The 116,591-nt window shown below is 47.7% G+C and overlaps 2 protein-coding genes across 3 annotated transcripts; one reads left to right on the forward strand and one right to left on the reverse strand.

Annotated features, from left to right (window-relative positions):
• The first annotated feature begins 18,453 nt into the window (after positions 1 to 18,453).
• On the forward strand, positions 18,454 to 22,997 carry NXPH3 (neurexophilin 3). The gene is made up of 2 exons (XM_045813742.2): positions 18,454 to 18,663; positions 21,035 to 22,997. Exons 1-2 carry the CDS (start codon positions 18,610 to 18,612, stop codon positions 21,737 to 21,739), a joined length of 759 nt encoding a protein of 252 aa, XP_045669698.1. The 5' UTR covers positions 18,454 to 18,609; the 3' UTR covers positions 21,740 to 22,997.
• Positions 22,998 to 38,443: 15,446 nt separating this feature from the next.
• Positions 38,444 to 102,206, reverse strand: SPOP (speckle type BTB/POZ protein). 2 transcript variants are annotated; one of them, XM_045813719.2, is made up of 11 exons: positions 102,030 to 102,206; positions 70,603 to 70,653; positions 59,154 to 59,297; positions 58,368 to 58,489; positions 55,574 to 55,725; positions 55,296 to 55,423; positions 48,494 to 48,671; positions 45,654 to 45,709; positions 44,863 to 44,985; positions 40,991 to 41,133; positions 38,444 to 39,704 (listed from the first exon to the last, which is right to left on the reverse strand). In XM_045813719.2, the coding sequence occupies exons 3-11, from the start codon at positions 59,229 to 59,231 to the stop codon at positions 39,560 to 39,562; spliced, it is 1,125 nt and encodes a 374-aa protein (XP_045669675.1). In that variant the 5' UTR covers positions 59,232 to 59,297; positions 70,603 to 70,653; positions 102,030 to 102,206; the 3' UTR covers positions 38,444 to 39,559. The 2 variants fall into 2 exon arrangements, with proteins under 2 accessions (XP_045669675.1, XP_045669676.1); XM_045813720.2 differs by lacking the exon at positions 70,603 to 70,653.
• Positions 102,207 to 116,591: the final 14,385 nt, after the last annotated feature.

The raw sequence follows: 116,591 nt of genomic DNA on the forward strand, positions 1-116,591 counted from the left end.
GGGTCCTCTCACTATTGGGCAGGTTGCTTCCTCAAGGCCGACAAGAGGCTCTCTCTGACTGTCCTCTTAAGAGCTTTCACCTGATTAAGCCAGACCCACCCAGAACCAGCTCCTTTTGATAACTCAGAATCAACTGATTGAGAACCTTAGTTACATCTGCAAAAGCCCTTCACCTTTGTCATATTTTATTGGCTAGAAACGAGTGACAGGTTCTGTCCAACTCAGGGGGAAGGGATTATCTGAAGGTATGATTCACCGGCCTCACCCTAGCCTTGCCTCTGCCACACCATCCACTGAGGGTCTTTGTAACGTAACTACGTCTCCTTCCACAGACCCCTGCCGTGTCTGGGCTGTGTGACAGAGAGCGTGTCCCGAGCCCGGGGCAGAGGGCAAGGTATGGACCCTTTCTTTTTTCGACTTCTACTCACCAAAGGACAGTTGAATGTGCAGAAGGCAGGCAGATTGGTGAGGCCATGACCCTGGCCGCTGAGACCCTCATAACGAAGTCATTCTATACCTTCCGGGGAGTCCAGGAAAGCTTCTGAAAGGAGGGGATACTCTGAGCCGGCTATGGTGGGATTTTGAAGGCAGCCAACGTTGGGAGTAGGCAGGGGAAGGGCCGTTCTGGCAAAGGGACAGCTTGATGGCAGTGAATTTGGGGAGCAATGTGGCTGCTGACCACAGGGCTTCAGATCGAAAGATCGGACTTGAAAGCCTAGAGGGAGGGCTGAGAACGGACCGGCTGGGGAGGCAGCAGGGAGCCGCGAACGTGAACTTCTATGAGCCGGGCAACGACAGGCTGATAACTTGTCACAGACACCTCCCTCTCCGTTGGAGCCCCCACACTGGGTTTGACGCTGTGAACACGATATTGAATCGGCAGAGAGGGGACCTCAGGGATCTCAGAAGAGTCAGGGACACAGACATTAACCAAATCATCAATTACACCCGGAACATGCGCTAAGAGGCGTGAACGGGCTATCGGAAGAGCGAAGACCTGGACCCTGACCTAGTCTGCCGAGTCCACTGAGGCTGGGGGTGGGTGAGGGTGGCCCGTGTGTCACACCCCAGCAGAACAAAGATCACGGGAGAGCGCCTGGCCTGCTCTCCCCCGTGCGTGCATCTTCAGGCTGAAAGCCGACTGTCCCTAATACTCATCCTCTCTCAAAGCAAGGGCCACCAACAAAGTGGGCCAGCCCGCTTGCTCTCTCTGCCTTCTCACGCTGCATGGGCCGGCCGGAGGAGCTCAGCACGGTGTCCCCAGGCCCGTGGAGCCCCTCTGTGCCACCACGACAGCCCAGGGGCCCTGTCTCACTGTCTCGCAGCTCTGCACACCCAGCCCCAGATGTTCTCACGCCCCGTCGTCCCAGACACAGCCCCAGACAGCTGCACAGCTGGCTGGCCGGCCTGTGGGACAGCAGGCCTGCCAATCGCCCTGGGAAGGAGGGCACAGAGGGGACACCTCAGGCAAGCAGAGCCAACTCCCTGAGCCAAAGCACACACTGGGCAGAGGCCTGCGCTAGCAGGTTTGTGTGTGTGTGTGTGGGGGGGGTGTATTTAACCCCTTTTCTCCCAGCACGACCCCAAGAAGTCCCCCACGAACTCGTCTCTGCCATTCCCCTGCCTCCAGCCAGATGTCCCCACTCCTTAACCGTCCCGGCTGACTCTCTGGGCTGGACAAGGAGAATCCTTCCTTGCTCTCCAGAAAACAAGTTCACTCACTCACTCATGTTTATGGAAACAAAACGCAAGTCAGGTCCCCAAGGAGCCAAGGTCTGGAAGTTCTTTCTGTTGTCTGACCTTGCTTCCACTCTGCCTGGGTCACAGCTGTCCATGTGCTATGGCAGCTGCTGACGGCTCCCCTCTCATCTCTGATTCCCCTTAGCCTCCAAGCAGAGAGCCAGGAGATGGGTCTAGGGACAGTAGGGGCAGAAGCGGCGGTGGCAGGGTCTGGAGGAGGCCCCAGGGGCTCCACAACCCAAGGGCGCTGCCTTGCTGGGTGGGGGGGGGGTAGCACAGCACGCGGTGTGAAGCCTGGGCTCCCACTGCAGCCCCCAGCCCGCCGGCAGTGCGTCCCCCGACAGGCAGCCGAGGTCTCTGCTGCAGTGACTGTAAGCTGGCATCTGCGCTGAGCCCCTAGACCGGGGTCGGCACTCCGAAACCGCTCCGCCGGCGTCCTCCGCTCTCCTTCCCACCACAGCAGTGCCCGGCTTTCGCCAGGCAGAGACACAGTTCGAACCATCTCGAATTCACACGTCAGTGGCGAGGCAGACACTGATCATGCCAGCAACAAGCAAACAAGCTCGTCCCTGACTGTGACAGGTGATAGGAAGGAAGTCAGGAGGTGGCGAGCCGAGCCCTGGGTGGATGGGGGGGAGGCAGCAGGGGTGCGCTTGGCGATTCGAGGGAGGCTGCTGGCCCGTGTCTCCAAGGCTGTGTCCTGGTGTGCGGACGGGGATTTGCAGGTGAGAAAGTGCCAGGCCCTGTGCCCAAGACCACCACGTCCTGATGGATGCTCAGAGAGACGAGGGTGACAGGAGCACTGAGCAGGCAGGGGGGGAGGGAGGTTTGGGACTACAGGCGAGAACTTTGAGGTTGGGATGAGGGCAGTCCTGTGAGGCTGAGTGTGAAAGGCTCTGAGTGCCAGGCAAGGAGTCAGGATGCTCCCGGGGCAGTGGGGAGCCATGGATGGTTTGAGGCCCGGAATTGATGGTTTCAGGTGCAGGTTTTGGAAGGACCACTTTGGCTGTGGTGAGAAGAGAATGGAAGGGCTGCCCCCCACCCCCGGGGGGTAGGGGGAGTCAGGGAGCCCAGGCAGGGGCCACATCTGTGTTTGGGAGGAAAATCAGTAGCTCCTGGAGACTTCCTGGACTTGCGAGGGGAGAAGCGGGCTCCCCCCGGAAGCCAGACCAGGACTCGGCGCACACTGTTCAACGCAGCACCTCTCGGTGGGCATCTGTGGGGGGCCCCGCATGGCGCTGGGGCGGGGACAGCCGCGAAGTCGGGTGAGGATCCTGCAGAGATCCCAGCCGGCGGGAAAGGCAGACTTACACAAACCACACGGGGAAGGATGACTTACGAATCATTAAAGGAAAGTGGGTCGGGCTGTTTGCTCTAGGCCTGGGCCCCCTGAGGGCAGGGGCTGTGTCTCCCCTTCACCCTGGAGATGGCTGAGGTCAGGGCAGTGCTTTCTCCATGAGGCTGGAGCCTCCCTGCGAGAGGGTCTGCTTCCTGCTCTTGCTGGGGCTGGTCCAGCCGCCAGGCGCCCACCCCGCTCCCCACTCCTCCCAAGGGGCCAAAAGGAGAGGGGAGCGGGTTGTGTCGTCCTGAAACACTCCCAGGCAGCCTGCCACTTCCTGAACGGAGTCCTCCGCTGCTGGGGTGGCAGGGCCCCCACCGCCACCGACCTCAGGCACACCTCTGGGGTGTGGCCGGGCCTGGGGACAGTCAGCTGCCCACAGAGTCTCCCCTGGGGCTCAGCCCTGCTGCCCCCTGCCCTCCGCCCTGCTGTAAGCTCCCTCAGCTGCTGACTTCAGGGGGCAGAGCTCCATGGGACATGGGACTGAGACCACAGGTCCACACTCACCATCAGGAGGGGCCAGAGGGCAGGAGCAGCGTTGGAAGAAGACCCAGGAGAGGATGCTAGAACAAGGAGGGTCTAGGAACAAGTTCTGGGAGACACGGCCTCGAGCCTCTCCCCTCAATTCCCGTGGGCCCTGGGCAAGCCCTTTCTGTTCTGTTGGCCTGTAAAGGGACAATACATCTCGGAAAACTGCAAGGTCAGGAGACCTCATGCGAGAGCCCCATGAAGCCAAATGAGAGGAAGTGCTCCAGCGTGAGAGATTTGAGGTTGATACTACAAAGGACTTTCTGGAAGGAAGGGGTGTGGGTCCCTGGACAGGCCCTGTGTCACTGCTCCCAGGACCCCACCTGGGTGAATAGCAGGAGGGACCTGTGGCCAAGGCAGCATGGTGGGGGGGAGGGGGTGCAGATACCTCCTGGCTGGATTTCCCTTCCTGGCACTCTGATGTTTGACCTTTGACCTTTGGCTTAGTCAGGCCCCAAGGCAGTTTGTCCACTCTCCCTCCCCCTCGCCTTAGGATTAGGACTGTGCAGAGCCCCGGGGCAGCTCTGAGATCGGTCCGCGGAGCAGACATCAGCCCTGCCCTCAGGAGTCCCTCAGGGAGCTCTCATCCGAAGGGCCTTACGCGGCTTCCGCCTTCAGGGCCCCCAGTGGAAGGGAAGGGTCATAGCCCCTGCCTCAGGGAAGAGAACTGTCCCAGGGAGATAAGACCCAGGAGTCAGACAAACACCAAACCCCCGACTCTGGAGGCAGCTGGACCCCCAACCGCGTGTGAACCTGAAAGCGGATCAGGGAGGCAGAGATGGCAGCGTGCGGGCCGGTAAGTGTAGTACAGTGGGGGGCTTCTGGGGGCCAGGACACCATGCTCCCCGCTGCCCCCCGCCTGTCTGTAGACTTGTGCGGGGGTGTAAGGGAAGGGGGGGGTGGGTGAAGGCCCCGCTGCCGGCTGTGCGCACCTGTGGGCCTATGTCTGGGTGCCTGCGCTCAGGCCTGGGGGATGGGGTGCTCAGGTGAGTGGTTCTAGGTGCTGGAGCAGGCTCCCCACGGAGACTGCAGAGCGTCCGGGGTGCAGGTGTGTGCACTGTGCAGGTAGTGCATGCGCGTGGGTCAGGATGCGGACCCCTGGTGAGGTGGGGAGTCTGGGCCCATTGAACCCCATGAAGTCGTGCTGGGTGTTCTGCATGCCCTCCCGAGGCCTGGGGTCCCCTGCCCAGAGCGGGGGGGGGGGGGCAGAGCACTGTGTGAGGCTTCCCCAGCTCCATCTATCTGTGCTCTAAGCTTCAGAGAAAGCCCCAGGGGCCCTGTACGCCCACCTCCAGGCCTTTTGTCTGCCCTTGATCCCTGTCCTGGCGCCCAGCAACTGCGCCTGACCTTCGAAGGCAGGCTGGGCCAGCTGTCACTGTGACATCCATTCTCCTCGGAGGTCTGGGAGCGCCCACCCAGCTCCCAACCCCCTCCCTCCCACCTTTCTCCCTTCCCACGGCACTGCCACAGCTGGAGCTCAGGCTGGTGGCACCTGCGAGCCTCCGTTGGCCATGGAGTCTCGTGGGGTTCTGAGCCTTAATCCCGGAGCTGGGAGAGACCAAGGTGACAAAGGGCTCCGCTCCCAGCACCCCAGAGCCCCACTTTCCACTGCCCCTGCCCTGAGGACTCCCGGAGCCTCAGCCCAGGCCAGGAAGAAGCCTGCTCATTTGCATATCACTTACATCCGATTAACAAGTGCCTCCTGGGTAGTCATTTCTAAGCAACCCTGGGATTCCGATCTCCCGATCTCCTGGGGATGCTGAGCCTTCTCTAGAAGCTTGCATCTCTCCACCCCTCCCCCCTGCAGATGCGGCCAAGGGAGAGTCACACACCCCGAGCCCCCTTGCACTCCGCAAGCGTGAACGAGCTCACGGCACACACAGCTCACTTCACCTGGGGGCCCGGGACCTGCGCGGGTCTCCGGCCACGGCTGGCTGCCAGACCCCCAAGTGGGCAAGACTAGCGGGGTCCTCAGTGCTCAGCAAGCAGCTATTTTTAGTCACTTTCCCACCAGTGGGTCCCCAGGCCACTGAGTCACAGCAGCCGTCCTGCAGCTGGAACCTTGTCCCCACTGAACTACAGCTCCGCCGGCACTTCCTGGCTTAACGCGGCCGCCCCAGGCCCAGACCTTGCCCCAGGAACCCTCCACACGGCCTCCTTGAGCGGCTGTCTTCGGACCTGACTCGCCCTGCTCCCCACCAAGGACGCCTCCCTGCCCTCCTCCCCCAGCCATATACCTCTAGCCTTTGCTCCTGCTGCTCCTTCCTCCTACACAGACTTCCCTCCTGACAGCCCACGCCCATACATCCTTCAAGTCCCCCCTCAAATGCCACCTCCTGGGTGAACCAGGCGGAAGTCACCACCGGTCACCCCGCAGCTGCAGAGGCTGAGCAGAAGGCTGGGAAGGGCAGGGTTGGCCCCGGTGATCTCTATAGCGGCTGCAGAGGACTTTGGGGCCTGCGATCTTCCCCTCGTAAGAAGGGGCTAGCGAATTATGTGGGGAACATTTGGGTCTAACTTATATTTTGTTAATTTTAGGGGGAGGAGCTTGTGCACCAGAGTCAGACAATGCTGCTCCCCCCTTTCTGCTGTGAGCCTTCGGGCGAGGGTCCGGACTCGGGCCCTGGTTTGCTTGTCTGAAACAGGGGTTCCCCGCGGGGCATTACGAGGAACAAATGAGAGCTTGACCATTTATGGTCTGAATTCTCATTTCATCAACCAGTGCGGACTAATTTGGTTCCAAAGATTTTTTTTTTTAAGATTTTATTTATTGGAGAGAGAGAGAGCGAGCCAGAGAGCGAGCTTGAGCGTGGGGAGGGGCAGAGGGAGAGGGACAAACGGACTCCCTGCGGACAGCAGGGCTCCGTCGGAGGACCCTGAGATCATGACGGGAGCCCAAGTCAGACGCTTAACCGACGGATCCACCCAGGCGCCCCTGTTCCCAGGATTTCTGTCTACTTCTCTGTCTCCCCGCTGGACTGGAAGTTCCTTCAGAGCAAGGGCTCCATCTCTATCTACAAAAACGAGCGTAATAACAGGACCGACCTCATGTGCTTCCGGTAGGGTCAGACGAGTTCACTGGGCTCCGACGCAGGGTGTGCTCTGACGCACGGTGTGCTCCGACGGTTGTCACGACGCCCTCCACCGCCCGCTTCTCACAGCAGCCTCGTGTGGCTGAAGATACTGTGTTCCCCACTGCACGGGTGGGGAAAGTGAGGCCAAGCGTGTAGGGCTGTCCGTGCCCAGATTTGCAGCTGGATTTGACAGTCGCCTTCACCACGGTGCCCTCCTGCCGCCCCACCGTGGTGACAGATCTGGGCAAGGTGACCAGGCGCCCAGCCCAGGACTTGCTGATACAGCTGCTTCACTCATGTCCACATGTGTCACTGTGTCTCTAGGGCCCACAGGCGGGAGCTCCCTCTGCGCTCCGCGACCAGTGACGCCGTAAGACACCCTGAAAAGGAGCAGCCCATTGGCCCGATTCCCAGAGCCAACAGAGGTTCATCGGCACCCTGAGCACAGGACCCCACATGGCGAAGGGGAGACAGGGGAGGGGCTTGGGGTGTGGGATCTTTGTCCGCAAGGGCCCAGCGTGCTGCTGGCTCAGTTCCTCCCCTCACGTTCATTCCGCGTCCCAGCCCCGAGTGCCTGGCGGGAGAGACACTCTCCGCTCTACGTGTCACATGGCCGGGGCTCCTCCTGGGAAGCTTGCCCTGGAATGTGTTTTCCTGAAGCCCCACCAGCCAGGCCTCACTCACACCACCGGCCCACGACAGACCCTGCACCAACAGCTTAACTCCCCAGTCCGGCTGGGGAGTGATCCTGGGGACCACAGAGGGCCAGGGAGGCAGGGCCACATGGGTTTCCCTTGGGATTTCTCTACATCACACATCAAGTCTGGGCCTGCTCAGCTCCCAGAATCAGTGGGAGCCCCCTTTCCCTGGCCCTGCCGGGGGCTTGGCCCACAGGCAGCCAGAGTCCTCCATGTTCTGCGGGCGACCTGGCCCACCTGTGTGCCCACCCAGTCAGCTCCAGGGAGAGCAGCCGGGATGGCCAGACTCCCAGGAGGGTCAAATGAGGCATCTGAGAGGCAGCCGCGCTTCCTCTGATCCTGGGACAACACACGCCCAAGAGCCTGCCGGATCTGGGATGGCAGAGCCAATGAGGCATGAAACAGGGACGGAGGGACTTTCTTGGGATGAGATGAAGAGAGACACGGGAGTTGAGGCCTGCCGCTCAGGGCTGATCCTGCCCACAGATGTCGGGGCTGGGGCCCAGCCAGCTCCGGATGGGGGTGGGGTGGGGGATTCCAGGGAGGGATAGGAGAGGCAGGGATTAGAGGCAGGGGCATGGAAGGAATGACTTCTGGAGTCCTTCAGGCTCCAGATCCAGGCTGCCCTCTTCGGCCCAGGCCCAGAGAGCTGGACACTCGAGTCCTGTAGACATTGGCATGACCACGGGAGCAGAGAGAAGGATCCGTGGATGGGGAGGCAGTAGACGCAGGGGCACACCCAGGACCTCGGCCCGCAGCGGGCGGCTCTGGATCCCGCGGAGCCGGCCAGGTGCCGCGGCGCCGCGGCGCCCTCTGTTGGCCGGAGGCGGAGGCTGCCCGTTCAGAGCTCGGTCATGGGTGGGGGCATCTGGGCGGCTGCGGGCTCTGGCCAGAGGACGTGAGGTCCTTGGGCCGCAGGAGTCAGCGCCCAGTGAGGCGGCCATCCAAGCTGGGAGAACCTTGGTGACTCCTGTGTCAATCTCTACATTATTGTTGGAAAAACTGAAGCCCAGAGAGGGAAGATGACTAGCCCCCACAGGGGCTTGGGCCAGGGACTGGACTCTAGGATGGGCTATGTCCCAGGGGTGGTGCCAAGGGATGGCCCCAGATTCCCAGGTCACCCCCACCAGCCATGCTCCCCACCAACCACCCCAAATCAACCCACCACTGGCTGACGCTAGACACGCCTCCCAGTTCCACCTGTGCCTCCCACTCCTTCTACCCAGACCCTTCCTATAACAATTCTAGAAACTTCCTGTCTTCCCCCAACCCCTCTTCTGCCACCGTACCCTCCATCCTCTTCAGCTCACCCTAATCCCCAGCCTCAGGAGACTCCCTGTGCTCCCTGACACACCAAACAATTTCCCACATGAAGCCTTCTGCTTTTTTCTTATGTTTCCCCAGGAAATGAAAACTTTCATTTATTTCCCTTCTTTTTTTTATTAACTTTATTGGATTTTCTTTTTAATTAGAAGCCATAGTACTACATGCTCTTTGTAACAGCTTAAACAAACCAGAAGGATCTGGAGAAAACTTTGATAATCTCCTCTCTCCCTTTCCAGCCCCACACCTCTGAGGTCACCAGCCTGGTTGAAAGACTGTCGTCTTTCTTTGTTTCTCTAAGGCCATTCGCTCAACGAATAGGAAGCAATGAGACCTACCACACATCCGCTGCCTGCCCTGTGCGAAGCCTGGACTCCCGGGCAAATCAGACAGCAGTCAGGATGCCACTGCCCTCATGGGGCTTACATTCCAGTGAGGGAGTGGAGGCAATAGAGAGGAAATGAGGATCTTCCAAATGGTGATGAACTTTCTGGGGGCAATGGTGGGGTGATGGGCTGGGGGTGATGGGTTCTGGGACAGGTACCAGGCTGCTGCTGGGGGTGGGGGGCACTGCCAGGGAAGGGCTCCCTGAGGAGCACATTACAAGTGGAGCCCCACTGGGGGGCGCTGGAGGCCACCGTGACGGGGTTGAACGTCTCTAAGGGCACCAGAAAGCCATGGTCAGCAGGACAGGGTTGCGCAAGGATCAGAGAAGGCTGTCCCTATCTTCTGGGGAGGGAAGGGGAAATAACAAAGTGCAGTAATGAGGTGGGGACAGATGACTCTGTGGGAACAGTGGTGGGAGATGGAGACATGGCAACTCCATTTCAGGAAGCTTCAGGAAGGAAAGGCTGCTTGAGCTGGGGAGGCTGCCACAGGTAAGCAGGTGTTTGCCGGGCAGCCAAGAACGGGAGGTCAGGCGGAGCGAGCAGTGTGCATAAAGGCACCAGAGCCAGACAAAGCCTAGTGTGTCTGGGGAGCTGCAGGTGGTTCCAAGGCTCCAGAAAGGGGGTGCGGGTAGGAAAGGAAAGGGAGAGAGCAGCTGGCCGGGTAAGCAGGGCCAGCGCACTCGAAAGTTTGCTGAATAGACTGCCCTTCGCTGCACAGTGCGTTCCCGGGAGTGCGCCGACACCCTTCCCGTATCCACATCCCACCTGTACACTAGCGTGTACGTAGTACTTGTCTCTCAACGAGCTACTTCTTTTCCCTAAAATTAAATTCATTTTCAAGGGACATTTTGTATGACTCCCATAAATGGAAAAACAGTATCCCTTGCTAGAAGTAAAGGAAAATAGAAGAAAAGCTGTAAAAAGAAACACTTCTATGAAAATTAAAAGTGATCATCTGTGCTATTTTTTAAAAAAGGAATCTCCTACCCAACAAGACAAATTCCTCCTCGTCTGGACTCCCTGGGGCGGTGGGTGAAAGCGTGGGCTCTGGAAGCCAGACTGCCCGGGTTCAAATCCCAGCTCTGACGAGTATTCACTGTGGCTCCTTGGGAAAGTCACTCTGGCTCTCGAAGCCTGCTTTCTCTTCTGTAAAATGTGGCAGGAATAGAAACGACCTCATTGGGTTGTGCGATTCAGTGAGAGAATTTGGGTAATTTGTAGGGAGTGTTCTCAGTCTGGCTCGGCTCGTTTGGGGCTGTGGCCAAACTCCCAAGGATTTGAAACACGAGAGGGTCACCATCACATAAGCATCGTAGAAATCAGTCTCTCTCTGCGTAGGGAAGGAACGGGGAGGTGGGGATAGACCATTCGGGGGCTGCCATGGCCCCAGTGAGCAATGGTGAAGCCATGAAGCCCGCAGCAAGGTGGAGAAAATGCAATCGGATATTGGGGAGAGAGGCCCAAGGCGAGGCTGGCACCCCCGATGAGTTGGAGGGTGGGCCCTTGGCGGCGTGGGGAACACAGGAGGCCACATGTCTGCGGGTCAGTGTGTACGGGCTATGATTTTGCATTCCCTGAGTTGGCACCGTTTGTGAAATCCTGGAGGTGGCTGACTTCGGGGCTGCTGTTCAAGGGTGAGTAGGTGATGCCTTCGGGCTGAGGTCAGACCCCACCAGCTGGCAAGGGCCAGGAGGAGGCTCGTGCTGAGTTGGCAGGAAGTGGGTGTGGACAGCCACACTCCCCTGGCGGTCCAGGACAGAACAGGGGTTAGAAAAGCATTTCCAGGTGGCATCCTTTCCGCTGCCTGTCCAAGTGTGCTGCTGGTCCTCAGGCCTCCGTGGCTGCAGACGGAGGCCCCTTTCAGGCTGTGGCCGTTCCTAGGCTCACTCCCCACCCCCCACCCCCATGCACTGCCCCACACCGCTCCCGCTGAAATCTTGGGGCACTTAAGCACCAGAAGGGAACAATGAGGACCCCAAATGGGGTGGAGGGAGAAAACTAGAGAAGTCTTCCTCTGAACCCCCTGGTGTCTCATCTGGCTCCTTCCCCAAACCTCCTCACTCCCCCTGCCCCATCTCTGATCTAGTTTGGATGGAAGACCCCAGATTTCATCTAACAGAAGCCCAGGCCCATGCTGCTCCGGGAAGCTCTCTTCTACCTCCTGGATCCCTCTGACAGTGCCTGCCCCTCATCCCCACCCCCAAACTCCTATCCAGCGGTACCCAGCTGGGACCCTAAGCAGCAGAGCTGGGATTCCTTGCAGGGTGGAGGTCGCGGTTGTCCCCCCCTCGGCCGCCAGGCGTCACCACAGGCCTGGAAATGGAAGGCGCAGCCCGGCGTGTCCCGGCGCCCTGGCGACAAGTAGCCCGTAGGGGCCAGAAGCACCGGGCAGCCCTTTGGGGTGGGGGCGGGACGCTCCCCGACCTCTGGAAGTGGCTGCCACTTGGCGCTCTGGCCCCATTGTCTTTGGGGGGTCCAGAGAGGCGCGCGCCCCTGTATTCGGGCTTGTGTGGCCGGGACTCAGGAGGCAAACCCAAGGACCAGGGGTGCGGAAGAACGTGCGGGTCCTGGGGTGCCCTGCCTCTTCGCCCACCTGGAGCTCCTTCCGTGAAAAGGAAGCGGGAACTTCTCACTGCAGATGTTATATTGACCCGTTTCATAAATTAAACACCCGAGGTTCATGTCCGGGCACCAAGTCATACGAAGCCCCTCTCCCCCTGGCAGCTGAGGCTACCTCCACCTCAGAGCTGCCACCCCAACCCGCCCCAGCTCCCGGCGTTTGAAAATTCGTGGTGGATCGAGTAACCGAACACGAATGTAACAGCCAGCATTTATTGAGCACTTACTATGTGCCAGACTCTGTTCTCAACAACCTCATACGTGGATACTGTTAACTGTCCCCACGAGGGAACTGAAGCACAGACAGGTGAAGTCACTTGCCCAAGCCATAGCGGTCCCAGGCCTGGGACCTAGGCCGTCTGGCTGCAGACCTGGGGCGGATCAACGCCTCTGAGTAGCTCTCGCCATGGGTGTTTTAAGGGGTCTTTAGGAAGCGCCTGGACGCGGGGCGCGGGGCCCGGGCGGGCGGCGGGTTCTGCGCACCAGCAGGAGCTGGGTGGGGGCGGGGTAGGGCCGGGGCGCTGCGGGCGGAGGTCCTCGCCTTCCCCGGGAGCCCCAAGTGCCCACCAGGTGGCGCGCTGACCCCGCTCGCTTCCGCCGCGCAGCGCCGCGCCACGCCCGCGCAATCTCTCCACCGCCCCCTGCGGGAGTTGGTGTGGACCACAACGACCCGGGGCCAGCCGACAGGTGGCGGACAGGTGACCTGGTGCCAGGTGTCGGCTCCCTGCCAGGTGTCCTGCAGTTTAGCGGCCCAGCTCCGGCCTTGTTTTCTCCCCTTTGCTCCTCACCTTTGAAGATACTGAGATGTTGCAGCAAGAGCGCGGCCAGACGCCTTTTGTTCCGTGCCTCTCTGTTTACAAAGCCCTCTCCACGAGCTCGGTTCCGACCAAAGACCAGGTGGTTACTATGCGCCCAGTAGCAAGCCGGATGCTCTCACACTCCTCGGTCCCCACCCGATGAGATGGGCACTCTGATCCCCCTTCACAGGGAGGCTGAGGCCGGAAGAACAAGAGAGATTCACCCAAGATCACCCAGACAGCGGATCTCAGAGATGCACCCTAACCCAGGCCTGCTGGACTCCACGTGCTTGCCCTCTCCACTGTAGGAGAGCACACGTGGGAGCCTTGACAGCCAGGAGAAGGTCCCTCTTGGCTGGTGAGATCCTGTGTGAGGCAGGAGCATAGACAAAACGACCTCTCAAAGCCTGAGGCATGCAGGCTTGGGACATGAGTGGGCAGCTTCCCTCAGGGCTCTCGGGACCAGCGGTCTCCCACCTGCTCCCCTGTCCTGGTGCCCCCCTCTTTTCCCTCACTCCTTCCTCCACGACCTGCCCTGGCAGCCCCATTTTGCTCCCTTGCTGTGTTCTGTTCTGTGCAAACTCCTCCCAGTCTCACCTCTGATGAGCCTCCAGGCTCCTACACATCCCAGTCTGGTCCCTCTGGGGAGCCCTGCACTCTGCCCCCAGCTCTTCACTGCGCCTGCGCACCCCGCTACCCCTGATACTCCACCTGTCAAGGATGGGTGCCCCATCTCCTCCAGCAAACCTGCTCTTAGTCCTGTTCTCTGGGCCAGAAAGGCGGGGGGCATCTTTGCCTCCTGAACCCCATGTCCTGGAGTCAAACTCCTCTCCATCACACTCCTTAAACATCTTTCAAGGCCATCCTGTCCATCCCATCCCCCGGCATCTGCCCTAAATCAGCCCCCTCTCACCTCCCAGCCTCCAGTTTACCCCTTCCCAAATCCTCCCTCCACGCTGCTGTCCGAGTGAGCTTTCTAGTGATTGTTCTGAGCGCCAATCCGACCCCTGTTTAAAACTTGTAATCAACCCAAACCACCCGAATCAGAGGATGAAACCCAAAACCTTTAACTAGACCCATAAAGTCCCTGGCCGTCCAGCCCTGCCCGCCCGGCTGGCTCTCTCTCCCTCCTCCCCTCCAGGGCCGCACTCAGAGGCGCTGGACCCTTCCTCATCCTGGGGTCCTAGCATGTCCTGTTCCCTCTGCCTGGAAGCCCCCCCACCCGCTGTACATTGGCCCAGGCCTCCTGGCCGGTCGATCCCTGCTGAAATGGCGCGTCTCGCAGAGTTCTCCCCGGCCCCTCTTTAGCTTCCCTGCTGTTCTGCTTTCACACCACTTGCCACCATCTTAGAGCTCGTGTTTCCGTGTCCTTGGCTGGTTCATCTCTGTCTCTGTCACAGCCCAAATTCTGCGTGTGCGTAAGGACTGCCGATCACAGCTGTACCCCCACGCCCAGCCCAGGGCCCGACATAAAAGTCGAGGCCCGATGCCTATTTGTGGAACAAATCATCCTTTCATCTCAGCTTCTCAGAACCCCACTCCCATTGCTTTCATCTCTGGCCTTTTGCAGTCGCTTCCTCTTCCGGAAAGGTTCCTTCCTTCCCCTCCCACCTGGGCCGATCCTCCTATCACAGGACCAATTTCTCTGCCATGAGTCCTTGGCCCCCTTATTTGAATTAGGGTTTCTCTCTGGGCTCCCCGAGTCCCCTGTGCATAGCACCCCCTCATAACACTCTCAACTTGCAAACTGCCAGGTAAACATGAGAGAGTGTCAACCATCATGATCTGCTCCTGTCTCCCCATCCCACCCCCCAGACCTCTTGGCTCCAGCTGGCTCAAGGGCATCCACTCTCTGCCTTTCAAAGCATCAGGAACCCCATTTCCCAGCCATTCGGTAAGCCCTGACCAGGCCCTACCAGTGCTGTGTGCTTCCCTGCAGCCCTGAGGGGCAGGAGAAGGAGAGGGAGGCAGAAGCAGGTGCAAGCAGAGGGGCTGAGCAAAGGCCAACCACACCCAGCGTGCCCTCGGACGCACCGAGAAGGCTGGGGGCCAGGGGGGCTGGCCTCATGCACTGAGTTCTGCCCCTTCACCGAGAGCAGCTGCCCTACGCCCCCCCCGCCCCCCCCCCCCCCCCCCGGCATGGTGGGGGAGGAGCCTTGGGGACACAGAGAGGTTAGCCATGCGGGGGGTGGGGTGGGGTGGGGTGGGGTTTGCTCTCTCCAGCACAGTTGTGCACAGAGTTCACTGTGTCTGTGCTCTGTCTTCCCGCCCTGGGGACAGCTGGGGGGACCAAGGTAGGGTACAGCTACCAGAGGAATCTCGGCCAAACCCAGCGGTCACTTTTCTGTCTCTCCCTTGCCGGCCACTCTGTTTCTTTGAGCTGCTGTTCCTCCCCTCTTTCCTGACACTCCCCACACACCAGGGTTTATGGGAGTGAAGTTCAGAGGCAACCTCCATTGGCATCACCTGGGATGGGTTGGGGGTTAGGGGCTTATAAAAATACATGGTATTGGGCTCCCTTCTCCTGAAAGTCTCCCTGGGGTGAGATCCTAGAATCTGCATGTAAGAACCCCCACTCTGGGGGCGCCTGGGTGGCTCTGTTGGTTAAGTGTCGGGGCTCCCAGCTCAGCGAGAGGCCTGCTTCTGCCTCTCCCTCTGCCTGCTGCTCCCCCTGCTTGTGCTCTCTCTCTATGTCAAATAAATAAATAAAATCTTAAAAAAGAAATAAGAACCCCCACTCTGCTTGGCATGCTCAATCGTGAGAACCCCAACGCTGCCACGGCTTCCAGGACCAGCCTGCCTACCCTCCTTGCCCCCTGGCGGCCAGTTCCAAGCGGGGGACCTTTGGGGACCGCTCTTCCTCTGCCTGTCCCTTAAATGCCAGCGTGCCCAGGGCTACCCCATCCGAGCCCCTTGCTCCCCTCGTACATCTGCCCCTCCCGCACCCCAAGCTAGACTTTATCCCACCCTTGGGTGGCCAGCAGCACCCAGACTTCACATGACCAAAGCTGACCCCATCACCCTTTCCCCAGAATCCACTTCCCTCCCCCTCTCCCACCTCCGGTGCTCGCCTCAGCAAGCATCCTGCCTTGTTGTCCACGCCAGAAACCTGGGTAGCATACTCAACTCCCTTTCTCCCTTCCTCTCTCATCTCAGTAACAACCACATCCTGATTCTTTTGCCTCCTAATGATGTCCTCGGTGTCCCCCCTCTCTCCCCAGACTCTTCCCTCTATCCCCTAAGCGGTTCCCTCCCCTTCCCTCCCTCCAGACTCTCCTCTTTCCAGTGAGTTCTCCAAAAGCTTTCCAAAATGCAATCTGACTATAATCACCAGCCCCCTGAAAACCCTTCAAAGGTCCTAGCCCATGACCCAACACAGGAGAAGCTCCCGCTCCAGCCTCTCCCCCCCCCGCCTCCCCTCCCCCCTGTGCTCCAGTGACAGCACATGGCTTCTTCTTGCAGCCTCCTACCTCTGACCAGTCAGTGCCCTCTGCCAGGAATGGCCCTTGCCTGGCTGACTCCTCCTCACCGCTTCGGCATCACCTCCTCCAGGAGGCCATCCCTGATGCCGCGGACCCTGCGCACACCGTACTTGGTGCATCCATACTGCCTGTCCCAGGGGTCCGTTATTCCGCTCACCACACTGAATTATAAGCATCGATTTCCGTGTCTTGATTGCACACTAGCCAGTGAGATCCTTGAGGGCAGGGATTGTGTCCCACCCGTCTCTGTATCGCAGACCATGGCCTCGCACCTGGCACTGAGGACAGGCTCAGCTAGTGCTTGACGGATGAATGCAGCGGGGGAACTTGAAGGAAGTGAGAGCCAGAAATGGCCAAGAGGGCAGGGAGGGCAAGCCTGGCAGGAGGCACAGCCAGAGCAAATGTGTGGGAAGTAGAAAAGCGAGAACGTCCCTTTATTGCACTCCCACGACTGCCCGCCGGCCATTGTGCCTGAGCTTTGTTGGCACATTTTGTCTCTTTGAGTTCTTGCAACAACAGATCAGGAAACTGGCATCAGAGAACCAAAGCAACCTGCCCAAGGTCACACAGCCAGGCCTGGAGTGGAATCCAGGTTTGGCTGCCCTGAAAACCTGTGTTCGTTCTCCGGAGCCGTACTGCTCTCCTGGGGCTAGGACCTCCTGGGGATGGACAGGGAGTGGGCCCAGCTACGCCTCTGCCTGGCTGCGCGCTGGAGCCAGCTGCCCACGCTCAGGCCGACAGCTTTTTCCTCCCAGCCGGACCAGAGGCTCGGAGGCCAGACAAAGATTGATCTGCTCCTTCTTCCCCTGACTTTGGGGGTCTTTGACAGACATGCACACACACACACACACACACACACACCCCACCAGGGAAGGGCTGGTACTGCCCAGGGTGCCTGGGGAACGCAGGGGGTTCTGTGATGCTGTCTGGGTTCTGCAAAATCTGTCTCCCTCATCGCACTTGGCCCAGGCTGATACTAAGATTCATCTGCATTCCCCGCGCACCCGCCTGGCAGATGGTGGGGGAGGAGGCTGGGTGCGTGCTGGGGGCTGCAGCCAGAGACCAAGCTGGGCCTGGAGGGCCACAGAGCAGAGTGCCCACCCGGCGTGCTCCCTGGACCCTGGCCCAAGCTGGGGCCACTCCAACTGCGGGGGTACCTCCCCACGCTCACAGTCTCCAAGGGGTGCTAGGACTTGACCTTTGCTTTTTCTAAGGACTCCAGGGGTCCTGGAATTCCAGCAAGGAAACATGGATATGAGTGGGATGATGGAGGACGGGACCCACCTTTGGGGATTTCAGATCGGGGTCCTGCTCTTCCTCCCGGCCCTGGAGGTTTGCAGAGGTCAGAGATAATGAAGGACCCCGTTGGGATAGGAGCACGGTTTCCCAGCCTGGTCACTCCCTGAGTCACAGGGAGGGGAAACAGTGAAGAATGCAGACACAGCTTCCGGGGAGACCTTGCCCCCCTCAGTCCTCAGCTTCTCAGGCGGCTTATCTCTAACCCCAGCCCCAGAATTCAGCCTGGCCCCTAGTGACCTTTTCAGCCCAGGGCTCTGGCCAAAAGTTTCCTGTCACAGTGACTGGACAGGGTGTGTGTGGGGGGGTGCTATCCCAGCCCCTCTGAGTAAAGTCGAAGAGGAAAAAAACTGACATTATAACAAGGGAGTAGAGGCTAGACACCTAGAAGAACTTCCCTCCGCACAGAAGCAAGTCTTGCAGAAAGAAAGTGACTTTCAGCTGTGGGGAATAGGCTACTCGTTATTGACGTTCTTTTTGGCTGTAGGAATGGGTTTGGAAAAAATAACCTTTCTCAAGTCCAGGTCTCCTGGGGTTCAGGGTAGGGCAGCAGGCTCCCAGTGCCCGCTGCGGAGGAACAGGCGCCTTGCCAGAGGGATGGAAAGGGTAAGGTCCCTATGCCAGGGCCACCACCCTCTCCTCTCCTCGCCGAGAGTCCCTCCGCCCCCGCGTCCTGCCCCCTTCGTCCTAGGTCCCCGGGCTGCGGGCCGGCAGGGGAGGAGTTAACTCCGGAGGTACCGGCTGGGCTCACCGTACCTGCCGCCGCCGCCGCCGCCGCCGCCGGTGGGAGGGACGAGGAAGCGGGAGACGCCTGGGCGCCAGGAGCGCTCCAGTCTGGCGGGGTGCTGCGCGGGGAGCGGGCGGCGGGGCGCGGCGCGGCCAGGGGCGTCCGCCAGGGGGCGCGCCGCGACGGGGCGGGAGGGGCCGTCTGGTCTGGGGAATTAGCGCCAGGGACGGGCGCGCGCGCGGGTCCCCAGCACATCTGGGCGAGAGCGGCGCCGCTGGACCGAGGGGGGCGCCGGGCGCGGATCTGGAAAGGCAGAGGCACCGCGCGGCTGGGGCCCTTCGAGGCGCTCGGGGCTCACATCTGGGACCTCGAGAGGGGGCCGTGCCGCGCACAGCTGGGCCGGGGGAGGGGGGCGGTGGCTGCACAGCTGGACCGGAGGGGGCGGGGTCGGTCCCGGGCGGCCGGCAGAGGGGAGGGCCGCGAGCCGCCGGGGACTGGAGCATGGGACGGCGCGCCTGAAGGAGCAGGGGCGAGGCAGGGGCCTGGGAGCCCGGCAGGCAAAGAGGAGAGCAAGGGGCCCGAGAGCAAAAGAGGAGGATGCAACTGACTCGCTGCTGCTTCGTGTTCCTAGTGCAGGGCAGCCTCTATCTGGTGAGTGGCCCGCGGGGAGCCGCGCGGAGGGGCGGGGGCCCGGAGGACGGGGGAGAGCCCGGAAACTTTCTCCCTTCCCCCCGACATCCCCGGGATGGAGGGGAAGCCCGGAGGCCGGGGGAGAGGGCGGGTCCGAGGACCGAGACTGGACCGCAAGGGTTAATAGGGGCGGGGAGAGGGTGCTCGGCTGGCCCACCCACTCGGCCGCCGGCGGCGGGAGGTGCGGCCAGCACGAGGGAAAAGGCCAGCAGCGGGGCGCCAAGGGGGTTACCCGACCCCGTCCCGACGCCCCGGGACGCGCCGAAGGGGAGTGGGGGTGGGTGGCGGAGCTGACCATCTGCCAGGTCTGGGGCCCTGGGCTCTTCTCTGACCTCGGGGACCCCGAGGGCCCGGGACTTGGGTCCCCCGGCGCGCGGAGCCTGTCCAGGCAGGGGGCGGCCCCCCGCGGCCCCCGCTCGCGCCTTGCCTCCCGCTCCCTCCCTCCCCGCCTGTTGTTTTCCTCTCCTCTCCCGGCTGCGCGCAGCCCGAGCCCCACAGGACCTGGGCAGGCGGCTCCCGCCCCGGGCGCCCGCGGCAGCTGAGCGGAGCGCCCCAGAGCCCGCTCCCCGCGCGCTCGCTCGCCGAGTCCCCGCCGCCCGGGACGCCCGGGAGTCCCACCCCGGCCCCCCGCCCCCAGTCCTGCCGTAGAGAAGCCTCGGCCCCACATCTGGACCTGCCCGTTTCCTCAAAACAATGCCCGCCCCCCCCGTGCCAGTTCTCCCTTGCCACAGTGTGGAAGCACCCTTCCCTTCTCTCCGCACCTGCGGCCCTTCTCCCCACCCTCCAGCCATTCAGCGGCGACCCCCAGGGCCAAGTAAACACGCGTCTGCAGCCCCGGGCCCTCCTGGCTGTCCCTCCACCCTACCCCTGGGGCCTAGCAGTCAGGGCCACCTAGCACACCTCTGAGGGCATGGCCCGAGCCAGAAGGGGGGGGGCATGAAGACCCCCAGGGGCCCCTTTGGAGCCCTCCAGAGCCCTGCCCTCAGGCATTCCCCCATTCTCCCAGAGGCCACCGCTGCCCCTAGTGCTGGTAACACAGACACAGAGGGCGACTACTCCCTTTAGAAGCTGAGTAAGCACACACCGGGCGGCTGCCCTCAGGAAACCTCGTCTTGTCCCTGATGCCCTCCTGAGCGGCCCGTGTCTGAGCAGGGTCACGCTGTCCTGCTGGCCCTCCCCACAGCTCCTCCAGGGGGCCTTCCCAGGTGTTGCCTGTTGCCAGAGCCGGTCCAGCAGAGGCTGGCCAAGCCTTGGCAGTTTGGCACAAGATTCCAGGTGGGGGTGGGTTTGGACAGAACCTCTGTAAAGGGACCTATCTGGTGCCTGAGGCCGGGAGTGAGCGGTGGAAGGGGAGGGCTGACCCTATGTGACTCAGCCTTGTAGGGATGCCACCTTTGAATCCTGGCAGCCTCATCTGTAGAATGGGCATAAGAACTCCTGCCTCGTGAGCCGTAAATGTCCGGGGAACGTCACCATCGGTGATCCCCAGAGTTTCTGACCTTCCGTATCTTGGCCATCCTGGCTGTGAATTCACTCTCAGGCTCCTCCTAGTCCTTCTGCCAAAAGAGAAGCCTCGGCGCCATATCTGGACCTGCCCTTTTCCTCAAAACCATACTCCCCTCCCCCGTGCCTAAATCTAAACCGCATTTGTGCATGATAGAAAATGTCACTGGGCTCTGCTTTCTTCGTCCATTGTCTTTTGGTTCTTTTAGCCTCAGGGGACAAAAACCCTTCCTAGGGTTAAGGGAGGTGGTGTCTCATCGGGCACACTAGGAAGCGCCAAAAAGCAGGGGCTGCCTCTCTCCGGTCAACCCAGGGGCTCTCCCAGCAGAGGGATGGAGCTTTCCTGTTCACCTTGTGAATTTCTCAGAGGCAGGGAATTTCTTCTGTGAAATTGTGACCTTATTGCCTCTCCTTGAGACGGAGGGCTCCGTCAGCACAAGGCTATGCTTCTGATATCAGAGGAGGACTCTCCCAAGATCCGGAGCTGGGCCTCCCCCATCAGACTGGAGAGTCCCTAGGGGCAGGGACTGTGTCTGTCTGGTCCACTGGAGAGAATTCTTGATCCTCTTTCCAGAATTTGAGCAGTGGCCAGAGGCAGGATGGTGGGGGGAGGGGATGGGGGTGACCCGAATGTCAGAAGGTGAGCTGGGACCATGACACAAGCCAGCATGTACACCCAACCCCTAGCGTAAGTGGGTGATGTGCGGGTGTGGGGAGGTCCTTCAGCCTCAGGTCAGTGGAAGGGACAGGCTGTTGGTGGGAACAGGGACCAGAACTCCTGGGCCCTTGGGGGACAGGACTCTCACTCTCCTGCCAACTCCCTCCACAGGTCATCTACGGCCAGGATGATGGCCCTCCCGGCTCGGAGGACCCCGAGCACGATGACCATGAGAGCCAGCCCCGGCCCCGAATGCCTCGGAAGCGGGGCCACATCTCGACCAAGTCCCGCCCCATGGCCAACTCCACTCTCCTAGGGCTGCTGGCTCCGCCCGGGGAGGCATGGGGGGTCCTTGGGCAGCCCCCCAACCGCCCGAACCACAGCCCCCCACCTTCGGCCAAGGTGAAGAAAATCTTCGGCTGGGGTGACTTCTACTCCAACATCAAGACGGTGGCCCTGAACCTGCTCGTCACGGGGAAGATCGTGGACCACGGCAACGGGACCTTCAGCGTCCACTTCCGACACAACGCCACGGGCCAGGGCAACATCTCCATCAGCCTCGTGCCCCCCAGTAAAGCCGTAGAGTTCCACCAGGAGCAGCAGATCTTCATCGAAGCCAAGGCCTCCAAAATCTTCAACTGCCGCATGGAGTGGGAGAAGGTGGAACGGGGCCGCCGGACCTCGCTCTGCACGCACGACCCGGCCAAGACCTGCTCCCGAGACCACGCTCAGAGCTCGGCCTCCTGGAGCTGCTCGCAGCCCTTCAGAGTCGTCTGTGTCTATATCGCTTTCTACAGCACGGACTACAGGCTGGTCCAGAAGGTGTGCCCGGATTACAACTACCACAGCGATACTCCCTACTACCCCTCCGGCTGACCCTGGGCAGGCCACAGAGGCCAGGCCGGGGCTGGAAGGACAGGCCTGCCCACGGGGGAGGCCACCGGGCTGGATGCTGGGCAGGGCAGGGCAGGGACCTCAGGCAGGGAGGGGGGTGGACAGGAGGAGATGCCGCGTGAGGCCAGGGCCGAGTCTCCAGCGGTGGCGGGGAAGGGGTCCCGAGGGCTGGCCCAGCCTGCGGTGGTGGAGCGACTGGGACGCGGGCGCGCTGGGGGAGGAGTGGGCTCTCTGCGCAGCCCCGCAGGGCTTCCCCATGGAGGAGCAAGAAGATGCTGGGTGCGGGAGGCTTCTGGGGAAGGCAGACGAGTGTGGCCCCAGTAAAGGGACGGAGAGGAGCCGAAAGCCTGGGCTCCCTCCTTGCCATCCTGAGGAAGAGTGGCACCAAGGAGAAGGGCATTTCGTCACCGTGGATGCCAAGTAGGCGACAAAGGACGGCAGAGATGGGGCTGCCTGGGAGCCAGCTCCGGGAGGGGGGAGGGGCAGGGGGCAGGACGAGGGGGGCCCCCCTGTAAGCCCTTGTCCTGGACTGTGGACTGAGCTTGGCTTGAGGCTGAAGTGGTGACCCTTGAAGTCTTTCTGATGTCTTGACAAATAGACCCTCTGTTCCCAGGCAGGCCATCGCTTTCCAAAATTCCCTCTCCTGCCATGGCTGCGTACCCCCGCGCCCCCGCCCACCCTCGTGCTCCCGGGACACACATCCTTAAGCTGAGACAGAGGGTGTTTGTGGTTCTCCCAACACCAAGGCCACAGACGGGAGCCCGCCCTTGCGCTGTGTCCCTCCGCCACCCCACCCCCTGCTGGCTCCTCTGGGAGTGTCCTTGTCTAGCCAGCGAGCCTTGCCTGTCGGCCTGGGGCTCCCCTGGATAGAGCCGGCACCTCCCCTCTTGGCCCGTGGGGCTGGGGGACGCCAGACTGTCAAGGGCCTGCTGGACCTGTTCCGTGGTGTCTGTCTGTGGGTGGGGGAGGGGCGGGCGGGGCGTGGAATCACCTGATAGTCAACTTCTGTGTGCAGAGTCTTGTTTTGGAGCCGGGAATAAAGCTTTCCCGAGTCACTGGATTCCGAATTGTCCGGGGAGGGAAAGGGCCCTGGGTGCCCCACCATCAACCAGCCTCGCTCAGACGGTGGCAGGACGTCTCCTGGAGACCAGAGCTGCGGGGCTCCACCGGCTGCTGGAGCTGTTGCTCACCGAGGACTCAGGGCTCCCCTCTCCGGCCCCCTTTCTGGAGCTGTCGGGAAGGCTGGGCGACACTCCTGGCGGGGGCGGGGGGTGGCCGCCGCAAAGCAGCCTGGGGAGGAAAAAGCAGGTGGTATGGGCCCTTGTGTTCCACATTGCCTCCCTAGGTTCCATCTGGGTGGGCCCGGGGTGGGGGACCGTTGCTCTCACCCGGTCAGTATTTTGCTCCGTGGCCTCGGAGCAAGTCCATTCTCCTCCCTGGGGCTCTTTCTGCTTCTTTGTGAAAGGAGGAGCTTGCCCAACCCAGAGCTTCTCCAGTGTGAGTGGGCATCTGAATCACTGAGTGTTGGTTAACACATGCATTTCTGGGCTCGAGTTTCTAATTCGGTAGGTCTGGGGTAGGGTGTAAGGATTTGCCTTTCGGACAAGGACCCAGGTAGATGCCAGTGCACCTGGCCCAGCGACCGCACTGTGAGGACCACTCATATGACCTCTCCGTTCCTCTCTGGCTCCCTAACATGAAAGGACACCTCTGAGGCGCTCTCCCAACTGTGACTTCCGATGCTTCTCCTGGGGAAGTCTCCTGGGAGGGTCCTTTCAGAGAATTGGGATATTGGGGTTTCAGTCTGATGATGCACAGGGGTAGGAACAGGCTGGGTTGGGGGAAGTGGGGACAGAAGGAGGCTTGAAAGCAGCCATTCCCCTGCCCCAGCCGAGAGGAGGGCCTTGGGGGTGGATGTCTGCCGGTGGTGCCTCGCCTGGGAGTCAGCTGGGCCCTTTGGGGCTCAGTGAGCAGAACGCTGAGTCCCAAGCACCAAGATCACAGTGCCCTCTCTAAGGTCGTCCTAGGTCTGCTCGCTTGGGAGGGCAGCACTCAGGTCCCCTGGGTCCCTTTTGGCCATGCAGCCACAGCAAGGAGAGTCCTAGCATGAGGGGAAGGGGGGCCTGCCATCCCCAGCCTGTCTCCTCTGCCTACCGGCACTCAGCACGGCCCAGGGCTCCTCTCACTGCAGAGCAGAGCTGGACGAGGCCTTCGCAGCCACCTTGCTGTACGAAGTGACCCAGAAAGGGCACATGATGCAAGCTCACACTCGTGTCCCAGAGTTCCCCGGCACTATGCCTCCTGGGGCCGCCTCTCCTGAGCAGAGATTTGAGACACTCCCCCCACGGGGCCATGGGGACAGGTGCTCAGAATTCAGACAGGCCCAGGGGCTCAGGCTCTGCCCTGGTGGGGGGGAGGGCTGGGGGCTGCTGGAATCTGGTGTGTTCTCTCACCTGCCGATGCCCCCCAGATCCCACCACCTCCCACAGCCGTGTGGGCGCTGGAGGAAGAGAAGCTGGGCAGGGGTCCTGAGCCCTCCTCACCTGGCCTGGCTGAACTATCCGCAGGACCGGGGGACACTCTGCCCCACCCCCTTGGCTCCACTTTCGTGGAGAGCCAGATGCTACGGACAGCTGGAGGGCTGGCCCGCCTGGCACATTCTGCCTGAGCAGGGGGTGGGTTTGATTTAATAACTTCATTTCACCCTTGCGCACACTCCGCTGCCTCATCCCTCCTTTTCTGTCTTCCCCGCTAACCTGGCTGCGCCTCTCAGCTGGGATCCTGCTAATAGATTTTCCCCTGAGTTGTAATTCTTTTGGAACAGACCTCTGGGTCCTGATATCCTTGCCACCACCAGATATTTCCTATGCCCCCTTGGGCCTCACAAACGTAAGTGGTCTACCCAACTCTCATTACAAAGGCGCCAGCCTCTGCTCCCCTATGACATCTTCCCAGGGGCGATGGACCCCCAGTCCCTACCAAGCGCTCTCTGATTGTCTGATCTTGCCTTTCAAACACAGGAGGGCAGATTCCTCTGGAATGAACCTGTCTCCTCTCCCAGAAGGAAGCTCTAGCTCCTACCCCCACCCCTGCCCTTCAGTGACAAGGCTTTTGGTCCCGAGGTCCAGCCCCCTCTCCCCCATCTGCTCAAGCTAGCGGGGGAGCTGCCCCAGGGCAGAGTCCTTGTCTCCTTCATCTGAATATGAAGGCCCATATCGCCCTATGGACTGAGGAGGAAGGGTCTGTAACCCCACATCCGACTGAAGAGCCGGTGAGGCCAATCTGTGCCTCCCCCATCAGACTGGGGTCTCCCGAGGGCAGGAACTGCAATATGGACTCGGGTGGGAAAGCTTGCTCTCAGCACACCCAGAGGCTGCCTCCGCCCTTGGGCCTTGGGCACAGGTACTGTCGAGGCCTCAGGGTCCCCATCCCTGATGGGGTGAATCTTCCCAGCAGTCTGTGAAGCGAACAAGAGGGAATCCATGACTGGCAGCAAAGCCCAGTCTTCCTCTGAATGAAGCTTATGGCAAAAGCAATAGGTGTCTAGGTCCCTCCTCTGTCCTCCTTCCCCCTCATTTCTCTTCCCCGGCATGAGCAAGCGGGAACTGAGTCACCCTCTTCCCCATCCTTGGCAGGGATGCTGGTGACCTTGCGTGTGGCAGTCTCCTGAGGCGAGGCCCGTTGCTCAGAGGCTGCACGAGGTGGTGGGTGGGTAGGGAAGTGGGGGAAGGGGGTGTATGGAGGTGGAGGCAGCAGAAGGTCAGAGGGTGACCGGGGACCTGGCTTATCAAGCCGGGTAGGTGTAGGGGGCTGTGGGAGACACGATGAACCAGTTGCTCTGGGTTGGGAAGCGATCCAATGCCGTGGCTGGGAGCGGGAGAGAGAAATGTTACTTCCAGAGACTCTGAGTCCCGCCGTACTGCAAGGAGAACCGGGGGCTGGGGCGACAGGCAAAGAGACGCCCCACCAGCCCCACCAGGAGGCGGCAAGACTGGGTGGGGTGGCACCTGCCAATTACGCCAAAGTCCTGGAGCGGCCGCTGCCGTCATCCGCACAGTGCGAACGCGGGAGGAGACCTGGCACTCAGTGTCGGGGGCTGGGCTCTGGTTCCACGGGACCCGTGTCCTGTCGGCCTGCCAAGCTGAAGAGCTGACTGGATCATCTAAGCGACAGATGCCTTCTTCAAAGCGCTCCGGTCCATCATCTCGGGGCCACCTCCCAAACCACGGAGGCTGCCCCCGAACTGACATGTGTCCTTGCAGGAATTGATGTCTGCGTCCCGATCCTGGGTCTGGAATTCATTAGCTGGGTGGCTTTGGGCCTCCTTAGTTGAAAACCTAAGGGCTCCTCCTACATGGGAGCAGTGGGGGGGAAATTAAAAGACTTTCCTCGACAAATGTTACCTCTTCCTCCTTTGTTTTCGGACGTGGGTTTACGACAGTTCAGCCTTGCTCCTGGAGTAGCTGGGCGGGAGGGCCCCCAGGCTGGAGGGAGGAGACCCGGCTTCCTGGCCTGGTTCTGCCCCATAACGCAGGAGGCAGAGGCCGCTCATTGTCCCTAGGATCCATTTCCCCCTTTTCCATAGGAATGGAATCCTCAGTGTGTAGCTGGGCATGTGGCTGCCTGTGATGACTAGTATTATCTCTCTGCCTCTCTTGCACCTAGATGTGGTCATGTGACTGAGATCTGGCCAGTGACACGTAAGTCAAAGGGTTATTTGGCAACTTCTAGAAAGACAGTTGATAGGGCAGTTGAAGGACAGTTCTCGCCGCCATCTTGGACCGTGGGCCTAAGAGTCACATCCTGGAAGAGGCCGAGCGAGGAGCTAGGGGAAGGCTGGGTTCCTGGACGCCTCGAGACACAGGAAATGGTGTGGAGCAGAAACACCGCGCTGGCCCTGGGCTGCCTCCCCCTTCAGACTTCTCTGTGAGAGAAAAATCAAATGTCTGCCTTATGTAAGCCACTGTGCTTTGGGTCTCCACTTCTCACAGTTAAATCTATCCCCGCCTGACCCGGTGGCTGTGTTCGAGCACTTTCCTTCTGCGGACCTGTTTCCTCACCGGGAGAAATGAGAAGATGCTGACGGATCTTGCCGCGCACCAGACAGGTTTTACGGGCTGGCGGGCAGGAACGAACCTGGGAGAGCTCTGCTCCTGCCCCCGGCTCCCTGGCATCGGGGCACACACACAGCCTCCATTTTCGGAGGTGGAATGAGCTGCTGCAGCATGGCCGGGAGCCCCTGGAGGGCTCCGAAGGGTTCTCCACCCCATCTGAAAGGCCTCCAGTCCCCAAATTCAACCCCCGCATGTCTGAGTCCCCATCCACGTTCCGATGTTGGTGACACACAATCCTCGTTAAGGGCCTGGCTGATCCCAGCCAGATGGGATCCTAATTTAATTAAAACCCTTTAATTACCTGCAACAACACAGCCTGGGAAGTCCGATGCAGGAGGGGCCCTGTGGTGGGAGGGGAGAGGGCAGGGCAGAGGAGGGGCTGCCCTTCCATCACTCCGCGAACCCAGGCTTTCGGGATGGTTCTTCCACGCGGTGGACACAAAGTGCATGGAACAGCCAGTGCAGCCCCTGCCTCTGGCTTGGTCTGCAGCCGAGCCGGGGAGCCGGGCCAAGCAGGCCCTGGGGAGCGGAGCAGCAGGCTCTGGAAACCGACGCTGTCAGCGTCGGTTTGGTGCTTGCACGGGGACCGCCATAGGCTCCAGAAGCTCAGTTCTGAGCTGCCTGAGACCCCGGCCCTGCCCAGGGCGCTCTGGGTAAGAGCGGGCATGCTTCCCATCCCTCCCAAATCAGCCCAGCTTAAGAAACAGGGGTCCCTTCACATCCACCCAAGGAAAGCCATGCCCCCGAGAATAGGGCCTTCCGTCCAGGTGTCATTGCCTGGGGAAGGGGACGAAAGCAAGAGGCTTAGGTGGGCTGCAGAGGGCCACGTTGTTTCTTGGGCACCAGTAAGGACCCCTGTGGTACTGGGCCTTGACTGGCTCCTCCCTAGAAAGCCAGAAGGAAGGGGCCCAGGCCAGGCCAGAGCCCACCAAGGCTGGCAGGGGCAGATTCTGAAACCCAGGCTCTGTGAGCCAGGCTATTCTTAAGCCTTGTGGACATCAGTCGCTAATACCCATCTGTTCTCCCTTAGTGCTCATTCATTCAACAAATACTGTTTAATCAAGCCTCTGAAAGTTCCAGCAGGTCTCCATGGTGCCAGGAGATCCAGAAGAGGGTTCGGTTCGCACTTGAGCCACGGCCTTCAAGGAAATGTTCCGTTGGGGTCAGCGTGATGTCAGTGGTTGGAATTGGAGCAAGAAACCCCAAGGTGAAGGAGACACGCAAGGGGAAAGATTAGGAGTCACTAGGCCCTCCCACTCCATACCCCAAAGGTTCTCCTTCCAAAGCCTAGCTGGGGAGACTCCGTGCTTTGCTCTGTTGGACATACTCCCTGGGACTTAGGCCTCTCTGCTCCCGCCCTTCCCACCCCTTTCCCCTCTTCCTGCGCTCAGCCTCACCCCGTACTCCGTCTCATGTCCTCTGCTGTCCCCCGGCCCCCACAGCTCTCTCTGAAGATCCTGCTCCTATCTCTGACTCAGGTTGAGTCTGCAGTGCTGTGACTCTGGCAACTTGGGGACTGTAGCAATAGGACATGCGGATATCGCCCCTAGACTAATGACAGATGACACAGGAGCTGTTGCTCCCTCGGAATGGAGACTCCGTGAGGGCAGGGGCTATGTGCCACTGGCCAGCTGGCCCAGAGGCTCCCCAGGGGCACATTCTTCCCCAGGGCCTAGCTAATGGCCTACCTGCAGCCCAGCGTCCTGCACTGAACCTCCACGCCCAGGCCTGACCACAGCCGGGGAGGGGGAGTGACGACAGGAGGGCGAGCCGCTGTCCCCAGCCGCCATGCCCGACCTCCTGGCTAGGAGAGAGGCCCAGCCCTCCACCCACCTGTCCCTGGTATTGTATGTTGTCTTCTCTAGAAGGGGTTTCAGAGACCCAGGTTAGTTCCTGGGGCACAGTGAGGGGTAGGGTCTCCACCTGAATCACTGAGAGTCATGGGAAAAGCCGGGGCCTTCTGGATCCTAACCCAGTACCCTCTCTTTCCATTAAACCAGGCTTCCTCACCCCAGATCCCCTTCGTGGCTTACAGTGTAGCCCCACTGGGAGAGGAATGGCCTGCTCAGTCCCAGGGAACCAGGGCTCCCCCACCTTGGCGTCAAAACAAGGCTGTGCCCCGGCTATGATGTGTTTGAAGAGAGTTTGGTTTACATCTCAGTCGCATGTGATCTTGACCTACTCTCGGCTGGCTTCTCTGGGCCTCGAAAGGTAGTTCTTTCCCCACCTGCTCACATGGTCCCTGTAACGAACAAAGGGACTCTGTGAATGGTGGCGCCGTGTCAGGGCAGGCCTACTGGCATCTAGCACGCCTCGCCCTCCCACCCACCGGCCGGGGCCCATGGGCATCCCAGAGCCTCACAGAAGGGGGAGAAAGCTGATTTCTCTTTCTTTTCAGGGGTAGACGGTGTAGGGCAGTGGTTGCGAGCATGGATCCTGAAGCCAGGCTGCCACTTCCTCACTGTAGAGCTTGGACAAGTTCCTGAACATCTCTGTGTCTCGATTTCCCCATCTGTAAAATGGGGATGATCTTTACCTGTCGGAGGGCTGTTGTGAACTGGAATGTGCGTAGCAATTGGAAGTGTTTGGTACTGAGGCCGCGATCTGGTGAGCTGCTCTGAGCAGTCCCACACTACGGCCTCCCCATCTTGGCCAAGCCTGGGAGGGAGGAAGGGAGAGTGGGAGGGAGGGAGAAGAATGGCCATGGGCACACTCATTTCTTGCTGCAGGAAACATGTGCAGGAGAAAACCCCACAGGGGAGGTCAGAAGTCTGTCATGTCTACGAAAGATGCTGCATACAAAGGAATCTACTTTTGTTCTCCTCGATTCTGGCTAAGAAACGGGCCCTTGGTTGCGTCACTGCTGCTCCTTGGGCCCAGAAGCCCACGTCTGCACCCCAGAAGCCCTGTGGTGCACTAAGGAGGTCCATGGTGACCTCCCCGCCCGGGACCTCTACTTGGAAACATAACATGAGGCTCAGAGAAAGCAGGTGGCCACAGGGTCTTTATTTAGAAGCACGAATTACAGAGCAGCCAGCCAAGCGTACTGCGACAGGCTGCCAAGGGCCCCCTCCTGCCTTACCTTGTCCTACCCCCTACCTTGCCGGTCTTCGTCACCTCCACCCGTCACCTCCATCTGTCACCTCCACCCTACGGATCAGTTTCTCATCAGCCAAGGCCCGCAGTCCCCTGTCGGTACCCCTGGGAACTGGGCGTGTGAAGCCTGCCCATCTCGGACTGTACCCCTGAGGGTGAGTCCCCCTGAGGACTGGGCCTCGCGTGACCCATTTCTTCCACACTTTGAGAAGGGCCAGGGGCATGGGGTACACACACAACCTAGCCGGTCGATCTCGACTCCCAGACGACCTCCGAACTTCACTGCTATGGTGGGAGCGTTTCGCAGGGATAGGGACAGGAAGGGAAGAGACACAGGTCAAGAGGCAGCTAACCCCTGCTGGGCGGCGTCTGCACGGGACTAGACGGAGCCGGTTTGGGGAAATGGGGGCTAGGTGCGGGATGCGGGAGCACGCACGGAAGGGTACACAAATGCCCCATTTACCAGTCTTGGCAGCACCGGGCCGGGGAGGGGGGGCTGCTTACTCAGGCTCCGCCGTCTGCCTCCGCTCAGCGGAGATCGGCACAGGAGGGCTCGGTGTGGGCAGGCTTTTTTATTTTTTTAATGCGGCAGGATCAGGCTCAAGATGTCACTCCAGTGAGCCGGACTGGAGACGGGGGAGAGAAATGTCTCGGGAAACAGGGGAGAAAGAAATGGAAGCTTCCATGCTCCAGGAGGAGGGAAGGAAGGAAAAAGGAAGAGGAAGCCAAGAAAAACGGTGTGGACAAGATGGGCTTGGCTTAGCGGCATCGTGCATCTTTCCCCGGCTCCTCAGAAGCCAGCCAGAGCCTGAGACACAGGGCTCCTGGGTCCCAAGGGAAACGCCGCCCCCTCCCCAGGCCCTCTCCTCACATCTGCGAGCCCAAGGGCTTCTGCCCCGCCTCCTACCTTCCTCTCTGGAATGCCTAATGTCAAGCGCGGCTCGCTTTCCCAGACTGTGACAGTGGTGACAGGGGTGATCATACGTGCGCTATCCCAGGTGACTGAAAGATTTGGCGCGGGCGGACTCCTTCCCGAGACCTCTGTGGACGCCCCCTCCGCCACACACGCCCGCAGGCGAAGAGTGCCGAGCCCACCGGGCACCAGGCCCCCGCTCGACGCAGGCCCTCTCCCCACGGGTCATGCTGCTTCAGAAGATCCCCCCATGCTCCCCAAGGTGCCCAGTGCAGTGTCTCACCAGATTTATATTCCATTCCCAGAAATCCTAAAAGGGAACCGATTCCGAAGGCTCTATGTGGCATAGGCTGGAACCAACGTGAAGTACGTGGTGGTAACATGAACAGTAGCTGCAGTTTACCTTTCCGGAGCCCTTGTTCAATGGCAGTCACTGGATTAAGGACTCGACCTGTGTTTTCTCATTGATTTCCCAAGAGAAATCTCTGCAGTATGCCCATTTTGCAGATGAGCAACTGAAGGCTTACACAGGCAAGTGCTTTGGCCAGGACCACGAGCGGTGGCGGGAGTGCAGAGCCAGGCTCCCGGGCTCCATACGCTGGGCGGCCAAACACCGGCCCGGGCTGGACCGTCTGTGCTGCACCCTTCCCGACCGCCCCCCAGCCACCAGTTCAGACCAGTCCTTCACCCCACCCCGCTCCCAGCAATTCTCAGCCATTGGCCTTATTCCCTACTTAACACCGGAAAACATACAGGTCCCCAGGTGCAAATTTGCTCAACTTCCCGCCCTCACACAAAGGTGCCTGTGTCTGCAGGACTCTCGTCACACCCAGAGAGGGTATCCCTCCTCTTCCTTCTTAAGCCCCCAGGCCCCTGCGTGCTCAGAACCTCAGGGCACGGATCATCCCCTCTCTACTGGGGCCTTCCCATCAGCTTTAAACAAATAGGTTTTGTCCTCTGGGAAAGCCCACCTCCCACTCCTCATTTCCCTCCTCCAGGCACTGCCTGAACTTCTTCCCTTCACAGCCATACCTGAAGCCCGTGCATGTCCTCCCGGCTCATCACTCACCGGCCCCCACTCCTCACCTCCCCCTGCCCTGGTCCCTTCCCTGAATGATCCTGGCTAAGGTCACTGATGACTTCCAGGTTGCTAGCTCCAATGGGCATTTTTAAATTCTTGCTCTTATTCAACAGCATTTGACACTTGGAACTCCTTCGTCTTGGTCCTCCTGACTTTGATTTTCTTCCTATCTCTGGCCACTTCTCCTTCGTGACTCATCTTCCTCTACCGGCCTTCAGAACTAAGGGTTCCTTAAGGTTTAGTCCAGGGCCCCCTTCTCTCCTCACTCTGTACTCTTCCTTGGATCCAACACACCCAGGGCTTCAGTTCCATCTATAGACCAGTGTCTCCAGGACCTTCTCTCCAGTCCGCATCTCCTCCCTGAGTGCTAGGCTCATACATTCAACAGCCCACGTGATGCCTCCACTTACTTGGATTTCTCATGGCATCTCATGATCAACACGTCAGATGAAATCAGTGATCTCATTTCCCTTCAGCCTGTTTATCTTCCCATCCATCTCTTTTTGGGCGACTCCATCCTGGTGGCCTCTTTGTCCCAACTCTATCCAACCCATCATCAAGTTCTGCCAAATGTGTCCCCTAATCTCTCTCAAATGGATCTACTTTTCAGCTCTGCCACCTCCTCGGCCTTCCACCGTCCCCCACTGCCAACACTGACTTTCCTAAACTCGAGCCAGAGATCTTATTAAAATGAAATCTTGTCACCCTCTTCTGCCTAAACCTCTTCAATGATTTCCCACCGTTCTCAGTTAAGTACCTAAAGCCTACATGGGACCTAGGGAAGTGCTCCCACCACCGGCGTCTAACTCACTGTCACGCTTGACCGCAGGCCAGCCACCCAGCCACCCAGCCTTCCGGCTTCCTCCGGCGCACCGGGTTCCCTCCCAGCGCTCAGGACTTCACATGTGCCCTTTTTCCTGGGCAGAATGTGCCTCCCCCACTTTCCAGGCTGACAGCCTTTCACCCTTCAGCTCTCATTTCAATAGCTGCATTCTTAGGGAAGCCTTCTGGATCCTCCAGATTAATTTCCTACCCACAGGCTCTCCCAGTGCCCCATACATCTCTTTCAGAGCACTCAGCACGGTTTGACAACACATATTTGTGAGATCATTAAAGACACTCTCTCCTCATTAGACTCTAAGCTCCATGGAGGGCAGGGAGCAGTTAGTGGGACTCCCTGTTTACCCCTCCGAACTAGTGCAGTCCCGGGCACATCATATATTGAATGTATGAATGAATAGCAAAGAAAACAGAAGACACTTCATTCTTGCAAGGCTACACCGAGGCAAGGTTCTTAGACTTAGGTCGGATGGAAGGCCCTGGGGATCACCCAGTGGTATGCTGACCACTCCCAAATTCTTGTGCTCCTTCGCTTTTGTTCAGAGGTCGTGGGGGCAGGAAGGGTACTCAGTGATCACATCCCTGGAATGACTGGAGATGACACTGGACCATGTTGTCAGGCGATATGCCTATTTTTCATCAGTGGTTCAATAAAATACTTCTAGTACTGATAAGAGATAGAAATTAAATGTATGTTTACCCAGAGAGACTAAAATGTGTAATAGGACTATTGCTTCACGTATCAATGTCGGTCTATCTACAGATGTCTTAACACGGGTTTGAACTGCATGGGTCCACTCACGTGCAGATCTTTTTCGATACGGTGCAGTACTGTAAATGCATTTTCTCTTCCTTATGATTGTCCTAATAATACTGTCTCGAGCTTACTTTATTGTAAGAATACAGCATATAATACACATACCAAATATGTTCATCAACTGTTATTTGGTAAGGCTTCTAGTCAACAGGAGGTTATTAGTCATTAAGTTTTGGGGGAGTCAAAAGTTATATGCAAATTTTTGACTGCACAGTGCGGGTGGGGGGTGCCTCCTAACTCCCTCGTTGTTCAAGGGTCAACTGTACTTCATTTTACCATTACACTAAGGAGTTTAAGGCGTTTGCAAGCGCTGTGGGATAGCAGGAAATAACGAGGTGCACAAATGTTGGGAGGACAGGTTTGAACCCACACCAGTGGTGTGTGCTGGAGCCGGTTCGCGCTGGCTCTCTAGGGCAACTGAATTTTGAGAACTGGTTGTTAAATAGCCAATTAAAAATTAAATTACATTCATGTACGATTAACAGCAAAGGTAATCGATGCTCCAAATTCATCTCTTCCGAATTCTTTCACATTCTACTGCTGCCCGCACTCTTGAGTTTCTAGGTCCACTGCGTCTGCGCGGCAGAAGCACCGGGCAGCAGTGAGCTGCATGCTTTCCGACTCCGCGCTCCCCTAATGTCACCTTTGAACTGGGCCCCAGTGGGAGTATTTATACCGCGGAAACTGGCAAAGCTACCAATCACGGCGTGTATTTTGGGGTACCGAATGTTATACCTTTTCGTAGCTCACCGCTGAGCCAACCCACTGGCTCCTTAAAACACTGTAAAGGTCTCTAGTAAACGTGAGGCGAACTTTTACTTGGAAGATGGAGAGGTTGGAAAAGTGGAGAAACATATGTCTGTCTAAATTTAGGATATCATTCTCAAAATTGTGTTAAGGGCTGAAGGTGATTGTTTTCATCTTCAACCTAAAGCTGTAATTATTCTACATACATTTTATTACAAATATCAGTTACTGAAGTGGAATTTTATGGAACACCCTGTACACCATGACTTCTAGACAAAAATAAATGTGTTGACTAAATCGAGGCCTAAGTCCTTAAGAGTGGGCGGGAGAGATTCCTTTTCTCTCTCCCTGCCAAACTTCTGGAAAGCGTAGCTTCTACTCATTCTATATTTGCTTACCTTCTCGTCAGTCTTGGCTTCTGCCTCCTGCCTCCACCATTTGACAGAAACTGCTCTCAGGTAACCACTGACCTCCTTACTTTGAAAATTCTGTTCTCTTCTCCTTGGTTCTCAATGTCATGACCTCTCTGCTTTGTTTCTGAGGGCCACTCCCCTGCCTCCTCCGTTGGACTGAATTAGTACAGCACCCCAGTCCTAGCCTGGCATGACATGTGGTACCCCCTGGGTGCTCGGCCATTGTTTGCTGAATCGCGGGCCTGAGTTTAACCCCTGTGACCTTGAACATGTCGTCTCACTTGGCTGGATGTCTGGTGTGCTCAGACATCAAGAGGGTGAACCGTGTGGGGGGCCCTTCTTTCCCTTTGGCTTGTCAAGAGCTCACCTTTAAGGGTCTTGAGAAAGCTACAACTCGCCCCATTTCAACTGAGCCTCATGAGCACGTGTGTGTCCGCGTCACTGCCAGGCAAACTCTTGGGTTTTCATTTTCTCTTTGGGCCTTGGGCCTAAGCCCCAAAGCTACTCCTTTGCCTTCTGTTGCTTCTTAGCTCAGAGCCAGGTTGAGTGACCTTGAGGAAGTTACGTTGTCACCTTCCCAAGCTATACGATTGGGATGAATGGGAACCGTGCAAGACAAGCTGGCAAGTGTTCAGAACTCCTGCGAGATCTGTAAACCGCGGGTCCTGCTGCTACATTCCTGTACTCGAGTTACGTGTATTTTATCTTCATAATGTTTTCCCCCTAGAGTTGATCCCCTTCAACTCCTTCATCATTTCTGTTGCTTGTGCTGAATTCCCTCAAGTCTAAAATTCTTTTTTTTCCTAGAGCTGCAGGAATCAGAACCAAACAGCATTCCAGATGCCACTTTCCACTCCAGCATTACGGGATTTACAGAGGGAGAGTGAGCATCTCGCTAATGGCTTAGCGGCATAAAGATCCCATCAGTCAACAACATTCAAGTTTCTGCTCTCATCTGGAGGTCAAAGCTTCTGGTTCTCCCAGCTCATTATCCCAGATACTGATCGTCCTACATTTGCTTTCTTGCTCACTGCCTCCGTGAGGTGTCCACCTATTGGGTCAAAGGCCCCGACGTGGTGCAGTCACCTCTGAAATTAAAAGGGGGAAAACACATCCACCCTGTGCATACACGTACATAGAGAGCAGTCCGACGGTCCTCACCTGAATGTCAGATTAGTCAGCAAGCCATCAGAAATGAATCTAAATGATGTAGGGCAGAGTTCCGTGAAAAGTCATGAGATAAAGGAAACACACGGGGCCCGGGCTGATTAAAAAGATAATTGGTGGTGGAAAATACGGTTGGGCTCCAGCCAAGAGTTTGTCTTTGGCGAAGATAAACCAGAGGATCCAATACAGTCATGTTGGGGGATTCAGCTGCTGTTCTTTTCTAGGAGTTGAGGAACCAGAACAAAGCAACAGTCAGTTTCAAAGTGCAGCTCGACTCCCCCTCTGTTTGTTGTTCTGCTCATAAACATACAAGCTGTTTCCTTTCATCTGCACAGGCTCGCACAATACGGAGAACCCACAATAGGTTTAAACCAGATTTATAAATGGATGTGCAGAATGGGGAAGCCAGAGATCTTTTGGCCTAAGAAAGGATCTTGACGTCCCCGGCTAGAATTAAAAAAAAAAAAAGACAAGACTGTCTTCTAAAGACCCGCAAGCCCAGCAGATGAGCCGGTGATAAGGGAGAGAGAGGCCTGTCTCACCTGAATTGTTAAATCCCATAAAGGTGTTTGGGATGCCTAATAGCAACACGGAGAGCTTTCCTCTCCACACAGGGAATGGGAAAATTTTCCACGGATGGCCAGATATAGGGGGGCTGACCACAGGGACGAGGGGAGGTGGGGAACGATGCCAGATACTCTATTTGGACCTCAAACTGCAACTCCAAAGGTTTTGTGAAACTCCTTGCCTGAAATATTGTTTTGATAAATAAGCTATATCCTTGTGGAATTGAAATCTCCAACTGTTCCACTGGCACGGACATCTCTGCAGTGACAGCACATGCCCCAGATTGCGGAGTTAACTTGAATTAAATTTCAGATGTGGGGGAGCTGAGGGAGGGGGTGGTGGCAGTGGGAGGTTTATGAACAGTATGCTGGGGCTCTGATGTTGTCATAACCAGATGGCTTCGACTGTATCATTTAAACAAAAACAAACACGTCCAGAAATAATATTATAATGACAGGACAAGCATCGAGCAGTTTCACCTGCACCTGCAGTCCTAACAGCTTTGTACCCACAGTAAAGCCCACATTGGAAACGCCAAAAATAGTGGAAGATCCCCAGAGACCTTCATCCTGACGAAGCTTGGTACCAGGCCTGCTCTCCTCCCGAGGACATGCTCCCTGAACCCACCGGCCCCCAACCCGCAGCTTTCTGTGAGTGAGGAAAGCGAACGTGAAGCTAGGCGGGTCCTCTTGGCCCCTCGGAAGAACAGGACAGCTGACGTATCTTTTGAGAGCTTTGCTCTTGCTATTCCCACAGGAAGGAAGCTTCGCCTCAGATTTCGTATCGAAACTTTTCAGAAATGGAACTTCCTCCCGTTACTTACATCATCTTTTCAGGGTACCGTTATCAGAACTGTCACTCGACAGTTGTGGGATCTGACTCATGTCACTTGCCTTCTCTGGGTTTCCACTTCTCCTCGCGATAGAATGGGAAGGTGCTGTCACTCGGTTGTTGGGAAGTTTGAATGAAATACTGTATGTGAAGGTTCAGTGAAAACCGAGAAGAGCTGAGCGAACGAGCGAGTGCAGTGGCCCGGGGGGCCACACGGGCGGTTGAGACCGCGTGCATGCTGGAGCCCCGGACCAGTGCGCTGACCTGGAAAGCGGGGATGAGGTGGCACAGGAGAGCAGCCACAACTCGGAGCTCAGGACGCTTCCTCACATACGTGACACATGGGAGGAAACTGAGAAGTACAACGGAGTGGTTTCTAATAAGCACGTCCTGTGTGTGACTGTGTCGATGCTAGACCACAGCTAGTCCATTCTAGGGCTGGCAACATGAATGAAAACCGGAAAATCTGCAAAGGCCAAAGTCACTAAGGGAAATGGAAGGTGGAATACGCTGAGTGTCCATCTCAGGTCAAATAGTACACGCCTTGGCCACGTGGCCACTGCATCTTCCAGTGTGTCCCACTGTCCTGTCCTGTCCAACACTGCCGTGACAAAGGCAGAGCAGCCCTGGAGTGCCCTTGTGAGCCCACTGGGAATTCAGACATTAACTTTTCTGGAAACACATCAAGTCAGTGACAGAACCAGTCAGAGATAATGATTTCCCTTTATTTAATCTCCACAGTCACGTCCCCTTGATCTTTTATAGTTAGCTAGGAGAAGGGAGATTGGGAGTTAGGTGTTAGAACACAGTAGGGCATAGAAAAGTCCACTCCCATCACTTGCCTTGGCAGAGGAGGGAGCCTGATCCCTCATTAGAATGTGGCTTTCGAGAAACTCAAGGAGGACAAGACACTAGTAGATGCTGGGAGCTCACAGAGGCAGCTCGGGATGAGGGAGACGCGATAAATCCCCACGGATAGACATTTCACGTATAATCTGTGTGAGCTGAAGGATCAAACGATGCCTCTGAAATCCCTCAAGGAATGCAGACCCAAAAAACCAGCCAGGTGAGTGAAACAAAAGACCAGAGATACCACACAGTACAAAATAGTAATTATTTATATTTTCAAAAAGAAAAAAATTAACATTTGGAAGTTCTCCCCTGCAGGAAAGGGGTGACTTGGAAGGAACAGGACTGGCTCCTATGCAGGTGGCAAGTCAGGTACAAACAGCTGAGCAATCTGGGCTGGGGTTTTTGTCACACAGCATTATAATAAAATTTCCTTTTCTTTTCTCTTCTTTTTATTGTTTTCGTTTGTGTTTTATTTTTTTAGAAAAGGGGGGAGGGAGGAGAAATAAAATCAGAGAAAAATGCCAAAAAACATTTTCCACAATATCTAAAAACAGAGAACCATAGTTCTTGTCAAGACAGCATGAATTCTGGATGAATTATTTTTTCCAGTTTTCAACACCAATAAAGATTTTTTTGCAAAAGCCACCACATCAGAACACGCATCTTCCAGCTCAAATAACCTCCTTCCCCTCTTGCCTTCACTTGTCATTTTTCATAAAAGGATAAAAGGATGTATTCTGTTCTGGCAAACAATAAGTGCTAACAACAAGAGAGCTCTTCTGATACTTGTGTGGTGGTGAGGAGTTGTCGCAAATATCCAAGTTTTAGCACAGCTGGATGGACTAAAATTTCTCTCAACATAAATACTACTGGAATCCACAAACTGATTTTTGAGAAATTCTGCAAAAATCCTTTCTTCTTTCCTTTTCTGTTCCCTTCTCTTAAAACTAAATGTCCTTTTTTTTTTCTTTTTTTTTTCTGTTTTGCTCCAGGCACCTGACGATCGGTTCTGCTCAGTCAGATGCAGACAGGTTTCTCCGAAGTACCACCGCTGGGATGTCCTCAGGGCCGGCGCCTAAGCTGAATCCCCACAGTACCAAACTCGGCCAGGCCAGAGGGAACACAGTGACGCAGCAACAGGGTTTTCATTAGGTTGAGCAGCCCCAGGTCCCGGGCCCTTCCCTCCCCCCACTTCCCCCAAGTTTATTTAGTGCTGTTTTAAAAGTCTGGGGGCCACGATGCCGTCTTTTGCCCCCACAACAGAGTCAAAGCTCCACAGATTGCGCTGTCTACCTGGTGGTCAGTGGCAGCAGCAGTGGCTGCCGCTGCAGGAAAAGAAACGGAGTCTTACGACAGGCGGGCTCTTAGGACTGCTTCAGGCGCTTGCGTGGGGGCCCCAGGAAAGGGCACTGTGCTGAAGCCAGGGAGCGGTATGCCTCAGCCACCAAGTGGGGGTGTGACACCACCATTGACTTCCACCCGGAGGTCTCCAAGACATCTGAAGCATGACTAGGAGAAACGTGGAGAGACGGATTACCAAAGGCGCACGAGAGGGAGGGAGTCAACAGCCCCCGGGGCAGTCCAACCTCCCAGAGTTCACTGCAGAGGGTGCCATTGCAAGAACCTTCAGGCAGCCCTGAATATACACAGAGTCTGTCTGACAACGTGCAGACAGGTGACCAGGTTGGGGCGGCTGCAGCTCTGAAAATCTGCATTTTGAGCCCTGATACTCTCAAATACAAAAGGTGAAACGTTCCTCAGCCCCTTCTCTACATCGTCAATGCTCTTTATATCCACTGGTGACGCTAATACAGGGAAAGAGCGAGAGCTCTCCTGGTCGGGCAGCTCTGAGCTCCCATCTGGCTTTGCCATTATTCTGGTCCCTGACCACAGAGCAGATCATAGCCTGGGGCCTAGTTAATCAAAAAGGAGGGGGTCATAACCACACATCTAAAGAGCACCAAGCAAGCGTCCAGCACGGAGCAGGCTGTCACTAGAAGGAACATTTAGATGTCCCTTCCCACCCACCTTTGCCGTAATTGGTAAACTCCTTCGAAGCAACCTTACATCGAGGAAGCTGATTCCTGTTTGGGGGTCATTTTCTGTGTTGAGTAATGTTCACCCATCAACCCGGCAACCTTTTAGACCTGCCTCAGCCCAGAACTGCTGCTGTGAGGGCTTTTTAAGGCCTGCTTCTCCCCCTTTGGATTTTCCCCAACTTTTGTTCTCCAACAGGCGAGGGAGTAGAACATGTGCCGCTGAGAATTACTGCAGAAGGTAATACAGCCAGGTCTTCCGTCATTCAGGATGAAGGCACAGATCCACTGGAATGAACACTTCCTTTCCCAAACAGTATTTAACAGCCTCGACTACTGGTTATCCCTTCTCTTTTCCCCACTCCACAACCAGCTGTTAGATACGTTCTGCTAACCCACGCAGAACACACCTCTGTCCTCCCAGAGATCTACATGTCCTCTACTAAGCCCAGGAGGGGGAAGGGAAGGTGCTGCCACTCGGGGCACACAGCTTTTCCAGGCCAGCTGCTTATCATGCCATTGTTTCCCCTCACCGCGAGGAAGGAAAACACCTCGCTCACCAATCGGATTAGCCCCACAAGACAGAGCAAAACCATCTTCCACCCTGCCAAGCTGAAGGGAAAGATGAAAACCCTCTACTTACTACTACAAGGGGCTAATGAAGCCACTCGCCTGCTTTACTCACTAATTCAAAGTCTTTCTCCTTTCTCTAGCCAGCCCAACTCTCCTGAAAGAACAGCTTTTAAGATGCCGACTCACTAGTTGATGAAATCCACTGCCTGAGTTTTCAGCTGATCGGCGCTGTGGAGGTCAGCCAGGATGAGGATCTCTGCGGCGTTCTCCACGGAGAGGTTACTGCAGAGGGCGTCCTCACACATGACCTTCAAGCGCTCCAGGGCGTACTGTAAGACACAAGCACGGCTGTGGTCAGGGCGGGAGCGCGTCTGGGCGGCCGCCACCGAAGCTGTGCTCCTCAGCGGGGCCCCACGGAACTGGACTCCCGAGCCAGACTGCACAGAGCGTGGCCAGGCTACTGAACTACGGCAGCGAGTGATACGGCCCAGGCACGCCCCAAGGCTGAAAGGAAGACCGTGAAAGTACCGAGCGTGGCTGCCATTTAAGTTCTCAAGTCTACCGACTAGAAAAATGGCCATTAGGGAGTACACCCACACCCTCAAGTTCACCTGCCCCAGGAGGGACTCACGTGTTTCTTGGACCACCACCACCTACCCTCCCCTACAATGAGGCGTAAGCCTGCTTCAAGCCAACGGGACATTACTTTTTACATTTCTGCTATCCTTTCAAGTCACAGCCAAACTAGTGTGAAGCACAGTCCTTTCTACTTAAGCGATGTCACCAGCCCGGCAGGTCTCCCAACTGGCCCATTGGGCTATGAAAAGGAGCCCCGTGGGGACTGTCACCAGCATCTCTGCCACTAGCTGGTCCTGAATGAGGGTCAACCAAAGGCCTTCTTTTAAAGAGAAAGGGATAAATGGAGTCCTCTTTATTGGGGTTGAGGTTAAGATTCTCAGGGTAGGAACAAAGCAGCAGAGACCCTAGATCCGGTTTTGGTCTAAAAACTTTCTATTTTCCAAGGGTATAAATGTTCTGGAAATGAAGGTCCAGGTTAACACTGGGTTCCTCTGATCTAGTTGATTTGTTTTGATGCCACTGTACTATGTGCTCTCGGTTATGAACTTACGAAGGAACTTCAGGAGTGAGGAAGAGGAAGGGATAAAAGGAGGCACAAAATAAAACATCACTGATCAGTTCAGAGGAGAGCGGTTTGCTTTAAGGGTATCCACAGCGTCCATATCGGTCCCATCTTGAGGACCTCAGAACTCAATGACACAATAACTCCTTCAGGCTGAATCATGGCAATCAAACCAAGACAATTTTATTTTTATGAATTCTGGGTGAGGAGGCATATCTGTTGGCACTGTGATCTCCTGCAGCAAAAAGAGAGTTTTATTGGTTTTGGTGCAGCTTTAATTTTTTACATTTGAGTAACTGGAAAACAGTTTCCATGGAAAACAGGAATGACACTACACAAGCAAGAAATTAGGTTGCTGTTTTTGTTTTAAAAGGCTGGAAAAGGTTGAGTAAATGTTCAGTCTTTATACAGTGCTGCACAGAACATTCCTCTTATCCTTTCTCGATACATTCTTTTAAAAGGACTTTTACTGTGAATAGTTCTGATCCCTACTGCATAATTAGACAAAAGTAGCCATTCTTGTCCCTTGGGGGACAAAGTTTTTTTCTTAATTATGCTTCTGAAAAACCTGCCTAATGGCTGTACTTACCCAGGAGATTGAAATTGTGTCTCCCAGGCCTGGCCGACGTGTTTTGTTTTGTTTTTGGTCTAATTACACGTGTCCCCCGGAGACTGGAAAAGCTCAGAAGAAGCTGTTTCAGCCTCTTGGGTAAATTCTAGATGTTTAGATCCTTCCATGAAAGATTTCTTATTCTGTTTTCCTGAAGCTCACAATGAGGTGTAAAGGTAAAAATGTTTTCAAATAAGCTTGGAGCAAAGACTGTCTGACAGGAAATTCTGAATGGGATTTGAAAATGCACCCTACACTTACTTCTCATTCATACATTTAAAGCACTGCTGTGATTCGACTACTTTATCTTTTAAAACTGTAAGTTAACACACTGTACTGAAAATACCATCCACAAAATGTCAATTAGGCTGATCCCCATGCTCTGTGTACTTATGGGGGTTCCCCAGTAGGTTCTCTGGCTGAGGAACAGGAATGAAAACCCAGGAATGACACAGACGTCAAACCCTGGGTCTGAAAATATATACTGCTGAGCCTCAGTATTTCTGTCTGAAAAGTGGGCTTTTTGATACTACTCATCCTTACAGGAGCTAGAAGATGAGGGGGATAAATACCTGGGGTGTATAAACTTCACTGCACATCAGAAGGCAGGTGAGACAGGATCATTATAAAGGCATGTTTATAAAACACTGTGGCTTCTACCTCTCCAGAGCTCACAGCATATATTTTCATACTGCCTCCACTGAAAGCAAGATCTCTGTGGTCAGAGCGGAGCCAGACTGGGAGGGTAGGGAATGCTCACATTGCCTAACTGGATTCATAAAATCTTGAAAGGATACGGCTACTATTCAATCCTTTCAAACCTAATCAATGAGGGTTTACGGGCCTCATCCTCTACAAACACTCCCAAAAGCTGATCAATAAAGATAAAGCTCCACTGTCTTAAAACATGCACTTCCTCTGTTCTCAAGGTGCAAAGAAAGGTGGAAGGAGACTCCTCCTCTGGGGAAATCCTGGGAAGGCTCTCGCGCCCTCGGGTCTGAGCCAGCTCTGCCCCCAGATGGGCGCCGCAGTGTCACGGCAGGAAGAGGAGCATCACTTCCCGCCGGGAACGGTCTTTCTCCCGGGGTCTACTACTGGCCACGTATAAGCTCTTTGAAGAAAAACTCTGCAGGAAAAAGTGCCACCCAACCCCCCAGCTTGTGCTTCCTCAGACCACAGGGCCTTGGAGGACAGGTTACCGAGCTCTTTGTGACACACCTACATAATGAAAGTCAGTTTACCGAGATGTGTTTTGGGGGACACTAATCCCCAGCGGTGATTCTTGAGGAAAAGGATTTCAGGGTTGACTAAGTTAGAGAAATGTGGTCTATCATATTCTTTTAGAAAACTCATTGTGCACATTAACATACTAAAAAGATTCTGAGAAATCTTGCAGTTAAGACAGCAACACACCAGAACCCCAATTTGACTTGTTTAATCTCAGTGTTTCATTAACATTTTCCCCCAGACTTTTGGGAATCACTGGCCTACTGTTGTTGGTCCTTACCCTAGTTCCTTGATTCTAAGAGCCGTACTTTAATTTTCACACTTAAACACTTCTCAAACTGAAACGTGTCCTGACTGACGTGCGCACTCACTGCAGTCGTATTTCTTTTTTCCCAAAGTGCTACTGATCATCTTGTAATTCCGAGTGCGGTATATTTCAACAGCTACTTAGGTAAAAGTTGAAAATGCTAACCACAACACTGGGTAAAAGATTATTCTTACTTACAAAGTTTAAATAAAAGTTCATGAACTCAAGGGGAGGTGGGTGGGGGAAGGGTGAAACAGGTGCTGGAGATCAAGGAGCGCACCTGTCCCACGATGAGCCGCAGGATGCATGGGATTGCTCAGCACTATATTGTACACGTGAAACTAATATGACACTGTATGTTAACTAACTGGAATTAAAAGAAAAACGAAAAAAAAAAAAAATAAAATCCCTCACTATTTCGAAAGAAAAAGTTGATGAACTCAAGAACACTTTGTAAATTATAAAGCCCAAAGTTAGTATTATCTGAACCTTTACTATCACTGTGCTTACGTGTGAGATGGGGAAGAGAAGAGAGGTACACATCAAACTTACCCTTCTTTTCTATAATCAGGGGACCCATATAAGTTACTTCATTCAACACAGGACACTTTGGAAAATAAAAAGGGTGCTATCAATAATTGTAATCCAGGATTGTCCTGGCCACACTGATACATGCTCATCTTACCTACTATGTAACACAGAGGCCTAGTCATGAAACTCAAGAGGTCACAAACACTCCTCCTCTTGTGATTCCTTTTCTAGTCTTATCTCACCTTGTCAGCAGCTGCCAACAAATCATCAGCCATTTTGTCGAGGTTCGGAGCCTTCCCCGTGTAAATGAAGCACATCATTTCCTTAAAAACTTCAGGCTCCACATCATTGATTTCAACCCGATTCTATGCCAGAAAAACTGAAAATGAGAAACATTCCAACAGAACAAAATCCCTAAACAATTTTCATGGTTTTAAGCTCTGGTGAGAGAAAGGCTTGTATCGTCTAAAAGCTAACATGAATGGGAACTCTCTCTTTGCCTTATTTCATTAGAACAGCCTCCTCTCCCATCATATGCACCACCTTTATCTTCTCAAATACAAGAGCAAGACAACTGTAGCTTTGATTTTTTGTTGTTTCTTTGCCTGAGGAGAAACACATGTCTAAGACCCTCACCCAAGACTGATGATCTGCCTGGGATAGAGTGAGTCTGCTTTACCTAGAATGCTTCCGGACCACCTCTCCCTGCTCTCAGAAAGTGTCTGTTCAGAGAACGGTACTCCATTTTAATAACACGACTGGAAAAATAAATCTGGTGTCAAATTGGGAAATCATCTGGATCCAGTCACCTAGCTAAAAAGACGCTTTTTTTTTTTTTGACAGAGAGACAGCCAGCGGGAGAGGGAACACAAGCAGGGGGAGTGGGAGAGGGAGAAGCAGGCTCCCAGCGGAGGAGCCCGATGTGGGGCTCGATCCCAGAACGCTGGGACCACGCCCTGAGCCGAAGGCAGACGCCCAACGACTGCGCTACCCAGGCGCCCCTAAAAAGACGTATCTTCATTCTGTCACATACCTTTTTGCTCTCCTCCATTTCATGTTCAAACATGGCACTAAAAACTGGAGAACGAGCTACAAAGTGAAAGGGAAACAGAGACAGATAAGGTTATCACACTGAAACCTCTTGGCTCCTCTGTTATGAAGAGGAGACCCCTTTCTTTCCTGTCCCATCGCTACAGGAACAGGTCTTAGCCTCAAATTATATCGGAATAGTAAAATTCCTCTCTTCTTACATTACACCAAGAAGTGACTACTACTACAGAGGGGGAAAAAGAAATCAGTACTTTCAAAATAATTTCTCATTAGCTCCATTCCAACCATTCACATTTGAACGAAATGACTCAAATGACCTATGCTGGATGACAACGATCTCCTCTGGGTGGATCTGGGGGTTCAAATGGAAGATCTTTCATGGTCTAAGCAGGGTGTCCTAATACCCAGATTTTTGCCTAGAACAAGGACACCAACTTTCTCCACTTCTAGGCACTGACCACACGGCAAGGAGGCCAAGCAGGGCTCAAGGGCACCCATTAACCAGATGAAGTGCGTGCTTGTGTAGGGCAGGTGGTCTGTTCCTTCAAGCCATGCATTCACAACAGCGATGATAATACCTCAAAGAGGCAAAAAAATCTAAGGTATGACAACCATCTGTGGTCCTTCACAGCTCAACCCTTCCTGACAAAATCTTAATCCTTAGTGTTTAATGTCTCCCGTTAGGAATATTTTGATTTTTTTTTCCCCTTGGGGGAGTGGGGATAATGAAAAAAGGTTGAGAAACGGTGTTCTAAGCCATGCCCATCATGGTCTAACGAATACGGAAAAATAAGTCAACTTAATTTCAACCATGAAAGTAATAAAAGGCCTAAAAAATCCTCAGATTTTATCACATTGTCCAATAAATCAGAGGTTTTGATGAAGGTGGAGACTACCAAATTTCCACCCGAGGAGCACTGATGGAATATATAGTAGGACTCCGAGCTAACAGGTAACCTGAACATTGGCCTATAGTTTATGTCAGAAAAGATTAATTTTGGATCTGTCATTTTCTAATCACATTATCTTGGGCAAATCACTTAACCCTCTGAGACTCAATATTTTAATCTATTCCAAAGGGACATTACTTCTCACTGCTCTTATTTCAGAAGGCTTACCAGTTATAAGGTACTAAAATAAATACATCACAGAAGTTAAGACTAAAAAGGCTGTTGGCTTTTAATGCAAAGGGAAGGGTCCAAAGCAGCGGTGTGCTCAGAGGGTCTTCAGCGGCTGGACACAATGTGCTGCTATGAGAATAAATAAAACCACCTGGGGGAAATAAGTAGAGGAAAAGAGAACTGAGGCAGACCCTTAGGGACACCAGTGTTGACAGGGACATGTGAAGAAGAGGGAGGCCACACACCAGAAGCAGCCAGAGCACCAGGAGAAAACCAGGAGAAAGAAGTCAAATTATATATGAACTAAGGAATCCCTCAAATTTAGGAATTAGCGGGTCACAGAACTTTGGAAAACTGCTTTCGTGGCATGGAGGTGAACTGAGGATAAGTGGGAGGAAAGAAGTGGAGACAGTAAATGTGCTAACTCAAGAAACTTAGCTCTATTTAAAGAGAAAGGGAGAGAGAGGGAGAGAGACAGAGGCAGAGAAAATGAATATGAATGAATGAATAACTAGAGGGAGACGGCTGAGCCAGTTTCTAGGCTGAGGGTAAACAGGCAATCGGAGAAAGAGAGATGGTGGAGATACCAGACAACAAGGGTATAACTGGCAAAGTAAAGCTTCTGAGAAGGCGGCATGCGATACGAAACAGAAGCCGAAGAGACTGCCTGCTCTGGACACGAGGAAGAACACCTCCTCCACGGAGAAAGCAGGGAAAATGCACGTAAGGCGACAGGCAAGAGCGGAGGGAGAAGGGCCTCAATTTTCTCTCAGAAGAAGTAGCAAGCAACTCTTTTAGGAGTCGGGAGATTAAAGCAGACTGGTAAACAGCCTGAAGTACCTGTTGTTACGGAACAAGAAAGGGAGCTAACTACGTATCTGTAGAAGAGTTCTTGGCAGGGCCAAGAGCCTAGCTGAGCGTGCAGACACTAACCTCAGAGGAGATGACTTCCTCTGGCAATAGACAGTAACACCTAGTTGAGAGCAGGAACAGGAAGACGGTTAGACTGAGCCAGACTGACGTTCTGCCAGGTGTGTATTTTAGAATGGTAGAGCTGAGAGTCTTGGTAAGAAATTTGTTGCCTGAAAGTTCACGCAATTTCCCCTTATGTCTTACGGTCTGAACAGAAGTTTGTGGCTGACTTCTATGCCTTCGTGGGAGGTAAAGTCAGTCCTGCCTCATCAGCTCCTGCCCTTTGTCAGTCTTTCTGGTCTTAAGGACAACAGCCTATTGTTAGAGCAAGACCTAATCCTCCATGTCACTACCAAATTCTCATTCTTCTAGTGTGTCTGTACTGAAGGAAGGGCTAACACTCCAGGAGGGGGACTTAGCTAGATGGTGGTTTAGTCCCAAGTCCAGAATCTTCTCCACTACATCCTAAGTCCCTGTCTAAGGGATAATACCTTTTCTTAACCAGTGTTTTGACATCTACCCTCTACGTGCAAAGGCATTCAATACACATCGTCATCTACTGCTTGACAATGGTGCCTAAGTCCCCTAGAGAGAGGAGAAACAAAAACACTTTTACGGAGAGTAGGCTTTTTGCTTATGACAACTAATGCCCCCACCATAAAAAAAATATATTTAGTTGCAGGTTTTCTGGTACCAGTTCAAAGAGCTGATGTTATTCAAAAGGTGATTACGCAGCCACTGTTTTTCCTTATTTCACCAAAACTAAAGCTTCCCGTGATTAAAGACCAACCTGCCAAGATAGCTTTGTGAGCCTGGAACTCCTGGCCAGCAACACACAGACAGCAGTCCGTGAACCGGGAGTTCTCCCACAGTCCTCCCAGCTCATCGGCCAGCCGGCACTCTGGGACCTTCACCATATTCATGGTGTTCTGGCCGGAAATGTTGACGGAATCTTGCACCACGCTCACCTATGAAAGACAAGGAAACACAGTCCAAAGGTTTTGTTACCAAGAGTTTTCTTCCCAGCAGGAGAAGAGATGACTTTTACCTCAATGCTGTAGTACATTCGGATACAAATGTTAGTCATGTTCTCTTGAAACCACCTCCACACATCAAGGCTTTATCCTGTGGATCAAGTAATTTCCAATCTGCCGCAATCATACTTATCCTACACCATCCTAGGATGGGAGGCAAAAGCCCCACAAATCTCCTCCTCCTCGAAATGCTAATAAACTCTGCCTCCCCTGCCTTGAAAACCTGGGCAAAACGGCGGGGGGAGAGGGGGAGACGGGGGGAGACAGGGACACTGACCTAAATCAACACACATTAAACCTCAAGTATTTACCAGAATTATTCTGCCTTAAGCAAAAGGTTAAACAGAAAGAATTCCAGTGTAGGGCGCCTGGGTGGCTCAGTCGGTTAAGCGGCTGCCTTCGGCTCAAAGTCATGATCGCAGGGTCCTGGGATCGAGTCCCGCATCGGGATCCCTGATCAGTGGGGAGTCTGCTTCTCCCTCTACCCTTCCCCCCTGCTCGTGATCTCTCTCTCACTCTCTCTTTCTCAAATAAATAAATAAAATCTTTAAAACAAAGAATTCCCATGGAAACTACCATTTAAAACTCTCTAAAAGAAAAAAATCTCTGATAAGCCTAAGAACACTTCACTTATTTTAGTTAGGTCTGGAACATGAAAATAAAATGCAGCTTTTCTTGGGCCTGGTAAATAAATAGCACTTCCCCAGAGATGTTAGTCTCATGAACAGAACTGGGCTTGGAAGATCTTCCCAGCAGTGGTAACCGGGTAGATATACCACACCACTGACACCCTTCCTCAGTCCTTTGTGACAGTGACCTACAAGAGGGCTGGCTCCAGCCCGATGTGCACTTACAGCTCTGGAAGAGAGTGACAACAACAAAGTTGCAGAGGGATCCAACTTGCCACTATGACTTCAACGGCGGCATGCTTTAACTAGTTGAACTAACTGTTCGGCCTAGATAAAAACCAAGGTAACTTCTAGATGGGTCAGTGAAACTCAGATCGATTTGTTAGCATGCCAGGTACAAGGACGTGTAAATCATACATCATTCTAAAATAAATGGAAGCTACCGAACTGGAGTGTAAGACCCAGCAGACCAGTGTTGTGCCTAACAACACCGCTGTGCCTCACCCCGTCCGTTACGTGAGGCTAGAAATGGCGACAGCAAAGCAGGATTCACACACCTTGAGAACCAGCTCTTCACTCTTGCCATATTGCTACAAATTAGATGAGAAAGACAGCTTAGGAATGTCCTAAATGACCCAAATTTCTCTCAACCTTCAAGATGCAAGTCATCTCTTAAATGCAGTCATAAACCCAGAAACGAAACGAATGCCCCGGCATCCAAAGGACCCGGAGTCTCTTTTGTGAAGGAGTGAGATGTTTACTATCAGGTCAGGAAATGTATTCATTTGTTTCAAACTAACCGTTATGATCTTGAGCAATGAAGCAGCCAAGTTAATCAATTATGAATGTACTTAACATTAGTAGCACATTTATCAGAGCCAGATTATAACATTATTTTAATAGCTCGGGACCCAGCACAAACTACCCCACAGAGATTTTCTCATGTCCTGTGTAGATCTCTAATTTGGTCTAGCCACTTTCTCATACTAACACCAAAAGTAGAAGTTTCCTGTTTCCAGTTATAGCCTCAAAATACTGATTTAAAAAAAAAAAAAGGAAAAGGAAAAGGAAAAGACCAATTAAATCCAACTTCCTCACAGGGAAAGGCAGGAATCTCTTGGGATGGCCAATGGAGGGAATGGAGAATGCTTTTGGCACTGGATTCCTAAACTTAAATGAAAACAGGTTGATAGGAGCCCAAAGTCATTAACACTTGATGGCAATTTATTAGATGGGGTAAAATGAACCGGCAAGAACTAAGGTGAATGTCAACTATGGTTACCAGTGGACCCTCTGCTGGTTAGATGCGTGCTTGGTAATGAGCGGGGTCCAAAGACTGTGATTCGTCTCACTGGGGCAATTCCTCTCTCCAGACACAGACAGGAACATAGCAGGAAGGAGAATGTACCTTTACTGTCTGAGCCAGACTTGTTCTGTAGATATATGGATGCCTGGAGTCTCCAGAGCGCTGAATGTCTGGCACCTCTTAACAACATTAAATACGCTTAATTAAAAATAAATTTTAAATGGCATTCACAAATGAGTCTTCAGAGCCCAAACTTTTAACTTAGGAAGGGATTGTTTTCCTCTGCAAATGATGATGCTAAAATGAGACCATTTTGAGAAAAACTAAAGATTTTTTTTAATGCCTATAAAGTTGACTATGGAGACTCATTCAGAATTGCAGCTGTGAAGATGACGTGACTGTGACATTTATGTCGTCTTATAAAGGACTACATGAAAATGTCTCAGGAAGGCTGTATAACCCTCTACATTTCAAGTCGTAAACGGGCCTCACTTTTAAAGTCAATTCCTTTTCTTAAAAAAGAAAATTTCATAAAAGACTAAAGATGGTGCCAATTCATGTACATTTTATCTAAACATAAAAAGTCAAAGTAAGACCAATGGAAATATATTTTTTAACTTCTAGATAATTAAAACAATCAAGGAAAAAATAGACTCTGCGTACAGATGGCTTATAGCAGCAGCATTACATCTAATCAAAAGACTGGTCACAATCTAAACGTCCACCACCAACAGAACGAATAAACAAACTGTTGTATATTCACACAACACATTACCACATAGCACTAAAAATGAAAGCACTATAGTTACACCCACCATTGTATAATTGTATAAAACGTATAAATACATTTTAGATGTATAATGTAAAAAAAGCAATGTGACCTACACAACCTACATACACTCTGACACCATTTTTATACAGCACAAAAACAAGCAAACCTAAACCAGTACGTTGTTCGGGCATACAAATAACAAACAAGGGAATGGTAGCATATAGCATACAGTTTCAAACAGCTGTTTATTATCACCCTCTGAGTGGGGGGGACACAGGCCGAAGGGAGAGCGAAGAAGCATATACAGGTTAGTTCCAAGTTCCTGGTGATGCTGTTGGGCTGGGTGCTAGGTCTAGTACAGCATGTTTATAACCTAAAGAACATTTCATATTAAAATCACCATTTTCGGAGGTCAAGACCACTCAAATACTGTTGTTATCACATTATTCAACTAATATATCCAAATAATCCATTAATAAAATGATTTTAAAAAAGAAGAAAGGAAGAAACCCATGTATTTAAAATCTGGGAAACATACATACTCCCAGGCTATGAAATGATATTCTGTTTGAGAAGAAACGGGATACTTTAAGAGTCAACTAGTGTCTACACGGTTCATATCCGGTATTTCATACTTGATACGGTATTTCGTATTTTAACTTTAACTGCAATATCACAAACGGACGCTGGAATCTTCCACCTCTTGAAGGGTACGTACAGCGAAGGTAGAAGATCTGCACCTTTACTGTTAGGAGCTATTTGTTTTCAACATAAACAGGGAAGGGGCAAGAGAAGCTAAAACATTTCATGCAGATTTTCTGTGAACTGAACTATTAAAGAGAAAATTTAAAGTGTACAGCCTTCCTGATTCTTTCATTACCAAAGTAAATACTGTTACGAGAACTCGGTAGAGCCCCGTGCTTCCTTGGGTGACTGGCATTCAGCCCCACCCAGCGCTGCGCAGCCCACTAGAGTGGAAAATGCAGAGCTGACGTGGCCTGACACTAATTTGCTGTACAATGTTAGGAAAAATTACCTGACCTCCCTAGGCGCTGCTTCTCTCAGGAACGTGAAATGAAGATAACAGAACTAATCCAGCTCAAAGGACTGTGATATGAGACAATTCAGGGAATGCTTTGAAAATGCTTCCAAATATGTTAACTAAGCCATATCAACTTGGACGAATCGGCACATTTCCTAACGGACAAAAACGTCACTGAGAATTGGAGGTGAACCCAGTGTGGCGCATTTTGAACAAGACCACCCACTCAGCATTCGGACAGTATGCCATCTAATTTCACTTAAATGCTCATTAACAGTAATACACGGAAATAAAGCCCAACACAAACATGTGATTCTCAGTCTTTCACCTTAGGATTCCTTCCTGTGGCCTCTAGGAACAGCCAAAAGAATCCACAGAACAACTGTTCTTTTTTATCAAGATGCAATAAACTTGTTTATAAATAATCCATAGGAAGACAGGCTGGAAGTGCCCAGGCCAGAGGCTGAGTGAGGGACAGAGCAGTGGACTCATAACCTAAATTTGTATGTGGACGTCAACTTCATAAAAGCCTCTAAAAAAAAAAAAAATACTAGCTAAAAACCAATAGTATACAAAATATAAATATGAACTAAAATAGCTGTTTATAAATAATCCGCGGACAGAAGGGAGCAACAGGTCAAAAGGACAGAATGTACAGCAAAGAATGATCTAGATCTGAAAAGCACTAAGAACTTAGATGAGCTGCAGACATTTTTAAAACCCACACATCCAACACCCCCCCCCACGCAACCGTCTTGCAATGCTGAATGCTACTAAGTCCACAGAGAGCCCTGGAACAGAAACGAGTCTCACTAGGCACAAGCCCAAGTATGAGAAGCAACACTCAGCACCTGTGGCCAACAGAGAAGTGTGAGAGGAACAGATGGCACACCTGGTTCGATGGTAAGAAACCGATGGCATCAGCAGAACTCAGCAGACGCTTCCCTGTTCAACATCTCCTCATTTCCAAAGTGTCATCTCACTTCCCTTCTAAGTCAGTAAGACAAATCTAAACTTAACTACAGGATTTCTCCTCAGAGAATTTCATATGGGGAAGCGAAGGAGAGAGTTTCATATGAGGAAGCGAAGCCCTGGACTTAGCCACAGGATGAGAGACTGCCAAGTGAGGGCAGGCCAATCGGTTTCCAAATCAAGAATGTCAGTACAGGAGCTGGAGCAGCTGGAATGGATCTGGGGAGATGGGGTGGAAGGGGGATCACGGGAGAAAAGGCCGGACCCACTGTGGACTGGAAGATGCGACAATAAAGGTGTACACTTTGCCTAAAGCAACAGAGGCAATATTTAGAGGAGATTTCTCTTCCTTGAGAACAGTTCAAAGACTGGCTTTCATTTCCAACATTAGAATTTTCCATTATTTTAAAATCTTTCTGAAATACAGGTCTCTAAGGTAGGTGAAGACGAAACTGATGGTCTTAAGCTTTCACCGAACCTCACATAAAACCGCCTAATTGTTCTCACTTCTTCACCTGGGCAACTAAGTACGATCTGTAACTAGTAGGACTTACACGAAATTCCAAACTCAAGTTCACAGACAAAAACAACTGCAACATTTTAACGTATTTATAGAAATACTCTAGTATTTCCTTTTTTTACTTCACAACAAAAAAAGAAGAGGAGGTAGCTATTATGCAACTATTTTATGTACTCAGTGTAGTACTTTAATAAGTACTAGATACTCCACATCCAGACTTGTCTAACCCCCAGCAACGACTCTGCAGAAATACTCAATGAGCTGTGACTGGGGAGAGAAGCCGGCTACTGCTGGCCAGGCCTCTTCCTCGAAAGGGCAAGATCCCTAAGGGACACCCTTCCCTGCTGCACAGGTGGCGGTAAACCTTTGGAACTGTCATTAACTCACAGCGTGAGCCCGTTATTTGGCAGAACACACCGACAGTTGGGGAACTTGCTCGCACCCTCCCCATGAACACACAGTGGTCACTCTCCAGCGGTGCTGCTCAGGAAGGCTCTTAACCATACCAAGTATAGGGAACACAAAGATCCCACTGCACTGGAGGTTTTATTCATTCACTACGCTGTGAGCTTATGAGTATTTGGAAATATACCGATAACGGCATTAAGTGACTGATGAGATATATACACCCATTAAAGAAACCACTTTCCAACTCACGCTCACTTTGGGAATATTTTAAGGCTTCTCCTGTAAACCCAGACAGGCTCTTAGACCACCGGTGAGAGAAAGACTCTCCTGGCTGACGACAGACAACCCTCCTAGCTAACCACGAGTTAGAGAGCTTTACCTACCCTTCATTCTAGAAAAAATGGTTCTCGCCATCATTTCACAACAACTCCAGCAAGACAAACCGGATATACCCAACTCCCGATAAAAGTCATCTAGCAGAGCAGAAAAGGAAAGTGATCTGGGGTCAAACACAAGTGGACCTCACACTTCAGAAGTCAGAAAGTTTAAGGGATAAATCCACATATCGAGCTGCTAGCCGTTCTCCTCAGCCTGCAGGGCCAGTCTACCCACATGCTACCTGAAGACACCCCGAATGAAAAAGCCAGAATCCTGACCCAAGCAAGTCAAAAATCGCTCATCCCAAGAGAGTGCACAATCTCTGTTTTCAAGAACAGCAACAAGCAGAAAGCTGCAAGTGCCCAACAAGCCTGAAATCACGACACAGTTTTCATCACAGAAACCGCATTCGTGCAGCACCACTCCACTTGGGGACTTTTCTCTCTTCCATCCCTGACACGATGTAATTAAGTCTACTGATACCCGTCAGGTCTGGGAATTGCTAGTCTCACCTTGGGGTAAAGGACTCACCTCACAGAAGAGGGTAAGCTTGTCATCAGGGAGAAGCCCGTTAGCCTCATCCAAGAGAAAATCTCTACGGATGAATTTTTTGAATCCCCAGTCTTTGCCTTGCACAAACCTATATGCCCGTTGACTCTCTGGAGTGAAAAAAAAAGTCATATTTAGATTGACTCAAAAAACAAAACAAAACAAAACAAAACAAAAAACCAGATCAAATCCATAACTTCTCTGCGTATGAAGTTGCTTGATGTGAAAATAAGGAGTCAAATGAAGACGAGAACATTTACCCATAGCTTTGGTTTCTTCTCCCTTGGCATTCAGGATGGAGAATTTGAATTTTGCCCGAACTTCACTCTTTGGACAGCTGACCAGTAACAGGTAAAGTGACAGGTAATCTTTGCTTTCTTCATCTAGCCCTTTTGGGTTTACTCGCAAACACCTGCCCAAAACAGGGGGAAAAAATAGGTTGGAAGCATCCACGTTTATAGGCTTTGTGAAGTGACAGGAGAAACAGAACATCTACTTGTCAAGAGAGGAAGATGTTAAGAAAACCAATCCAGGCCCCATAGCAGGAGATTCAGACTCAGCAGAATGACTACTTGGGAACCACTTTTTGAGAGCAACGTGAGTACCTTTTAAAGAGTAAACAACAAAAGTAAAGGGGCATTCTAGAATCTGACAACACATCCCTTACATCTCTCTTTCTTCATAATCTCCTAAATCCCTCTTTTCTCTCCCTAAAATATTTTAAAATTGAGCCTACTTCCACTCTGTTCTAATCGTCAATCTCAGGAAGGCAGCCCTTTCTTTTGTCAGGACTATAATGAAACCATGAAAAACAAAATATTGGGGGCACATGGGTGGCTCAGTTGGTTAAGTGCCTGACTTTTGATTTCAGCTCAGGTCATGATCTCAGGGTTGTGAGATTGAGCCCTGCATCAGGCTCTGCACTGGGCATGGAGCCTGCTTAAGATTCTCCCTCTCCGGGACGCCTGGGTGGCACAGCGGTTAAGCGTCTGCCTTTGGCTCAGGGCGTGATCTCGGCATTATGGGATCGAGCCCCACATCAGGCTCTTCTGCTATGAGCCTGCTTCTTCCTCTCCCACTCCCCCTGCTTGTGTTCCCTCTCTCGCTGGCTGTCTCTATCTCTGTCAAATAAATAAATAAAATCTTTAAAAAAAAAAAAAAAGATTCTCCCTCTCCCTCTTCCCCACTAAAAAAGTGTCACTGAGCCCTTTAATATCACCTTGGGAGAGGAAAAAATATTCCAGAGAAATATGCAAATAGTACATAATCTTTTACAGATATTTTATCAATCTGGCAATAATATCCTAAGATTGAAATAAAGAAGGCAGTATGGAGGAAGCACAGACAAAAGTAAACTCCCATTACACAGGGTAGAGTTCCAAGCTAGGCTTCCAAATCAAGTCAGAGATGACAATCTGCTGCCAATGAATCAAAACAAATTTCAGACAGATTTAATAGGTTCAACTGAGTTAAGTTGTAAATGTCATTAGTTGAACTGCATGTGGTTCACACTACTTCTACCACATATAATACATAGGCCATATGTATCCTTAGGCCTTGCCAGTGTCACGGCACCTCTCTCCAACAGGTGGCCCAATCCAGTGCTCTCCGGGGAGTGCATATGCAGTACACATTGTGCTCAAGATGTGAATTTAAATACAACGCCTAAGTGGGGTGCCTGGGTGGCTCAGCCAGTTAAGAGTCTGACTCTTGATTTCAGCTCAGGTCATGATCTCAGGGTCAGGAGATCGAGCCCCACGCTGGGCTCTGTGCTGGGCATGGAGCCTGCTTAAGATTCTCTCTCTCCCACTTCCTCTGTCGGCCCCTCCACTGTGCTCGATCATGCTCTTCTCTCTTAAATAAATAAACACAACACCTAAGAATAAAGCATTCTCTCAGCGCCTAGTAATACACTGCTTAATGGACACAGCCAACAAATACTAAAGGGAAGGAGAGTGGTTTAACTCTTCAGTAGGTTATCAGAGATCAAAACTGGGTGGCTGATACACATGTGTTCTGGTCTTGGCAGCAAACATATGGTTGTATCCTTAACTGCCAACTTCTCTTCAAGGGGATACATGGTTTGGATGGGACTGAGCCCCACTCTCAGATCATATTCCCCTTGCTGTAGAGATTAATGGAGGGAACCCAAACCTAAACCAGTCAGTGCATGTAGGACATATTCTTGGCCACAGAGTTAATTCAGAGAAAGTTCAAAGACATCTGTTGGATGGTAGTGGGTTATACCCATTGCTACTGCCAGTCATCCTTTAACCACAAGGAAAACTAGACTTGAGATGTCCAACAGTGTGGAGAATAGACAGATGGGGTCCTTAATCTCACCACCGGGCTGCTGGATCAAACTACCTTCAAAACCATCCTATACCCTGGGAATTCCGGTTACATCAGCAAATAAATCTCCTTTATTGTTTAAAAGCAGGCAATTTAAAAGTTGAGATTTTTATGCTAAAATCTAAATTTCTTGCTTTTCTTAAAAAATCAGCAAATATTACAATGGTCAGCCCTTATTTACACAAAGCTATAGACGGCTGGAGCTGAGCAGCCCATGTATGAATATCATTTAAACACCGGCCCTCTTTACTCATTTATATTACCCTACAACCATTTGAGTTTGCTGATCCCTGACATGCTCACTGAATTAATTCAACAAATATACAGTGAGGGGCGCCTGGGTGGCTCAGTCGGTTAAGTGGTCGACTCTTGATTTTGGCTCAGGTCATGATCTTGGGGTCCTGGGATCGAGACCTGTGTCAGGCTCTGTGCTCAGTGAGGCATCTGCTTGAGGATTCTCCCTCTCCCTCCGTTCATGCTCTCTTTCTCTCTCTCAAATAAAGAAATCTTTAAAAATATTTTTTACAATGAACACCTATCGTGTGCCAGCCACTGTTCTAGGCACTGGGGAATACATGCAGAACAAAACAAAGTCTCTGTGTGCCTTCAAGGATCTTATGTTCTAGTCAGGTTCTGTCATAAAACCAAGCAAAACAGGCAACTTTTAGAAAAATTCTTACAGCTAGATATAGTCTTCCTCACCATTTCAGTTTATCATTGGCTCCTGATGAAAAGGTTGAACTTTTAATGACTTCACCCATTTCCTCCCGGCAAAAGCTAAAGTTATTGATGGTCCACATGTAGGAGAATTTCACTACCTTGATCTGTTGACAGAAAACCAAGAAGCGATTAAATAGGAAGTGGGCAACCCTGAAAAACAGGCTGCAGATCAAATAATCATTTTTCCTCCTCCCTCTGTTTGCATGAGTCCCATAGGAAGATAGCCCTGTCTGGCCAGCATGGAGGCTCAGCTTTTTCTGTCCCTCACCCACATTTTGAGAAATCTCACAGTGACCAACTGCTTTCATAACATTTCTTCACTTCTGAGAAACACAGGGTGGAAAGTGAGAAAAACATGGACAGGGGTGGGCAAGCAGATAATAAAGCTGTCCCTAAAACAAGCCTCTGCTCAGAGTGGCACTTGACAATTGAGATGCTGATGCCACTGCCTGGGGTTGCAAATCTCAAACCCGGTTTCCTGTGAGTTGCCCAAAGAGGAACACATTTCCATCGAGGTGGCTATAAGTGGATCTAGTTTCAAATATCACCCCGCTTTCAACCTCCAGTGAAAACCACCGGCCTAGTACATTCAGATGCCATGTGAAAACCAAGGAATGGAAAGCTGTCAAGTACTTTGGGTGTATCTGCTCTTTGACACTTATGTCCTAGAGAAAGCAGGAAACCTAATGAAGAAAAGAAATCTTATTCTTTTCATTCACCAAAATCCTTCCAAGATACACAATTTACAGGGCGAAAACATGAACTTACCTGTGTGTAGCACCAGCTCTCAGCTACGGGGCCACTCGACATTTCTGCCGGAGGTGGAGGACTTGGAACCCTTGACATCGCCAGTTTGAAGGTTAAACAAGATCTCCACAGTCAGGGGACAAAGATTTCTCTTCTCTCTTCACCCTGGTTGACCCAAGAAGCATGAGGATTTTATTAGATTAATGGTATACTATCCAATTTCCGTTTGACCTTGCAGACTGGAAACTGTGTCTCCTGCCTGCAATACTCTACCTTACCATTCAAATGGCTCCTTAGCATTCAATGCTAACCTCAGAGAAGACCACCTAATCGAAAGCAGCCTCCTAGTCACAAGTCTATCACCCTATTTCCATCCTCTGCCCAATTCCTAATATTATCTTACCAAATGAATCTCCTCAAAGGGCATATAAAGTACATCCATGAAAAGGCTGCCAAAGAGGAGACAGCACCGTGAACACCAGATACAACTCTGCCACTGGCTCCTTTCTCTGGGGGCACAAATACTCCACTCCTAAAAGAAAATGACCTTGTTACCTCTCCACTACTGTCTCATCTCCTCCTATACTTCGGTGCAAACATTCGCCCCTTTCTTAGATGTGTTCCTTCCTCTGTAGCATTAGAGATCTCCTCGCTTACATACTCCATCACTATCCAATTTTCCAGATTCTTCTTGCTCTGTTTTCTGATCATTCCTCAATCTCTCTTATTGGATTCTCCTTCTCCATTGTCATTCCCTTGTTTGAATTTTCCATCATTTTCTCGATCTATATTAAACTCTTTCATTTTATCCACCCCCAGTGTCAAAGTTTTGCCTTTACACAAATGACTCCTAAATCTCTGTGACCTGTCTCATAAGCCTCAGACCACCTTCAAATAACTGCTGCACATCTCAACAGGGTGTCCCAGCAGCAAATCAAATCCAAGTCCAACTTCTCCCCTCCAAGGCCCTCCGAAACATAAGCCATTCAAACCACTGGTGAATCTGGTTACAATTTTTTTTTTTTAAAGATTTTATTTATTTATTCGACAGAGATAGAGACAGCCAGCGAGAGAGGGAACACAAGCAGGGGGAGTGGGAGAGGAAGAAGCAGGCTCATAGCGGAGGAGCCTGATGTGGGGCTCGATCCCATAACGCCGGGATCACGCCCTGAGCCGAAGGCAGACGCTTAACCGCTGTGCCACCCAGGCGCCCCTGGTTACAATTTTTAAGTACCATAAACAAAGCCAAAAAACAAACCGGAAAAAAAAAAAAAAAGAGCTTGCAATGCATGATGAAGGGGTAATTTATGAATTGGTATGTAAGCTTTCTACAAAATTCGTAAGAAAAAGGCCAACTACCCTGGAAAAATATTGCTCACAAAAAACGAAATAAAATAGTTCTTAAAGTTTTACACCTTTCAGACCAGCAAGAAAAAAAATCATCCATACCACATATGGGAACATGGGAACTGTCCTACACTGCTGGTGAGACTGTAAACTAGGATGTATATTTTGGACAGGAACTTCCTGTATACAGTATATTGACTATACATGCACACTAAGACTTAGTAATTCTACTTTAACTGTATACGCGGTAGTGTAGGGGTTTCCTAAACTTCAGCATGCATCCAAATCACCTGCTGGCCACCGTCCCCCAAATTTCTGATTCAGAGGTTTAAGCTAGGCCCACATATCTGCATTTCTAACAAGTTCCCAAGTGATCTTGATATGCAGGTCCTGGCACCACATTTTAAGAACCACTGCCCTAGAGAAACCCTGCACGTGGGCAGAAGACGATACTGAGAAGGCCGTTTAGTGTGGCACTGCTCATTACAGTGAAAAACTAGAAATAAACCAAAAATCCATTAGGAGGGAAATAGAAAACTAAATGGGTTATTTCCATATAATGGAAAACTATATTTCAGGATTTTAAATTAATGAACTAGATCTGCAGCACCATGGAGATGAGATCAAACACAATGCTAATGAAAAAAAGCAAGTTTTGGAATATCAAATGCTGTACCTTATTTATGCAAATTTAAGATTTATATATTATTTACAGATCTGATATATGCATTCAGTAGAAGTAAAAAAACAAAACAGAACAAAAAAACACACTGACAAGCTATGCATCAGATTCACAATGGGAGAGCACGGGAGAAGAACGAGGTCAGGACAAGGACGTAAGACATCTCAAGTTGCTCTCTCCTGTTTCTTTTCAAATGAGGATGATTTGAAGCAAATATGGAAATACATATGTCTGTTAGTTTGGGATGATAGCCACTTGAGTATATACCATTTTTTCCTACTGTGCTGCTTTATTTTAAAAAGTATATTGTATTGTAAGAAGAGTGTAAGGATGTATTCCATTACATCAAACACTGGTTTATAATATCCAAGGGAGAATTTTCTGAACACCTGGTTTGTTTTCAGCTGTGCACAGACAATATGAATATAACTGATCAGGTTGCCCTCTTTGTCTGGCTACTAGGAAGCCATGAGACATATCTGTAAGCCATCTCTTGAAACTCTAGGATCACACGCTCATTCTATAATACCTTTATTATTTTCTTTTTTCAATTTTTATTCATTTATTTTAGAGAGAGAGAGCAGGGGGAGGAGCAGAAGGGAGGGATAAGCAGACTCCCTGCTGAGGGCAGACCGGATGCAGGGCTTGACCCAAAGACCCTGAGATCGTGACCCAGCCGAAATCAAGAGTCGGATGCTTAACTGACTGAGCCACCCAGACACCCCAGCTTTATTACTTTCTTAACACTGTTACTCACTTTGCTATAATTCCCTCAACCGTTTACTCTTTTATATGTTGAGTACTTCTGAAAACTGCCTCAAATCCCTTGTAGAAAGAGGTATAAATGAACAACAACAACAAAATCACTCAACTCACACACATTCACTGGCCACTTAAGTAATAAGCATGGAAGGGGATTAATAAGACACAGTTGTATCCCCACAGAGTAACACCATTGGTATTACCAGAGTCCCCACTGGTTTTAAACACTGTCCCACAGACATTTACAACTAAAGCATCCCAGGTAATCGCAGATGGAAGTTAACAGTTCTATACACATGACATGCTATTTCACTTAAGCTAGCAAACTAAGCAATGCAGTGGCACTTGGGCTCCCTGGTTTGTGCAATTCATGATTCCATGATACACTCAAGAACCAAATGCTGCATTTGATCACCTGTGATCAAGGTGTGCTTCCATTTGATGGAAAACACATTCTCAGGAACTGTTTGTCTAGTAATGAATTAAATGCACCTTAGGCAGTTTTACAAATCCCAGTTACCATTACTGCCGGTAGGAGCCAGAATGAAATTTCAAAATTCCCACTTAAAACTATCTTGTGGGCAGACTGGAGATGAGGATGTGAATTTTACACATTAGTTAAGAGCATAAAATTTGGCTCTGGAGGTGTGCGGTGCAGCTCTACACTGAGGGATCATAAAATACTAACTTAAGTTTATTTTGAAGTTTTAAAAAATACTTCAAATTTATCTAGCAATTAATAATTTAAGGATTCTCTAAGCCTAAGAAAAAGACAAGTTTAAAAAACAGTTTATTTTAATGGCTTAATTGTTGTTACTGAACCATGGTCCATTATTACAACCAAAAAAAAAAAAATACTACTTTGGTCTTCGCCATTTTTTTCTATCTTTTTTTTGCTTCACATTTATTTTGTAGCCAAGTCTTTTGGTTTTTCTTTTCTTTTTTAATAATATCACCTTTATTCCAATTTTAAAGAAATGTCTAACCAGCAGTTAGTAGCACTGGAAGATGAACCTTAGACTCTGAGGAGCTCTAACCACACAACCGGCTGAGAGGGAAATTGACTAGGATAGCCCAAGTCTAATTAATTTCACTCATAGCAGGTACCATGGGCAAAGTGTTCATCACCAAAGCAGCCTAGGGTTACATGAACTCTCTAGCACTTCATGCCAACTGCTGCAGGTGCCCAGCAGAAAAACAATTTCAGAAAAGAGGTGGTCTACTTGAGGGTCATGGTTTGAGAACCTTCGTAGGAGACAACAAGCAACCAAAACACAGTATCCCTGGCTTCAAAAAAGTTAGGACAAGACCATCCAAGTTGTCTAGTGAGAAATTTCTTTTCCAAAGCTTAGCAAATTTCCCAGTATGCTGACAACTGAGGCTGAACATGTCTATTATACACCACCATTTATTTTCCTGTTTACTCTATTAAATCCTGACCCATGAGGTGACACCTCTTCTGAGTCACACCAAAAAATGTACTTTAAAATATCTGTCAACTGTAATACTGCTCAAATTCCAATGAAGGTAGTATCAAATTAGCAACCAATAGCAATCACTAACAGAATGCATCTTAGTGGGTATGAGGAGTCCATAAAGTTGCTAATTAGTTTTGCCAAGAGACTCCAGTCAATCAATATAGTATGATTTCCAACTACACATTAAACTCTGGAGAGTAGAGAGAAATAAAAAAATATGTTACTGTTGTCATGATGCACATGCGTGGTACTTTTAATCACACCTGTACAGCGCACTTCTTTTCTGCCTTCTTTTGCACCTCTGAACACTTCTGTTGCCTTCAGTAGACTTGAAGCTCTTTAAAAGGAACTTGCAACTCTTCTTCTTTGTGTCCCCTTATCACCTAGCACAGCCTGCCTAAAACAAGGCATTCAGCAAAAATACTTTGATGACGGAAACACTTATCCAGTTGCATTCTAGTTCATTAACTTTTCTTTTTTTTTTTTTATAAGATTTTATTTATTTATTCAACAGAGATAGAGACAGCCAGCGAGAGAGGGAACACAAGCAGGGGGAGTGGGAGAGGAAGAAGCAGGCTCATAGCAGAGGAGCCTGATGTGGGACTCGATCCCGTAACGCCGGGATCACGCCCTGAGCCAAAGGCGGACGCTTAACCGCTGTGCCACCCAGGCGCCCCTAGTTCATTAACTTTTCTGCTCGTCCCCTCACATATCTCTAGAGGAGTCCTTTGAACAGCGCTGAGTAGATTAGATTTGCAATGTACGGAGAAGCATTAATTTGTTCTTTTGGATGAGTTACACACAAAGCCAAAAACTCCTAGCCTGGCACTCGCAAGTATCAGCCCTGGTACAACTAACGTTCTCATCCAGTACCAAGGGTATCTTCGTTCTACAAGGGGAAAGAAATCGCATAGAATTTCCCTCATTTTAAAAACACGAATCAGTAATTTGAACTAAACTCTTACGTAATCAGGATTCTTTGAGTACAGAAGTTGAATTCCCTATACAATGGAGGGAAATGTCCCAACAGTTTAACCTGCAGTATATGCACAGCTAGGCTAGAACACTCTCCGGAATGTGTTACAAAGACAGCTTCTGCAGTTCTTTTTTATCTTTCTTTTAGTTCCTATAAGCATTCCTCCATCTTCAATCTAATCCAGTCATCCAGAGAATTAAAAAAAAAAAAAAAAAGGATATCAACAACCAACACAGGCATATCTCATATGTGATATCTGTAAGTTAGCCATACAGATCCACTGGTCTTAAAGTTACAGGAATTAAAAAAAAAACCTACAGGAGTATGACTGAGGAGATATGACACTGAACCATGAAATTGTTTTGTAAGCCAAAACTAGTCAGACATCGGCAATTTCACGTGGTTCAACATAATACACAAACATGCACAAGCTAGACGGCTGGGAACACAGCTTCTTAAAAGAATGGTTTATTAGGGACTTTTTATAAGCCTATTACTTTTTTTTTCTTTTGGTTTAAAGCCTTGTACAGTTTCCAAGTAAGGAAAAATCCCAATAACTATTTAAACCTGAGAGACGTTGCATTTTCCCAAACAGAAGTTGCCAAAAAGATTGTTGACAAAAAACGAACAAAAGAAAACCCCACGAAACTATGGGAAGACTTGGATATATTCATTTTTGAGAAACTGATGTGACCTCAAAGTAATGTTTGTATTTCTCCTGTTACAGCATCCTCAATAATACACAACGTGTGAGGTAATAACTTCTTTCTCATTACCCTAAGGATAGATTATTACAGGTCATACTGACTTCCTCTGTTGCAAGGTTTGAATGACTTTTGAAAATTTGTCATAGGTAAACTTATTGTGATTCAATCTAGTCTAACAAAATACTAAATGTACCTTTTTTTTTTTTTTTTAATTTACAGACACTTCTTAAAATGAAACTAAGGGCAATCAAGAGAGACCTCAATAAGCGAAGGAAAGACTGGGGTTTCTCTTATATCCCTTATCAGGTTCATGCTTTATAAAATTTACAAGTTAAAGATGACTGCTTTTGTCTTTATTGAGATATAAATGACATACCACACTATATTTGTTTTTGTTTTTTTCATTCTTTAACAAAAGGATTTCGTATTAAAGGAATCTAAAGATCAAGAGGAAAAAGTCAACAGCCTAATGGAAATATGGGTGAAGAACAGCCCATGGTTTGCAGAAATGTAAATACCAGTGGCTCTGAAATACATGAAAACATCTTCAACTCTCATTCATAATAAGATAAATGCAAATTAAACCACACACTGATTCACCCAGTGAATTGGCAAAGATCAAAATGTTTGATAACACTTGCTCAGGGTAAGGAGAACATTTCTGATTAGAGTATAAATTGTTACACTCTGCATGAGGGAAATGTACATCAGAACGAATAAGAAATGCATATACCCTTTGATCCAGCAATTTCACTTCTAGAAATTTACCCTACTGATATATTTAATATGACAAATATAAAAGGTTTATTCACTGCGGCATTATTTGTAATCACAAAAGAATGGAAACAACCTAAAAGTCCATCAACAAGGGTTTGATTAAATGAATTATGATACAAATTGACAATATAATAAAAATCTGTTAAAAAATGGGAAGGTTCTTTCTATTTAAAGAGGCATAAATATTTATTTATTTTAACATATACATAATATTCTCTGTAAAGCTATATAAGACCCAAGGACACTGGTTACTTCCAAGGAAGGAAACCAGGGTACTTGGGTGGGAAGAAACTTTCCATTCTATTTCCCTTTTGTACTTTTTGAATTTTGAACCATGTGAATATATTCTCTTTTCAAAAAAATTAAAAAAAAAATTTAAAGCAATTAGCAGTCTTTACAATTAATTTTTCTAAGTGATGAGATGACTTATAAATCAGACCCTTATGAAAGACAAGATAGGAATCCTCCAGTGGTCTCCATTGCTATCTGAGTAAAATCTACCTCTGTCATGACTGCCAAGACTTCAGTGCATGTCCCTGACCTCATCTAACACTTACCCTTCACAGTCACTATGCTTTAGTCACTCAGGCCTTTAATTCTACTTAGTGAGCGCACCAGGCTATTTCCTGAGCCTGGAAAGCTCTTTCTTCCCTCAGATCTTTTCATAGCTGGCTCCTTGTCATTTAAGTGTTCTATCAAGTATAATGTCTTCAGAGAGGCCTTCCCTGACCCCCAACTTTCAGCCTGCCCCTCTCATTACATTACCCTATTTCATTTTCTTCATTATCACTACCTGAAATGATCTTGTTTCAAATTTCTTGTCTATTATCTTCCACACCAGAAGTTAAGCTCAGAGAACAGCATCCCCCATACCGAAAATGGTATCATAACAGGCCCTCAGTAAGTATTTGTTCAATGAAATTGTTGTTGACTACTGTCTTGGGGGATCATATTTTTCCTTAATGAGCTCCAGTTAAAGGTCAAAGTTTGTGAGTTGCTGAATAAGTAACAGCTATTAAGAATTTAGGCACACTTTTAAAACTATAAAACATTTTCAAAAAGAAAAGTATCAGTTCATCTCACTCCAATTTTAAGTAACTCATTCAATATGTTCCAAAACTATACTCTCCTTCGATCAAAAAAACAAAACAAAACAAAACAAAAAAACAAAAAACCCCAAAATACTCCAAGAAAACTTGGGAGAAAAGGTAAGCCTGTATGTCTCAATGGGGAGTTCCCAAATCCATAAGACAACAGTAACATAAGTGCATTTTCCAGAATAGGGTAATCCTGGTTATAGAAAGCGCTACAATAACTGCCAGGAATTGAGGCTAGACCTTGAGAGTTCTTTCAAGTTGAAGCCTATATAATAAAATTCCAATATATTGATATAACTGAGGCAGATCCTGAGCATCGTTACTTACATTTGACCTTGAATTTTCATATCTGACATGAGGTTTGATTCCCTTAAAACTGACAGTAGAGAAAACATATTTAACATTAAATATATACACATGTAAACACGTCCATGTATAAAGAGAGATAGACATATCTCTGAAACATGCCTAGACACATAACTTTTTTCTATACCAGCCTAATTTGTAGAACATATTTTGTGCCGTAGCCAAATATTTATCTGATTAAGAGCTGAATTATTTTTGCAACTGTTGTTATTTAAGGAAAACTCAGAAACAAGTATACTAGTATGTATGCAGGTAGATTCCCCAGTTTACAGATATCTTAGGCAAGCATAGACACCGAAATGATTTTAAGGATTAGATAATACTTTCATAACATAAAAAGGCTATTTTACCTTCTTCTCCTCAGTCTAAGTGTTATAAGATGGTGATTTACAGAAATAGCCTGGCTGGTAAGACTCATCCAAAGCCAAGATGAGGATGAACAAGAAGGTACATGAAAGGATCTCAAATCATGGAAAGCAGTGGGATAACCAATAGATAGCTCCCAGGCTCCCAAACCTTAGTGTGTGCTGGCTGTTTACAGCCTTACTGCCCTTGTCTACAGGTTATAAATAACTGCAAAGTGTCTTTGTCCCCAAGGAGACCTCTGCAGCCAGCTCAAAGGTTAAAATATGGAATAATTCTCATTCTGGATGAAACTCTTCCAGTTACCAGAGAAATGAAGGAGCAAAAAAATTTATTGCCAATTTAAGTTAAAGGCTGGGGAATCATTCCCTCTCCTTAAAAACTATCAATTATATAAAAGTTGTTATACAGACATATTAGCATAGTTCACTACCCCAAAAATATACCCAGAGAGAATGCAATGCATGCTCTGTTCCAAAGGCAAAGGTCTGCCCTGGAAAGGGGCAGAGGCCACTCAACAGTCTTGTAGGACAGCATCTCTTCAAACCTTAAAGAAAGACTTCTTGAATTGTTTTGCTTTTTAATTTAGGTAAAAATGACTAACTGAGCTAAATGTATGTAGTAACAACATCTTGTCTCCTCTTGGGTGAGGGATCCAGCACACTAAATCACGGCTGCAACAAGCATAGATTTCACAAGGTCTGGGCCAATACAATCAGGTGATGTGCTGCTGTTGTTAATTACTGAACCCCTGCCAGGAAAAAAAAAACAAAAACAACTCCTCCAACTGCTTTAAAAAAAAAAAAAAAAAAGGCAGGGTTCATCAGATTAAGCTTCTCCACACATCACTTTCAAAATCAATCATCTGGGAAATGTCTGAAATGGAAAGACAGGAATCCAAATCAGTAAACAAATCTGATTATAAAGGGGCTATTTCACTTCAAAGTGGATCTCAGTTCCAAAGGAAAACACCTTTAGAAATGAAGTTAGATAGGCAGAACCAAATCATCAGCAACTTCTCTTTTCACAAATTATAATAATGTGTTGATTCCACTGATGACTTGGACAAAAATCTCTAGGGCCACAAAGAGCAAACTTACGAAAGATGAAGATTTTAACACATCCCACGTGTTATCAAAGATTTCTCCTCTAGGTTGAGAAAATTCATTCTAAAACAAGAGCTGGAACAGAATTTAAAAAAAGAAGGAGGAGGAGGAGGAAGAGGGGAAAAAACCTTATGGCTAAGAAGATATGTTTATTATATAATTATATTCTCAAAGCTGTTTTGAGATTTGGGAGGTTATATTACAGTTTTCCACCCTCTCCCCTCAACTACAAACTACGAAGAACCTTATAGAATTCAAATAGTAAACAGATGAAAGCCTTGGCCCTAATACAATTTAAGTGTGTCCAAGCTGCAAGGAATTCAGAAACAGGAGACTCATTTCATGAAACAAACAGGCAGAGGTTGCATAACCTCACAAGGTCCTCTGGTCTTTCTAGAAGCCAAATTCAACCTGCAGTTCTCTTCAGCCATCTATACTTTTAACCAAGCCGTTTAAAAATATTTCTTACTAACACAATTTGGCTACAGAAAGAGCTCAAGGAATACGTAGCCAAGAAGATCATCTAAACTGGTCTTAGGGTGTACTATGTGGACTAAGTGCGTTAACTTCAAAGCTGAAAAGGCCCATCTACTCCAGAAAATTTGGTATACTACAAGGGCAACCAATTCTCTTCAGCATTAACTACTACTGTCTAGCAGTACAGAATCTGGTATTCTCTGGAGACACTGTTCTTTACAAGAGACACTTATGCCTCCCTTCAACTATGAAAGAGAGATGGAAGTGTATTTTTGCTTTAATCTCCTTTAACTGTAGTCTTACCAGAAAAAATCTGATGACTGTTCACATGGATCCATGTCCATGCTCCTTACTTAGAAACCATCTGCAGAAAATAAATTCCCTCTTCTTCTAAAGTTATTAAAAATAAGCCAACTTCTATGTTAATGTTAAGGTTCTAACTAAGCTAAATGGAACAAAGGACGGGCAGGAAGTTCTGTTTTAAATGCTCATTCCAAAATTCATGACACAAGGAAAAAGTAAAACCACACAGGCAGACAAAACAGGGGAAAGTTAGACAGAATGTCTGTCTTAACAGAATTTCTTGGCTCCCAACAATTTGTGTCAGATTTTAAAAGACTAAAATGCAGTAATACTTATTTTACCCAATAAAACTCTGTGAAAATATACATAAACATTTGAGGCATAAATCTCATACGAAAAAGTAAAATTTTAAGTTGCTGGCCTGAATGGCAGAAACAGTTTTTAAGCTAACCACATAAAGATGAGCTTTATGTGCATACACAAAGGCAATCTGCTCAGAATTAAACACCTTGAACAGAGTAAAATGAAGCCCATGACCTGCTTTGTTTCCTTTCATAAACTGCAATTCTCATTTCCCGGAAGATCTTTTCTAGGGAGAAAAATCATCTCACTCTAAGGTCTCTTTATCATGTATTATCAACCACTGATTACCAATGTAAATTCCAACTTTTTTCCCTTCCACCATTAGTGTAAAGCCTTACATTATATGCTTCTCTTCACAGAAGATCTGAACAAATAGCTATGGTTTACTCCAGAAAATACTTAGAATAAAACTTCTTTTGAAGTCACTTATGAAAAATGTTTCTTTAAAACCATTTGTAATGCTCATTATTAAAAAAAAAAAACCACCTTACATGTTTACCTTCTATGAAGTCCAACTTTACATACCATTTGCACTGAAATGAAACAGTAGATTGCACTCAAGATGTGCATTTTTTAAAGTCATGGTAAATATTTCTGTGCACTTCATTCTGCTTTTTTCCTCATGATCTTAAACTACGTTTAAAATAAAACTATGTAAAAACTCACCAAGTTAAGTCAGTAGGAAGACTCTAATTTGTCTTGTCTAACAGGAAACCTCTGTTGGAAATAGAGATGATGAATCAGACTTAACCAGATTCTGAATCTCATACAAGTCTTTACTTATTTTGGCTATTCTGAAAGGAAAAATCTTACAAAAGCAGGTAATACATTTGCTAGGATTTCCTAGTCAAAATGACCATTCTTAGATTTTATCACTAGTTCTGGATATTCTATTTTTAGTCATCTCTCAAAAAGATTATACTTAGATATGAATGTCCGAAAAATCCAAGCTAATTCCTTTAATCAACTGGCCTATGAATGCAGCAAAAATGAAATCAATGGTTTGCTTCGTGTCAACATGTACAAGAGGGGGGTCATCATCACATTTGCCAGTTACCTCACAAACTGTTCAAAGAATTCTTATTTCGTTTTTATGTAAAATGTCCTTTATAAAAAGTACTCTGGGTCAATTACACTGAAGCAAGATACATTTAAACAAAGCAATGTATTCTATGGTTTTAACAAACAGCTACCACAGTGAGGTTCCTGGTGAAGACTGGGGGGATATCTTGGCTAAACACCACCACCACCCTAATTATCTACCATAGCCTACGAAGTAATTCAAAACAGAAACAGGGATAAGAGTGGTTGCCAGCCTTCCAGAAGCCTAACATAAGGAGAAAATTCTAGCACTCTCTTCCCTTTTGTGGGAAAATGAAGTACTGCATACACACTGGGAGATTCCTTAAAAATAGAATCTTTTCTTGAAAATCTAAACACTAACTTTAACTGGTAGACCTACAAATAAGCTTCTCTGATTTTCATAAACCAGTCTAGTTACTATCGATAATAGAAGAAGCCCTCACCAAAAACGGTCTTCAACTACTGATGCTAAAACAGGCCAGTCTTGATCAGAAGATTTAAGAGTAGCAAGAGTGAGGCTGAATTCATTTAACAAATATTTACTTAACACCAACTGTGCAAGGCATTCTTTCAGACACAGTGGTTTAAAAAAAAAAAAAAAAAAAGACAGACAAGGTTCCTGACCCTCTGAGGGTAGATAGACAAACACCTCTTAAGACTCTGTAAGTAGTCCTAGGCGGAAGATGCCAACCAACTCTAAGAAATGAAAATGCTGAATGCTGGTGATTCTTAAAACAGAAACCAATACCTTCAGTCCCTTACTCTTGATTTTTTTTTTTTTTAAGTGTAAGGCTTTGGTTTCTCAGTTCATTTGCCACAATGAAGATTTTCAGGCCCAATGGATTAGCAAAATGCAAGGAGTCTGACAATACTGATGAGGACTGGGAGGAACAGGAACACCTCTCACACTACAGGTAGGATGGCAAATTAACACAACCAGTTCTGAAAAACAGTTTATTATCTAATAAAACTAAAGATACAGCAATTTCACTCTCAAAAATGACCCAGAGGAATTCCTGCACATCCGTCAGCACACATAAACAAGAACGTTCATAGCGGCATTGTTCCTAACAGCCAAAAACATCAACAGTAGAATGGATACATAAATTATGGTACATTCATATAACAGGAAGCTATATGGCAGTGAAATTAAACTACTGTTCTACATAACAATATGGATGAAAGTTACAAACATATTGTTAGGTTCTGAAAGAAGACACAGAAGAACATATATTATTCTATTTATATAAAGTTCAATAACAGACAAAACTAAATTATAATGGTTTGTAAGGAATCCTAGGTGGTAAAATCACAGAGAAAATGATTATCACAAATGTCAGACTCTCCACAAGAGCATGGGTTATGATCTAGAAGGAATACACAATATAGCAAGCTTCTGGGTGCTGGCAATGATATATTCCTAGGTCTAATTGGTGGTTATATAGGTACTTGCTTTTTATAATTCATCTTTATACAGTTATGTTTTATATATTTTTCTGTTTTATATTTCATAATAAAAATGTTCAAGAAATACGTTAAAATACAGTAGCTACATACACACACACCCACACACACACACACATGCATATATCCTTCTGCATCTAAGGGTGAATACAATGTCTTGCACAGAATACACACTTTTCTTTTCCAAGATAATTCATAAGGAGAAATCAGTAATAAAGCAGGGCCACCTAGGAATGAACACCTATAGACAGACTTGCCTATCATACTTTCTTTCTTTGAATTTAAATGAAATACCTAAGATCTGTATTGCAGGGAAATTTACAGTACTGACACAAATGTTTAAATCTACATAAGGCTATTCACCAGGAGCCATTAGGTAAAACCCAAATTATTATAAGAAATAATCCAAGGTATCTGAAAGCAAAGCCAAGATACAGTATTATTTTTTGGTATTACCTTTTTAGTTTAATCGTGGCCTCTGATGGAACCTCCAATGAATTCCCATCTCACTTGGAGTAAAAGCCAAAATCCTTGTAATGGTTGGAAAAGGCCTACACAATCAGACCTCATCTCCAATTATGTCTTCCTGAGCTCACTATGTTCCAGTCAAACTGCCCTTCTTTGCTGTTGTTCCTGAGACAGAACAGACCCATCCCTGCCTCAGGGCTTTGTACTCGCCTTTTTCTCTACCTGGGTAACTCTTCCTCTAGATATTCTCCTGGCATACTCCCTCACTATTGTTGGATCTCTCTGTAATAGTCACCATCTCTGTGAGGCCTTCCTGGCACCCTTAAAAATGTCATCCTCTCCCCCAAGGCCACAATCCTATTCCTCCTTCATCACTTCATATTTTTCTCTAGCACATAAAATCATCTACCCTACTGTATCTGGAATGCATGAAAGGCAGATACCTGTCTGGCACAAGGGAGGCCAGAAATAAACACTTATTTAATAAATGGCTGAGTTAATCTCTTTTTCTTTTGGATTTCCATTCTTGAAAGATTAGACAGTAACTCCATACATTAAAAAAAAAAGTTTCCCCTCTATGTCAAATTTATTTTTATTTATTTTTTTAAAGATTTTATTTATTTATTTGACAGAGACAGCCAGCGAGACAGGGAACACAAGCAGGGGGAGTAGGAGAGGGTGAAGCAGGCTCCCAGCAGAGCAGGGAGCCCGATGCGGGGCTAGATCCCAGGACCCTGGGATCACACCCTGAGCCGAAGGCAGATGCTTAACAACTGAGCCACCCAGGCGCCCATCTATGTCAAATTTATTAACAAAGTTTGTTTTACTAACAAGTTTCAGGTTAGTAGTATTACTGAGTCACGGGTCAAATAAGACTTATAAAGAGTTGATACAAACCAAGCTGCATTTTCCCCCTGTTCTAGTAATAACAATGCTGGGAAACTAACAAAAGACAAGAACTCTTCCAGTGAGCTGGTGCAGTCGTGTATTGGTGTACCCGCTATGGGAACTTCTTGACAAGACATAGCATGAAGACTGACTGCTTCCTTTAGTTAGGCTTTTTCAGTGTTGGGTTTTTTCAAAATGAGGTTTTATTTTAATAGAAGGGGAAAAAAGGTGTTTTTAAAAAGAATTATGTAAACAAAAGATAATTTCAAGAAGAAAGTTCTTTATATTTTTACTCCCACAGACATGGAAGGCTTCTGTTATGTATCCCGATGAAATATCCCAAGAACGTGACTACAGTTAGAGAAAAAAAGATTATTTTTGAGTTAGGTACTAAAAATTGTTATAGCAGTTTCCAGAGTGAAAGGGAAAACAAAACTCCATACTGTTAGTGTATCATAGAATCTTATTCTAAAAAAAGATTAAAAATAGGAACATTTCTCCCCAGCATAAATTGCGGGACTGATGTGATAAAGAGCAGGTAAAGAACTCCATTCAAACTCAGTGATTACAGTAGCATACTGGAAATAATTCACTAAACAAAACTTATGGCTGAGCATACAATACTTGTGACCCGAACCATATCCTAAGACATGAATAAATCTGCAAGAAAATACACAGGCATCTGATATTCCGTAGTTATACTTATTACTAAGGCTTCAACATTAAGGTCTTATCAATTGTTAAAAAAACTTCACACATAAATTCTTAAAGGTAGTTCACATATTCATGAGGTGAAAATATTGTATATATATTCATACATGAGGTGGCGGCCCAAATTAGTTGTTAAGAAAGGAAGTCCTACTCAAACACTTGCAGCAGGCAGAGGGTATTATTAGAGAAGAGTAACAGTTTTCATGTGTAACACTTCAGCATTCCAAGAGCTCAGAGCTCTGAATAGCATCCACGTTTAAAGGGGAAAAGACACGGAGCATAAAAATTAAAAATATACTCAACCTTGCAATAATGAAGAAAGTATAGTGGATTAAAGAGTCCAGACAAAAAAATTATAAACGAAACTACTGATCAATGAAACATACGGTCCCTGAACAAAATTTATCAGTAATAATTCTAATATAAGGTGAAGCCTTATATTTTTTTTAATGCTTAATGTGGCTAAGAATGGTCCAAGAAACTCTTTTATAAATATCAGTCATGCCTGGATCATGCTAAATTTAGAAGGTAACACAAGAATTCCCTGAACTGGACTGGAGATCAGTGAATAGCCCTATACTTGGTGGAAAGTATTCTAGGAGTTAAGAAGTAGTAAAAGAGGAAGGGAGAAAAAGATGAGGTAAGGAGTCACTGACATTTGTGAAAAACAGCTACTGGAGATGAGACAATTAAAATACAAAACACTGAAATGCAAAAGTTGCCAAATTTATCAGATTCCAAAAAGAATCCATAGGAAAAGAAATTTTTAGAACCTCTGACCCTAATAAAAGAAGTTGGCATTTCGAGTTATGAAAGGGTTTCCTCATCCCTCTCTCTCCTCCAAACGATGATGTGAATACCAAAGCGGTGGGCTAATTGGAAGAATTCAGGGAAGATACTTAGGGGGAAAAAATCAAACCAGGGAAGCAGCAAGAACAACTATCACAACAAGGAAGAGGAGGAAGAGGACAAGGAAAGCACAGGAGGCTGTTGTTTACTGGAGTTCTGTCCGTAACAGCAAATAAATGGAAACAATTTAAAGATCCATCAAAGGGTCTGGAAAAACTGAACTATTCATAGTGAAATAAAAATTAAACAGCTAAACCGAGGGCCCTAGATTTATATGCATGCAGATGGATAGACCCTGAAAAACAATAAGAAGCAAAAAACAAACGACTGTCATAGAATTTATATATTCACACACATTCTCTCTGTCTCTCTGTCTCTCTGTCTCTCTCACTCACACACACACACACACACACACACACACACACTGCAAGGATGCACACTAAATTCAGGGTAATAGGTTGTCTCTGGGGAGCGAGGGTGGGGAAAAAACCCGAGAAAGTAAATAAAGAGGGTCTTCAGCTAGAGAGGTTTGTCACAGTCTCTCTAGTTTGCCTTTTAAAAAAATGTTTCAAAAATAACAAATTCAGAAGGAAAAGTAAAGTAGGAAAGATTTTTTTAAATCAACATCAGAGAAATATTTTAAATAGACAATAATGTAGTCTGAATCAAACAAACAAACAAAAAAGCCAATGAATTCAGACCAGATCTTCTTAATAATGAAAAAACTAACTCTTGTTGATAAAATACTTTTCCCAGTTGACTGGAATTACATAGCACTGGGCTTACTTAAGCAGAGGGAGGAGGAGGCTGACTTCATATACCTCAGCAAGAAAGCACATTTTATTATTTTTATTTATTTAATTTTGAGAGAGAGGGAGAAAAAGTGGGGCGGGGGGGAAGAAGAGCAGAGAGAGAGGGAAAAGGGAGAGAGAAAGTGCTGGGCGTGGAGCCCCACATGGGGCTCGATCTCATGACCCTGAGATCATGACCTGAGCCAAAATCAAGAGTTAGATGCCTAACCGACTGAGCCACCCAGGCGCCCCCCAAGAAAGCACATTTTACATACAACTAATACAGTAATCCAGCCTATCTTCAGAGGCTATAAATCCTTATAAAGTAACCAGGCTTCCACAGAGGACCTTCTCTTTCCTCTCCACCATTCTACCTTCTAACCTCCTGAAGACCTGTCCTCCACCCTTCCCCCTAATTTTATTCATTGCCCTCATAGGACTAATCCCTTCTTTAATCACCTCAATTCTTAGTCCCTGAACTCAAAGACAGATTTTTTTTAAATGAAAACTTGAGACTTTCTGAAATGATTTAAGCTTTTTCTCCTCTTCCAGTTACATTTTTTCCTCTCTTTTCCTTTGCTTTTTGCCATCCCCAACCTTTTTTTTCCCCTTTCCATTCTCTTGCTGACCAACAGTTGCTTTCAACTGCTAGCAAGCCTCTGGCATATTTATACTTTTCACTTCTTAAGGAAAAGATACTCCCAAACCAAACAAAATCCCATGCCATAGCCCAAAGGTCAACTAAAGGGGAGAAAACTTAAAGTCAAAAATACCAACCATATTTTGCTGCCTTTCATTTTGGCATGAAGACCAGGAATACAGTTCCAACTACCAAATAAGACAGCAAAACCAAACTTCCTTTTACATTTTATCATCTTTATAGCACCGAAATGTACCTGGGGCCGTCTGTTTCACAAAACACTTTGGTTAAGAGTTATAAGACCACTGAGAATAGGTCCATACAGTTAGGTATGACAACCTAGTGGAAACCACAGCTTCAAGATTCACAAAAGAGGTACAACCCACATGCTACTCCCCCATCCTCCTGGTCTTCGTTAAAAGGACTTCTGAGGTCATCCTGTGTTAAATGTTTTAAGCTACGTAACCATTTCCTCAAAAACATCAGTCACTGCCTCAGTCTCCAAAGTACTCTGACATTCATCATCTTATTTGGGATTTTTAATAACCCTGTGAGGCATGTGGAGCAAGTATTTTACAAATAAGGAAAGAGAAGCTCAGAGGTCGTGGTCACATGACTATGAAGGCATCTGAATTCAAAACTCAACTCTTTGAGTTCTCCAAATCCAAAACTTCATCATTCCTATGACTGATACTTAGATCATGTATGGTCTTTTATTCAACATGTAGGAAATGAAAAATATCTGACAGAAGATATATTTATATACTCTAGCTTTCAATTCCCATTTCATTTTCAAATGGCAACTCTGCTGAGCACCATTATTAAGGGAGCCAATCATTGACAGGCTCATGCCTACTTTGAAGACTGGACCCTGGGAAAAAATCATATGTTCTAATACTTTAAGAAAGACTCCATACTTTAGCACATAATCATCATTAATTTTTTTAAAATAAAATGTCTAGTGCTCTAACATGCCAGAGTAATTTTCTAGCCTGAGTTTCCAAGAAACCAGTGTCTTTCCCCCGAGATCTCTCTCTCCACTGCCATAAGCTCACAGAAAAAGCACAATTTCTATCATTCCTTAATATTTGAGATGTACACCATGACTAAAATACTAAACAGCACCATGTTCCACCCAATTGCTCAAGCCAAAACCCCTCTTTTCTTAGGGTTCCCATCTATCAGCAAGTCCTGTCAGCACTCCTGCTTCCTAACACATTCCACATTTATCCATTTCTATGAAGTTTTCTCTCACCTGAACTGGTGTCAACAGGTTTCTAACTGTCTAATAACTCCATTATTAGAAAGGATACTGGAAACAAACCAGGAAAAACATTTAACATTGGCATCCTCCAATCTAGCTTTCCAGTCTTACCTAATGTGACTGTTCAAATTCAGTCGACTGTCAATACTATCCAATTCCATTGCTCAGTCCACATTCACAACAAAGCTAAAGTAGCTACACAGACCGGATTCCTAAGGATGTGGGGTTACAAAGATAAAATACAGAGATCTGCCACTCTATTTGTTCTTGGCCCTCTATGAACCTCTTTTCCCTTTCAATTCAACCAGCTTTTACTGATTAAAACTGCACAGACATGATTCGACTCTGATCCTCAGATTTTTTTTTTTAAGATTTTATTTATTTGAGAGAAGGAGCGAGCATGCTCACAAGAGAGAGAGCATGAGTGGGAGAGGGAGAAGCAGACTCCCCGTTGAGCAGGGGTCCTGACACAAGGCTTGATCCCAGGACCCAGGACTATGACCTGAGCCAATGGCAGACCCTTACCAACTGAGCCACCTAGGTGCCCCTTCAACATGTTTTTAAAAGGCTCCTTTATTTCCTGAAAACTCTCTCCTTTGAAGCAAAGATTCACCTTATCAGCCTAATCAAATTATTTTCAAATAGAGTGCCCATTTTGAGAGGCCTATTGATTAAATTTTGGAAGAGTAACTTTTCCCCACCTATACAAGCAAAGACAGATATTTATCCTAAATCCAACAACTAATCTTTTTTTAAAATATTTTATTTATTTGAGAGAGAGTGAGCGAGAGTGCACAAGCAGCGGGGAGGAGCAGAGGGAGAGGGAGAAGCAGACTCGAGCATGACGTGGGGCTCGATCCCAGGACCCTGACATCAGGACCTGAGTGGAAGGCAGACACTTAACTGACTGGGCCACTCAGGCACCCCACCCCCAACAACTAATCATTAATAAATATGTTTCTATTGCTGGAGCCCTAGAGTCAGTATCTCCAGTCCCAGGTTGAACTACCAGCCTTAACACTACCAATTTCTTTGATTTTTTTTTAAGATTTATTTATTTTAGAAAGAGAGACAGTGCAAGTGCAAGCGGTGAGGGGTGGGGGGCGGAAGGGGGGAGAGAGGGAAAGAGAGAATCTCCAAAAGACTCCCCACTGAGCACAGAGCTCCACACCGGACTTGATCTCATGACCCTGAGACCATGACCTGAGCTGAAAGCTGAAATCAAGAGTCGGACATTTAACTGACTGAGCCACCCAGGCGCCCCCTACTTGGTTTGAATAAAGAGAAAATGTTTCTGGCCTTGAAGAGTCAGGAAAAGATTCAACTGATAGTTAAAAGAACTGCTCATATTTTCAGGAACTGAGAGCTTCTCCTCAATATATAAGTCTTCTTCCTTTAAACAATTTTCCTACCATCTTTTACAGTACACTTTGCCTTTAAATAGCAAGCCCTTCTGAAGTCACAAAAATTATTTCTCTGTCCATTCAACCCCTGGATACCAGCTGGAATGAAAACTCAGTAAAATCAATTTAAAAAAATCTAGAAGAGTCAGCGAGGTATTCAAATCAAACTGGGAAGCTTTGGACTCGAAACACAAATTCATTCAAATATTAAAACTTACAGAACTCATAAATACACTCTAAGGGATTGGGCCGCCAAAGTTACAAAATGTGGGCAAAAGTTACCACCACCACTTGATCTTTACTGCCAGAGGTAGTTACTTTAAGAACTATCTTACAAAGGTCAACAATTTATTGGGTCTTCTAAAATCGATTCTTCACAATGAGAAACGGACATCGCTTAGATAAATAGAGTAAGAACAGAACAAGTCAACATATTCATAAGCTTCTGCTGTCCTTGGGACCTGAATTCTAGTGCAGGCTTTGCCGATGCTTTCTGAAATCTGACTTTTCTCAGCCTTAAATTGAGGATGACTGTCCAGCGTCTCTTTCAGAGCACAAGTCTACGCCCCTCTAGAAATAATGTTAAAATTATATCTGCCTTGGGGCACCTGGGTGGTTCAGTCGGTTGAGGGTCCGACTCTTGTACTCTTGGTTTCGGCTCAGGTCGTGATCTCATGGGTCAAGGGATGGAGCCCCGTGTCAGGCTCCGCCCTCAGTGGGGAATCTGTTTAAGGATTCTGTCTGCTCCTCCCTCCACTCGCACACACACACACACACACACACACACACTCTCTCTCTAATAAATAAATCTTAAAAATAAAATTATATCTGCCTCTCTTCATATACGTTTTCTGAAAACTAAAAGCAATACATATACAGTACAAATAATTAAAAAATGATAGGAAGCTATAAATGAAAAGTAAAAGCTTCCTTCCAGACACCCAAATCCCTCTTCTAAAGCCTAAAGACAACCACTGTTTTGTAGCTTCAGAAACAAACCCCCAAAATGCACAAAACCAAAAAAAGGGCATGTACTAGCAAACACACACACACACACACACACACTCTTTCATATTCCCTGAAGGCACACACAGACCTATCCTCTCTAAAGGTTGTAAAGAATTCCAGTGTAGGGTGCCTGGGTGGCTCAGTCGGTTAAGTGTCTGCCTTCGGCTCAGGTCATGATCCCAGGGTCCTGAGATGGAGTCCCACATCAGGCTCCCTGCTCAGCGGGGAGTCTGCTTCTCCCTCTCCCACTCCCCCTGCTTGTGCTCTAATAAATTAACAAATCTTTAAAAAAAAAAAAAAAAAAAAGAATTCCAGCATACCCTGATGTGTAGTTTCCAAGTGTCTGCTACAGCAAACAACCCAGCAACACAGGTGTATCTGAACATACATGCAAGCAAGCCCAAGAGCCTGTATATTGTTTATTTTGATAGCCAAATTGCCCTACAAATGTTGTATTTAATATATACTCTCTGGGTGATTGCCAGATTCCTTGAAACTCTGAGATCTACCCACTTGACAGATATGCATCCAGGATGGCCAGAGACAGAAAAACAGAAACAAAAAGAACCAGTAAGACTTAGACCCCCCCCCCAAAAAAAGGGTCAGAAATATCTTTTATGAATTAAGTGGACAAACTTCAACCAAAAATGTAGCAAACATGATATGTGGTACTTTGTTTATAAGATTTAAGTGCTGCTGTTTCTTTGAGATGTCTGTGTAAGAAGATATTGATAGAAAATAAATTTCAGGTGGGAACCAAAAGGAGAGCGTAGGTGAGCACCTTGTATTGCAGAGTCTCTGTGAATCCCAAGAACACACAGTTTTTAGATCGGGATGTGGATTTAATAATATGTACAGCTAAATTCCTTCATATATAATCTGGCTATTTTCACCCAGAGAGGTTTATCAACACAGAAGTCAATTTAGTTCCTTATCTTTGTCACTGGCAAAGGATCCCTACGAATTCAGCAATTTATCCCCAAATTAAATGGGATAGTATATGATTCCAAAGGTGATAAAACTGCTAATAAAGCACATATACAACTCTTGATGTATTTTTAAAGTGTTCATCCACTTTGAAAATCATCTTAGTTTAATAGGAAGTATTTACAAAGGACCATGCAAACATCAGGTGACTCTCAAAGTGTGTGTGTGTGTGTGTGTGTGTGTGTGTGTGTGTGTGTGTGTGTGTGTGAGTATGTATGGGGGGAACACATGAGTGTCTAAAAACAGAATAAATATATACGAAACTTCTCATTTTACTTTCCTATAATTTATTAGCAGTATTACATCTTCAACTGCAGTATGCTATCACATTTTGGGGGAAAAACAAAAACTATGTTAGTGTTACACTGAAATGTAAAAAAAAAACAAAAACCAAAAAACCAATAATCTTTTTTATTTTAGTATCAAGGAAATGCAGTATATCTAATGCAGTATGTTTTGTTTTCCGCAGGAGCTCCCTCTAATTTTATAAGACCACTGGGAAAATACAATTTAGGAACACCTACTATGAGATTATTTCCAACATATTCTTTTCTCTCCTCACCCAAGTAAACCAACCACACCCAACACTCAATCTCCCAAGAAGACTGCCCCCGGTTTCTTATACTATCAGGGGATCACTAGAGAAGACACACACGGAGCCTCATAATCTTAAGCATCAATCGGAAGCACTCAGAATCAAGCCGACCTTACATACACCCACACAACACACATCCTACGCGGAGAGCCAGGAGCATCTCTTTCAAAACAAGAGCTAAAAAAAAAAAAAAAAAAAAAAAAGAGGGTGGTTTTCTCAGCGCTTGCTCTGACTACACCACAAATGATCAAGAGGGCCCAACTCCAGACACTGCACTTAGAGCAGACAGTTCCAGGCATCCAAGGAGGCGTCAGCTGGGAAAGGAAGGGGGAGCTGAACTAAATGGGATGCAAAGTCAAACATAAGGATTACCTGGCAAGGGTCCTATGACATTATCAAATAATCCTTTGAGAGGTCCACAAATTCTGCCACTAATTAAGAAGCCCTTACCTGTAAGGCTTATGATTTGGGTAGGCCCTTTAAGATTGCAGCTGTAGAAAAATTAAAATCTTCTAGGTGTTGGCAAGTTCTACCTAATGGAGTTCAATGTCCCATCTACCAGACTGAAGTCCACAGCTTAGTAGATAAAAATTTTAGGTTAAGAGTTTTCAAATTAAAATTATAAACCAAACAAAAGCAAATACTCTTGAATCACATGATTAAAGAGGCAGACCTCAGACTGAGACAAAATAATTACGTCCTTCACTGCAATCTACTGTTTCCAAGACACATTAAGAATCTGTTTCTTGGATTTGAGACTGGTATTAAGTGGCAATGAATCAAGGACAGAAAAATAAATGACTTGAAACTAATCCAAAAATCAAATCCAAAGACATTCAATTTAATACTGAGCTTGCACATCCTGTCAAGAACAAACTAAAGCAGCATTTGGGTTGAGTTGCTATGTTGAATGGCAGACTACTATGACCTAAAAGAAAGCAATGGCTTATGATTGGCTACAGACAGTCTGGGAACCCAAGTAAGTATTTATTGGTTACTGCCCATCCTTGCCACAAAAGTTTATCCAATCAAATCATGTAATACAAATAACTTTCAAAAGGAAGTAGTTTGGGTTTTTTTTCCCATTGTATCAGTTTTTAATGAATATGTACTCTATACAAGGCACAGCTGTCAAGGCACAGTCCAATGGAGAAAAGGAGGCGTCTTAGTTTTCTACTGTTGCATAATAAATTGCCAAAATCTGATGTCCAATGTCCTTGAGACTTCACATAATTTATAATGAACTCAATCACTTCTGTAAATATCTCATGTCTATCAACTCTGACTTTTCACAACTGATGTTAATTTAGCTAATTCAAAATATCTTTATAGTTGGCAATAAAGATGATACCATTATCCTAATTCTTTATTCTAGAATGAAATTATGACCTCTACTTCAATCCTTACAATGAAAAATTATTCAAAAAGAAAAAATTGTTTAATTACTTTAAAAAGTACTATAGACATTTACAGCGAAATCATTCACAATTTATAGGGAGTGGGGGGGTGGAGAATGAAGTCAGTACCGTGCTCACTATCCAGTTTGTAGATTCTTCAGATCTTTTCTTGCCTCACTGCCTTTAAGTAGTGATAATCAAGCACAAGAAGAATGTATAAATTTAAACCCACCCATTTTAGTATTTGTGAGCTTGGTTAAGGAACTGGAGACAAGGTTTAGACAAAGTTTTGGCATCATAAAAAGCTCTAACCAGATCCTTTTTTTTTTTTTTTTTTTTTAAAGATTTTATTTATTTATTCGACAGAGAGAGACAGCCAGCGAGAGAGGGAACACAAGCAGGGGGAGTGGGAGAGGAAGAAGCAGGCTCATAGCGGAAGAGCCTGATGTGGGACTCGATCCCGGAACGCCGGGATCACGCCCTGAGCCGAAGGCAGACGATTAACCGCTGTGCCACCCAGGCACCCCTAACCAGATCCTTTTAAAAGGATCCAAACTCTGGATGTACTTTTTTTTTTTTTTTTGCAGTTTTTACATGCAGTAAAATTAACCTTTTCGTGTACACTCTGTGAATTTTAACAAAGTTCACGTGTAAGACCGCTACAATCAAAATACAAAACAGTTTCTGTGTAAATTTTAAGACAACAACCGTAAATAAAAGAATTACTTAAAGCACCTACTTCAAAAGACAAGATTTCTACCAAGTCAAAGCAGGCAAAACAGGACCTAAAAATTTAAACAAGGATTTACTGAAAATAGAGGAATACCGGCCCTCTCCACTTTTGCTCCTGCCTTCTAGCCAATCCAAATCACTACAAATGCCCCCATTTCATTAATTCCCATGGCTTCAGTCACCACGTACATGCCTATCTCTTCTCTACTGCAAACCGGCTTCCTGCTACTAGACATCATGTGGCTATCTCATAGGCATCTGAAACTCAGCAGGTCCAAAATGGAAGCCCATGCTCCCCCCAAAAACCGGATTGTCTTCAGTGATCCTACCATTCACCTAAGTGCTCAAACCAGATATACTGGAGTTAGCCTTAACTCCCCACTGTCTCTCACTCCCCACACCTCCACTTCCCATCCCCCAATTTAGTCAATCCCCACGTCTTGTCATTGTTACTTCAGAAATGTATTTCAAACCCATTTGTTTCTCTTGATCCCCACAACCAACAGCTTATAGTTCAGGACATTTATTATCATATTATACTGCAGTATTACCTTAATTAGTGCAACGCTTTCTTGTTTCATTCCTGCAGAGTAAGCTAGTGGTTGGCACAACATCTTTGCACAAAGTGTTTTCTCTATCCAGAATGCCTTTCCTTCACCTTTGTAAACAACTACTCTAATCTCTCCAAGTAGAACTTCAATGCTTCCTCCTCCCCACTTTCAATGTGTAAATCTCTTGCTGCTGTGATTACCCCCCTTTTTCACTAGACTCTGAGTCCCTGGAGGGCAGCACTTAACTGTGATATTCGCCTTGATAAGCCTGGTGTCTAGGCAGTGCCCAGCAAATAGTAGGTGCTTAATAAATGTTTGAAAAAGGAATGAGTGAATATATCATGATCCAGATAAAATGGCCTCAAGGATTTTTACTTCCCTTTGCTAAGATTCTATGCTTACCAAGTGACCTTTCGCTTAATACAACACAGTAGTTACTAGGTGCACGATCTCAAGTTATTAAAAAAATCCTCTGTGCCTCAGACTCCTCACCTGTAAAATACAGGTAAGAATTCTTCCTTCATAAGATTACTATGAAGATCAAATGTCTTATATACATGTAAAATGCTCAGAGCAGCGCCTGGGACACAGTAAGTCCTCCATAAACATTAGCTATTATTAGTTTTTGCTAATAATACCCTGACAATAGAAGGGGAATGGACTGAGCAGACATATGTTTTCTAGGTCACGGAAAACACCACCCTTCAATGAAAATTAATAAAATGGCATTCTTGGGGTGCCTGGGTAGATCAGTCAGTTAAGCGTCAGACTCTTAATTTGGGCTCAGGTGATGATCTCAGGGTCCTGAGATCAAGCCCCATGTTGGGCTCCGCGCTGGGAAGGGAGCCTGCTTTAAGATTCTCTTTCTCCCTCTGCGTGCCATCCCCCAATCAATCAATCAGTCAGTCAGTCAAATGGCATGCTGGTTTATCTGTCGGCCCCTCGTGAGTTTGTTTAGCCACTTTTCCCTGAGACCAATCAACTCCGGTGACACTGAAGAAACAGTTTACTTGCAAAACTTTCGAATGTATCCTGAATCCTGAAGACCCCATCACATTAAAAGCATCCTGAGAGGGCTTGTCAGAAGAGCTAGTTGGTCACCTTATGACATTTTGCCTTGGTTCTCTCTAAAACACAACATTTTGGTCAAAGGCAGTACAGTTTAGTGAAAAGAACGTGATGTTAGGTGGGAGACACTTAAACTAGGTCACTAATTAGCTGTGAACCTGATTGTGCACTTTATTTTTTTTAAGTTTTTATTTTAATTCCAGTTAGTTAGCATACAGCGTTATATTAGTTTCAGCTGTACAATATAGTGATTCAATACTTCCATACATCACCCTGTGATGCTTGTGCACTTTAAACTGAAAGTCTCCGAGTTTAAAAAAGTACTAGTCAGTTCTCAATTATCCATACAAAAGGAGGTAAAAAGTGGTATAAGTAATTCAAAACAGAGTAAAAGAGAAATCCTTAACATTTTACTTTGTAATGTATTATGTAATTTTTCCTATAGATTCATATCCAAAATTGTATCTGGGCTAAATTAATAATAAAATGTATTTACATAGCATGGCATACATTAAAGTCATCATGGGGGTGAATTCAAAATAAAAGAGGAAGGCCAGCATGAAATAAATTCCTATGGATAATAACAGGAAGATCATTTAAAACTATTATTATATAATAATTCCTCTCAACCTCACAGCAACCTCTTGAGGCTCAGTCTTAGCCATAAAATTCTTTCAAACGAAAGTCTCTAAATGTCATTCAGAAATAAAAGGTGAGAACAGCTGAGTTTCCAAAGGTGAATCATTCTAGACCTGGGGAGCCAGGAGGCAATCATCCAACTGAAGATTTTGCTCTCACATATGTGGGGGTGCATTATTGTGCCTAAGGAGCTAGAAGTGGGTATCAGCCTAACTGCAGGCCAATTTATGTCATAAAAGCAAGGTATTCTTGAAAGGTTACATAGCAACCTCAGCACCAGAAAGTACTTCCGCGACCTTGTCTAAACTCTTTGATCTTATAGAAGAAACTGAGATCCACAGAAGTTGCAACACACCTGAAACTACATAATAAATATTTAAATACTGGGAAGTTCACCTACTTATTTATTTATGATATAACTGACATGTAACATTGTATTAGCTTTAGGTGCATAACATAATGATTTAATATATGTGTAACACTACAAAATAATCACCACAAAAGGTTAGTTAATGTCCATCATTACACATAGTTACAAAAATGTTTTTTCCTTGGGAAGAGAACTTTTAAGATCTACAGGAAGTTCATTATTTAAATAATACACTGACATAAACAAATAACCTTCTCCTACACTTCGTAAGAGACTTTAATGCATTCAGTTTAAATTGGGCCACATCTATGCATCTGCTCTATCTTCCAGTTCTATACTGAACAACTTCAGATGTGCTAAGAAGAAAATCAGTCCTCTGGAATATAACTTCACTCCCATACAAGCTTCTCCACTACACCACCACCTGAGGCCTCCTTTCCAATTAGCTGTTGGTTAGGCTGTAAGCCTGTGTGTCAGCTTACACACAGAGTCATGTGCCTTCCTCAAATCTGGTCATACCATTCTAAAAACCAGGAATATTCTCCCATCTCCTATTTGGATATTACCCTTCTGGATCCAGGTCAAGTTCCACCTTGCCTTGAAGCTTTTCCTCATCACCGCAGCTCCCTATGAATTCCTATCATACTTATTGTCATTTTCTTGGCAGTGAACAAAGGTTACTTAGAATCCCTTACCTGATAATTAATGTAGTAGGATGCCGAGTACTGTAATTCTGTGTATGTCTTCCCCTACCCCCAAATCCTCTTTAGATAGGTCTAGTGAGACCTAAGAATAGGTATTTAAGAAACAAAACAACTTATCAGATAGAAAGGAGAAAATGGCTGACAGAATAATAGATTCTTTCCTTTATTAAAATGTTCTTTAGGGGCGCCTGGGTGGCGCAGTCGTTAAGCATCTGCCTTCGGCTCAGGGTGTGATCCCGGCGTGATGGGATCAAGCCCCACATCAGGATCCTCCGCTATGAGCCTGCTTCTTCCTCTCCCACTCCCCCTGCTTGTGTTCCCTCTCTCCCTGGCTGTCTCTATCTCTGTTGAATGAATAAATAAAATCTTAAAAAAAAAACACAGAAATTCCACTTCCACTTCCAGAATCCAAACTAATGAATCAATCTGATCAGTGTATAAATATTTATGTATTAGGATATTCATCAGCATAATTTACAAGCAAAAGCTAGAGAAAAAGGAAGTTCATTTGTAGGGAACTGACCAAATATGATGCATTCATACAAAAAAACTCTGTTGAAGAATTCTATGTAATTATTTTAAAAGATCATTTTTAGTGACATGTAATATTTTAAGTTTTTCTTTTTCCTTTTTTTCTATTATTTTAAAATCAGAAAAAGGAAAACTTTTCATCCTGAATAAAAATACAGCATAGATTTTGCTATTACACACATCTCGTTTTAAGGACACGTGTGTAAAGTGCATTACTCACATTTACTGCGATCGCCACCACTTAAGGAGTGATGCATCAGCTTCGTAAAGAGAAGTAAGTCCCTGACAATGCACTAAGGTCAACATGCGGTTCATTTCCCTGCTGTTTTCATGTTGTTTCTTCAAACCAAAAGTTTCTGGAATAATATACCAGCAGCTTTCAGAAAGGAAGTTTCTCACCTACACAGAGGACATTTCCATAAGTGGTGACAGGAGGGCAATGAGTCAGCTTATCATCAAGTTATATTCCAAAGGTCGACCATCACCTCCACCACCACCCCATCGTCAGACCACCAACGTGGAGCCTTTCTGGTCAACAGATTTGAGTCCTGGGGTACATTAAGACCAGCATGGTGCTTGGTGTCTTTGTGTCGACAGAACTGCACTGGTCTGTGGCTCCCATCGCCATTCTACTTCAGATGCTCACCCATACTCTCTACCTAAGCAAGGACCTCTTGGAATAGTCTCTACTCCCCAGATAAAAACTCCCGAAGTTTCCTCTCTGAACGCCTATTCCCTCTACCAAGTGGAAAAGAAGAGCAAGATGAAAAAGTACAAAAGCCCTGAAGGAGGACTTAGCTGGATATATTGGAAAAATAAAAAGAAAGCCAGTGCGGCTCGATCATGGTAAACAAAGGAAAATACCATAGACGAAACAGGCAGGAACACATCACAGAGGACCTAACAGGTTATGATAGATACTTTGGATGTTTATTTTCATAAAGTTTGCCGCTCCCATGGTGAATCAATTTTATATAAATGAGACCTAGATCTATCTTTCAAAACCTCATCTGCTCTTTGAAAACCCAGTGCAATAGATTCGACTGCCTGCCTGCTAGGCAGCCTCTCCTAAATGTCAATACATGCAAAGCCAAACACTATCTTTTTTTCCAAAGCGGCTCCTCCTGACTATTTTATATCTGCTAACAGACCGATCATTCACCCGGGCTTGGTATCTCAAAGCTGTCTTGCATTCCTGGCCTACTGTCCGCCCCCACTCCTTACAAGCTCCCCGGGGCCTCAAATCTCCAACTTACTCTTTTTTCTCTTCTCTAGTCCCACCGCCACGATCCCAGTTCACACTAGCACCAATCCCTGTGCAGTTTGCTGGAACTGGCTAGCCACTTTCCACACCTCCAGTTCTTTCCATCAAATCTATCCTATGTGATGTCACTTAGATACTTTTAAGACCATCATAAGCACACGATATACAAATTTATTACCTCAAGTTCTGACTTCACTTCAAGCCCCACTCATATATCTGCCTACTTAACGTATGTATACTTAGCCGCGTTCGCATCTCAAATTTAACATGTCTAAAATTGAACTCCTGATTTCTGATCTTCCCTCCAAATCCCACACCTACCCCTCCCATTCTTATCCCCCACTCCCATCTCAGTAAGCGGCACCTCTACACACCCAACAGCTTGAGCCAGAAAGCTGGGAGTCAGTCTTGACACTCTTCTTCCTCAACCCCCACATCCAATCTATAATTAAATGGATTCTTTCTTTAACATACTTCTCAAATCCATCTACTTTTCTCCATTGCCTCTGCCACTGAGTCCCACCTGCAAAGATTCTTATTTAAGTGGTGTGAGGTGCAGCCCGAGCCCCGGGATTTGTAAAAGCTGCTCGGGCAATTCCAACATGTGGCTACGGCTGAGAACCACTGCTCTGCAGCTTCTGGACCCCCACTAGCCTCTCCGACCTCACTTCTGCTACTTTCTCCCTTGCTCACTTAACTCCAGCCATGCTGGCCTCCCTGCTTGTTCCTTGAACAGGCTGAGCCCATCAGCCTACTCAAATATTACCTCTGTAGTGCTTTAGTGAGAAATTCCATGGCCATTCCACGTACAATTGTAACCTCCACATCCAATCCAACATACCCTATCTCTTTCTTGGGCTTTATTTTTCTCCTTGGGACATACCGCCTTCTAACATACCATATAATTTATTTATTTACTGCCTGAATATGCACTTCATGAGAGCTGGGATTTTTGTCTCTTTGGTTCCTTGTATATCCCCAGTACCTAAAATGGCATCTGGCACGACGGAAGTACTCAGTTAATATTTAACTTCCCCTGCAAGGCTTTCCCAGATTCCCCCAACTAAACTGAAGTATCCCATTATTCCCCAATAGTAATTTATTCCTTTCCTTCATTAATAATTTGTAATTACATTTGTATTTATTTGTTGAAACTCCTTTCCTAGAATGGAAATTCCACGAGAATAGGGATTTTCTATTTGGTTCACCATTATATACACTGTTTTTCATGCTTAACTGGCACAGAGTAACTATTTTAAAAAATAGTCAACGAATATACTAATGAATGAGTTTGACTACATTTTCTGAAAGCACACTCTGATCATGTTATTTTTCAATCAAAATCTTTCAAAGTCTCTCCATCACTTACCACATTAAAGCCTAACTGTCTGGCCTTGATAGAAGACCTTCCATGTTCAGGGCCAATTTCTCTCCTATCTTATCTCCTATTATCTCAGGCATTTTTCGCTTCAGCCACACTGCACTGCTCATTATTTCCAGTACATACCCTATACTCACAAACACTGCATTTCCCCACCTCCACATTTTTGCTCATGACATTCCTTCTGCCTGAATTCTCTTCCCATCTCTGCCCATCAAAATTCCAGCCTTCAAAATACCTACCCTTCAAAACCCAGCTCAAAGGCAACCTTCACGAAGACAATCCTGACTCCCACCCCAACTTCCCCAACTAAAGGATCCCTTCCTCTTCTAAACACCAAAATATGTAATACTGGTTTAATTCCCACTCATTTCACTACGTATCACTCAATAGATATTTGTTGAAATGAAGTCAGTTAACAGCACTTCTACCTCTCTGTCATAAAGCATATTTAAATGGGGGTGAGAGATGGGGGGAGGGACGTTCTCTTTAGCAAGACCTTTAATAACCAAAAGATGTAAGGCTGGAACGGCAGATTCCCAGCCTTAACCTCCCCTTCTATGCCTTTTCTGCAAAGGCAAGATCTTCCCAAAGTTTTGGATACCAAATTTTTTAATGTATGCAACTGTTTGAAAGAAATGTTAAACTGCACGTGCTACTACCAGAACAGAAATCCCACAGACTATATTAACATGGGTTGCCTTAAGATGATCACATACTTGAAAGAATACCTGGCTGAAAAATCTGGATACCTTACACTCTGCTGTTTGAAAATGATCATGACTAGGAAAACATTTCTATTCAACAAGAAATCTGAAACTTTTGAGGTATTCCGTTCATTTCTACATCATGTTAAATGATGGCGAAGAACAGCAGGAGCAATGCAGTAAAATCCTACCACGAAACACTTGTTGTACCTCAAGTAACAGGCCTTTGTTTCCCTACCCACACCCTCTCCTAAGGCTGTGGTTCCCAAAATGTGGTCCACGGATCCCTGGAGATCCCTTTCAAGGAGTCTATAAGGTTGAAACTATTTTCATAATACTAAGAAATCGTTTGCCTTTTTCACCGCATTGACATTTGCACTAGTGGTACAAAATCAACAATGGGTAAACCTACTGGTGCTTCAGCATAAATCAAGGCAACGGCGTCATACTGCACTACAGCACGGTGTCTTTCACCATCATATACGGGTGATTTTTTTTTAAAAGTCTATTTCACTTAAGAATGTTTTTGATGAAGTAATAAATTTTGATAAAATTCAAGCTTTTAATCAAAAATTAGAATTTTGAAAATCTTGCAGCTGCCTGACAGATTCCCAATACTTACAGACTTTTCTGATGAGATGGGTGATGATACTAACTAATGTGGTTTTTGTGGGTTTGTTTGTTTTTTTTTTTTAAAGCAAGGCAGGGCTTGAACTGACGGCCCTGAGATCAAGACTTGAGCTGAGATCAAGAGTCAGTCCTTAACCGACTGAGCCACCCAGGAGCCCCCAAAATGTTTTTTTTATATTGCATTATGAAATGTGTCATTTGGAAAATTTGCTTAACTCAATGAACCAATATTTCCCAAACAGCCAATGTACGTTATCAAATCATGAATGGATAAAAAACCCATTCAAATGCAAGACAGGCCAATGGATTTTAAGGTAACAGTAACATCAATGATTTCCGTTTCCACCCAGCAACTTAACTTTTAAGAAACTACCAATTGTCAAGTTTTGGTGTAGTATCAGAGAAGAATACGCACAACTGGCCTGAAAATACTCCTCCCTTTTCCAACTACATATCCTTTGCAGATATATTTTCTTCAAATACTTCAATCAAAACTATCAATCACATCAGACTGAATCCACAAGCAGATATGAAAATCCACCTTCTATTAAGCCAGATATTTAAGAGATTTGCAAAAATGTAAAAAGAAAAAAGCCACACTCCTTTTTTTTTGAAAAAGTTATTTTCATAAAGATATTTATATTAACATGAGATAGGTTTTTTTAGGGATTTATTTATTTATTTATTTGAGAGAGAGAGAGAGAGAGAGAGCATGCATGCTCGAGAGTGGGGAAAAAGCAGAGGGAGAGAGAGAATCTCAAGCAGACTCCCGCTGAGCACAGAGCGTGACATGCTGCTTAATCCCATGACCCTGAGATCATAACCCGAGCTGAAACCAAGAGCTGCACGCTTAGTGGACTTAGCCACCGAGGGGCCCCTAGATAATTAACTTTTTTTAACTGTTTTTGATTTTAATTTCTAGTTTGGTAAATATCAATAGATATAAACCACATAAACAAAAGCTCTTGGGGTCCTCAATAATTTTTCAAAGTATAGAACCCTGAGACTAAAAAGTTTGAGAACCACTGCTCTAAGAGAATCGGCTCTGATTCCAGCCACCCCCAAAACTGCTGTTTGTAGCGAATCTTCCCTTCCTCGTCCTCCACCAGTTGAACCTGGGGCAGACATGTGGCCCAGAGAAAATCATGCCTTAGACTGGCCAAATCAGGTATCATTCAGGAATCTGAGTTAAGCCTCATGGATACTGAGGTCTATTTATGGCAGAACACCAGAGTCCATTAAGTCTTATTGCTGAAGTCCTTGGAACTGTTTTGGTTCCAGCCCTCTCTAGGTCCTGTTGTTCAGCTTTCCCTTGGATTCTTGTACAACTATTTCCTTTTGAAAAATCTTTTATATATTATTTTAAATAGGTTTTTTCCCTTATGATCAAGAAAGCCTTAACAATATTGTTACCAAGAGTGTTTTATTTGCTGTCCTCATCTGAGACACCAAATTATAACAAGGTTCTCCTCCATTTGAAGATCATATCCACTTACAAAATGAAAGTCACTCCAACAAAATTAAACTCTGAATGGAAATTATAGGCTTATTCAGAACAAGAGACAAGCTTAATGGTCAGCTTCTAGATTAAGGGAGGCTTAATTTGTTGTTTTTGTTTTGTTTTTTCTTTATTTTCTTTTTGGAGAAGGCCATTATATATCATGTCAATATATTTTAGACAGCAAATGGCTTCATTAAAATATACTAACCTGACAGGGTTTTTCAGGGAAGCTGACGAACAGAAAAAGAACAAGACAGGGAGTCTTGCCCTACTAGATATGAACAATTATAAAGCTAACATAATTAAGGCAGTGTAGTACCAGTGAGAGACAGGCAAACAGACCAACATTACAGAACAGGGAATACAGAAACATGTAAGTGGCATTATAAAGTTGTAAGGGGCAGACATGACTATTCAGTACGTGATGCTGGGGTACCAGGTTATCCTCATGGAAAAAAAAATTAAATTCCTACTTCAGGGTTATCGTTATGGAAAAAAGTTAGATCCCTACTTCACAGCAAACATCCAAATAAATTCTACATAGATCAGAGACCTAAATGTGAAAAACAAAACGTTAAAACCTTTAGAAGAAAATATAAGATTCACCTGTTACCTCAGTATAGGGGAGGATTTCTTCATTAAGACACAAAAAAACACACATGATAATGGAAAAACGTAATAAATCCAACTCTGTTAAAGTTTAAAACTAAGTTTCAATAGAAGATCAAATAAAGTTAAAAAAAATACTAAACATACCCTCAGGATGGCTACTACCAAACCCCCCAGAAAATAGTAACAGTTGGCGAGGACGTAAGCACCTGGAACGCTTGTGCACTGCTGGTGGAAATGTAAAATGGCGCGGCCTCTGTATTAAACAGTATGGCAGTTCCTCAGAAGAACTGAACAGGATCTCAGAGAGACAGCTGAACACCCATGTTTAGAGCAGCATGATTCACAGTGGCCAAAAGGTGGAAGCAACGCAAGGGAACAGCGATAGATAAATGAATAAACAGAATGGGGTATATATGCACACAATGGACTATTACTCAGCCCTGAAAAGGAAGGAAATTCTGACAGAGCTAGCACACAGATGAACCTCGAGCACATTATGCTAAGGGAAGTAAGCCAGATACAAAAGGACAAATGCCATATGACCCCACTCTTAGGAAGTAGTCAGAATGACAGAAACAGAAAACAGTACCTGTTTCTAAATACCAAAAATTGTGTAAATCTTAAATTAAGGAGATGAATGATCACATACATTTTTCTTACAAGTACACAGATACACTAGACAGGAGGAATCAGAGGCTTTCAGAGAACAACTGCAAGCTCTTCTCTAATGTAGCTAGTGGACAGTGGGAAGATTTGTGCCAAGAGCTTCTTAGAAAGAAACAGTCAAGAAGAAAGGTCTTCACAGTCAAGTAAGGGCTACTGTCTGAACGTTTAACTCCCACTCTGAGGTCTGCACCCAGCTCTCCCCAAGCGCCATGACCAGCTTTGCCACACAGAGCAGTGAGGCAACTCCTGCCAATTCTATTAACGTGACTACAGTTCTAAGAATGAAGGCCCAAGCATTTCCTGAAGAGATTATATTTCAGAATCTTTTTTCCTATAATGGGAGCTTGTCAAAAACAAAAGTAAAAGAAGCCATTGGATCTTAGCAGCAAATGTGTCAGCATGGCCTTTCAGAGTGATTCACCATGCCTGAAAACAAACACAAAAAAACCAGGTATGCTTCCCTGAATACACAACCAGAATTTAACATGGGGCCAGTATTGCTATGAAACCAGGTTGAGAATAACCTTATTAAGTCTGGAAGTAAATCTGACAAGATAGTAGAAAAAAAAATTTTCAGATACATATTACAATACTGTTATTATCAGTCCTTGAGTAACTTGAAATCAGTAAGATTATTCAAAATACCACTACATGGTAAGAGTCTAATAAAACATTTTCTGCTAAGGCAGGGATTAGTCCAGCCCCTAAAACCAGCTTCAGAATGCAGTTCCACTGTACCTTTTGTTTGTATTAACCTCCATTAGTGTGATGGATTTTTAAGAAAACACTGGGGATGTGCCAATATTTCTCCGGAGTCTACAGTACATGACAGAAATCCACAGGACTCAGCACTGTTCCAGACCCTGAGTTAAGACAGCTAGATATCAGAGTTCATGGCCTATCTGAAAAATTTCTCTAATTAAGAACAATTTGTCTCATTCCCTTTTTTTTTACGATGAAAATCTAGTGATAATGAAAAAAATATGCTATCACAGCATAATCTTACATAACGGTTCAACCGTGTGGAGAACCGTGCAGAAATGAGGAAAAGGAAGGAAAGACAAACACATGCTTGTGCACGTACAAGCTAAGATGCTTTTACAGAACACTCAAACCCCACGTCTCCAAGAAAGCTCATAAACACAGTTTCCATCTCTAAATTCCATTTTGTGTACCTTTCATCTCGGAAAAAAAGCAAGGTTGCTCTGAGAGAAGAAACTCCCAGTCTCTTCTACAGCTAACCTTATACTAGGGAGGTGGGTGGAGGCAATGCTGTCCTCAGAGGTACTACCTGTCTTTTACATAAAGTATTCAAAACAAGGAATCTGTGAGGTCTAAGATCCAGAATCCAGCAACGTCAGTGGCACAGAGGTGAGTCAAACACTAGGTGCACTGTGTTAGAATAAAGGCACCTTCAGTTTTTAGATGTTGGCTCCAGAAGCTCCGTGAACAACATAATAAAAGGGAAAATGTGATATACATATAAATCCTACATATGGACGTATATACACACGTGTGTGTGTGTGTGTCTCTCTCTCTCACATACACACACACACACACACAGATGAGGGTTCCACAACTAGGACAGGAAAAACACAAAGTGAGGCAGGAACTTCTTGTACCCGAGGGCAAGGAAGCACTCATACACCAAGCTTAAAAGGTTTCCACAAGCCAAATATGGAACATTTTGAGCTTCAAAAAATGTCTATAATTGTTGGTAACATGTAGAATAAATTAAGGTCCATGAATTTACAATGATACTAAAGCAAAGAAAGTGAGAAAAAGGAACAATTCATTTGCCACCATTAGGGGTGATTATTATACCATCTCCTTCCTCAGGAAATCGTTAAAAAGGAAAATTAAGAATTTACCTAACTTCTGATAGAAATTATAATTATTCCTAACGGATGAGGGAAATCTTTTTTTTTTTTTAAAGGACATGTAGAAGACCTACAACCCCGATAGCAGAGGTTTTGTTTTTGTTTTATTTAAAGATTTTATTTATTTATTCAACAGAGATAGAGACAGCCAGCGAGAGAGGGAACACAGGCAGGGGGAGTGGGAGAGGAAGAAGCAGGCTCACAGCAGAGGAGCCTGACGTGGGGCTCGATCCCACAACGCCGGGATCACGCCCTGAGCCGAAGGCAGACGCTTAACCGCTGTGCCACTCAGGCGCCCCGGATGAGGGAAATCTTTACAGAAGATTGAAGGTTAATCAATGTAAAAGGAATAGCAGAATTAGGAAATCAGCATTTTACAACAACCAAAGAAACAACTGGTTCGGACAAGGATCACTATCATTAGGTGACAGACTGCTGGAGAAGTGGAACGGTATATATAGTTCCCAAGTGTCACCGCGCTACACATTACTTACTAACTACAAAGACAGAAAAACGTCTACACTGGAGATTCGGTATTTATCATTTTAAACAAATGATCAAACAAACTCAACATCATTAATAATGGGCTATTATGACATTATTTCTCTTATTGTGACCCAATATGAGGTACAAAGCAACATCTATGAAGAATTTTTTTTTTTTTAAGATTTATTTGACAGAGAGAGACAGCGAGAGAGGGGACACAAGCAAGGGGACTGGGAGAGGGAGAAGCAGGCTTCCCTCTCAGCAGAGAGCCCAATGCGGGGCTCGATCCCAGGACCCTGGGATCATGACCTGAGCCGAAGGCAGATGCTTAATGGCTGAGCCATCCAGGCGCCCCAGTGAATTCTTAACAAAAGTGTTTAATTTGAATCTAATCAGACCATAGACTTAAATGCCAGTTTATAGGAAATACGGGCATAAAGGAACAAATTAAACTGTGAGGAAACAATCAGAAAATTCCAGAAGTGATATATTCTACAAGACAAACGCCCTGGTCTCTTCATAAAGGCAATTCTTGTGGCTTCTAAAGAAACTGCTCTAGATTTAAAAAAGACTAAAGATACATGCTTGGAGAAAAATCTGAACATTAACTGGATATTAGATGGTTTTAGGAAATTACTCTTAATTGCCTTAACTAGGACAATGTATCCTAAGAACAATTAAGCAAAACAATCTCTTTAAGAAGATGTATCTAAAGTATTTCAAGCATGAAAGTACTGAGATGTCATATCTGCAATACAAAAATTTACATATTATATATATAAACACAAGCACATATATACATAAAGCAAAATAGCAAAATGTAAATTATGGAATCTAGGACATAAATGGCATAAAGGTGATAACTGTACTATTCTTTGAATTTTTCTGTATGTTTAAAATTTTTAACATTAACAGTTGTAAGGGGGGGGTGGGGAAGGGCTCAAAATGTACTTCCTCCAGGAAGGCCTCCCAAAGGAGCTCTCCTCTAAACCTTATCACTCTCTTACAAAGTCCTCTCAACATGGAACACTGTGTATTACGTTCCCATTCTAACTGTTCTCTTACTATTTCACATATTCAGTAGATTTGGTTTCCTAACAAGACTGTGAGCTCCTTCAGGCCCAGGCATTTTTAAATTCTTTTCCATTTCCTCACAGCTCATAGTGAAATATTCCACAATCAGCAGACTTTTAAAAAGTACTAGTACCAATATCTGGTGAAAGCACTCAGTAAAGCATCTTTTTTTTTTTTTTTTTTAAGATTTTATTTATTTATTTGACACAGAGAGAGAAAGCCAGCAAGAGAGGGAACACAGGCAGGGGGAGTGGGAGAGGAAGAAGCAGGCTCCCAGCGGAGGAGCCTGATATGGGACTCGATCCCATAATGCCAGGATCACGCCCTGAGCCGAAGGCAGACGCTTAACGACTGTGCCACCCAAGCGCCCCTCAGTAAAGCATCTTTAACTAACTGGGTTAGCTTTTCAATTCCTCAACAGAATGGCAGTTTGCGTGTACAAACAATTTTGAGTCAAAGCTATCATAAAACATCACTTATGGGCTTACAGAATTTTGCATAGAGAAACTAGTATCTAAGAGTTAGAGGGAACATAAGTTTTACATGTCTTCTGAGGAGTGTCATGGATTTGCTGTGTTATCCAGGCATATGACTTTATTCTCATGATATTACTCTTCACTTGAACACTATCTTCCACTACCACTCGCATCTGCAAAACAGCGACAGTATTTATCCACAACTCCTAGGTATAATGAAGCTTTAACAAGCTACATAATGAACTTAAAATCTTAGATAAAAGACTGTACAAACATAAAAAAAAATGTCGATAATACAGTGCTAGTGAGGAAAGAGGCAGACTCACACACTGCTTGCAGGAATATAAATTCGTACCTCTATGGCAAGCAATTCAGCAGTATCTAACAACATTAAAAATGCAAATATCCTCTGATCCAGCACTTCCACTAGGAATTTACCCAAAAGATACCCATGTACCTAAAAAGCACATACAAGGAATTAACTGTAGCACTGGAAACAACCTAAGTATCCAAAAATAAGAGCTGGCTGAATGATGGTACATCTGTACAAGGGAATATCTGTCATCTTTTAGAAAGGAAGAGGTATTCCAGTACTGTATGGAATGATAACCAAGATAGAGTAAGTGAAAAAAGCAAAGTGCAGAATAATGGCTATAGTATCTTACTATTTGTGTTAAACAGTAAATAAAAACAACAACTTAAAAGGGTCCATAGTTGTATATGCTTGTAAAAGCACTGACTATCTCTGGAAGGGTAAACAAGATACAGGTAACAACAGTTTCCTTTGCAGAGGGCTTAGGAGGGTTTAACTAGACGAGGAAAAGTGGACACAGAAGGAGGATTTTTCTCTCTGTGGACCTTTTGAATTTTGTTTCATGTGTGTTACCCGTCTTATTTTTTTAAAGATTTATTTGAGAGAGAACGAGAGAAAGTGAGAGCAAGCGGGGGGGGGGAGTAAGGGAGAGAGTCTTCAGCAGACTCTGAGCTGAGTGTGGGGCCCTACTCGGGACTTGATCTCATGACCCTGAGATCATAACCAGAGCCAAAACCAAGAGTGGGATGCTTAACCGACTGCACCACCCAGGCACCCCATGTGTTACCCATTCTAAAGAGCCTTTTTAAACACGGCTCTGCACCAATACAAATTAATGATACTCATCTTAATCCTAAAAGCAATCATGCCTTCACACCATAAAAATTTTTGAATAAGGCTTCAGTAAATTCAACCAGATGAAATGCTTCCAGATAAAAACAAAGCATCACAGATGACAGAAACCTCCTGAGAAATGGCTACTTACTGCCTCAATAGTTTTATCTCAAGATTTGTACCAGAACCTGATGCAAGTCTGGACACAGGTAACACTGAACATCTTCCAGTTCACTAACCACTATGAATAGCTCTAACAGAAGTCAACGAAGTGCCAATGGACACCATCCATCCCCACCCTAAGCGTGGAGCTGTCAACAATAACTTATACTCCTCAGTCTTCACACGAGGAAAACAAGATGAGTCTCCAGCTCTTTCCAGGAAACAGGATGATATATGCCCCCCAAATTCCTGTGCTGTTTCTGGGTCATCTCTTGGTTCCCACTGTAACCATGGCAACAGAAAACAGCACAAAAGACAGCTGAACCATGCAAAGGCCAGAGTTAAAAGGGGAAGTGAAAAGAAAAAAATTTATAAAATTATAATTAAAAAATTATTAAAAAAATTTAAGACCCCCAAACACAAGGTCCTACAGTTAAGAATGACAGCCAGAAAAGCCTTGCTAGAATACCAAAGAAAGAACAAAAAGAGAAGAAAATAGAAAATAAGGCTTACTAATGTCACCCATCCCGTTATCCAGATAGGAAACAGGTTTGGCACAGATAACTGAAAAACACACAAAAAGCTGCCCCCCCCCAACAATTCAGCTCTTCGTTTCACTGCTATTCAGCAAACCTGCTTGTAAGAATTTATCATTTCCTCACCCTGTTCTGCTGGCAGAGGGAAGAAGCATTGAAGTATCCAAGAGTGGCAATACAGCAGCAAATTAAGGATCGTGAATAATCTGCCAACTGAAAACCTAGGTCCTAGATCACTGAAATATTACTGTACTTTAGAGTTCCTTATTTTATACTGCTCTTCGTTATTTGCAAATGGGCAAGTAACATCACACCCACTGCTTAAAGTTAAAACCTCCACTGGGTGAGTTATCCTCCACTAGTAGTTTCAGATTGCTTTTGTTTTCGTGGGATGTTCACAGAGCATCAATAATGTACAGCTAAAACGAAAGTGCTAAGGAAGATCCTTTTTTTTTTTTAAAGAAAGATCTTCCTTTACTTAAAAAAAGAGGCAAATAGGTCACACGAAGTAGGAGGGCTAGAGATGACAGGACCCTGATGTCTTGATTTACAGTTACTGCTCTAAGCCTTACACTGTGTTATCTCTATCTCACCTAGTTCTACGAAGATAATTAAGAATTTTACTAAAAGGTAGTGCCCCTTACTTTCTTTTTTGTGACCCTTGGTTCTCCTTAGAAAGGCCACCAAAATCCCCTGCCAGAATAATTGAATGGGTTGGGGCGCCTGCTCCTAGTTTAGGGGATGTTTGTATTAAAAGTACCGCATGACTGTGGGAGGAAAGAAAAGTAATGCTGGAACTAGAAGTTGCAGTGACAGTTTCAAAAGAAGGGTCAGCGTGGGGCACGCTGGCTCTGGAAGGCGTTAGTAGCCTGGGAGTCCCTAGGGCAACACCAGATGCAAATACTGCTTTGTCAATAAGTCCGTCAAATAATTTAAACTCTCCCTTTTGGATAGGAGCAACAGGCGCACTATCTGGCAGCCCACTGTCTGGGAAGAAGGCGGGCGCGTGGTCAAGGGGCTCTTTATCCCGCAGGTCCCTGCAACACAGCGATGCGCATGCGCCCCGGGGGCAGCGAACAAGCACCCCTGGCTCGTTCACACTCGCGCATGCGCAGTCACCCATCTCGCCGCAGGCGACAGCTCACTATTTGGCAAGGGGGATGGGGCTGGGAAAATGATGGGGGGGCTGAAGGCAGGGGGCGCATTTGTGTCTCCTGAATGCTTGGGATTGGGAGAAGGAACGGTTGATTAGGCTCTGGCATTCCCAGGCCACGTAACCCAGGACGTGGGATATGGGACAGAGAAGAGTATATGTGTGCCGGGGGTGGGGTGGGGGGGGGAGTTGGGGGTCAGTCACCTCTTAAGGGAGGCGCCCCCCCACACTCCGACAGGACAACCCTCTCCCTTGACTCTCCTCCCCCCACTCACCTGAGAACGGCGGCGACAGCTGCTGGTCCCCGTCCCCCTGCGCTCGCTTCATACTGTCCGCAACATCCGGGACCTGCGGGACCGCCGATACACAAATACACACACACTCGGAACGCGCACACTCACACACACACACACCGACACACACCGGCCGGGGCGTCATGGCGTCAGCACGTCGACGCAGCGAGCGCGTACCCGCCGGGCCCCACCCCGCGCGGCCTCCGCCCCTCTTCTCCCCTCCCTGGGTTCTCCTGCCCCTCCTCCTTCTTCCTCAAGACTCCGCCTACCTCCCTTAGTGCGCGTGCGTCCCGACGGCTCCTCGGGGCCGGGGGATTTGAGGGGAAGGAGGGGCCTGACTAGAAAGAGGCGGGAACACGGAGGGGGTTGCGTGCCCGGCGCGGCAGGCTGTGTGGAGGTGCGAGGACCCAATAGAGGCCTTACCACTACCAAGGGGGGTGGGGGGGGGGTCGGGGCGGGCAGCGTAACAATAAAGGCATTGAACAATAGCAATTTACATTTGCAAGAAGTGTATGGATTACCAACGACTTTAACTTGCATTCCCTCACTTCTTCTAAACAGCTTTGTGTCAGTAAAACATTTTTTGGACTTCACGATAATTCTAAAGACTTTTAAGCAACTTAGATTCTGGCATTTGGAAACAACACCAAGGACCATTCTCTTAGGGGTAGGGGGGCATGTGGGTGGCTTAACTGAAAGGACCTGATTCAATGACAACTTGTTGTCTTGGACACCTGGGTCCCCAGCCAGCCTCGCATCCTGGCTCCCAAGGGCCATCAGTGACTCCCGAGTTGAGTAAAAGAAAAAAAAAAAGCCTCAGCATCTTGGCCCTGGGAGAAAAAAAAAGTCATCCCCACGTCAGAGTGATAATGTCAGGGATGGGATCTTTGTTATTGCTACGATCCTTTCCTTTAGCTTAAACTTTCAAAAATTGTTCCTACTGAACGAAGCCAAAGAATCCAGAGCAGGCATTGTCTCTTTTCCACGCTGAGATAGCATCATTACACAGATACACACACTCAAATGTCAGAGGCATTGGACCCAAAAGAGCAGCAGGTGAATCTGCAGGTCATGGGGTGATCAAGTGTGGGCCCTGCCTTGGGACCAGCTTCCGGAAGCTTTGCTGCCATGGGATTGTCTCCAGGAGACTGTGCTCACTTGTCTCCTGCCACATGCGTCCTGGCGCCAGGTGGCCGGTGAGTCTGTTCATTAGGGAAGCCTGGGAGCCCACGAGCAAAGCCACAGGGGTTTGGAAAGAAACCCCCGACGGCGTCAGGCTGCCTTCCACTTTCAAGTACACAAGCATGGCCTACAATCCCACGGTTTAGAATGTCCTGGGAATCACAGACAAAGCCCTGCAAGCTCCTAGAGCTCGCTCCGACTGTATTTTAGACAACGTGATCAAGAAATGAAGGTCCTAACTTCCACCACGATGTGAGTACCGGGCCTATGTTGCTTAGAACAAAAAGAGCTTTTGTACCTAGTAGGCTGATGCTTGAAACTTTCCAGTGAGGTTCCACTCATCATCACCCTCGACGAATATTCGTTTCTCTAGTTGAAGCCAGCAAGGGTTTCGGTCCTTGTGAAAATTCAGTGCCCCGCAGGTAACCCGGTAACCCAGTTCACGCAGCTGACTCCTGGTGTCACTGAGGCTGTTCAGTGCCTGTTCTTTTCACAGATTAGCAAGGAAGGAAGAAAAAGGGTACTTCTTGGAGGGAGCAGCCTAGGGGGTGGGAAGGGGTGCAGAAAAAAGGAAACTGGAGGTGGGGAGAGCATAGTTTAGCTACCTCACACTTGGGGCTCATCAATAGGATATAGTCAGATTCTGCCTGGCACCTGGGAAGGGGCTCCTGGGGACTAGTGAGTCTGTGCGAGCAGCTTGTCCAGACTGGCCCTGACTCTCCAGAGCTCTGGAAGGATGTGAGTCCTGCCCCATCTGTAGCCTGGTGCAGTGAGGCTCCCGTTCTGCTGTGGGGACCATCCCGCCCACCTGAGATGTGATCCACCAGCCTCTGTACAAAGGGCTTTGATTTGGTGTGGATCTGATTAAACGACTGTAGATGTCCTTGGAAACACTGTGTGGAAGAATTTTAAACAGCTTCTCCTTTTTAATATGCACTTCCTCTTCGGTTTTAATTATTTTGTTCCTACATTTTCCCTTTCAATTTACTAAAATCTAGAAATGTAATTAGAGCAGAGGCTGGGCTCAGAGAAAGCTGCCAGGATTTCTACAGCATGATTAAATATACGAGGCATCCCTTTAGTGTGGGACTGAAAAATAGGATTCTCATTATTATCTTTCCCTTATCCAGGAAAGAATCACCGCCACGTACAGATACGGATTTATTGAAAACGAAGCACTAATTAAAAACTCACCGAGCCTCTTGACGAGGTTTGGAGGGGGGGAATTCGGTTATTTCATTATTTCCTCCATTTACTGTTTTGTTGTTGTAACCGCTGACAAGCAAGAAGCACCCCCCCCCCTTTAAAATAAAATTCTTTTCTCCTCTTGAGGGACTTAATGAGGGTTTTATCTATGCAACAACAATCAAGCTTACAACGGCACCAATTCAATTCACTGCTCCTTGCGGTGGCAGGAAACGTGCCGAACTCAGTTTTCTTAATTCCCAAACACAAATGACAAAGTATTCGTTGGCCATCATGAGCCAGGTCTGGGCAAGGGCTCTGTCTCAAAAGACCGCAAGACATCTGGTCTTTATGCTGCCAACGAGGATCTTCAGCTCCATTTTATAGTCCAGGAAGCAAAGGCATGATTTCCCTTGAAGCTGTAGGGGAGGTGGAGGCAGGCAGGACCGAACGGAAGAGGAGTCCAGACTCCCATCCGGCCGTAAGCACTGTAGCAAGATACAGTCCTTCTCTCCTCTCTATACGGTGATTCAGTTGGCCACTCAATGAACCCCAGCCCGAGGCCTGCCATGGTGGAGCCCCGCAGGGACATCAGGGATGTGTAGGCAGGAAGGAATACCCTCAGTAGGGAGGCCTGGTCCTGTGCTCTGGAGGTTCCCAGTCTAAAGGAACAGAGACAGATGACATACTTTGGGACACAAGTGTAAAACCACACACAAGGAAGCACGTCAACAAGAACACGTGGATCGGGGTGCTGAGGCCACAATGGGGTTAATGGAAAATTGGCAGTGGAGATACATTGATCGGTTGATTAAATTTCATAGCGAGGTAGCTATGCCTTGAGGAAAGAGTTTCAGCCTCCTTGTCTGGAGACCCAATTCAACACTAACACTTACTACAGTATAAACTCGGACAGACTCTGTGAGCCTCAGTTTTTCCGCCTGAACTACGGAGAAAATAAGGTCCCCCGTATCATATTGTTGTACGCATTAACTGAGATAATATTTGCACGTAGCAGAGTCCCTGGCATAGAGCAGACCCCGCTTATTTATGGTGGTGCTACTGAACGTGGGTTTGGGGGGTATGTGTTCATATAACTGCTCGGGTCTCCAAGCCCTGGTTTCATCTGTACACCAGGCTCCCTCCTTTTCTTGAATTCTTTCAAGTTCTTTGGGAGGCAGGGATTCAAGGAAACAGCACGGGTTTCTCAGCCAGAACATTGCCGCTTGCTAGCTGGGGTCCCTGAACAAGACTTGGAGTCTGTTTCCTCACAGATGGGTCAGGCTTTCTGGTTGCGGGGACTGCACCAGCTCCGGCTCTATCAACCCAAACTGGAATTTACTGAAGAAATCCCTCTGGCCTCCAGAACTGACAGGACCTCAAGAATCAGATTCAGAAATCTGGCTGAAACCCCAAGCCTCATGAAGATCAACCTTCTTCAGCAGGACGTTGTGGCCAGGAGGTCCCACTGCTGGGTACTGCCACAGAGTGCCACCACAGACACATGGCTTCCTGCTGCTACTGTGGCAAAAGATGTCTGAACTTCTTTCATCTTTGTGCCTCATGCTGCAAACCCCAAACCCAGGCAGTAGCACCCAGTTGGCCAATCTTGGTCAACGTGCTGGGCCCTGACCGCCATGGGGAGCCTGAGCCCTGACCGCCATGGGGAGCCTGGGCCCTGACCGCCATGCTGCCATGGTGTCCATGGTGTAATGTTCCGTACGCCTTCTCCCTGACATTATCCACAGCAGAGGGCTCATCTCACACAGGAGGCAGATCGGACACTGGACGGCCAGTTCTCCCAGCTTATCTGCGACGTGGGGCATCCCTCATAGGGTAATAAGCAGCATCGAACATGCCATGATGTTTGTTCACAAGGACTCAGCATTCGAAAGGCATTATGTTACTTTCCTTCCCCCTTTAATAAACGAAAGGCTTATAATGGTGTGGTTATCTGAGGATTTGACTGATGTGCTTATAGGTCAATTGAAGTTCTGAGTTTTTAACCCAGAAAAATGGCTGGCAGACATGATGTCTGAGGAGCGGAGTGCCAGGCAAAACAGCAGCAATGGGAAGAGAAGAGAGGAAGTGGCAAGTTTGAGTCCTAGCTTTCCCCTGATTTTTGCCTTGGGCTGGCAACACAGTCAGCTCGTGCATCTTTAACTCGGTCTAAAAATAACCTGAAGTCATTGCTTCAAAATAAGTTTTAGAGGGTTGATATTTGTTTTCAACAAAGAATGTATTAGCAAATAGAGATTATTCACTGTTATGAATTATTTTCAGTGGGGTTTTTTTTTGTTGTTGTTGTTCAATTTGAATGGGATTGATCCACCACCTGTTGGCATTTGCCCTAAAATAACATGTACCTAAATGTAGATCATTAGTTTAGCAAAAACACGTTTTTCTCTCTGCCTCCACTCAAGTAGAAGTTACTTTGGATTTTATAATTTTAGATTATCCTTGCCATGGCTCTCCTTTATCAAGGTGAATGGATTTCAATTGAAAGTTTACTCTATGTTAGAATCCTATTTTTTAAAAAAAGAATTTAATCTAAAATTCAATTATAGAAGGTCTGTGCCAAAGCGAACAGTCAACTAGCACTCACTGAACGCTCCCTGGGTACAGAGCTCTACCAATGTAACTACGGGAGAAGTCAAAAGAAATAGAAATATTTTCCTTATGCAGATAGGGTTTTCAGTTTAGAATTTAAAGAAATCCCAAACCGGAAGGAACCATATAGATTCTCCAACACCGGTGGTTTTTGAATGGCACTTGCTTCTCAAGCTCTCGGCTTCTGAAGATTTGCTTCAGGGCCTCCAAGGCAGCGGGTAGAGGGACTAATGAGCCTGGGGCAGGTCACGTCAAGCCAGCCTGGTTCTCTTTCCACGCAGTCAGGCCAGGAATCAGGCATCATCCTTCAACTCCTTTTTCCCCCTGACACCTCACATCTGATCCATCAGGAATTCCCGGAAGCTCTAGTTTCAAAGTATCCCTTGAATCCATCCGTTTACTTCTCTCCATTCAAGTCCTAGCCACCACCCTCTTTTGCCTGAACCACAGTGGGGGGATCCTACTTAGTCTCCCTAGTATTTGGCTTGTGGCTCCGTCCATTCTTCACTCAGCAACCAGGGCAATCTAATAAAAACTTAAGTCGGATTATGCTCCACCCCTGCTCAAAACCTTTGAATGCTTCTCACTGCACCAAGAATGAAATCCAAACTTTGTAGCCCCGCCTACGAAAGTCTCAGGTTCAACCACGTCCCATGTCCCTTCTTCCCTGTCTTTACATCAGCCGTGTTGGCCATGTGTCAATTCTTGGAACTGGTAAAACCCATCAAGATCTTTCCTTCCATACGCATTCTCGGTTACTGTTCCCTCTGCAGGGAACACTTCTGCCCTAGCTTCTCACATGGCTGGTTCTTTCAGGGCTCGGTTTAATTTCACATCCGCAGAGAGCCTCTTCTGACCACCCACCCTATCCCAAACAAGGACCTTCCGTTATCCTCGATCGTGGTACTCTATTTACTTCCCTCACAATACTAACAACAATTTTTAATTTTTTGAATATTTACTGGTTTATTATTGGTCTCACCTAATCAACTGTCATAGCCTGTCTGCTCTCCAAAATGTCCCAGCACGGGGCACAGTGCGGACACGAGGACCGCAGGTGCTTAGCACACACTGAACGAACAAGAAAGGAACGAATGAATGACAGAAAGCCTTGGTCTTGTCTGGAATGTCAGGGAAGGCTTGAGAAGAGGTTGGAAGCCTACATGGAAGGTCAGTAGGCTAGCGATGTGGAGAAGAGGAATGAGGAAGGAAAACAGCCCAGAGACACGGAGATCAGGCCAGGGGGAGCAGGGAGACTTAGTGAAACTCAGAGGCAATGAGTAGCTGGAGACAGAGAGCAAGTGGGAGGGCTGTGGGAGGGGGGGCAGGAGGGTTCAGCGGAGCCAGCCAGCATCTCTCCTCTAGGACCCAAACCCCAGGGCCCAGAATGGGGAGGAGTGAATTCCTGAAGGGAAGTCAGGGCACTCTCGGCAGGAGAACGAAGACCATTTCTCCTGGTTTTCCTTCTGCTTCTCTGGCTGCTCCTTCTCAGTCTCCTTCGAGGGCTCTGCCTTTGGCCATCCTTCTTATACTCATTTTCCTTGGATTCTATTCGGTTCCTCTCCTCCTCACACCATCCTCACTCGCCTTGAGATCGCTCGGTCACTTTCATGGCTCCGCTGCCCTCATCTGCTAAAGAATAGCCCAAATCTGTCTTGAGCCAGATCTTTCTCGAACTCCTGACTTAACACACCCAACTAGCAGCCTGACTGCCTCAGGTGGATGTCCCCCGGGCACCTCATAGCACATCCAAAATGTGCTTCTCTTCCAGATGTGTCTGTCCCAGCAAGTAGCTGAGTCTGGGAACTGGGAACGATCCCCGGTTCCTCCAGCACACTTCAGATGCACCCCCATGTTCTGACAATTCCGTACTTGAATTATGGCCCAGCTCTGCCTACTTCCTTCCATCTTCACTGACACTTCCCCAATTCTTCCCTGGACGATGGCGACCTCCTCACTGGCCTCCCAGCCTCTGGTCTTCCCCTTCCAGTTCCTTCTCTGCCTGCAGCCAGAGGGAGCTTCCTAAAATGCCAAACCAATGGACTCACTTCTTTGCATGCAACCCTTCCACGGCAGACTGTTACCCTCAGGATCAAGTCCATACTCCTTAATAGGGAGAAAGGCTCTTTACCAGGGACCGTGCCTTTGTCTCCAGGGGCTCTTCGACCCTCCCCTCGCAGCTTAGCAATACAGATTTCCATCACACACAGAGCTACTTTCAATTCCCATGAGTAAACCAAGTTCTCTCTTTGTGCTCGTGCTGTTACTTCTTACCAGAACAGTCTTCCCCACACCTTTCCCTGCCCCCACCCCCACCTGCCCCTGGCCAATTCTCTGCTGCTTCTCCAGGCTTTGATTTTACCCCATCTGTTCCTCCAGGAAGCTGTGCAAGTAAGTCCCCCAACCCTGAGCTGGGGCTCCCCATGGTTCCCCTCCCACCGCACTGTCCCCTTGAATCGTGCTGGCCCGGCCCCTGTCTGTGTCCCTCTGAGCTCCATGGGGACAGGATTTCCTTTTTCTTTTCCTCTCTCGCATTTCTAGCACCAAGCAGCGTTTCTAGCACATAGTAGGTATTCAGGTAAATGCTTGCGTGACGAATACACCGATGAAGGGCTGATACAAACATTCCTCTTGGGAACTTGGTTCCTGAGGTTTCAGGCACAGAAGCTTCCAGCAGCTTCCTTTTCCTGCCTCCACTGTTTGGTCACAGGCTGGTCAGCGGGCTGGTCTTAGGCACTCTGAACACCCACTCAGAGGCTCTTTGACTCACACCCTCTGTTTGGGAGCCCAGTCTTCCCTTAAAAGGCCACCTTATCGAAAAGTGCCTGTGATGGCATTTATGAGCTCTATTTTTATCTATGTTGGACAAGTCTCAAAGTTAATTCCCAAGCCAAAGACATTAAACTCAGGAACGTGGATGAGCAAGGAAGCATCTACGTGACGCCTTTGAGTCATGGCTTCGTTTTCTGTGGCAAAGGCCTCCAGTCCTCTCTACCACTGGCCCTTGTTTTTAAGGACTGGCTGGCTGACTCTACAAAGCTTTGGATCCCATGTTCGTTAAAACTAGATCCTGCAGCCCCTACTGCTCTGTGAGATGGTGTCCTCTTCCCTAAGATTCTCTTCTGGGGGCCCTTGGAGTAGAACGCAGAACGGATTGCCAAACATCTCCCAGTTCATTCCAAATAGTTTTCCACCCCCATCCCCAAATGGAAATGAATCGTGGGTGATAGCATTGCCAGCAGCAGGAAGGCAGGAGGCAGGGCGGCCAGAGGAGAGGGCTCCCAATGAGCCTGGCCAGAGAGATAATTGGATAGAGGCTACAGAACGAGGAAAGTAACCCAGCAGGGCTGGCGAGCAAGTGGAGGGTCTGTGCCAGGGAAAGGATTTGCCATCAGAACCGCAGGGAGAGAGAGAGAAAGAGAGAGAGAAGGTAGGAGTATGGAGAGAGGAAAACGACAGCAAAGGACCAAGGGAGGGAGGGCAGGGAGGAGGGAAGCGGGACGCAGAGGTGGAAGGAATCAGGTAGTTCTTGGAAACGGTCAGGAGGAGAGAAGGTGCATGCATCTCCCTTTAATCCAAGTAGGGTCATCTGGGGAAGAGGATGTTGGAGAGTCAGAGAGATGGTCAGTCACACCACCTCCACCCCCATGGCGGATTAGAAATGAGAGCCAGGGAACATATCAAAAGATGTTCTCATTCTCAAATGCAGAGTACCGAATTAGCCATCATCCCTGCCTCCGCGAACGTGGAAAAGATAGATTTCGTTCAAGGGTGCCGGAACCCGGAGGAGTCAGGCCACTACTGAGTCCCCTCCCCCTTTCCCTTAGCAAGATCCTAAACAATTCAGGGTCCGTGCCCCTCTGTCCCTGCACCCCTTTCCCCCTTTCCCGGCAGCTAGAACACAGCCCAGGAACACAGCCCCCCATGCGCCTCTGCTGGCTCGTCTGGGACAGGGACCAGACTTCAGGCTTGGAGTCTGGGCTGAGTCAGCCCCGCCTGTGGGAGACACTGCTTCCTGGAAGTCTTGCTTCAAAGCTTCTGGCTGACCAAGCACCGGGAGAGAACAAGAGGCACCCCTGCCTGGAAGCTGGAGGTGGCTTTGGTTTTTAAGATACCGCTCACCGGAAAGAATCAGGGGGCAGAAATTTCCAGAGTCCAGCTGAAAGAGTGACTCCTCTGTACTTTGGCTGCCCCAATCCCCTCCACACTCTCTGAAAATGGCATTTTCCAGACCTCACAGGAGGTTTCAGGGCCAAGATGGAGGCTCTGATTCCTGAACGATCTAGTTACTTCTGGAAATTAGACAAAATGTACTTTCTAAGCCTCAGATGTCTATTTTCCAAAGATATGTTCTTATTCATCGGGGCAGTAAGAACACATAGGAGGTGCTCCGTGTGGGCACAAGGCAGCATCTTCTCTTGATTAAAAAAAAAAAAAAAGGACAGCACACCATTAGCAGAAATCAGCAGAACACAGTGGTCAAGTTCCTGCTCTGTCTCTGAGGGGCTGCCACGGGGAGTCGAAGCCAGCCCTGTTCTTCTCTTTAACTCATGTGTTTTGACTCCCAATGCCGGATGAAGGGCCATTTTGATGACCTCGCTCTGCTCAAGCGAGCCCCCCGCAACGGCTTGCTCTGCACTGGGCACTCCAGCGGGTAGGCGGTGGGTGGCGGCAGCTGCCAGACTCCTTCCCCTGAGGATGTATCCGTTGGTGCCAAAAGCCTATAGCAGCTCTTTCTGATCTCCGTGCCAGCGACTACAGGTCCTGGAAGGAAGCCAGGAGTCCACCAGAGCCCTGCATTCTTCTCCTCCCTCCCATCCACCACCAATGGGGAGGGATGGCTTGGGAGCCCACCAAGAAAGGAGCTGGTGGTTCTTTGACACATTTTCCAGCTGTCACACCTGCTAACATGGGAACTCACTCACGCACACAGGCTCTCTCAGCAGGAAACTGTGTCGGGCTTCCTTGTTCCATCCGTCCCACGCCCAGAGCAGTTGTAACAAGAACTCCCATCAACGAACTGTTGTTCCCCATTTGGGTGCCTCCTCCCTCCCTCCCTCCGGCCCTCCCACAAACGTTGATCCTTGTGTGGCACCTACCAGGCGCCAGTGACTGTGTGAGGGCGAAAGACACAAGGACGTGGTCTTCGGGGGAGAAAATACCCATAAATAGTCATCAGAGTCAACGCAGTAAGAACAGTGTTGCGATAGGGAAGGGGGCGAACTAGTGGCCATAGGGCGAATCGACCCTATGGGCGTGTTTAGTTTATTAGCTGGCAAAGAATTTTAAAAATTGGAAGAGTTCATGTAAAAATCAGTATTTCCATCTTTTTTTTTTTTTTTTGAAATGACAGATTTGGCAACAATCAGGAAGAGGTGATAAGCCACTGCCCCCTTTGGAGGGACACACAGTCTCCATTTGTCACAGGCCTGCACGCCCCCCCCCCCACTTCCCCCCCACCCCTTCCCTATTAACTTCAACTGGCTGGCTTCGCGCATTCAGGCTTCCCGCACCAATGGTGCAGGTGTTAGAATTCGGGACCCTGAAAACGAAAAGCTATCCGAGGACCGAGGACCGCAGGAGGGAACCATGCGCTCTGCGGGAAGAAGTCCGATTGGTTAACCCTGGAACTGATTTTAAGTATCTTGGTGATTTGATTACTTGTTTATGGTTCCTCCCCTCCGTCCCCGCCGTGAGATGCCCGAGGGAGGGGCCGCGGTTGGCTGCCTCCTGCGCAGGAACCCCGGGCGCACGCAAGGCCGGTACCCGGCTGGGCTCAGTACATGCCTGTGCCATGTGCTGAATGAATGGAGACGCTGGAAGGACCAGGTGGAAAAGGGAATTCCAAGCAGAGGGAACTGTGGGCACAAAGGCGTGGCCGTAAATAGTGTACAGGGAAACCGCGCATAGTTCATGGTGAACGGAGACGCTGGAAGTGTGAGGTGGGTGGGATCACGTAGGGTAGGAGCAGCAGGAGTCGAAGCCGGGAAAAACAGACTCCAGTGGGATCCTGAAGCACTGTTTATGCCACGTTCTGATGGTAACCATGGACCCTTAGAAGTGATTTAAGGAGTGAAGTAACAGGAGCAGAGTCTGGTTTCAGGGAGAAGTCTGGCAAGGTGTGAGGTGGGGAGAAGTGAGCTCCGGAGGCAAGACGGGAGCAGCAAATAGAATCCATTCCATGCCCCGCTTCCTCTCTCGGAGGGCCCTAAAGCGCCACTGGGGATCTATTTTAAGAAAATGGCGCCCCCTGCTGACGAGGTGTAGGCTTGCACCTCCCCTGGGCCAAAAGGGGAATTCTGCACGGTGTGGCCCTGAACAAAAGTACTTGGAAGCCCTCCGCGCAGAATTGCAAGGGGTGATGTATCCGAGAGGAAAAGAAAGGCCCGTGAGAACCTGTGTACTAATGACTAATGCCACAGGCTTGTCAGATATATACGCAACACTGGCTAAACTTGAATTTCAGATAAACAACACATAGAAGTATGCCTCCAATATTGCACACACAGTTTGTAATAGAAGTATGGCCCAAGTATTAGATGAGACATACTTATACTTAAAAAAAAAATCATGTGTTGTTTATCTGCCATTCACATTTAGCTGGGCATCCCGTGTTTTTTTTGCTGAATGGGACAGTCCCAGGCAGAGTGTGGAGGGGCCAGGAGGAAAGCAGAAATGGACTTGGAGGGGTTACTCTCCTGGGGAGTCTCCGCACCTCGGGCTCCCCCCTCCTCTAAGCAGAGCTGGGGATGATGCTTTCTCCTATCTTGCAGTGGTGCCCAGTTACACCACTGTATTTGGGAAATCGCTAGTCATTAAATGAGCCCCGGGATTATGGCGGATACCGTGTATGAACCCCTTTGAGGATGGGAAGAGAGCTGTGGACTCTTTAAAGAAAAATAAACCTACCGGCTTGACAAATGCGTGAGCACTTGTGCCATTATGCACACACACACACAGACACTTCGATTTTTATTTTTTCATACACAGGCACTTTTAAAACCTAAATTTTCAGGGAGTTCCAAGCCTTCCCATAAGAGTGACATGTTCCTTCTAGGGCTGTGGTCTCCATGTGGCAGTTCTCGACCCTGAGTAGGAGGAAAGGGTGTCCAGTCAGAACCTGAACTGAAACATGGCGCTTCTGCTAGCTCTGGCCACCCACGTACCATGACAAAACACAGAAGTGGGCAGCAAAGAAACATTCAGTCCCTCCCCTTCGTAAATGCCTTGAACCTCTTTCCTCTTCCACTTCTCCCAGCAAGAACAGGGAACCAGGCATATTTGGACGGAAAACCCACCAGCAAGGACTTGTGCCTCAGCTGAACGGAAGGCACTGAATGAAATCACTCCCTATTCCAAGGCCCTCCTTGTTCCCCTTCCCGCCCTTCCTGCCATGGCAGGCAGAGCCTACTGGTTCTAAGGACTACGTCTGTCAGAAATTGGCTTTAATCAGTAGGTGAAAACCTTGCAGGGAAAATTCTGGATGCTCTGAGCTGGGTGATCAAAGCCATGGCTGGAACATTTTGGGAGATCCTGGAGCAGGGTGCTCTGAGTCTCCAAGTCTCCCTCCTACAAGCCCTGGCTTGAAAGCTCTCCGACCCCCTTCGACCCCCACGGCCTGCTCTAACCGTATAGAGGGAAGGCCGATGTGGCCCAGGCCAGGCGGCTGTTGTTTTCCGACTCCCTCCGAATGTTCTAAGTGATGTAAAGCCTCCCTGCAGGTTGCTTCCATCTTTGTCAGCATGTTTGACATTCCGGGGTCAGTGGACTGCATTGTGGAACACGGCCCCCAGACCGGCCAAGTTGTATTCCATGAACAATCATAAGGATATATCCTACGATGCATTATCATACAAGAACACTTAAGGTTAAACATTTTCTGTAATTAAAAAAGTATCTCATCCACACCGTGGTATGATTTCAAACTATGATTTCTTTGGAAGAAGGGCCCTTTATTCTGAACATTTCTTAAAATTTTTGGAGTTAAAATGTCTTGTAAGCCATATTGGTGACGTATTTTTAAAAATATCCTTACTTTAAAAAAAAGCCACCCCCCCCCCAATTATTTGGAAATTCTACTGGACCAGGAAAGCCAAACGGATGGGAACCAGCGGCTTAGCTCACTGACCTCTGGCACGTGGGCAGTGGAGACTCACTTCCGGGCCTTGCCTTCCCGCAGCCACGGGACTTCCCGCTGATGGCACTCTGGTGGGGTTCAGGCTCCCTATCCCAAATGTGGGGAGACTTGACCTGGCCTAAGCTCTCCCCAGGAGTGTTGTAAGGACAAATTTTCAGGAACTGAAGAGCTTCGGGAAAGGAGTTCAGTAAATATATGAGATCGTGGCTTCTGAAGACAGCTGGTGTGTTTGCAGTGGGAAGGGTTGAATGATCCCGCAGAGACCCAGGGTAATTTCTCTGCCCTGGCATCTGGAGAAGGTGACCAACACCAGCGCTCATAAAATGTGCAGACTGTTCCACTGACAAACAGGACCAGACAGCACGCGCAATGGGCCTCCTGACGAGCTTTGCTTCTCCCCCTCTGAGGGCACAGGTCCAAGATGCGACTAGAACTCGGGGAACCTTGAGTTCTAGTTAATCTCGTAGGCACATACCCAAGGACCTACCGCAGGTCACCCAGCCTTCCCTACCTTGTTTCACGATTTCTGTAAGGGACAGGGGCTTGCTCGGTCCTCTTGGCAAGGCTGTCCCGGGGCTGTGGGCACACACACCACCCGTTTCTAAATGCCTCGCCCGAACGATGGTCCGCAGGGAATGTTTAATTCCTGTCCCTTTAAAAACAATGTCGACTCTTTCTTTTAATGTTTAATTCCGGAATAGCTTTCCCCATGTTTTTTACCCCAAATCACATTGGTGGGTCACTGCCCTTGCACAAGGGTACGAGGTGTCCAAGAGATGGACACTCTGCTTTTCCACGAGCCTGAGCACCCACAGCTGAGGAGGCTGACCTGATGGTTCGACCAAAATAGGCGTTAAATACAGTACATCCCCAACTAAAACATAGTGTTCGGGGAAACTTGTGTGCTGGCCCCCTCCCTTCTACACATAGCTGAGAATTAACTACAGATGAAGAGTCCTTTGATCTTGAGAAACCTGAGGCATCAGGCCGCCCAGGGTTCGTGATCAACACTGCTTCTGTTGGAACTTGCCTGGTATTTCACATTTATCAGCCCTTACGCCCTGACAGAGCGCTGCTGACTTCGGTCGAACTTGGCACACTCGGTTCCCGCGATCCCGTAGGTAAGCGTGCCACCGGGCGCAGCGGCAGCTCACACCACGTCTTCCCCGTCTCCCCCTGGAGCTGAACGACAGCCTCGGGGCACAGCCACTGCTCCCACTTGGCCTGACTGAAGGCAGGAGCATGGGGGGGAGGCTGGGCAGTTGAAAGCCCCGTTTCCCACTGGCTGGCTCCACTTCCTCCACCTTTCATCTTCCCACGCGCTCCGGCTCAAGCCTCGCCTTGCCCAGACACTTGCTTGTTAGCTCTGTGCGTCTAAGACGCAATGATGTGTTTACCTGTCTATTAGACTGTGAACCCCCCCGAGGGTA

This window comes from Ursus americanus, chromosome 23 (assembly GCF_024610735.1).
Source record: "Ursus americanus isolate L20-20 chromosome 23, mUrsAme1.1.p, whole genome shotgun sequence".
NCBI lineage: Eukaryota > Metazoa > Chordata > Mammalia > Carnivora > Ursidae > Ursus > Ursus americanus.

Excerpts from the sequence above, each read along its gene's own strand:
- SPOP (XM_045813720.2), bottom strand. The coding sequence starts at position 59,231 with ATGTCAAGGGTTCCAAGTCCTCCACCTCCGGCAGAAATGTCGAGTGGC. Across the intron at positions 48,672-55,295 it reads AGCTTACCCTCTTCTGTGAG|GTGAGCGTGGTGCAAGATTC; the intron begins GTGAGTCCTTTA and ends TGTCTTTCATAG. Across the intron at positions 41,134-44,862 it reads TGTTGGCAGCTGCTGACAAG|TACGCCCTGGAGCGCTTGAA; the intron begins GTGAGATAAGAC and ends TGTGTCTTACAG.
- NXPH3 (XM_045813742.2), top strand. The coding sequence starts at position 18,610 with ATGCAACTGACTCGCTGCTGCTTCGTGTTCCTAGTGCAGGGCAGCCTC. Across the intron at positions 18,664-21,034 it reads TGCAGGGCAGCCTCTATCTG|GTCATCTACGGCCAGGATGA; the intron begins GTGAGTGGCCCG and ends CTCCCTCCACAG.